The following is a 144,179-nucleotide window of genomic DNA, read 5'->3' on the forward strand; positions in this document are numbered from 1 at the left end:
GTTAAGTTTAAGTAGTTCTAAGTTCTAGGGGACTGATGATCACAGATGTTAAGTCCCATAGTGCTCAGAGCCATATTACCTTTACTGTTTAACTGCGCTCTAGAAAAAATGTAATGATTCGGAGTTGTAAGCTAAAATCACAAAATTCTGAAAAAATAGCAAATAGAACTGGTCTCAAAATTCATGGCAAATATTAAAAAAGGCACCAAAATTCACAGGGACACAAACAGATAAAATACAGGAAGTAAGCAAATTTAAATACAGTGCCGAAATCATGCAACAGCAGAATGGACTAGAAAAGTTTGCAATAAGTGTAGGCAATAACGAAAAGGAAAGAGCGTCTTTTTCGACAAAGAACATTTTCAACAGGAAATACCTACATAGAAAAACAAAACTAGAAAAACTAGAACATAGTGGTACGACCAGAACGTTTATATGGATGTGAATGCCTAATAGTGAAACATAGCTTCGACAGAACAGTGTTGGTTGAAAGAGGAATCATTAGAAAAAATAACGAGTGCAATATAAAATGCAGATGGTTAGAAAATGAGAAGTAATGAGGAGATCTGCAAAAACATACAGAAAAAGTAGTGACTGTGCGAAGATTAATTGTGTTTTGGCACCTGTACAGAATGCATAAGAACATGCTAATGAAACAAACGTTCTTGTATTTCTGGAACTGATGTCGACAACGGTATGGATTACAGAAGTATGGAAAGGAATAGAAAAAAAAACATCAAATAATTGGGAATAACAGAAACAAACTTTTTTATGAATGAAAGTGTAAATTTAGAAGGTTTCCGTAGCAGAAGAAACAAGAAATCGGGGACATCGTGGACAGAAGAAAAGAAAAGACTACATAAGGAGAAAATGTGAACCCCCTGAAAAAACAAGAACCGACAATAGAGAACAGATTTTGATGTTTTACAAGATCCTAGGTAGTCGATAATACAATGTAAATAAAAGCTATAATATTACCTTCAAACTTATTTACTCTTGCATAACACCTTTATGCTTCTATACACTCCTTCCACATTTCAGTTTCCTTTCTTTGCTAGGTAGTGGCTTGCCAGATGGGCTCTTGATATTCATACTGCCTTTCCTCTCTTCTCCAAAGGTTTCTCTAATTTTCCTAAAGGCGGCATTTATATTTTATCTAGTCATGCATGCATCTACACGCATCTACATCGTTACATTTCTTTTCTAGCCATTTCTGCTTTGCCATTTAGCATTTCATGTAAGTCTAATTTTGAAGATGTTCGTACATCCTTTTGCATCCTTCATTTGCTCTGTTTGTATATTTTCTTCTTACGTCAATTACATTCGCTATCACGTGCGTTATTCAAGGATATCTACTGGACTTTGTGTCCATCCTGATATGATCATCCACTGACTTCACTATCTTATCTCTCAGTGCTGCCCATTCGTCTTATATTGTGTTCCTGTCTCTTGTTTCAGTTAATATTTGTGCAGTGGTCGCTTTGAAACTCTGTGTAACCTCTGCTTCTTCCAATTAATCTAGGCCCCTTCTCTCGTTTCTTCCAATTAACCCAGGCCCCTTCTCTTTAATTTCTTACCTTTTTGAAATTTCTTCATTTTTGATCCACAGTTCATGACCAATAAATTATGGTTGGTATGTAAACTTCTGCCATTGTGATGGGTGTTGGTTTTGTGTCTATCTTTGCTACGATAGTGTGTTCTCTGTGTTCTTTGTAAAAGCTTAGCCGTTTTCTATTTTCTGATTCATTATTAAACCTAAACCTGCATTTCCCGTATTTTATTTGATATTTATAGCCATGTACACACATGACCAGTTGCTCTGTTCTTCTTGCCACCACTTTTCATCGTCCACTACATCTAACTTCAACATAGCTACATCCTTTTTTAAATTCTCTAGCTTACCAGCCTGAGTAGGGGATCCAAAATTTCACGCCCCGACACGTAGGAGGTGAGTTTTATTTTACCTAGTGACGACGTCCTAATAATCCTCGCCTGGAGATCCGAACGAGGGGCTCTTTTACCTCCGGAATATTTTACCCAAGATGATGCCATCACCATTTAACGGTATAGTAGACCTGCATGCCCTCTGTATAAATAGCAGCTGCAGTGCCCGATTGGTTTGAGCAGTTCGCAGTACCAGCATATTAGTAAATTAGAAAGAACTTGAAATTCGTGAATAACCGATATTATTTTGATGCCTAGCCGGTTAAGAACATAGATAAGGAAGCCAAAAACATATAGGTATTTGACACTGCATCTCTGCTGCGACAATTAAAATCCTATTCGGTACGGCGGATATCGTACAGTCTTAAAAAAGTCAGGAAATTGCACATCACGTGGTAGGGTATCAGCGCGTTACTATAGGTCTGTCAATGAACTAATGTCACTAAGGTACCTTACTAAATGAGATAGAGCCCCTACACGTCGCAGGTGACTTGTACATTAAGTACATATTAAAAGGAAAAGAAATTCCATCCGTCAGGGAAATTTGAACGGCGTGTGATATTGTTGCCTCTACCTCTTCGTAAGCTTGAAAAGCTGGAACTTGTTGTTGATGAACAAATTCTAGAATAGTAACTATTAGCTGAGAAACGCTGAAATACAGGTTTACATAACTGAAATGTGGCTAGAGTGCTTCTTAAAACCGCATCAGTGTGAGTGTGCTGTAATTAGAAATATCTCTCAAAAGTGCGGTAGTTATCGGGCCCGATACTTGATGTAGTGTGTTGCTGTGTACAAGTAATTGAGTATTTCTGAAATTCGTTGTAACTACCAAGTTACAACGAATTTCAGAAATGCTCAATTACTTGTACACAGCAACACACTATATCAAGTATCGGGCCCAATAATTACCGCAGTGTCTAGTACTAAAAGCAGCAATGTTACAGTCAAGAATATGTATGGGAGGATGGGATACATTTCCCTGCCATATAATACTTGTAATGTGTGAGAAAATTATGCTACCTAACTCTAAGCGCGCGATATCTCCGACATTAACTTATGGGGATGACAGGCACGAGCGTAGCAGAAAATATAAAATTTTGGTTAATTTTGTAAAATACGATGCGTGTTTTTAAGTAAGAACCGCTTTGAAAGTGAAAAACAACGTGTTAAGATATCTCAATAATTTTATTTTTACATGAAAGCCTGTACCTTAATCTACTCTTCTACAAAATTTCCGTCAATATAGAGGCACTTGTCATAACGTTGTAATAGTTTTTAAATACCCTCCTCATAGAAGTCTGCCGCCTAACTTGTTAGACACTGCATCACCACTGTTTTGACTTCGTCATCGTCTTGAAGACGCTGACCGCCCAGGTGTTTCTTCAAGTGCAGGAACAGACTGTAGTCACTGGGCGCAAGATCAGAGCTGTACAGAGGATGATCTGGAGTTTCCCATCGAAAAGATGTGATGAGGTCTTTGGTCTGATTCGCCACATGCGGACAGGCATTGTCTTGCAGTAAAACGATGCCCTTGCTCAACTTGCCATGTCTTTTGTTCTGAATTGAACGGCGCATATTGTGCAGCATCTTACAGTAAGCTGCTACATTGATTGTCTCATTAGGAGGCAGAAATTCCACTAGAAATAATCCTTTTCTGTCCCAAAAAACTGTGCACATGATTTTTGGTGCAGAAATTGTTTGCTTAAACTTCAATTTTCTGGGTGAATCTGAATGCCGCCATTCCATGGACTGTTGCTTTGATTCTGGTGTGACGTAGGCCACCCATGTTTCATTGCCCGTAACAATTTGGCTTAAGAAATCATCACCATCGTTGTGGTACTGCTCATGGAAAGTCAATGCACTGTCTAAACGTTTGGTTTCGTGCACATTGGTCAACATTTTCGGTACCCGACGTTCACACAATTTTCGGTAATTCAAGGGCTCGGTCACAGTGCCATACAAAACACTACCAGAAACATTAGGAAAGTCATCCCACATGGAGGAAATCGTAAATCGCCTGTTTTCTCTCACCTTATTGTCCACTTCCTGCATCGAACTTTCATTAACGACCGATGGACGCCCACTCCGTTGTTCATCATGCACATTTGTGCGGCCATCTTTAAATGCTCTCACCCTATTTCTTACCATTCCAACGCTCATAATGTTTTCTCTGTAAACTGCACAGATCTCACGATGAATATCGATCGCTTTTAGGCCTTTAGCACTAAGAAATCTTATAACAGCCCGTACTTCACAGTCGGCGGGACTCACGATTATCGGAGGCATCTTAAACACTCAGTACACAATGTAAACAAGGAAGAATCAGACTGTAATGGTGTCAGTGCGTAGACAACAGAGTAGGTACCCAGTGCGCATGCGCAAAACGCAGACCATAGCGCTGCAGCCTCGGTGTGGCAAAACGGTACTTACTTAAAAAATACGCCTCGTACTATTGCTGAGTGTCGAATCATTAACACGGGATGGAGGAGTATAAGGGGCTTGGGATCGATGATATTAATTCCTAGATAGCCCGAAAATGACGAAAGTAATGTGTCTGGGACACTAAAGCCTGACATAGGACACAACGCCGCTAATGAAAAATAATTAGGTGGCGGTGCAGGTGCTGAAATACAGGGAAACATCGAAATTAATGTTAAATGCATCCACCGGTGGCCGTAACCAGACCCCCCAAATGCCAATCCCTGTGTCGGGAATGTATCCACTATGTATTCACCATTTTAAGACTTCTGTCATATTTTTCTCGCCATCAGTACTGGGAAAACGGAAAAAGTAGTAAAGTTTGAAAAAGAGAATGGCAATATCTCAGGCTGAGGTCCTTAGACAGAAACTCGAGAATGAGGGGAGTTCAGGTGTAGAAGGAGAAGGGGGAGACGAGTGCCTTTGATCAGGTGGGGCGTGTGGAGTAATTAGTGAAGTTATCCTGCTACGCAGACCCCAGTCGGTGTAATTAGGTCTTTGGTTCTACATTATTTTGCACTTCGGAATATCCAGATCTCTACCCAGTCACATAACTGCTTAGGTTTAAGTTTTAGTTCCCGGGTTCGATTCCCGGCGGGGTCAGGGATTTTCTCTGCCTCGTGATAACTGGATGTTGTGTGCTGTCCTTAGGTTAGTTCGGTTTAAGTAGTTCTAAGTTCTAGGGGACTGATGACCATAGATGTTAAGTCCCATAGTGCTCAGAGCCATTTGAACCATTTTTTAAAGTTTTATTCAGTAGATCAGCGCTTAGCACGTAAAATAACGATAAAATTCCTCCACGTAGAAACAATGGCGAGAATCATTAGAGTGTGTACCGCTTCATTCCTACAGAAAGCAATCAAGATCACAGAAGAAAGACGTACTGTACACGCGCAGTCAACAGTGTACCCTGTACTGCGCCAGCCTCCCGCAGCTGCCATCGTCGGACAGAAAAATCAGGCGCCGGTGGGAAGACGAATGGTTGAAACTGGTACACAAACCATTCGAATTTCCCATTCAGAGACGGCGGAACCACATTCCAGCCACATCGAGGCAAGGAACTGGTTCTCACCAGATTAAGGTTAGGACAGTGTCTAACGACAAACAGCTTCCTCCTCTGGCGGGATGATCCACATATACGCCATCTGATGAAAAGTTGGCGGATACCCCTAAGTAGTTAGGAATTGACCGCTCGACGAGACGAGAGGTGGACCCACCACTATAAAAAGTGGCGAGGAGTATTATCAGTAGGGAAGCAGTCACAGAGAATGCGGTCGGTCGGAAGAGTTGTGTGACTTCGAATGTTGACTAGTCATTGGGTGTCACCTGAGAAACAAATCCATCAGGGACATCTCAGCGTTGTAAAGCATTCCAAGTTAGTGATGTGATTCTGAAATGAAAATATGGAGGAATAACCGCAGCTAAACCGAGACTAAGCAGTCCTCGTGTACTGACGGACAGGGACCTTCGGGCATTGCGGAATGTGGTTGGAAAAAATAGCGTGAAATCAGCGGGAGGAATCACTTGTTACATCCAGAGGGAAGCCAGTAGTCGAACTAGCACAAATGACTATGCGAAGGAAGTTAAGAAGACTTGGATAGGGTGGTCGACCAGCTCCTCATACATTTCCCTATTCAGTGTTAAGCGGCGCTTGAAGGAGTAGCGGCAATAGACAATGGATGACTGGAAACGAGTGCTTTTGAGTGTTGAATCACGCTGTACATCACGTCAATCCGATGGAACAATTTGGGTTTGGAGAATGCTTGTCATCATTTATATTAACTGACATACGGAAGAGGTGTTACTATTGTTGGGGGTCTTCCAACGTTACGGTGTGGTACCCATACTGCTGTTGGGAAAACGCTAAATGTGGAAGGATATGGAAACATTTTACAGCACTGTGAGCTGCTTACAGTAGGGGAACAGTTCGGGGATGATCATTGTATCACAATTGCATTCTTCCCTATCATACAGCAGCATCTGTGAGACAAAGGTTTGTGGACAGTAACATCCCGATTTTATCAGGCCTTTCCATATCTACAACTAGGTGTCCATATACTTCCGATCAGATAATGTATGTGATGCATGAGGGATACCACTTTGGGTACAACATATTTTAACTACAAGTGTTTTATATAGTAACACAATGTCAACCATCGTCTCGGCTGGAGACCTACCCACCACCATAAATGAAAAAGACTTCAGTACAAAACCCATTTCCAATTTTCTGTTGTGTCGCACCTCATAGCTGCAGTGTTCAGGAAATGATACACCGGGCTCTGAGTGCACGGATCGGCACTTGTTTTATTAATACACTTGAAATACACATGAAATACTTTTAATTTATGTGCTCATTTTATTTTTGTCCCGTTAAGTAGCGTCTCAAGTCAGAATTAGTACAATTTCTTCCACCACGAAGACCCTAATGAACCACCCAGTGTGCAAAAGTAAGTTGACCGTCTTAAATCTCACAGATTAGAGTGTCGTTACGACGTTTATCCGATAGTAGACACACACATCAAAGAAGAGCTTTGCATCACCTTGGTTCCGAGAGTTCCGGAACCTGTACAGAAAATTGGAACAGAGATCACCATGAACATCATTTCCGCCCTTTTTATTGCTCATTAAAGCCACACATTGCATGGGCTGTACCACCATACAGCGAGACCTTCAGGGCTGGTGGTCCAGATTGCTGTACACACCGGTACATTTAATACCTAGTAGCAAGTCCTCTTGCATCGAGTCACACTATCCACAAGTTCATCAAGGCACTGTTGCTCCAGATTGTCCCACTCCTCAACGGCGATTCGGCATAGATACCTAAGAGTGGTTGGTGGGTCACGTCGTCCATAAACACCTCTTTTCTATTGATCCCAGGCATGTTCGATAGGGTTCATGTATGGAGAACATGCTGGCCACTCTAGTCGAGCGATGCCTTTATCCTGAAAGAAGTCATTCACAAGATGTGCACTATGGGGGCGGAATGGTTGTCCATGAAGAGGAATGTTTCGCCAATATGCTGCCGATATAGTTGCACTATCGGTAGGAGGATGGCATTCACGTATCGTACAGCTCTTACGGCGCCTTCCAAGACCACCAGCGGCGTATGTCGGCCCCACATATTGCTACCCCAAAACAGGAGGGAACCTCCACCATGCTGCACTCGTTGGACAGTGTGTTTAAGGCGTTCAGCTGACCGGGTTGCCTCCAAACACGCCTACGACCATTGTCTGGTTGAAGGCATATGCGGCACTCATCGGTGAAGATAACGTGATGCCAAACCTGAGCGGTCCATTCGGCATGTTGTTGGGCCCATCTGTACCGCGCTGCACGGTGTCGTTGTTGCAAAAATGGACCTCGGCATGGACGTCGGGAGTGAAGTTGCGCATCATACAGCCTGTTGCGCACAGTTTGAGTCGTAACACGACGTCCTCTAGCTGCACGAAAAGTGTTGTGACTTGGCGAGACAGCCAAGCCACTATGAGGTAGCCGAAAGGCACGCGTTTAAGCTCACGCAGGCTGGCGTGAGGTCTGGAACAGTTAAAGGTGTTGAGTCTAGTAAAAAAAGTACGTAGCTTCTGGAATACTTAACTTTAATCCATAATTGGTGAACATCGGTCTGACGGTACATGCATCACAAGATAAATAGCAAATGATAATGGCGCATTGCTAGGTCGTAGCAAATGACGTAGCTGAAGGCTATGCTAACTATCGTCTCGGCAAATGAGAGCGTAATTTGTCAGTGAACCATCGCTAGCAAAGTCGGCTGTACAACTGGGGCGAGTGCTAGGACGTCTCTCTAGACCTGCCGTGTGGCGGCGCTCGGTCTGCAATCACTGATAGTGGCGACACGCGGGTCCGACGTATACTAACGGACCGCGGCCGATTTAAAGGCTACCACCTAGCAAGTGTGGTGTCTGGCGGTGACACCACAAAAAGTATTATTCAACATGGTGGCGTTGCTGTCAGGGTACATCCGAGCCATAATCAGCAGGTAGCGGTCATCCATTGCTGTAGTAGCCCTTGCGCGGCCTGAACGAGGCATGTCATCTACAGTTTCTGTCTCTCTCTGTATCTCTTCCATGTCCGAACAACATCGCTTTGGTTCACTCCGAGACGCCTGGACACTTCCCACGTTGAGAGACCATCCTGCCACAAAGTAACAATGCGGACGAAATCGAACCGCGGCACGCTTGAACTAAAGACAGTACGAGCCGTGTACCTCCTTCTGGTAGAATGGTTGGAAGTGATCGGCTGTAGCACCTCCTCTGTCTAAAAGGCGCTGCTCATGCACTGTTGTTTACATCTTTGGGCGGGTTTAGTGACATCTCTGATCAGTCACAGCGACAATGTCTGTGATACAGTACCCACAGTCAACATCTATCTTCAGTAGTTCTGGGGACAGAGGTGATGCAAACCTTTCTTGGATGTGTGTAGTTTTATCAGCGATGAATCATATATTTGTCTCGTCATAGCCCGACATTTTGAATATAACTTCTATTAAAAGTTCCTGGAGAAAAAACGCTGCAGTAATTTCTTATTTGAGAACAGCGGTATGTCTATGTTGATATTCAGAAAGAACTATTAAGACCGTGTTATTGACCGCAATAAATCATCATCAAGAAGCTAAATCCATCTGATGCTGTCCTTTCCATGTTTCTTCAACCTAATTTTTCGACAAGTCTCTTCGCTCCTCTTTCTATAGCTTAGCAGTGTAATACCTACACTAGAGTCAAGATATGAGGTAAAAAAATTTGAAATATTGTCATTTTTGGAGAGGGATGAGCGTACCCTTACCGAAGGTCCAACATTATCTTTGTATGCTGTAGCTCCAGTTTGCTGTAGCACCAACGCGATCTCCAGTGGCTGTGAGAATGTGTTTCGAATGTCTGTTTTAACACCGGAACTCATATATCATAACGTGACAAATATACTGAAGCGCCGAAGAAACTGGTATAGGCGTGCGTATTGAAATACAGAGATATGTAAACAGGTGGAATACGGCGCTGCGTTTCCGTCGGTAACACCTATGTAAGACAATAAATGTCCGGTGCAGTTGTTAGATCGGTTACTGCTGTTACAATGGCAGGTTATCAAAATTTAAGTCGGTTTGAACGTGGTGTTATAGTCGGCGCACGAGCGATGGGACATGGTATCTCCGAGGTAGCGATGAAGTGGGGATTTTCCCGTACGACCATTTCACGAGTGTACCGTGAATATCAGGAATTCGGTAAAACATCAAATCTCCGACATCGCTGCGGCCGGAAAAAGATCCTGCAAGAACAGGACCAACGATGACTGAAGAGACTCGTTCAACGTGACATGAGTGGAACACTTTCGAAAATTGCTGCAGATTTCAATGCAGGACCATCAACGAGTGTCAGCGTGCGAACCATTCAGCGAAACGCCATCGATATGGGCTTTTGGAGCCGAACACCCACTCGTGTATCCTTGATGACTGCACGGCACAAAGCTTTACTTCTTTCCTGGGCCTGTCAACTCCAAAGTTGATCTTTTTATGACTGGAAACACGTCGGGTGAGTCTCATATCTGATTGTGACGAGTGGATGGACGCATACGGGTAGGGAGACAACCTCATGAATCCACGGACCCACCAGATGGTTGTTAAAGCTGTGTAATGGTGTGGGGCGTGTGCAGTTGGAGTGATATGGGACCCCTGATGCGTCTACATAGAGCTCTGATAGGTGCCACGTATGCAAGCATACTGTCTGCTCACCTGCATCCATTCATGTTCATTATGCATTCCGACGGAACTGGGCACTTCCAGCGTGACAATGTGATACCCCATACGTCCAGAATTGCTACAGAGTGGCTCCAGGAACACTCTTCTGAGTTTAAACACTTCCGTTGGCCATCAAAATCCCAAGACATGAACATTATTGGGCATATCTCGGATGCCTTTCAACGTGCTGTTCTGAGTAGATCCCAAACTCTTTCATACTCTCACGGATTTATAGACAGCCCTGCATGATCGTGGTGTCAGTTCCTTCCAGCACTACTTCAGACATGAGTCTAGTCCATGCCACGTCGTGTTGCGGCAGTTCTGCGCGCTCGTGTGGGCCCTACACGATATTGGGCAGGTCTTCCAGTTTCTTTGGCTCTTCAGTGAAACTCAAGTAAGCCAGCCGACAGCAGCACCATCACCGCTGTTGTAATTTTCGAACACATTCTTCGCTGAATCTACAGTTTCGTTCTTATCTGTCAAAATAATAGCACGTAGACATGGGTTCAAAAAACAAAACGCCTTTAATTTATTCACTTTCGTTCTAGATTCACCTAAACTAGTTCTCAGTGACCGAGTTTTAACAGTGGAACCTTAAAAAATTATCTGTAGGGGCAACTGGTGCAAGAATTTCAAATAATTATGGTACGACATTGCAATGTTTATAATCTCTTTGGAGATGAGCAGTTACTTTTAGCTTGACATTTGATAATCTACGATCTTCTAACTTTACGAGGGAGGTGCGTATCCAGTGTTTCTTATTGGCCTAGTCGAACGCACATCTGGTGTTTAAGTTGTGTATTTTTACTCCAACAGATTAGTGTCGGTTAATTTGACCTGTGATCGAAGAGCGAGTTAGATATAATTAAGCGAAACGGCTATGTGGTATGAATGGATCATCAGATGCCCATTGCTTACAACAAGCTACCGCCGAGCCGTAGGATCCACTTGGTGTCGAGCAAGTGTATATCGAGAACATACTACGCGTCTGGTTAGGGCTTTCCCTTCCAGTATACAAACACAATAGCTTAGTTACCGCGTGTACCTTGAAAATCAGCGTCAAATTCTGACTGCAGTACTTACCACTCGCACACCTCTGCGAGTCAGGCATCCATACTACGCTAAATTCTTCTCCCACTCGTCTATTCCATTCGTTAATACAGGGCTGAAACATGAAATGACTTTCCGGCTGTAGTCACCATAATTGTCAAAATGGTGTGTGTGTGTGTGTGTGTGTGTGTGTGTGTGTGTGTGTGTGTGTGTGTGTGTGTTTGTTTGTTTGTTTGTTTCTTTCTTTCTGTGTGTGCCTGTAATTTCGCGACCTCTTCTGGCTTACCTTACCATACATGTTGAACTAACAACTGTGTGCATCCGTCGAAGCAGATTGACCATTGAATTATGTGGCGAACAAGGTCGATTACCTGCCAGGGTTTACAGTATACTAAAATTCACAACAAGACTAATTTTTGATATCTACTTGTATTATTTTGATTTGTTTATAAGTAGTACATATACAAAAATTATTCAGTCACACATAAATTTGCATACCACTGACTATAAGTGCTAGATGCTATTAGAGTATTACATGGTAACGTTGGCTGCAGATTAAAACTCTGCGTATTTTCAGTCGAATTCAGATATCAAATCTGAAAGTTAGCACCCTCAGTGATACGTGATCTGAGAGCTCTTTACAACGTAGAAGAACGAGTCCATGTGAGGTGTTGAATACCATGGATGTCTTACATCACCACATGTTTCACAGGATCTTTTGAAGTCGGAGTAAATCTGCTGTAACACAAAAAATTCATCGAAAGGTCGACTGCTCATTAGGTTACTTGTCTCAGTAAAAAGTGAACAGGATGAGAGGATATCTTTTAAGACATCAGGGAATGACTTCCATGGTACTTCATGGAGCTGTAGAGGTCTCAAACTGTAGAGGAAGGCAGAGACTGGAATATAAAATTCGTTCAATTGTCTCTAAGAACTATGGGACTTAACATCTGAGGTCATCGGTCCCCTATACTTAGAACTAATTAAACCCAACCAACCTACGGACAGTACACACACCCTTGCCCGAGGCAGGATTCGAACTTGCGACCGTAGCAGCAGCGCCGTTCCAGACTGAAGTGCCTAGAACCGCTCGGCCACAACTGTCGGCGATTGGAATACATCCAGCAGATTATTGAGGACTTAGGTTGCAAGTGCTTCTCTGAGACGAAATGGTTGGAGGTTGGAAAGAAAAGAAAAGAAAGAAAGGTTGTACGTAAATACCATATCACCAGTTACATTTGCATCAGAAACTGGAATCTTCAGTTGATGCTATGAGGAATTCGCGCGATGTCCTTGTTCTCGATATAATTTACCGTTGGGTTCATCGAACTGAGCTAATTTTATTGAAGATGTCTGATTCACGATTCAGAATAAATCAGGGATAATGATGTAGTGGAGGAGGATAGTAAACGTTACTGGCTCAAAGTTTAGTTGTCCAGGGTTGTGCTAATAAATGAACATATTAACCATAGTTTTCATTTCTTTGGGCGCTTCAGAAATAATTTCATGCGTTCGCTGTAATGCCAGTTGACATATTTTTCTGAAGGCCAGCTGACGTTATCTTAAGAGCGATAGCATCTCGTATGTGCGGAATTGTACATGAAGACTCCGCAAGAAATCAGCAATACTTTTCAAACCGCGACAATGTAGGATACTGGAGTTATCCGGTATCTCCATTAACTCCTTCACTCAGGTTTTAGGTTCAATAAAGTGGTTAGAAGAGGAAATAATAATTATGTGGGATAACGGCTATGAATATTTTACCTAGCCATTGTCTCAAAAAATCATGGAAATGATTTTGGAAGAAAGGGACCAAGCTGTCATTGAGTCCAAGAAAATAGTTCTATCTGTCTACATCTGTATTATTCAGGTCTTGTACAGCTTTTCGCTGGTTTTTCGGATGCATACAATCACTCTACATTACGTTTCGTGTACTTGCCTGCCAATATGTTTGTCTTTTTTGTATTTTTTTTGTTTTATATACGATTATACCACAGAAATGCGTGTATGTGATAGCACCAGATAGGTGCTTTAGAATGAAATCTAAAGCAGGCGACCGGCTCATCCAGAAATGCGTATGTCACGATAAACTACATCCGCCTGAGCACGGGGTACAAATCGTCAAATCGCGTCATAAATATTGGTAAAACGTGTGACTGGCACAGATACCGGTAATTTCCAAGTATGATTGCCTCTCGAAGTAAAGGTGTCCAAACGATACATATCGAGCGTGCGATTGTAAATCTATCATGCGACTCCGCTGGCGGGCGTCCTGATCAATTATTTGTGATCGTCATTTTTATCTGCATCGTTCCCTTAGTTTCTCTAAATTACATATCTCCGCGAATTATTCGTGAGTTGCTAGGGAAACCCAGACGATTTATGTCGTTAGTGAGTTGGATGTCTGGTGTACTTGACGTTTCTTCGGAGGATTCTCTCACATGGAAGAATCTAATTCCATGTTTATCCAACGCAGAAAATTGTTCGACTTTTTGTCACAAATATGGAGTATTACTAGGCGAGGATAGAAGGAACTGTGTGGACTGTGGTTGTGCGAAATATGTAAAACTTCGTAAGAACAGTTTCGATGCTGAAATACCGTTACATTTTCATTGTGGACAGCGCGGAAAACGAACGAGTTTCAGGAAGAATACATAGCTCGACTCATCCAAATTATCCATCAGACCACCGTAATGGACTTTCACATTACGACAACACCGACGACGAGCAAGGTAAGTTGTCTCCTTTGCAGTAACAAGTTTTTTGTAACGCTTTTCTTTTGTTGTTACAGTAGTGACCAACGTAAACATACTCATAACTCCTGCCACCAGAGTCGCATGGTCGACTTACGATCGCACGCTCGATATGTATCGTTTGGACCCCACGACTTCGATAGGCAATCATTCTTGGAAATTACCCAGATGCCTGTTGTGTATCATAACGGGAGGATATAAAATGTAGAATGTCAGTAGGAAAAACACTTCTGAAGAGGACTAAAATGTTAACATCAAATATAAATTGAGGTATATTGTAGTGTTAACTGTAGAACGCGTAAGTAATAATAATGGCGTGTGATGAGGGCCTTCAATCGGGTAGACCGCCCACCTAGTGCAAGTCTTTCGATTTGACGCCACTTCGGCGACTTGCGCGTCGATGGGGATGAGATGATGATGATGATTGGGACAACACAACACCCAGTCCCTGAGCGGAGAAAATCTCCGACCCAGCCGGGAATCGAACCCGGGCCCTTAGGATTGACAGTATGTCACGCTGACCACTTTTTTTTTTTTTTAATCTCATTTTGTTCTATATTGATCGTTGACTTTGTTCGTGGCGGATGTCCGATGGCACTCGTTCAGGTTGTTCTTTGATCCATTCACTCAGTTTTTTTTTATTACAGAGGGTAGCTAAACCCTCTGACCGAACATGCTGAGCTGCCGTGCCGGCATACCATTCAGCTACCGGTAAGTGAAACATGGACGATAAACAGAACACCCAGGAAGATACTGTGACGTTGGAGAAGAGGTTGGGATGGGTAGAATGGGTAATAAATTAAGCTCTTTATCGAATGAGAGAGTAGTGAGTTTATGGTACAACATGGGTAAGAGACTGTAAAGGCTTATGCAAGACTTTCTTAGGAGTGGCAGTGCAAAGGAGACTGGAGTTTACCTATAGTAAAACATTTGCGAACGTAAAGAAGGTTGTAAGTGTTAGCTGGTTAGCTGGAGATAAATTAGTGTGGAGAGCAGGATTGACGTAATGTCGAACTGGATACTGCACCATCATAAACAGTAGTACTTTTCCAAATAACAGTTCAACAATGATGGACTAACGGGCGCATCATGAGGCATCAACGAATAGTTAATTTGGCTTTGGAGGGATACTTTGAGGGTGAACATTGTAGTGGGAAACAATACAGTAAACCTCTGCAATTGGGCACTACATTCGCAGGTTCGAATCCTGCCTCGGGCATGAATATGTGTGATGTCCTTAGGTTAGTTAGGTTTAAGTAGTTCTAAGTTCTAGGGGACTGATGACCTCAGATGTTAGATCCCATAGTGCTCAGATCCATTTGAACCATTTGAACCAACTGAACCTCTGCAATTGGGCGCAGATTGCGGTGCTCGTGCGGAGACCGAAAGATTTCCACACGATAGACTAGCTTGGAGAGCTGCATCGACCCCGTCTTCGAAGTGAAAGGTACAACATAACAAATAGTAGAGCCTTTCCGAATCACATGGACGGATCAAGATTCGCATCCGATGGCGCGAGGTAATGGCACGCCCCTTACGGATGGAGACGGTCACCAGACGATCTCTTTCTTCTGATTGTTGACGCTGAGATTCTGGCCGCTGAGCGTGAGCCATCTGGACGAGCTGAAGATCGCCTCCTCGGTCTTGACCCTCCTGCCGCAGAGCCTGCCGGCCGCGAGGTCGTTCTGGATGTCCTCGAGCGAGCGGCCCTTGGTTTCGGGCATCACCAGCGCGATGAAGAGCCCGCAGGCGACGCAGCTGGCGCAGAAGAACCAGTAGCAGACGTGGTCACCCCAGGCAGCGGCCACGGACGGGTAGAGCTTGGCGGCCAGGAAGCACACGCCCCACATCAGCGTCAGCCCGAGCGAGGTGGCCAGTTCGCGGATGCGCGGCGAGAAGATCTCGGCGAGCACGACGTAGGGCACCGGGTAGACGCCCAGCGAGACGGTCACGACGAAGACGCACAGGGAGGCGATGGGCAGCCAGCCGGGCGACCAGCCGCCGGCGCGCGTCACGTAGAAGTGGGCGCCCAGCGCCGCCGTCGAGACGGCGATGCCCGCGTTGCTGAGCAACAGCAGCGCGCGGCGGCCCGCGCGGTCCGTCAGCAGCGTGGAGACGGCGACGCCGCCCAGCAGGGAGGCGCCCACCACGACGGCGCTGAGCGCGGGGTCGATGGCGCCGCCCGCCGCCGAGAAGATGCCCTCGGCGTACGACACCACCGCCATGATGCCGCTCAGCTGCTGGTTGGCGCACACCACCATCCCGATGGCGAAGGCGCGCCGGTTGGCCTTGGTGGCGAACAGGTCGCGCAGCGACACGTGCCGCTCGGCGTCTTCCAGCCGCTTCTTTTCGACCGCCGCCTGCCTCATTGCGAACTCCGTCTCCAGTTCCTCCTCCTGCAAAGCGCCCCTCGCATCAACACCCTCTCTATCGTGAATACCATAGAGCAGTGGTCTCCAATTATTTTTTCTTTCTTTTTTTTACCAGGGATCACTTTGTATTCTTTCTTGTCAGTAAGGACCAAAAGGTTCAAGGAAAAAAGAACTGTGTCGATCTAAAAATAAACTTTAAGGGGAGTCGTATCACCCTATCTTGACAATCTTAAAATGGCTGTATGAACGCCCCGTTTTCTCAGGAACTGTAGAATATATAAATATGAGATTTCTTGCCACATGTTTTCTGTGAATATACAGAGGGGTCCAAAAAAATGTATCCACTGTTTAAAAGTCCATAACATGCAAACTAATTGACGGAGTTCTCTCATTTTTGGTGAAAGTGTAGCTTAAAATGGTCATATGGCTCTGAGCCCTCTGGGACATAGCTTCTGAGGTCATCAGTCTCCTAGAACTTAGAACTACTTAAACCTAGCTAACCTAAGAACATCACACACATCCATTCCCGAGGCAGGATTCGAATCTGCGACCGTAGCAGCAGCGCGGTTTCAGACTGTAGCGCCTAGAACCGCTCGGCCACCACGGCCGGCAAAGTGTAGCTTAAAGTCCAACTTAAAGCTATCACTGTAGGTGTTCGAAATGGTCACCATTAACATCCACACACAAACGATGCCGCCGAAACGCAGCACGAACTACTGACTTTGCAACGTGTTCAGTTGGATATTTGCACACGAATGTACGATGGATTCTCGAACTTCATCCAATGTGCGTGGCTTTTGTCGATAAACGACGTCCTTTAGTGTTCCCCACAGGTGAAAGTCCAGAGGAGTTACGTCTGGGGAACGTGGTGGATACTCCACTGCACCTCTACGGCCTATCCATCTTCGTGGTAGATTTTCGTCGAGATACGCCCTAACACGATTTTGGTAGTGGGCTGGGGCGCCATCTCGTTGAAAGTAAACTCTTCCGTCTCCATACAAGTCTCGGATTGCAGGTAAAATGGATGTCGGAAGCTTCTGAAGGTACACCTCACCGGTAACAGTGCCGTCAAAGAAGAATGGCCCAATCAAGCCCCCGTAAGACACACCACACCACACATTTACTCCTGGCAAATTCACGGCTTTGTCTACATGGACGTTCGGATTTCCGGCGGCCCAGTATATGCAATTGTGGCGATTTACTGTACCATTGGGTTTTTAACTGTGCCTCATCAGACCACACAATCTGCTCTGCAAACTCTTCATCGTTGCGCACCATGTTAGTAAACCACTCGCAGCACTCCATTATACGATCTGGGTCGTCCTCGTTCATTGCGTTTAGCAATCGTGGGATGTAGCACTTCCACTTTGCTGTCTTCAAAATTCGCCGAACACTTGAGCGATTCACTCCAGTTTCACGGGCACACTGTCTCACAGACTTATGTGGTGAGCGAGTGAACTGTTGTAACACACGACGGAAGGTAGCTGGACTTGTTACTGTTACAGGTCGTCCAGATCGTTGTTTGCGTACATCTTTAACACAGCCTTCGGCTTCAACTTTGTCTCGAATGCGACGAATCGTTAAACCTGTCGGTGGCTCTGTTTGATACTCATTTCACCATTGCCGTTGAACCTCATTAATGTTTTCGTACTTAAAATACCACTTCAAAACTGACTTCCTTTCATCGAATGTAAGTTTTGCACCAGCCATGTTTACTCGAGTAACTAGGTGCAACTAAGAACAAAACACTGACTATCTGGCGACTGTCATCTGACAAAACAAAACAACGCAATACAACGCTTGTGTGGCGATTGCCGGAACTACAAAATTTTACAATACCAAGGATGAGACAAGTCAGTCAATTACTTTGCCAGTTATGGACTTTTAAAGAGTGGATACATTTTTTGAACCCCTCTGTATTGCTCTGCAATCACTTTAAAACGACAATTAGGGAAAAAGTTACAATTTCATTTCCTAAACATATAATTTTTTATGTACATTTTCACAATTATAAATTCTTTAATTTTAACTATTAAATTAAATGCTACTAAAGTAGACCTGCAATAATATCACGATATTATCTATGTTACGTGTAAATAATTCAGAGAAGTAGATTTAGAAGCTTCTGAGAACAAAAGGCATTTTTACTGAAAAATGTCATTTTGAGAAAGTAGGATTTTAAAGAAAAAAAGATTAACACGCATCCAACTGGTATATACAAAATATGTTCGACTCCTCCTGCCTGGTAGTTCTCATCTCCTTCTTCATCTTCCTCAGCCAATGCTGCCTTCCTTTCCTCGATCTGGTTTCTATAGGCGTACTGATGCTGCAATCTCTGCCTTCGTGACTCGCAGTTGATCCCAAGTCTCAAAACTTTTAGTGGTGTTTTAAGCTGTAGTCTCCCGGAGTAACCATCATTTAAAGTAAGCAGCGTCAAAACCACGAAGTTCGAAGGCTGACCTTCCAAAAAAACATTACTAAAAGATGCATTGGCATTTAGTGTTTTGCCCTTCAGACATCGCTTCAACAGCTGTGGATCGACAAGATGCTGAAACACGGGTTTCATGGCAAGCACAGCAGCATATCGTATAGTAATATTGTGAGAGACTGTCCGTTTATCTTCGTCTTTTGCCTTCAGCTATTTACGCCAATCACTGGAGCAGAGGTTGAGGATTGGTTCAGCATCTGTAGATAGCTGGTGGAAATAAATTGCCCAAACAGCTCTCTTCATACCATCTAAATTATCCCTGTCACTTCTAACACGCATGCGATAATATTGTGCAATCCGATCAATTTCTTTATCAGTCACTCGATGCTGTATATTTAGACAATCTGATAACATAGTACTTCCCGATTCCTGTTTAAGCCTGAACTGTCTCGTGCTCATCCTCTTGTGCACATGATTAATGCACTTTAGTTTTGTAATAGACAAGTCACCATAGGGCTTTCTCTCCACAAATGATGCAAAACATAATGCTCAGAAATGCCAGTGCATGATTATTTTCAAATATTTGATTAAAACAGTAAATATTCGAATATTGCTATAAAACAACAAACAACAAACTAAGCATAGATATCTACATTTTCATAATATGCATAAAAGTAAGAATATCAGATTTTGTCGTTTTGTGCGGTACGACTCCCCTTAATTGTAACTTATAACATACTCGTTAAACTACATGTTAACACACTTTAACAGATCTATTATGACGGGAGACAACATCTTTAGTAGAAAATGAAATTTGGTTTGTATCTATTCAATTTTTGAACTTGCATGTCCTGCACGTGTTCGGTAATACTGGGGCTAATATTATTGCTCAGAGTTATACAAATATTGTCACTACTTCCAAGCGATTACTGGACTTGTTTTTGATTACCAGCGAAGCAGAAAACCCTTGTTCTCACAAATAAGTTGTAGAGGCAAGCATAAGATGGCCCAAGGTGATTTCTTGAATTTTAATATTTGAAATTGCTTTTTAACAACAAAACTGCTCAAAAGAATCAGATTGAAATGCGACCATACAGCTTGTTTAATCTTAGGTATTTCAATGAGCTATTTTTGGATTTTTTCTGCAAGTTATCCAGCATTGCTGGTAAATGGGTTGCGAAGCAGGTTTTGGCCAACTTTTGCTTCTGTTTAAATTGTATCCTGGAAAGTAATGATTGAATTCATTGAATTCATCTGCAAATGACTCTTGATGTTTTCTTGTGTGTTTGCCCTAATCGTGTCATACTTTTCATCATCAAAGGGACAGTGTAGTGATGAACTGGTTGTAATTTTACGTATTGATTGGATTATCAGTCATTCATTTCTTTCGATTGAAAGTAGTCTGTGGGAATAACGGAATGAAAACGGTCTACATAGCTGATTCTCGACGCATTCAGCGCTGAGCGGGAACATTCGATCGTTTATGCATATTCGAATTATTGATGTTCGGTGAAATCTGTTATTTGTTGTCGTCATTGTTGTTGTTGTTACTGTCGTTACGATATCTACTTTTTACAGGGTGCCAAATACGCAACCAATAGTTCAGTTTTTCATCCGTGTTTATGGGATAGTGGTTACTTAATAGCCAACTTCGGGACTGAATCAAAATGCCAAACGCTCCCTGGCGCGGGAGTGGGTACAAAGTGGTCCTCTAGACAAATTTATCTGAAGGGATGAGTCACATTCCAAAACTATATTAATGAAAGAAATTAAAAGAAAATTAAAGGAAGGTGACAAACATTTCTGATCGAAAAAATGCTTTCGGTAAGCTCCAGAATATTCTTAGAAAGCAAGTCATTGTCACTTAACGAATTAAAAAATTCTATCTTGTATGCTTTCTGTTTGCGTCACCTCAGCATTTCCCGAAAAAGATATATTGGTGATAGTTGTAAACCGGCGGGAAGAGGGAGAGAGGGCTTCAGTAACTTTAAATGAAAAAGTAAGTGTTCATTCATTTAAATATAAATTTGTGATGTAGCACCAGCTGTCATTTTTACTCAGATGATTCATGTGAAAAGGTTTCTGACGTAATTATGGCCTCTCGACGCGGAATGGTTATTGGAGCCAGGGGACATTCCATTTCGAGAAATAATTTGGGAATACAGTATTCACAGATGCAAAGTGTCAATAGTGTGCCGAGAATACCAAATTTCAGACATTACCTCTCACCACGGACAACGAAGTGAATGACGGCATTCCCTTAACGATCGAGGGCAGCGGCGTTTGCCTGGAGTTATCAGTGCTAACAGACAAGCAACACTGAGTGAAATAAACGCAGAAATCAGTGTCGGACGTTCGATGAATGTATGCGTCAGGATCGTGCCGCGAAATCTGGTGTTAATGCGCTGTGGCTGTAGGCAACCGACGCGAATGTCGCGACAGCACGACATCGCCTGCAGCGCCTCTCGTGGGCTCCTGACCATATCGGTTCGACCCTAGGCGACTGGAAAAGCGTAGCCTGATCACCTGAGTCCTGATTTCAGCTGGTAATAGCTTATGGTAGGGTTCGAGTGTGGCGCAGACCCCAGGAGCCATGGACGCATGTTGTCGACAAGGCTGGCTCTGAGCACTATGGGACTTAACATCTATGGTCATCAGTCCCCTAGAACTTAGAACTACTTAAACCTAACCAACCTAAGGACATCGCACAACACCCAGCCATCACGAGGCAGAGAAAATCCCTGACCCCGCCGGGAATCGAACCCGGGAACCCGGGCGTGGGAAGCGAGAACGCTACCGCACGACCACGAGAAGCGGGCTGTCGACAAGGCACTGTGCAAGCAGGTGGTGGTTCCAGAATGGTGTGAGCTGTGTTGGAGAACATTTGAAGCCATTCATTGACATCATATTTCTGAACAATTATGGAATTTTTGTCGATGATAATGCGCCATGTAGTCGTGTCACAGTTGTTCGCGATTGGTCGGAAGAAGCTTCTGGACAGTTCGAACGAATGATTTGGTCGCACAGATCTTCTGACATCAATGGTTCAAATGGCTCTGAGCACTATGAGACTTAACATCTGAGGTCATCAGTCCCCTAGAACTTAGAACTACTTAAACGTAACGAACCTAAGGACATCACGCACATCCATGCCCGAGGCAGGATTCGAACCTGCGACCGCAGCCGCAACGCGGTTCCGGACTGAAGTGCCTAGAACCGCTCTGCCACAACGGCCGGCCATCCTGACATGAATCCTATCGATCATTTCTGGGACATACTCGGGCTGTCAGTTCGTGCACAAAATCCTGCACCGGCGACGCTTTCGCAATTCTGGACGGCTATAGACAGCACAGTTCAATATTTCTGCAGAGGACTTCCGACGACTTTGTGAGTCCATACCACGTGGAGTTGCTGCACTAAGCCGGGCAAAACGAGGTCGGACACGATATTAGGAGGTATCCCGCATTTTTCCCATCTTAGTGTACCTACATTTTGAAAATACCAATTTTTCAGAAATATAATATTTAGAAGTGATTGCTGAAAAGTAATGCCTCCGAAATTTTTATGTGAAAACTGTTATTCTTCATGTCTATACAAGGTCGTCCATTTATCGCAACCGGGACAAATATCTCACGAAATAAGCGTCAAACGAAAAAACTACAAAGAACGAAACTTGTCTAGCTTGAAGGGGGAAACCAGATGGCGCTATGGTTGGCCAGCTAGATGGCGCTGCCATAGGACAAACGGATTATTACATATTCGTGTAGTACATAAAGAAATATGAATGTTTTGATTGGACCACTTTTCTCGCTTTGTGATAGATGGCGCTGTAATAGTCACAAACACATGGCTCACAATTATAGACGAACAGTTGCTAACAGGTAGGTTTTTTAAATTAAAATACAGAACGAAGGTACCTTTGAACATTTTATTTCGGTTGTTCCAATGTGACGCATGTACCTTTGTGAACTTATCATTTCTGAGAACGCATGCTGTTACAGCGTGATTACCTGTAAATACCACATTAATGCAATAAATGCTCAAAATGATGTCCGTCAACCTCAATGCATTTGGCAATACGTGTAACGACATTCCTCTCAACAGCGAGTAGTTCGCCTTCCGTAATGTTCGCACATGTACTGACAATGCGCTGACGCATGTTGTCAGGCGTTGTCGGTGGATCACGATGGCAAATATCCTTCAACATTCCCCACAGAAAGAAATCCGGGGACGTCAGATCCGGTGAAAGTGCTGGTGATGGTATGGTGCTTCGACGAACAATCCACCTGTCACGAAATATGCTATTCAGTACCGCTTCAACCGCACGCGAGCTACGTGCCGGACATCCATCATGTCGGAAGTACATCGCCATTGTGTCATGCAGTGAAACATCTTGTAGTAACATCGGTAGAAAATTACGTTCGACATCAGCACACATTGCACCATTTAGATGGCCATCGAATAAATGGGGGCCGATTATCCTTCCTCCCATAATGCAGCACCATACATTAACCCGCCAAGGTCGCTGATGTTCCACTTGTCGTAGCCATCGTGAATTTTCCGTTGCCCAATAGTGCATATTATGCCGGTTTACGTTACCGCTGTTGGTGAATGACGCTTCGTCGCTAAATAGAACGCGTGCAAAAAATCTGTCATCGTCCCGTAATTTCTGTTGTGCCCAGTGGCAGAACTGTACACGACGTTCAAAGTCGTCGCCATGCAATTCCTGGTGCATAGAAATATGGTATGGGTGCAATCGATGTTGATGTAGCATTCTCAACACTGACGTTTTTGAGATTCCCGATTCTCGCGCAATTTGTCTGCTACTGATGTGCGGATTAGCCGCGACAGCAGCTAAAACACCTGCTTGGGCATCATCATTTGTTGCAGGTCGTGGTTGACGTTTCCCATGTGGCTGTACACTCCCTGTTTCAAAAAAATGGTTCAAATGGCTCTGAGTACTATGGGACTTAACTTCTGAGGTCATCAGTCCCCTAGAACTTAGAACTACTTAAACCTAACTAACCTACTTCCATACTGAAGCGCCTAGAACCGCTCGGCCACAATGGCCGGCTACTTCCTGTTTCCTTAAATAACTTAACTATCAGGTGAACGGTCCTGACACTTAGATGATGTCGTCCAGGATACCGAGCAGCATACATAGCACACGCCCGTTGGGCATTTTGATCACAATAGCCATACATCAACACGATACCGACCTTTTCCGCATAGGTAAACGGTCCATTTTAACACGGGTAATGTATCACGAAGCAAATACCGTCCGCACTGGGGCAATGTTACGTGACACCAAGTACTTATACGTTTGTGTCTGTTACAGCGCCATCTATCACAAAGGGAAAAAATTGGTCCAACTAAAACATTCATATTTCTTTACGTGCTACACGAATATGTTGTAAAAAATGGGGGTTCCTATGTAAAAAAACGCAGTTGATATCCGTTTGATCTACGGCAGCGCCGTCTAACGGGCCAACCATAGTGCCATCTGGTTTCCCCCTTCAAGCTAGACGAGTTTCGTTCTTTGTAGTTTTTTTCATTTGATTCTTATTTCGTGAGATATTTGGCCCGGTTACTATCAATGAACCACCCTGTATACTGCATGTATATTGAGAAAAGAAAACAAACAAAGGGATTACTAATGTCAACTGCATTGAGAAGTTACACGGAAATAGCGGCGAGGAGTAAAAATGTGTGCCGGATCGGAATTCGAACCCACGATCTCCTGCTTATTACGCAGGATCCTTAACCACTCCGCCAACTGGGACACTGTATAGCCACACCTGCACAGACTGTCTCAGCACACCTCACGTCCTTTCCACACTCCCACAGAGCTCCATCTGCCCGCAGTCCCTATCAATTCCTACATACTCGCTACTCTGAGACTCCCACAGGAGGTCAAATGTACGTGTGCATCCGCACTGAAGAAGGTGGATCCGTTGCCCATGTAGGCGAATTAGTTACATAAATTCGTGGTGTCTGTTCTTTCTGCCATGTCCAAAAGAAGAGGCACCACGCAGTTGTACAAACAGATAAATCTCGCTCACAAGTGACGTGAATTTCAAGTTTATCACTCCATCGTAACGGTCGCGCATGCACAGTATGCAGGACTTGTCAAACGACAGTTCTGAACTAGATACGAACACATTCTCGACACGTTAAGTCATTGTCAGTAAGCCTTTCCCCGACAAGCTTTATTTCATTTAATACTGTCAATGTTCGAAGTTCATTTCATTAGAAATTTACAGATAAAATAATTTTCCAGAATGAGAATTTCACTCTGCAGCGGAGTGTGCACTGATACGAAACTTTCTGGCAGATTAATACTGTGGGCCGGACCGAGACTCGAAATCGGGACATTTGCCTTTCGTGGGCAGGGGCCCTACCATCTGAGCTACCCAAGCGCGACTCACGCCCCTTCCTCAGAGCTTTACTTCTGCCATTATCTCGTCTCCTACCTTCCTAACTTTACAGAAGCTCTCCTCCGAAACTTGCAGAACTAGCACTCCTGAAAGAAAGAATACTGTGTAGACATGGCTTAGCCACAGCCTGGGGGATGTTTCCAAAATGAGATTTTCACTCTGCAGCGGAGTATGCGCTGATATGAAACTTCCTGGCAGATTGTGTGCCGGACCGAGACTCGAACTGGGGACCTTTGCCTTTCGCGGGCAAGTGCTCTACCATCTGAGCTACCCAAGCAAGACTCACGCCCCGTCCTCACAGCTTTACTTCTGCCAGTATCTAGTTCGCAGTAACACAGAGAATGATGTGTGATTGGTACATGGAGAGAGCAGAGTGTACTTACGGTCTTGCCGACCCTGAACCAGCGCAGAGAGGCCTTGGCTTCGTCGGGGCGGCCCTTGCTGAAGTAGTACCAGGGCGTGTCCGGCAACCAGAAGAGGCCCGCCAGGGAGGCGGCGGACAGCACCAGAGACACCACCGCCGTCATCGTGTAGGACAGCGCCAGGGGCAGCGCGTAGCTGCAACACGACACCGAGCCTTTATTGTATGATTATATGATAGCAGAACAAACACTAGTAGCAGTTACTTCTGTAAAATCTCTGGGAGTATGCGTGCGAAACGATTTGAAGTGGAATGATCATATAAAATTAATTGTTGGTAAGGCAGGTGCCAGGTTGAGATTCATTGGGAGAGTCCTTAGAAAATGTAATCCATCAACAAAGTATGTGGCTTACAAAACACTCGTTCGACCTATTCTTGAGTATTGCTCATCAGTGTGGGATCCGTACCAGGTCGGGTTGACAGAGGAGATAGAGAAGATCCAACCAGCAGTGATTGGTTTCTTTTTCATTGTTACTGCATATGGCTTCATGAAACGTATGCTAATGAAATGTAGTCAGTAAATGCAATGAGTCCGTGTAACAACATGTCGTACAATATATACTTACGAGAGAGAGAGAGAGAGAGAGAGAGAGAGAGAGAGAGAGGGGGGGAGAGAGAGAGAGAGAGAGAGAGAGAGAGAGAGAGAGAGAGAGAGAGATTTTAACGGCCCGTCGACAGCGTAGTCATTGGATACGTTACTTATGAAGAGAGGAAAGTGGTAAGCAATGTGTGACATAATGCGCTCTACACATAAAACGGATATTTTACGATGCTAAATCTTATAATAACATGTTGCTAGTCAAGTAATTTCGAAATATCATACTTCCAATATTCCAAAAGTCCATTGAGAAATAAAGCAGAAACATCAACCGGTGTTAAACACTGTCGTTTTAAATTTTATATGCTAAACTAAAGTACTTAATAAAAAATTAAATTTAAAAATTGATGAAGCTGTGCTACAACTACGTAAAATGCTTTTGACACAGTTACGGTGGACAAATGTTTACGGGTTGCAATTGCCAGATGTGAGCGGCACAATCTATCTCAATTGTTACATCCCTAATAATGGGCCGCAGTTGTACTCGACAGCTTTTGTTTTTGTATGTAGCCAATGTAGCCGCTATGAATCAAGACACAAATGAATTAATGATGTTAGCTGTCAACGGGCACTGATTTAAATCAGTGGGGAACGGTGAAAAATATATATCACACCGGGATACGAACCCAGGTCTCCTGCTTTCTAGGGAGATGCGCTGACAGCTGCTCCATTCGGAAACAGCGACCAGTGCAACTGCACCTACTATCCTAGCACTCCTCCCTTCAGACCCAAATTCTCAACGTGTCAGAAAGAACAGATACCACATACATACTTAAGGAGAGGACGACGAATTATCAGTTCACTGCAGATGCACACCACACTGGAACACTTACGGGAATCGGCGAAATATCGCGTGTAACAAGGATAATGGGCAACTGGCAATGCATGTGTAGTGTGAGGATAACGTGCGAATTTGAGTCTGACAGGAGGCATGCTGGGGTTGTTCGTGCAATTGCGACGACCACTATGTCTGGATGGCGCAGTAATCAGCACATCTGCCTAACAAGCAGGACACCTGGGTTCGAATCCCAGTCTGGCATAAATTTTCCAATTTCCCCATTGATTTAAATCATTGCCCACTGCCAGTCAACGTCATTAATCCCTTTGTGTCTAGATTTTGATTTGGTTCGCCATTAAAAACACATGATATTTCTCCTATCTAAACCTTCATACCAGTCACTCAATCTGGCTAGTCTAAACGCGCCCTTATCTTCCAGTTAAGATATGGTCGGACAATTCTTGTCCTGGTTGTAAGTAGCGACAGTTGCACGAAAGAAGCGAAAAGAATGCAACTACAAGGGTCGCTTCCGTTTCGAGCTTCTGTGTTTGCAGTAAGACTAGTCGCGACACGAAACAAAGACGCACGTGACGTATGAGGAGCCCTTATTTGGTTCAGCGAGTGCAAGACCACAGTTCGCACCGAGCTCTTCTACAACGAGAGTCCACTGTTACGCCACAAAGCCGGCAGTAATCCGTGAACGCGGTAAACAGAAGTTAGGTGACTTTCTCTCTGCTGTTTTCGTTTGTGCTCCACAGTACTTTATGTGAGGCTTTTCGCAAGTGCCGCGGTCTTGAACTGCTTGAAATACCTCGGCAAACAATTACGCGTTGTACTGGGTATTTTGTACAGCTGAATGAATCTTGCTCAACCTAATCTTTGAATTAATCCGATATGAAAACAAGAATTAACAGTGCAGCTGTGCAGAAACTCGAGGCTTTCTGTAAAAATGTGTGGCTCACCATCTATGATTTCACAAAAGTCATACTTGGACGGCTGAGAATAGTACTGCCGAAGAGACTCAAGATCAGGAAGTCGGTTCTTGTCTGAGGAAAGATCACTGTTGTATCCTCAAATGCTTTATTCGCCGGCAGCAATAGTTGTATGTACTATCGATCACTCTACTTAAACGGTTCGATTTGTCGATGATTTGATCCTGGAGAGACCCATCTCCTTGTAAGCAATAATTTTTTCTTTCTGGACACGTGATAACTGTTTTCAGCGTGGTATTGTTACAATCGTGATTTACGTACACGACAAGCACTGTCACTAATGGTGTATGTTTCCTGCCTGCAGTAAAGGCATGTATGAACACACTAACACCATATTTAGCTGACTGCCTCCATACCGAGTTACACCCTCTACCACCTCAGTAGTTGATGTCTCGTTATACAGTGTGGTCCTTTGATAGTGACCGGGCCAAATATCTCACGAAATAAGCATCAAACGAAAAAACTACAAAGAACGAAACTCGTCTAGCTTGAAGGGGGAAACCAGATGGCGCTATGGTTAGCTCGCTAGATGGCACTGCCATAGGTCAAACGGATATCAACTGCGTTTTTTTTAAAATAGGGACCCCGATTTTTTATTACATATTCGTGTAGTACGTAGTTGTTGCTGTTGTGGTCTTCAGTCCTGAGACTGGTTTGATGCAGCTGTCCATGCTACTCTATCCTGTGCAAGCTTTTTCATCTCCCAGTACCTACTGCAACCTACATCCTTCTGAATCTGCTTAGTGTATTCATCTCTTGGTCTCCCTCTACGATTTTTACCCTCCACGCTGCCCTCCAATACTAAATTGGTGACCCCTTGATGCCTCAGAACATGTCCTACAAACAGATCCCTTCTTCTAGTCAAGTTGTGCCACAAACTCCTCTTCTCCCCAATTCCATTCAATACCTCCTCATTAGTTATGTGATCTACCCATCTAATCTTCAGCATTCTTCTGTAGCACCACATTTCGAAACCTTCTATTCTCTTCTTGTCCAAACTATTTATCGTCCATGTTTCACTTCCATACATGGTTACACTCCATACAAATACTTTCAGAAATGACTTCCTGACACTTAAATATATACTCGATGTTAACAAATTTCTCTTCTTCAGAAACGATTTCCTTCCCACTGCCAGTCTACATTTTATATCCTCTCTTCTTCGACCATCAACAGTTATTTTGCTCCCCAAGTAGCAAAACTCCTTTACTACTTTAAGTGTCTCATTTCCTAATCTAACTCCCTCAGTATCACCCGACTTAATTCGACTACATTCCATTATCCTCGTTTTGCATTTGTTGATGTTCATCTTATATCCTCCTTTCAAGACACTGTCCATTCCGTTCAACTGATCTTACAAGTCCTTTGCTGTCTCTGACAGAATTACAATGTCATCGGCGAACCTCAAAGTTTTTATTTCTTCTCCATTGATTTTAATACCTACTCCGAATTTTTCTTTTGTTTCCTTTGCTGCTTGCTCAGTATACAGATTGAATAACATCGGGGAGAGGCTACAACCCTGTCTTACCCCCTTCCCAACCACTGCTTCCCTTTCATGTCCCTCGACTCTTATAACTGGCATCTGGTATCTGTACAAATTGTAAATAGCCTTTCGCTCCCTGTATTTTACCCCTGCTACCTTTAGAATTTGAAAGAGAGTATTCCAGTCAACATTGTCAAAAGCTTTCTCTAAGTCTACAAATGCTAGAAACGTAGGTTTGCCTTTCCTTTATCTTTCTTCTAAGATAAGTCGTAAGGTCAGTATTGCCTCACGTGTTCAAGTATTTCTACGGAATCCAAACTGATCTTCCCCGAGGTCGGCTTCTACTAGTTTTTCTATTCGTCTGTAAAGAATTCGTATCAGTATTTTGCAGCTGTGGCTTATTAAACTGATAGTTCGGTAATTTTCACATCTGTCAACACCTGCTTTCTTTGGGATTGGAATTATTATATTCTTCTTGAAGTCTGAGGGTATTTCGCCTGTCTCATACATCTTGCTCACCAGATGGTAGAGGTTTGTCATGACTGGCTCTCCCAAGGCCGTCAGTCAGGTCTTTCAGTGCTCTGTCAAACTCTTCACGCAGTATCGTATCTCACATTTCATCTTCATCTACATCCTCTTCCATTTCCACAATATTGTCCTTAAGTACATCGCCCTTGTATAGACCCTCTATATACTATTTCCACCTTTCTGCTTTCCCTTCTTTACTTAGAACTGGGTTTCCATCTGAGCTCTTGATGTTCATACAAGTGGTTCTTTTAAGGTCTCTTTAATTTTGCTGTAGGCAGTATCTATCTTACCCCTAGTGAGACAAGCCTCTACATCCTTACATTTGTCCTCTAGCCATCCCTACTTAGCCATTTTGCACTTCCTGTCGATCTCATTTTTGAGACGTTTGTATACCTTTTTGCCTGCTTGATTTACTGCATTTTTATATTTTCTTTTTTCATCAATTAAATTCAATATTTCTTCTGCTACCCAAGGATTTCTACTAGCCCTCGTCTTTTTACCTACTTGATCCTCTGCTGCCTTCACTACTTCATCCCTCAAAGCTACCCATTCTTCTTCTACTGTATTTCTTTCCCCCATTCCTGTCAATTATTCCCTTATGCTCTCCCTGAAACTCTGTACAACCTCTGGTTCTTTCAGTTTATCCAGGTCCCATCTCCTTAAATTCCCACCTTTTTGCAGTTTCTTCAGTTTTAATCTACAGGTCATACCCAATAGATTGTGGTCAGAATCCACATCTGCCCCTGGAAATATCTTACAATTTAAAACCTGGTTCCTAAATCTCTGCCTTACCATTATATAATCTATCTGATACCTTTTAGCATCTCCAGGGTTTTTCCATGTATGCAACCTTCTTTTATGATTCTTGGTTCAAAATGGTTCAAATAGCTCTGAGCACTATGGGACTTAACATCTTAGGTCATCAGTCCCCTAGAACTTAGAACTACTTAAACCTAACTAACCTAAGGACATCACACAACACCCAGCCATTACGAGGCAGAGAAAATCCCTGACCCCGCCGGGAATCGAACCCGGGAACCCGGGCGTGGGAAGCGAGAACGCTACCGCACGACCACGAGATGCGGGCTATGATTCTTGAACCAAGTGTTAGCTATGATTTAGTTGTGCTCTGTGCAAAATTCTACCATGCGGCTTCCTCTTTCATTTCTTAGCCCCAATCCATATTCACCTACTATGTTTCCTTCTCTCCCTTTTCCTACTACCGAATTCCAGTCACCCATGACTATTAAATTTTCGTCACCCTTCACTATCTGAATAATTCCTTTTATTTAATCATACATTTCTTCAATTTCTTCGTCATCTGCAGAGCTAGTTGGCATATAAACTTGTACTACTGTAGTAGGCGTGGGCTTTGTGTCTATCTTGGCCACAATAATGCGTTCACTATGCTGTTTGTAGTAGCTTACCCACACTCCTACTTTTTTTTTTATTCGGTATTAAACCTACTCCTGCATTACCCCTATTTGATTTTGTATTTATAAGCCTGTATTCACCTGACCAAAAGTCTTGTTCCTCCTGCCACCAAACTTCACTAATTACAACTATATCTAACTTTAACCTATCCATTTCCCTTTTTAAATTTTCAAACCTACCTGCCCGATTAAGGGATCTGACATTCCACGCTCCGATGCGTAGAACGCCAGTTTTCTTTCTCCTGATAACGACATCCTCCTGAGTAGTCCCCGCCCGGAGATCCGAATGGGGGACTATTTTACCTCCAGATTATTTTACCCAAGTGGACGCCATCATCATTTAATCATACAGTAAAGCTGCATGCCCTCGGGAAAAATTACGGCCGTAGTTTCCCCTTGCTTTCAGCCGTTTTGGTTATTGTTACAAGGCCAGATCAGTCAATCATCCAGACTGTTGCCCTTGCAACTACTGAAAAGGCTGCTGCCCCTTTTCAGGAACCACACGTTTGTCTGGCCTCTCAACAGATAACCCTCCGTTGTGGTTGTACTTACAGTACTGCTATCTGTATCGCTGAGGCACGCAAGCCTCCCCACCAACGGCAAGGTCCATGGTTCATGGGCGGGGGGGAGGGAGGGGGGGTAGTACGTTAAGAAATATGAATGTTTTAGTTGGACCACTTTTTCGCTTTGTGATAGATGGCGCTGTAATAGTCACAAACGTATAAGTACGTGGCATCACGTGACCTTCCGCCAGTGCGGACGGTATTTGCTTCGTCATACATAATTTGAGTTAAAATAGACCGTTTACCAATTGCGGTAAAGGTCGATATCGTGTTGATGTATTGCTACTGTGATCAAAATGCCCAACGGGCGTCTGCTATGTATGCTGGTCGGTATCCTGGACGACAACATCCAAGTGTCCGGACCGTTCGTCGGATCGTTACGTTATTTAAGGAAGTTCAGCCAAATGTGAAACGTCAACCACGACCTGCAACAAATGATGATGCCCAAGTAGGTGTTTTAGCTGCTGTCGCGGCGAATCCGTACATCAGTAGCAGACAAATTGCACGAGAATCGTGAATCTCAAAAACGTCGGTTTTGAGAATGCTCATCAACATCGATTGCACCCGTACCATATTTCTGTGCACCAGGAATTGCTTGGAGGCATTATGGGAGGAAGGATAATTGGCCCCCATTTTACCGATGGCAATCTAAATGGTGCAACGTATGCTGATTACCTACGTAATGTTCTACCGCTGTTACTACAAGATGTTTCTCTGCATGACGGAATGGCGATGTAGGCCTACTTCCAACATGATGCATGTCCGGCACATAGCTCGCGTGCGGTTGAAGCGGTATTGAATAGCATATTTCATGACAGGTGGATTGGTCTTCGAAGCACCATGTCGTTACACGTTTTGCCAAATGCATTGAGGTTGACGGACATCATTTTGAGAATTTATTGCATTAATGTGGTATTTAAAGGTAATAATGCTGTAACAGCATGCGTTCTCAGAAATGATAAGTTCACAAACCTACATGTATCACACTGGAATAAGCGAAATAAAATGTTCAAACGTACCTAAGTTCTGTATTTTAATTTAAAAATCCTACCTGTTACCAACTGTTCGTCTAAAATTGTGAGCCATGTTTTTGTGACTGTTACAGCGCTATCTATCACAAAGCGAAAAAAGTAGGCCAACTAAAACATTCATATTTCTTTACGTACTACACAAATATGTAATAAAAAATATGGGTTCCTATTTTAAAAAAACGCAGTTGATATCCGTTTGACCTATGGCAGCGCCATCTAGCGGGCCCACCATAGCGCCATCTGGTTTCCCCCTTCTAGTTAGACAAGTTTCGTTTTTTGTAGTTTTTTCGTTTGGTGCTTATTTCATGAGATATTTGGCTCGGTCACTATGAATGTACCACCCTGTATACTGCACTACTGATATCAGATGCGATACCGTTTGACTGCATTTGTCGGTATACTGGATCTCATAGTATTGCCTATACACTGTGCACAACTACTTCAAGAGACGATGTTAATTTTCCAACAAATATCCATGACTATATATTGACTTGCACTACTGCACTGAACAAATTGTGTAAGCGGGAGTTATGATACAAGCAATATTACGCTTTATTCGCTTTGTTGATCTCTTCTGCCCACGTCTCGCTCCTGAACCATTACATATGGAAACATGTCTACAATTCTCTCTTGCATTCGCAGAGCCAGATTTGCACCCGGCGGCCAAAATTGGAACTGTTATCTTATTGCAGAGTAAGTCGGTCCCGCAATAATACTTTAGCACATCTACCAAGTTTCGCTGCCGTACGTAATATCAGTCCACATTGTACCGTTGTGAGTAACTGCACTTTACTGATGACCACCCAGTATACATAAAGAGCTCCTTTATTTAGCCACTTGTGCGGGTTCAGGTCTGACGGAGCAGAGCAGAGTTGTGGAGGAAGGATGGCCACCTGCAGAGTAGGCCGAATGTGTAGGCGATGAAGAGGAGAGAGCAGACAGCTGGAAGGGAACGCACGCCTACCTGCAGAGGAGGCCGATTATGTAGGCGATGACGAGGAAGGAGCAGAGCGACCCGCGGACTGCGTCCTCCGAGATGTCACGCACGTAGGCGCCGCACACGACGAAGCCGCCCGCGCCGCTCACGCCCGCCAGCGCCCGAGACACGATAAGCACGGCCACGTGCTGGCCCACCAGCTGCGGGCAGTAGACGGGACCACTGGCTCACAGCTGCGCCAACTGCGCTTCAGCACACTATAAGACTATATTCCACACAAATGCCTCCAGAAAAGAATAACAAACTTCCTAATGCTTAAATTTATTCCTGAGAGAAGTGAACCTCTTACAAAGGGAGGCCGCCAATTGTGAAATTCAGATTCGATTCATACTGCGCATAATAAAAGCTCATGGCCAGAGGTGTAATGTGGCAAAGCACCAAGATGCACTTCTCAGCCGTTGTCGAGAAAACCGACAGTTAAAAGAAACCGTTGAGGTGAAATACTCTCTACGATTAATAATTTTCTACAGCGTCATAGCGCAGCGGTAAGCGCTGGGGTTCGTAATCTGAAGGTCGCCGGATCGAATCTCGCGCCATGCAATATTTTTTTATTATTAATTTTTTGCAATTCAAATATATGTAAACTATTAATGAATTGCTTATGCATGTTGGTGAAAGCGGATCCCTCTCCAATTGTACCGCCTCCATTTTTCCGTTTGTTTAACAGGGTGTACCAAAGCTGTCCCGTCCGCACTGATTTTCGACGATGTTATAAGTTGCGCTAGGGACCGCATCTACCTTCTTTCGAAGTTAGCAGGCAACTACGCTGTTATGGGGCGGCTCGTTTCGGCCCATTCAGCATCTGTCCTTCAAGTGTAACGAGCGAGTAACGGAGTTTATATTTCATACCTGCCACAGCAAGTTTGTGTTCGTGGGGTCTCTGTTCTAATTGGAACGTTTGACTTACGCTATACGTATTCGTTTCTACGTCTTCCGTTAACTACACGTGTTAACATTATGAAGACAATTAATAACATTTGTGAAATACAACTTTGTTTGCGGAAAACATAATGATGTTCGAAGTCGCCAGTTTTTCAACGACAAACGACTTTCAACAACTTATTATATGCATAATTGTTGCAACTGATTGCCGGGAATTATATATATATATATATATATATATATATATATATATATATATATATATATATATATGAATTACAAAAAACAAATACTAAAAAAAAAAAGTTGCATGGAACGAGATTCAATCCGGCGACCTCCGGATTACGAAACCGAGCGCTTACCGCTGCGCCACCACGCTGTAGAAAATTGCTAATCGTTGAGAGTATTTCACTGCAACGGTTTCTTTTAACTGTCGATTTTCTCGACAACGGCTGAGAAGTGCATCTTGGTGCTTTGCCACATTACACCTCTGGCCATGAGCATTTATTATGCGCAGTATGAATCGAATATGAATTTCACAATTGGCGGCCTCCCCTTGTTAGTGAAGATCGCTTGTAAACAATTTTTATTGCTAATTACCGGTTTTCATTACCATCTTCAGATCTGTGAATGCATTCATACGCTGTATGATTATTCTCGCACTTGTCAGCCCTTGTAATCTTTGGAATTGTGTCGATGATGTTTCCCAGAAAGTCAGAAGGCATATCGCCAGACTCATACATCCTACACACCAACGTGAATAGTCCCCATCTCAGCCAATGATTTTAGAAACTCAGATTAAATGTTATATACCCGTTCTGCTTTATTTGATCTTATGTCGCCCAAAGCCGTTATAGTACTGGCTCCCCTATATCTTCCCTGTAGACTCCCGTTTCTTGTTCTACCACGTGATCAGATAAGTCCCCGCCTCATAGAGGTCTTCAACGTACTCTTTCCACCTATCCGCTCTCTCCTCTGCGGTTAACAATGCAATTCCCGCTGAGTTCTTAATGTGCACGTACTTTTAGAATCACCGAAGGTTCTTTTGACTTTTCTTTATGCTGTGTCAGTCCTTCAGACAATCATTTCTTCTTCAGTTTCTTTACATTTTTATGCACCCATTTCGCCTTTTCTGTCCTGAACTTCCTACTTGTTTCATTCGTAAGTGACTTGCATTTCTGTATTCCTGAACTTCGATGGACATTTTTGTACTGCCTTCTTGCGATGGCCAATTAAAGTATTTCTTCCGATTCGTGGTTTCTTCGGAGTTACCTTCCCTGCACGTTCGTTTTCCTTCCCGTGATTGCCCTTTTTACAGATGTCCAGTCCTCTTCAACTGAACAGTCTACTGGGCTATTCATTATCACAGTATCTATAGTGGCAAAGAACTTCAGTGGCAAGCGTACTTTTTCATTCCTTAGTACTTCCGTATCTCATGTCTTTGCCCATTGTCTGTTCCTAACCGCTCTATTAAACTTCAGCCTGCTGTTCATCATTAAAAAAAAAAAATGATTCAAATGGCTCTGAGCACTATCGGACTTAACTTCTGAGGTCATCAGTCCCCTAGAACTTAGAACTACTTAAACCTAACTAACCTAAGGATATCACACACATCCATGCCCGAGGCAGGATTCGAACCTGCGACCGTAGTGGTCGCGCGGTTCCAGACTGTAGCGCTTAGAACCGCTCGGCCACACCAGCCGGCTGTTCATCATCACAAAATTGTGATCTGAGTCTATATCTAATCGTGGGTACCTCTCTCAATCCATTGTCTGATTTCGGGACGTATGCCTGTCACTGACGTAGACTAATTGAAATCTCCCTGTGTCTTCCAGCCTTTTCTAAGTATACCTCCTTCTATTGAGATTTTTTAAATAAAGTGTACGCTGTTGCTAGCTGAATTTAATAGCAGAACTCAGTTAATGTTTCTCCTCCCTCGTTCCTACTGCCAAGCCCATATTCCCGCGTAGGCTTTCCTTCTATTCCTTCCCCTAGAACCGCACTCTAATCTCCAATGGCTATAACACTTTCATCTCCCTTTACACGCTGAATCTCCCGTTCACTGTCCTCTCATACTTGCTGTCTCTTCATCCTCTCCTTTCGACCTGAACTACAGTGGTTGATGTTGGTTTGCTTTCGATTTTGATGAGCGCAAATCTATCACTGAACCATTTAAAGTAACTCACTCTCTGCTCTAGCTTGCTGTTCATAACGAATCCTACCCCGTTACACCGTTTTCTGCTGCTGTAGAGTTTCCACTATACTAGCCTGACGAAGAATTCTCGTCTTCTTTCTATTTCAACTTCACTGGCTCCCACCATCTGATTCCACATTCTGGTGAGATTTATGGGACTCCAACCACACGAGCATCCGTTTCGTTAGATGTGGAAATGAAGTTCGATAGGTCACGAGTCCTGACACGTGTATCCTTCTCAAAAACAAACAACATATAAATGCGATATCTACATGAGAAATAATCTGTGTAGTCTTTAGGTAATGCTGCGTGAGATAAATGAAAATATTTACAGACTGAAGCGGGATTGGCCCTTGGTTATGCACATAACGGAATATGGCGGACAAGGCCTCCTTTCACGTCGATGCAGCACTCTCGTCAATTTATCAGACTGTGAGACATGTGTAGCAGGTCTGACCAGAGGGATGGCAGCAATAGCGTTTTCATTATTCTGCTGTGGCTCTTGCAGTCTTTGAGAATTATTTTGGTACACCTGAGCTTTCAATTTATGCCACAGTTACAAATCAGAGGGAGGGATGTGATACGATCGAGGTGGCCAGAAGATTGCACTGTCTCTGCTAATCGTCTTGTCCTGACCGAGCACTTCATATGCTCGTAACAAGGTTGTCAAAGAGGTTACGATGTTGCTGCCCCTTGCCAAAAATATGCAAGCAATTGTTCATCTTCAGTCTGGTGAAGGAACCGTGTCACGATGCTGACACCAATATTGCACACTAAACACCAACAAAAGCTCTTAAAAGTAGCATTTTTCTGCTGCATACTGGCGTCTGTTCTGAGGATCTAATTTGCCTCGTGTCCTGACTCCACTCATAAGGCACCGGCAGATCTCAACACGCAAGTTTACGTGCGATCGCCTGAACTCTTACTGAACAGTAAGTCTGAAGGATAAGAATATAGGTCCTTATTTGGTAATTTTTCGTAACGACATCTTAATTTCGAGATGCACAGATAAACAGTTTTTAGGTTTCCTTGGGTTTATCGCCAGGCTTCCCTTCACTAGAGCAGTGTTGCCTGGTGTTACAACTCGTTTCAGATTGTTACCGTGTTCATTCGTCAAAGAGCACGTTTCACGCCATTTTAAGTTTTGCGTAGCAGACTTTGCTGGGCTTTTGCTAAAACACTTCCTCTTCAAAAATTTCATATTGCCACCTTGAGCTCCTGGTAAAATATTTTATTTATACAACCAGTTTCAGTCTGAACATCGTCAGGTTCCTGTATACGAAATAAAATAATACTTAAGTCACATTACGGGCTGAGACTGTTAGGAATTTGTCAGCAACAACACACACGTACTGGAATGTAACGTACTCACACAAAAGTATTCACAGCACCATGTTACGTGAAATACAAAATCGTTATTGTCAGGTGAGAAAATCGTGAATGACACACTGAAAATAAAAGTATACCATAACACAGTGATGCGATTCACTACGAAAACCATATAAGATAGAGACGTAACTGGTTCACATGTGTACCGAGTGACCTGTTATCATATAGTAATATAAACTGCGTCGTCAGTCTATAAAAACAGTGCTAAAACTGTAATCGGCGGTAACGATGTGAAGAGATTCATACCACTCAGGGGCGACTAAGCATCTGGTCACTGTTCACTGGTAGAGCCAAAGATATAGTGACTAGAACTTTACGATTACTAAGCTGCTACGACAAGTTCATGTGACAGTCTTTACAGGTGGTCTGTATGTTGACCAAATGGCAAACTGCGCATGTTACAATAACAGTTGCAGTGACAGAAAACAAAATGCGTAGAAGTAATGGCTTACAGGTACACGAGGATTGATGACGTAGTTTTTAGTTTTTATTACGATATGATAACAGGTAACTTTGTACAACTGTGAACCACTTACGTCTTTATCTTATGTGGTTTTCGTAGTGAGTCACATCACTGTATTATGGTATACTACTATTTTCAGTATTCACGATTTTACCACCTGACAATAACGATTTTGTATTTCGCCTAACATGAAGCTGTGAATACTTTTATGAGAGTGAAATCCCATTACACGTGTGTTGTTGTTAACATTTACAACAAATAACAGATCCGTGACAGTTTAAGTCTGTAATGTTAACTGGGTATTATTTAATTTAGTATTTAGGAACCTGATGATGGTCAGAGGACTGAAACTGGTTGTATAAATATTTTACCAGCAGCTCAAGGTGGTAAATGACTTATATGTAAGAGCTATGGGTCACCACCTTCTGAAAATATAAAACTACTTTCAATCTTTAACTCTTGCAAACCCGTTCTCCATGGATATTGTGTTTAGCATAACACTCGTTTTATTGTCAACACCAGTTCATACTACACTCAGCTGGTGACTAAACACGCCTGCTCCTCTCAATGACTCAAACATAATGACGCAGCGAAGTACTCGCGGCAGGGCATGCTGTTGTGCATTTGCAGACATGTGACAGCAACCGATTAGAGCATAGAAATTATAGTTTCCAGCACTTTCTGTGATGGGTAGTTCTCCTACTGGCTGACAGGTGTCAGTTCTGCACCAGTCTTATAAATATTTCTGGCGGTTTTATTTGTCCCACCCAGTCTACAGGGTGCAGATGGCACTCCACCAAAATACTCTCTGTGGTTGAGGACAAGAAAACAGTGTTGGTTGCGTTGTTGAAATTGCGGTTCATTTATTGATCAGTGATGCACTTTTAGCCCAAGGCATCTTCAGGTTGGCCTGCATTAAAATGCTATGGAATTAGAAAGGCTTGACCTTACTTTGGGACTGGACGAAATTAAAAATATTAGAAATTGTACTTACCGATAAATGTTGATAAGCAAATTATGGCTATCGATGACAAAACATCGACAAAAATAAATTGCCCTCGTCATGTGCAAGAAATATAGTCGAGGCAAATAGTACTATATGCTCCCGTCATGCTATTAAAAAGATAACATCCAGTAACCTTGAAATAAAAGGAATGAATTGAAAGCAAGAACTGCAACCGCTCATTTTCTTAAAAGCTGTAGTCGTGAAGGAGGAAAAAACGGAAAAATGTGCGGAATAATTACCTCACGGGACGTGTAATCTGGTCGAGTGAACACAAGGCTGGATCAGGTCTGTGCACTCTGTCAAATCGTAAACATGCTGAAAGCGTCCTACTACATGTTTCGGCCACAAACACAACACTGAACGCCAAGACACATCAGGCATGTGGCAAGTGTGCGCTAACCACGGCAAATGGCGTTAGTTTACCATGGGCTAAGAAGCGTTATTTTCAAGAATATTACTTAGAAACTTTTATAAATAAGCAACCACAATGTGTTAAAACAAACAGTCTGGGAAACGTGCGTAGTTTACAGCAAGAGTTTCTCGTAGTAGAAATGTGTCACATCTGAAGTACACTAAGATAAAACTTTCTGAAGGTAACTAAGGATGAACTACTATATAATAAATTAATGAAATTACGTGACGTAGCCTAGGAGCATTTATCGCATAGACGGTATTGTTATTCAGATAGCAAAAGAATAGATACAAAGGACAGTTTTAGTTGTACATGGGAGGGCAAACTAACAAGGGAACCTCCCCATCGCACCCCCCTCAGATTTAGTTATAAGTTGGCACAGTGGATAGGCCTTGAAAAACTGAACACAGATCAATTGCGAAAACAGGAAGAAGTTGTGTGGAACTGTGAAAAAATAAGCAAAATATACAAACTGAATAGTTCATGGGAAGATAAGCAATATCAAGGATATTTAGATCGCAGGAGCGCCGTGGTCTCGTGGTAACGTGAGCAGCTGCGGAACGGAAGGTCATTGGGTCAAATCTTCCATCGAGTGAAATCTTTAATTTTTTACTTTCAGTTTATGTGACAAACTTATGTTTTCATCACTTTTTGTGGGAGTGATTATCACATCCACAAGAAAACCTAAATCGGGCAAGGTAGAAGAATCTTTTTAGCCATTCGCCAAGTGTACAAGTTAGGTGGGTCGACAACATATTCCTGTCATGTGACGCACATGCCGTCACCAGTGTCGTATAGAATATATCAGATGTGTTTTCCTGTGGAGGAATCGGTTGACGTATGACCTTGCGATCAAATGTTTTCGGTTCCCATTGGAGAGGCACGTCCTTTCGTCTACTAATCGCACGGTTTTGCGATGCGGTCGCAAAACACAGACACTAAACTTATTACAGTGAACAGAGACGTCAATGAACGAACGAACAGATAATAACTATGCAAAAATAAAGAAAGTAAAATTTTCACTCGAGGGAGGACTTGAACCGAGGACCTCTCATTCCGCAGCAGCTCACGCTACCAAGAGACCACGCCTCTCCTGTGCTCGGATTATCCATTATGTTGCCTATGTGGCCATGGACTACTCAGTTTGTATATTTTGCTTATTTTTTCACAGTTCCACACAACTTCTTCCTGTTTTCTCAATTGATCTGTGTTCAGTTTATCAAGGCCTATCCACTGTGCCAACTTATAACTAAATCTGACGGGGGTGCGATGGGGGGGTTCCCTTGTAAGTGGAAACTAGTCCATGAGTAGAACTATCTGAATGCTAGATAAATGGGAATATTAGTACAGGAGAGTATAGATATAGATGTACATTCGTGGACTGAGTTATAGCGCCGATACAGAGGCAAACAAACTAAATCTTGAATTACGCTGAAATAGGGTAAGAAACACTGTAGGCCCGACTTATACAAAACATAAAATTGACAGGACTGCATAGCCCAGTAAGAATGAGAACTAGTCATATAAGTAAAGACGTAAATACTACGGAACTGAATATCAATGAACACTAGGTAAGCTAACAGTGCTATTTTGGGACGATGTGCCGTAATCGGCGTTTCTACCCCTCTGCTTTGATACTCTTCAGGATCTTGTGGTGTTGACTGTAAACTGGGCACTGTCAGAGACCAGTGTCGCGTTCTCATATTAAGAGGAGTTCTCTAGCGCTTGAACTGGGGAAGTTACCGTTTGTTTCTGCGTTCACAGATCATATAAAGCAGAATCCTAAGAAAATCTGGTGGTCAGACCACTGTCTTCAGTCAAAACAAAGTAAAAGAATTTTCCGATAGAAAACGGATGCACTAAATTGCCTCCACACTGTGGCCGTCTGTGAAGTGATGTGTGGTTGCGGTAAAGAGTATACAGGTGAAACGGGAAGGACTGTTAAAGAACATATTAAGGAATAGGAACGCCACACGCGGCTGATACGAAGCATGAAATCGATGGTAGCGGAACATCAAGGGAAATCTGGCCTTGCCACAGATTTCGATAAAATACGTGTGCTGGCTAAGGAAATCAACATTTACCAAAGAAAAGTCCGGGAAGCGATAGAAATTTCCAAGAACGCATGTAACTTCAATAGAAAGGACGGGTAGGTTTCCGACATTGTTGTTCCCATCCATCACATAGCGGCGTGCGAGGAACACAAACCGCGCCCTGAAGCAACATCCGCGGACAATAACATTTTGGATAAACTTTTTCCCTCTCGTGCCCTGTCTGTTTCAGTTCTAGCCAATGTTACGTGCACACCGACTGCAGCAGGAGTAATTTTAACCAATAACTGTTTTCCAGCATAAAAGCGGGAAAAATCCATTTCTAACTAATGACGCTGGCACAGGAGTTTTAGCCAGTAGCCCCATTCTTGGACGTTAGCGCGGGAAATCTTCTCCTACTGCACAGTGACGGTCAGCTAGCAATGATAGCCCAAGAATTTTGCCCAATAACCCCAATTCTCCGGCACAAGTATAGGAAACTCAGAGGCCCATAGACACGGGTTCCCAGGTAGATGCCGTGTTTCTTGACTTCAGCAAGGTGTATGATACAGTTCCCCACAGTCGTTTAATGAACAAAGTAAGAGCATATGGACTATCAGAACAATTGTGTGATTGGATTGAAGAGTTGCTAGATATCAGAACGCAGCATTTCATTCTCAATGGAGATAAGTCTTCCGATGCAAGAGTGATTTCAGGTGTGCAGCAGGGGAGTGTCGTAGGACCGTTGCTATTCACAATATATGTAAATGACCTTGTGGATAACATCGGAGGTTCACTGAGGCTTTTTGAGTATGATTCTGTAGTATATCGAGAGGTTGTTACAATGGAAAATTGTACTGAAATGCAGGGGGATCTGCAACGATTTGACGCATGGTGCAGGTTCAAAATCGTTCAAATGGCTCTGAGCACTATGGGATTTAACTGCTGAGGTCATCAGTCCCCTAGAACTTAGAACTACTTAAACCTAACTAACCTAAGGACAGCACACACATCCATGCCCGAGGCAGGATTCGAACCTGCGACCGCAGCGGTCGCGCGGTTCCAGACTGTAGTGCCTAGAACCGCTTGGCCACTCTGGCCGGCCATGGTACAGGGAATGGCAATTGAATCTCAATGTAGACAAATGTAATATGCTGCGAATACATAGAACGAAAGATCCTTTATCATTTAGCTGCAATATAGCAGGTCACCAAATGGAAGCAGTTAATTCCATAAATTGTCTGGGTGTGATTTAAAATGGAATGACACTATAAAATTAATCGTCGGTAAAGCAGATGCCAGACTGAGATTCATTGGAAGAATCGTAAGGCAATGCAATCCGGAAACAAAGGAAGTAGGTTACAGTACACCTGTTCGCCCACTGCTTGAATACTGCTCACCGGTGTGGGATCCGTACCGGATAGGGTTGATAGAAGAGATAGAGAAGATGCAATGGAGAGCGGTGCGCTTCGTTACAGGATCGTTTGGTAATCGCAAAAGAGTTACGGAGATGATAGGTAAACTCCAGTGGGAGACAGGTAAACTCCAGTGGGAGACAGGTAAACTCCAGTGGGAGACTCTGCAAGAGAGACGCTCAGTAGCTCGGTAGGGGCTTCTGTTGAAGTTTCGAGAACACGCCTTCACCGAGGAGTCAAGCAGTATACAGGGTGTTACAAAAAGGTACGCCCAAACTTTCAGGAAACGTTCCTCACTCACAAATAAAGAAAAGATGTTATGTGGACATGTGTCCGGAAACGCTTAATTTCCATGTTAGATCTCATTTTAGTTTCATCCACCTACGCTCAATGGAACACGTTATCATGATTTCATACGGGACACTCTACCTGTGCTGCTAGAACATGTGCCTTCACAAGTACGACGCAACATGTAGTTCATGCGCGATGGAGCTCCTGCACATTTCAGTCGAAGTGTTCGAACGCATCTCAGTAACAGATTCGGTGACCGATGGATTGGTAGAGGCGGACCAATTCCATGGCCTCCACGCTCTCCTGACCTCAACCCTCTTGACTTTCATTTATGGGGCCATTTGAAAGCTCTTGTCTACGCAACCCCGGTACCAAATGTAGAGACTCTTCATGCTCGTATTGTGGACGGCTGTGATACAATACGCCATTCTCCAGGGCTGCATCAGCGCGTCAGGGATTCCATGCGACGGAGGGTGGATGCATGTATCCTCGCTAACGGAGGACATTTTGAACATTTCCTGTAACAAAGTGTTTAAGGTCACGCTAGTACATTCTGTTGCTGTGTGTTTCCATTCCATGATTAATGTGATTTAAAGAGAAGTAATAAAATGAGCTCTAACATGGAAAGTAAGCGTTTCCGGACACACGTCCACATAACATAATTTCTTTCTTTGTGTGTGAGGAATGTTTCCTGAAAGTTTGGCCGTACCTTTTTGTAACACCCTGTATTGCTCCCTCCTAGGTATATCTCGCGAAGAGACCATGAGGATAAAATCAGAGAGATTAGAGGCCACACAGAGGCACGCCGACAATCTTTCTTTCCACGAACAATGAGAGACTGGAATAGAAGGGAGAACAGATAGAGGTAATCAAAGAACCCTCCGCCACACACTGTCAGGTGGCTTGTAGAGTATGGATATAGATGTAGAAAACTACCATTATAAGTGAAGGCGACACTGGTCTCTGACTGTGCCCAGTCTACAGTGGACACCACACGATCCTGAAGAGCCGGCCGGTGTGGCCGAGCGGTTCTAGGCGCCTCAGTTTGGAACAGCGCAACCGCTACGGTCGCAGGTTCTAATCCTGCCTCGGGCATGGATGTGTGTGATGTCCTTAGGTTAGTTAGGTTTAAGTAGTTCTAAGTTCTAGGGGACTGATGCCCTCAGATGTTAATTCCCATAGGGCTCAGAGAAGTTTGAACCATTTTTTGATCCTGAAGATGACACCAGCAGAGGGGTCGAAACGCCGATTGTTTGAAGAAATACGTCGCAGCCCAACAACCCAGATGATTTTAACTTCAGTTTAACATTTGTAGTGTGCCGCCGTCACACAGTTGTAACGTTACCGGCGGGCGGTATGGATACTCACGATGAGCACCCAGCTGACGAGCATGAGGGCGGCGGCGAGGAAGGCGGACGGCTTGCAGCCGTAGCGCGCCACGCAGAGCCCGAACAGCGGCGTGCCGACGGTGCCCATCAGCGTGCTGACGGCGCCCACCCACGAGCCCTCCTCCACCGTCAGCGGCACCCCCAGCGGGGAGGCGTCCGACTGCAGCAGCGGCAGCGCTGACGACGTCCACCCGGCCACCACCCCGAACAGCATGCAGCACGACACGTCCACTGCAAACCACGCCGCAAGGTGTCTGTACTCGTCCGTCTATGTGTGAGACTGTCACAGTACAACGAAACCACTCTACCTTCGTACACAGCCAGATACGTCGGTAAAACTGTGACGAAAGGTGAATGATCCCATCTATGGTGAACTATGGGGGACTCTACGGCCAATATACGAGGGGCGTTCAATAAGCAATACTTTTTTCGGCCAGTTTAGGTTGAAAAACGTGGAATTTGTTGTGGAACATCGTGGAATACACTACTGTCCATTAAAATTGTTACACCAAGAAGAAATGCAGATGATAAACGGGTATTCATTCGACAAATATATTATACTAGAGCTGACATGTGATTACATTTTCACGCAGTTTGGGTGCATAGATCCTCAGAAATCAGTACCCAGAACAACCACCTCTGGCCGTAATAACGGCCTTGATACGCCTGGGCATTGAGTCAGAGCTTGTAGGCAGTGTACAGGTACAGCTGCCCATGTACCTTCAATACGATCCCACAGTTCATCAAGAGTAGTGACTGGCGTATTGTGACGAGCCAGTTGCTCAGCCACCATTGACCAGACGTGATCAATTGGTGAGAGATCTAAAGAATGTGCTGGCCAGGCCAGCAGTCGAACATTTTCTGTATCCAGAAAGGCCCGTACAGGACCTGCAACATGCGGTCGTACATTATCCTCCCGAAATGTAGGGTTTCGCAGGGATCGAATGAAAGGTAGAGTCACGGGTCGTAACACATCTGAAATGTAAGGTCGACTGTTCAAAGTGCCGTCAATGCGAACAAGAGGTGACCGAGCCGTGTAACCAATGGCACCCCATACCATCGCGCCAGGTGATACGCCAGTATGGCGATGACGAATGCGCGTTTCCAATGTGCGTTTACCGCGATGTGGCCTAACACGGATGCGACCATCATGATGCTGTAAACAGAACCTGGATTCATCCGAAAAAATGACGTTTTGCCATTCGTGCACCCAGGTTCGTCGTTGAGTACACCATCGCAGGCGCTCCTGTCTGTGATGCAGCATCAGGGGTATCCGCAGGCATGGTCTCCATACTGCTGCAAACGTCGTCGAACTGTTCGTGCAGATGGTTGTTGTCTTGCAAACGTCTCCATCTGCTGACTCAGGGATCGAGACGTGGCTGCACGATCCGTTACAACCATGCGGATAAGATGCCTGTCATTCGACTGCTAGTGATACGAGGTCGTTGGGATCCAGCACGGCGTTCCGCATTACCCTCCTGAACCCACCGATTCCATATTCTGCTAACAGTCATTGGATCTCGACCAACGCGAGCAGCAATGTCGCGATACGATAAACCGCAATCGCGATAGGCTACAATCAGACCTTTATCAAATTCGGAAACGTGATGGTACGTATTTCTCCACCTTACACGAAGCATCACAACAACGTTCCACCAGGAAACGCCGGTCAACTGTTGTTTGTGTACGAGAAATCGGTTGGAAGCTGTCCTCATGTCGGCACTTTGTAGGTGTCGCCACCGGCGCAACCTTGTGTGAATGCTCTGAAAAGATAATCATTTGCATATCACAGCACCTTCTTCCTGCCGGTTAAATTTCGCGTCTGGTGTAACAATTTTAATGGCCAGTAGTGTATTACCGCTACAGCCCCTAAGGTTTCATGAAGTTCCGATACGTCACAGTGCTATATGTAGCCTTGAGAGAGACATCTGTAAGAGAGGTGCGATCCAAGCAGAGAGCTGTAACTGAGTTTCTTTTGGAGGAAAACCAGGGCATCACAGACATTCACAGGCGCTTGCAGAATGTCGACCGGTGCCATGGCAGTGAACAAAGAACGTGAACTCGTTGGATCATTGCAACTAGGACGCGCAAGCCTGTCCTATCTCCGGCACACCTGTGACCCCTGCAGAATTAGAATGTACGGACATTCTCATTCGAGGTGATCGACAGATCACAATAAAACACCGCGCCAGACAGCTGGACTTCGCTGTTAGTACTGCTGACACACTCATGAACCAGTTGAAATACTCAAAGTTGTGTGCACGCTGGGTTCGTCGCCAGCTACCAAAAGACCATAACGAGCATCGAAGGATCATCTGTGTGGAATTGCTTGCACGTTACAAGTCTGTTCCCACGGGAATGAGTACAGGGACGATGGGGAGATTATTGATTGGGAGATAATTAATGCAGCAAGATGAAACTTCCTGGCAGATTAAAACTGTGTGCCGGACCGAGACTCGAACTCGGGACCTTTGCCTTCCGCGGGCAAGTGCTCTACGAACTGAGTTACCCAAGCACGACTCACGCCCCGTCCTCATAGCTTCACTTCTCCCAGTATCTCGTCTCCTACCTTCCAAACTTTACAGAAGCTCTCCTGCGAAACTTGCAGAACCAGCACTCCTGAAAGAAAGGATATTGCGGAGACATGGCTTAGCCACAGCCTGGGGGATGTTTCCAGAATGAGATTTTCACTCTGCAGCGGAGTGTGCGCTGATATGAAACTTCGTGGCAGATTAAAACTGTGTGCCGGACCGAGACTCGAACTCGGGACCTTTGCCTTCCGCGGGCAAGTGCTCTACCGACTGAGCTACCCGAGTTCGAGTCTCGGTCAGGCACACAGTTTTAATCTGCCACGAAGTTTCATATCAGCGTACACTCCGCTGCAGAGTGAAAATCTCATTCTGAATGCTGCAAGATGTTGGCACTGACATTAACACGTAGAATGGTACCATCTGGGCGTACATGCCCTACCAGTAAGGTGGCGTAAGGCCGTCATATTGAACAGAGATTATTTTGAAAAATAGAGTTTTACAGCCAGAGGAGTGGGTAATAACATGGAGTATAGGAATCCTCAATAAAACCAACAATATTAAAAAAAAACAATGTGTTGCTTTACTTATCAGGGCAACGGCCTTGCCGCAGTGGATACACCGGTTCCCGTAAGATCACCGAAGTTAAGCGGTGTCGGATTTGGCTGGCACTTGGATGGGTGACCATCCAGGCCGCCATACGCTGTTGCCATTTTTCGGGGTGCACTTAGCCTCGTGATGCCAACTGTGGAGCTACTCGATCGATTGGTGGCGGCGTCGCTCAAGAATACCATCGTAACGACCGGGAGAGCGGTGTGCTGACCATACACCCCTCCTATCAGCATCCTCATTTGAGGATGACACGGCCGTCGGATGGTCCCGATGGGCCACTTGTGGCCTGAAAACGGAGTGATTTTTTTTTTGCATTACTTATTGAATGCCCCTCTTATTTCGAAAGATGCAGATCTTAATCAAGGGCTCAGGAAGCGACGCTAGCACAGACAAGCGACACACTCTCAGTTATACCCAGAATTTACAGAGCGAAAAAAAAAACTCCTGATGTTGTAGAAAACTTCTCGACACAGATATGTTTTCGTATACCCCCTTTCATGTCAACTATCAACAGTCTTGACTGGACACATTATTTTTGTTGCCTCGGAACAAACGCATGACAGATATTCTTATAATCATAACCATATCTAGTTGATTGTACACTACTGGCCATTAAAATTTCTACACCATGAAGATGACGTGCTACAGACATGTCATTTTTCGGATGAATCCAGGTCCTGTTTACAGCATCATGATGGTCGCATCCGTGTTTGGCGACATCGCGGTGAACGTACATTGGAAGCGTGTATTCGTCATCGCCATACTGGCGTATCACCGGGCGTGATGGTATGGGGTGCCATTACACGTCTCGCTCACCTCTTGTTCGCATTGAAGGCACTTTGAACAGTGGACGTTACATTTCAGATGTGTTACGACCAGTAGCTCTACCCTTCATTAGAGCCCTGCGAAACCCTACAATTCAGCAGGATAATGCACGACCGCATGTTGCAGGTGCTATACGGGCCTTTCTGGATACAGAAAATGTTCGACTGCTGCACTGGCCAGCACATTCTCCAGATCTCTCATCAATTGAAAACGTCTGGTCAACGGTGGCCGTGCAACTGGCACATCACAATACTCCAATCACTGCTCTTGATGAACTGTGGTATTGTGTTGAAGCTGCATGGGCAGCTGTACCTGTACACGCCATCCAAGCTGTGTTTGACTCTATGCCCAGGCGTATCAAGGCTGTTATTACGGCCAGAGGTTGTTGTTCTGGGTATTGATTTCTCAGGATCTATGCACCCAAATTGCGTGAAAATGTAATCACATGTCAGTTCCAGTATAATATATTTGTCCAATGAATACCCGTTCATCATCTGCATTTCTTCTTGGTGTAGCAACTTTAATGGCTAGTAGTGTATCATTACCTACAGAATGATTGCAGATATAAAAAAGGAGTTTACATCTTATGTGTAGCCTATGATCGTGACTCTCAGTACCATGTGCCTATGGGGTGCACGTGCTGTGCCTCCACTGACAAGAATAGGATAGCTGTGATGTTTAGCAGAACTGATGCGAGTTTGAGACATGAGCTGCGTCCTGTTAGGATTGTCACAGCGCCTAAGGACGGAAAAGGCCAGTCGTGAGGTTGAAGAGGAGACATTTACCCGTGATTAACGTTCCTATTTGGACCCTTGTGGAGTCCTGTTAATCTTTACGCTCTGCGATATGCTTTCACGTTATAGGGAGTACGCGGAACACTCGCTTGTGTAGCGTATAGCGAAGGAAAAAGTCTTATGATATGGCTGCTTGTATGTTAAAATAATAATGGAAACGCTGCTAGTAGTAACAGTTTTGTCGAATGAATGTTTCATTTTCATCGTATCATTTAATTTTTGTAATTCACTGCTTTTTATCTGCACAGCAGGGATACAAATGGCAATGGTGGAGGTGACGTAGAATACTAGAAGAAGAACAGTGAGGTGTTTAACTTCAGTGACACGATAGTAGATAAAGTGAAAGAATTACGTGGGAATGTAGGCTTTGTCGGCAAATTTCATTTATGTAATCTTCTCAGGTTATCTGCAGAGTAGTGGCGTCTTGTTGTAGCAACATTCCGACAAGGTTGCTATTCGTCATCTTCAGGTGAAGTAAAACTGCACTAGATGGCCTAGGTGAAAAAGATATCAGGAATAGACTGGTACAGGAGAAGAAAGACTTCTTCAGCAAAATATGCTACTGATGTGAAATATTGATACGGAAATGAAGAAGAATTTTGAAAATGTACACATCTTTTCGCTGTTTCTAATAATGGTGAATATTTGTGTGTGTGTGATTGTCGTGTAGAAAATAAGTTAGTCCTCTTACTGATTCGTGCATCGGGATCGATAGGTGGAAATTTATTGTTGGGGAAGGAAAGACTGGAGTGCCGTCTCTCGTGTAAAGTAGGTGGTTAACGTGTATAGGAGGTGGTTAGCGCGCCTAAGCACGAGGTTCAAGGGCGTGAAGTGACTGAGCCAAGAGAGGAACGGCCGGCAGTCAGTCATTAGCTTTTAGATTGTCAGTGCCTTGGAGCGGAAGAGAGGATAAGCTTTTGAAAAGTTACTGGAAATAAGCCTCGGACGGACATGTAGTAGGCATACTGCAGCACGGCATGTTTCAGCAGTGCCTTACAGTGTTTCTGCTTGGAAGGAACAATTATATTAGAGCAATTTGTAAGCGAACAATGATTATGCAGTACCGTCCAGTACGATCACAACTGCAGCTCAACGTATCGCAGACTCCGCGCTTGTACTGTTTTACTACATTTGTAAATGTATACAATCGGTATCTCATCCGCTGCGATTTAATACATTTGTTGGAATTTAATCTTCGTGTGTTCCAGGATAGTTCATCTGCATCTACGTGGATACTCCGCAAATCACATTCGAAATGTGTAAATTTGATAGTTATTGACTTTAGTCACATATTCTGTATTAGAAACCCGTTCCTAACCCCAAAAGTTATCTTGAGAGTCAATAATTTTCAATATAGCTATAAGAAGTCTATTTCCAGAATTAATTTTTACTCTAAAGTGGAATGTGCGCTGATATGAGACTCCATATGTGTGTCGCATCGGGATTCATACCGGAGAGCTTCAACATTCTCGTGCATGTGCCCTATCAACTGAGCTACCCAGGCACGACTTACCTTCCATCCTCACAGGTTTATTTCTGCCAGTACCTCATCTCCTACCTTCCTAACTTCAAAGAAGTTTTACAAAAGGGCTGTTTGGTTTTTTGAATATTAATAACTTAGTGCTAAATATAGGAGTAATGTCGTTAGTAAAATTAATGAAAGATTTTATTTCTTAAATTGCATTATCAGAACCTAATATTTGCTTGTTGAAGGAAATAAAATAATATTTCAGTTTCAATAAGTCAGCATTTTTCTTCAATTTCAACATTTCGTTGACAGGGAACAGCAAATTCATACACATTTCTTAAATCGTTTATTAATGGTTCTGTCAACAGTTGCAGTATTTATTAGGCGAGAAGTTTTGAGCCTGACAGAACCATTAATGAACGCTTTAAGGAAGTAAATTATCATTTTCCACTCTGTTCCGAAGGCATAAGTAACTGATACAAAAGTTGAATTTTTGAGAATCGTTTCTGCTTTAGGAGTGTTTCAAAAATTTGTTGCCTTATGTTGTATTGAGAGGCCCCCATATTCTCAGTGTTCATTTGCTTATTGCTTGTATAGATATCGTAGGAGAATATTCTTCCAAATTTCGACAGTTCAGTTAGGACACGTTATTATGAGGGACAGTTTTGCTATCGTGTTCGTATCTCACTGTAAAAAGGTATGTAGGTTGTTGATAGGACGGATTTTGCGAATCTGTCTCTACCTGTGATAAATACCGGAAGGCTCGATTTTACCTAATGAATCTCTAAAGTTTAAAGCTATTAACACTTTTTTAAACGTTACATGTCCAGCTTGGACTGACAACCATATTTGTATCTGGCTACAAATAATTACAGCTGGTAAATGAATACATGTACAAGAACCGGAACTCTAGCCTATATACTCGAATATAAAATAATGCTATGTTTTGGAGTCGAAACCAACAGCGCAACTGCTTAAAATCCATTAGTTGCACGTTCACTTTCATAAATCCTGTAATGCGGTAATAATATCTGTAACTTGCCATTATAGGGATGCACTAGAAGCAGATACTTTTTTACATCTTTTGGAACCATAGATATAGCATAATTTTAATAAAAAGCAGTTCAAACCACAATGAATTATTTACATTCAATCGGGTAACCGGTTTCGGTCTATAAGACCATCTCCAGATCATAGGCTCCAGATGACAGTATGAGGCACTACACGGAGCCGCCGTATATTACCAACTAGTACCTGTCGCGAACTCGAGAATTAAAAATAAATAATTTATTGCGATTTGAAATGGTTCTATTTTCAAAAATAATTAAATAAGTAAAAAAAACCAGGAAGATATGTTAAGTGAAGGTATAAATCATGCGTTTCCCTTCACGAAGTGGCGCAGTCTCGAAAGGATACTGGTGCGTACTAGGGAGATGATTTCTTAAGAAAGGTGGCTTAGTCATGCACGAACCGATAGATGCCTCTGCTGTAGATTATCGTGACTCTGCAGCAGCTCCTTTCATCTCCAGGTGGAATTTTCATTGCAATTCTCAAAGATATTGCCGCCTTTTCTTACTCTGCAACTGAGAACCTGCCAACATCATTATAGTTTGGAGTTTTATAAAAGGAAATGTTCGCCTGCACATTAGTAGAAGACTGTATGTGTTAAGTTACAATGCTCAGTAGGCATGGTAGCTCGTTCGAAAAGTACTTGACTAGCGTTCTGAACGATTGGGGTTCAGTCACAGTTGTTGGGTGCAGCAAATTTTTTTCACCTCTGGCAATGATTTACTAACGATAAAAATGCCAAGTTGCAGCGGGGCACGCGTCCAATGTATAAGCCTGTTCTAAGGTTAGATTAGTATACCTTGTGAGTGCTATTTGGTATGGATTCCAAACGCTTAAGAAAAATGAGGCGCGCGACTGTTTCGTAAGTAGACCCTTTTCAGAGACTCTCTTTAACTATTCTTCTAGCTTACCGGTTTGCAAAGCTAGAATAATTCCCATTTCAGTTTGGGTCTTTCAATTTTTTCGAAGGTTGCACTGTCTGATATCAAAACTCTTGATATCTATATTATTCCCATGTTACTGTAGGAGTTACGGTTTTTCAGATCTAATTTACATTTGTGAACAGGGCATATCAATTATTTTCCAGTTTTCTCATCATGCCCAGAAAAAAAAAAAACACGAGGCTTCAAATAAAATACAACACGAAATTTTGGTTAACTGACAGGGTCAGTCGGTGCAATAGTCGATCAATGAATTTGTACTGTAAAAATGGTTCAAATGGCTCTGAGCACTATGGGACTTAACTGCTGAGGTCATCAGTCCCCTAGAACCTAGAATTAATTAAACCTAACAAATCGAAGGACAACACACACATCCATGCCCGAAGCAGGATTCGAACCTGCGACCGTAGCGGTCGCCCGGTTCCTGGCTATAGCGCCTAGAACCGCTCGGTCACTGCGGCCGCAATTTGTACTGCATCCATTTTATGAAAATATTTTGTTTCGTTGCCATGATGGCTATGTTCATTCAATACTGGATTACCGGTACGGCAAAACAAAATGCCTTCTTCAGATGCATAAAACCGATTATTGACATTTACATCATACAATGATCTACACCACTCTGCCACAATAACAACATTCAATGTGCACAAGATAGAGGCACCAACCTAGTAATGTACTAACTTGGCGATCTTGGAAATAAGAAAATTTTTGCGTAAGAAGACTACACTACATACAGAATTTTGTTCGACAAACTATGTTCTCGAGGCAACATGAAGTTTTGTGCATTCTTATAGAAAGCAGGAAATTTATTCAAAATGTTGGAATGTGTGTGAATACCTAAGGGACCAATCAGCTGAGGTCGTCAGTCCCTAGACTTACACACTACTTAAACTAACTTACGGTAAGAATAACACACATATCCACGCCCGAGGGAGGACTCGACCATCCGGTGGGGGGGGGGGGGGGGGCGCAGTCCGTGACGTGGCGCCTCAAAGCACGCGGCCATTGAGCCGGCCGGGGTGGACGAGCGGTTCTAGGCGCTACAGTCTGGAACCGCGCGACCGCTACGGTCGCAAGTTGGAATCCTGCCTCGGGCATGGATGTGTGTGATGTCCTTATGTTAGTTAGGTTTAAGTAGTTCTAAGTTCTAGGGGACTGATGACCTCAGAAGTTAAGTCCCATAGTCCACAGAGCCATTTGAACCACACCGAGCGGCGAAATTTACTCGCAATTGTAAATATGAACCAGCATCGCCTGTAGATTGTAATGACGACAACGAATTTTGTGCTGGATGGGAACTCGAACCCGTGTCTCCCGCTTTAAGCGAGCGGTCACCTTAACCGCTTCTGCTATCCATGCACGAATCACGGCTAGATCCAAACTTCCATATGTCGCTCGCCGTCCCTGTGTCTCAACATGCACTCGTACGGTACAGATATTCCCATCGAAGACAGTGCTGCCAAAGCAGATTTACTAAACACAACCTTCCGAAATGCCTTCACAAAAGAAGACGAAGTAAATATTCCAGAATTCGCATATCGAGAACAGCTGCCAACATGAGTAACGTAGAAGTAAATATACTCGAAGTAGTGAAGCAACTCAAATCACTTAATAAAAGCAACTCTTCTGGTCCAGAATGTATACCAATTAGGTTCCTTTCCGAGTATGCTGATGCATTAGCTCCATACTTAACAATCATATACAACCGTTCGCTCGACGTAAGATCCGTACCCAAAGACTGGAAAGTTGCAGAGGTCACACCAATATTCAAGAAAGGTAGTAGGAGTAATCGACTAAATTACAGGCCCATATCGTTAACGTCGATATGCAGCAGGATTTTAAAATTATATTGTGTTCGAACATTGTGAATTACCTCGAAGAAAACGGTCTATTGACACACAGTCAACATGGGTTTAGAAAACATGGTTCCTATGAAACACAACTAGGTCTTTATTCACATGAAGTGCTGAGTGCAATTGACAAGGGATTTCAGATCGATTCCGTATTCCTGGATTTCCGGAAGGCTTTTGACACTACACCACACAAGCGGCTCGTAGTAAAACTGCGTGCTTATGGAATATCGTCTCAGTTATGTGACTGGATTTGCGATTTCCTGCCAGAGAGGTCACAGTTCGTGGTAATAGACAGAATTTCATCGAGTAAAACAGAAGCGATTTCAGGCGTTCCCCAAGGTAGTGTTATAGGCCCTATGCTGTTCCTTATCTAAATAAACGATTTGGGAGACAAGCTGAGCAGCCGCCTTTGGTTGTTTGCAGGTGACGCTGTCGTTTATTGACTAATAAAGTCATCAGAAGATCAAAACAAACTGCAAAATGATTTAGAAAAAATATCTGAATGGTGCCAAAAGTGGCAGTTGACCCTAAATAACGAAAAGTGTGAGGTCATCCACATTAGTGCTGAAAGGAACTTGTTAAACTTCGGTTACACAATAAATCAGTCTAATCTAAAAGCTGTAAATTTAACTAAATACCTAGGTATTACAATTACGAACAACTTAAATTGGAAAGAACACATAGAAAATGTTGTGGGGAAGGCTAACAAAAGACTGCGTTTTATTGGCAGGACACTTAGACTATGTAACAGACCTATTAAGGAGGCTGCCTGCAATACGCTTGTCCGTCCTCCTTTAAGATACTCCTGCACGGTGTGGGATCCTTGCCGGGTAGGACTGACGGAGTACGTCGAAAAAGTTGAAAGAAAGGCAGCAAGTTTTGTATTATCGCGAAATATGGGAGAGAGTGTCACAGAAATGATACAGGATTTGGGCTGGAAATCATTAAAAGAAAGGCGTTTTTCGTTGCGACGGAATCTTCTCACGAAATTCCAATCACCAACTTTCTCCTCTCAATGCGAAAATATTTTGTTGACTCCGACATACATAGGGCGGCACGATCACCACGGTAAAATAAGGGAAATCAGAGCTCGTACGGAAAGATATATGGTGTTCATTATTTCCGCGCGCTGCACGAGATGGGAATAATAGAGAATTGTGAAGGTGGCTCGATGAAACCTCTGCCAGGCACTTACATGTGATTTGCAGAGTATCCATGTAGATGTAGATCCAGGAAGAACATTTTTATTGGGAGTCGATGGCCTGGAATTGGCGAATAAACACGAACGCATGTCCGAGGGAACGCGACACCGTCCTTCTTAAAAACACAGGGACTGCTATTTCGCATCTGGTATGCGACGCACTTGTTTGAAACCTTGAGAAGATCTTTCAATCATTACGACTATCACCGCCGCGGAAGGGCACTACTTTGAGCAAACTGTAAAGACGGCAGAAACAGCTGTCGGTTCCTACTAAACGACCAGGTGGCCTTTCTTATGATGTCGAAAACCTTAGCCGAAACTCCCGATGCCTGCCTGCCCCGAACGGGACGTCCCCAGAGACCACGTGCTAAATACGAGAGAGAGTCACGGAAAAGTTGTGCTTGACAGACGTACTTCCAACTACTCACCTATGACGGTGGCTGCGAACTGTCGTAGCACGGACATGGTGGGAGGCGTCGTCTTGTTGCGTGTCGGCGGCAAGTGGCGGCGTCGCCGACGCGGGCGTCGTTTTTATAAGTGACGCCGCGACCCGCACTCATGATCTTCGCCCCGCGGGCGCCGCACCAGAAAACAGCGTGAGTCGCTTCGAGCGAGAAGAAAGGAGGGGTGGGGGTGGGGGAGGGAGGCGGATGTTTTGGTGTAAGGTAGGTCCTCAGCACCGCTCGCCTCAGAGCAGGAGCTCCTCCCGCCAAGTGGACTGCTGCTACTGACTCCCACTCCGCGCAGACGCCTCAGCGTCTGGTAAACACCATATATACTTCACAACGCCGTGACACGGCGGGGAGTCACCGACAGCGACGTTGGGTACACCAGCTATAAATAACACTCCCGAAATCCGCTGAAAATTTCGAAATCGGAGATGCGAACAGTATTCAGTAAATCAGTCGCCTCACTGGAATTCATACAGGAGGTAACGATGATCGTTTTGCTTCTTAGAAGGTATCTCGTCAGTGAAACGAGCTCTGGGAAGGAGGATAAGTCGACCTGGATTTTACTTCCAGACGGATCACCAGGTACACTTTGTGGAAAGTGAGAAGATGGCGATTTTTTTAATCCAAATTAACCAACCTATTGTGGCGTTCGCTGTGTTATTAAGTGGTTTGGTATTTAACTAATTTGTAAATGAGAATGATAATGTTATTTCATTACAGTGAGTAATCACAAAATAATTTTTTCTCCCGGCTAAAGATTTGGTCAAGTTGTTAAAGAAATCCAAGTTAACGTTGTGCTAAAGTGTTGTCTGTAAGTTGTGTAAGTGTCACTAAATCACAGTTCATACAACAGATTCTATACAACTATTGATTATGACGGAAACAGTTATCTTCAGCAAAATGATCATTAAAACCACCGAATATCAGCCGCGCACAACACTGACGCATGTTACCTCAAACAATGTTCTTCGCAACTCGTGCGTAATTAATTTCGGCTCCATGCATCAGCAAGAAAAGTTTTTTATATGGATCGTGCTATGAGCGCTGTTTTAAAGAGCCAATCTGATTCGAATTATTTTCATTAAAATGAGTTCGGGACTACCGGTGCACAGTTATTTTTACACATTTTTATTACCTTCGGCATTTATGTCTGCAGAGTTGCGTAATTTGAATTTGCCGCTGAGATAATTGTTAATATGGTGGCAGACAACTGACAGAGACTTTGTATTGTTAGAGCAAATTTCCTTTTAACAGATTAAGTATTTGAATTAATGATTAATAAAAGTGGTTCAAATGGCTCTGAGCACTATGGGACATAACATCTGAGGTCATCAGCCCCCTAGAACTTAGAACTACTTAAACCTAACTAACCTAAGGACATCACACACATCCATGCCCGAGGCAGGATTCGAACCTGCGACCGTAGCGGTTGCGCGGTTCCAGACTGTAGCGCCTAGAACCTTCGTCCGCACCGGCTGACAATGGTTATTAAACTTTACTTTTATATTGTGCACTATTTAGGTTAATTTTCATCAAGCAAACCTTTGATACTTTAGTAAGAAACACAGATAAAAATGCGATACAAACCGCTATCAACAATGGCTGCGCTTCTTGTAACGGAAAGAAATAATTAACACAGATAATGCTTATTGAGAGAGAGATTAAAGTTACAAATAATTATTCACTCATATTTATAATAATAATGAATTACATTCGAAAGTAATAATCAACAAATAATTACAATTTCTTAAAAGACCTCAGTTTGATATGCGTCTTGCGTCCGCAACCTACAAAAGCCAACAAAAAAAAGGTAAAAACAACGGAAGACAAACGCAGATCATAAAAGGAATTTACAATTATCATTGTCTTTGTATGATACACATCGATATGTCCAATTACATCATAAAATATTATATAACTAATTAATATTTATCATCGTTTTGTTTTATTTCACTGTTTTTCCACATGTCGGATCGATAATGTTTATAACTGTTTGAGGCATAATTTCCTCTCGTCGCACTGTAGTTAAAATTTATCTCGTGGGTGTTACACTATTCTGCGGGAACCTTCGGAACTCATACTAGGTGTTATGTCGAACATCATGAGGAATTTGCCTCCTTCCAGCTCATATTTATCTAGATTCTCTAACGCAGTGGACTGTGAAACATGGTTAGAAAGGTGCGCTCGTCTGCTTTGCTAACAAAAAAACTGTAAGGGGGCGGAAGGCCCAAATTGCAAGCCCCTGTCTATAGCAACAGTTTGTTGAAGCATCTCTAAACTTCTGGTAAGCTCCAACAGTATGCGTTCGCAGAAGAAAGGAGCCTCCTCTAGATGAATAAGCTCGGGTTCGCTGCATATCGCTGATGTGAAACACTTCTACATCTACATCTACATCCATACTCCGCAAGCCACCTGACGGTGTGTGGCGGAGGGTACCTTGTGTACCTCTATCGGTTCTCCCTTCTATTCCATTCTCGTATAGTTCGTGGAAAGAGAGATTGCCGGTATGCCTCTGTGTGGGCTCTAATCTCTCTGATTTTATCATCATGGTCTCTTCGCGAGATATACGTAGGAGGGAGCAATATACTGCTTGACTCCTTGGAGGAGGTATGTTCTCGAAACTTCAACAAAAGCCCGTACCGAGCTACTGAGCGTCTCTCCTGCAGAGTCTTCCACTGGAGTTTATCTATCATCTCCGAAACGCTTTCGCCATTACTAAATTATCCTGTAATGAAGCGCGCTGCTATTCGTTAGATCTTCTCTATCTCTTCTATCAACCCTATCTGGTACAGAGCCCACACCGGTAAGCAGTATTCGAGCAGTGGGCGAACAAGTGTACTTTAACCTACTTCCTTTGTTTTCGGACTGCATTTCCTTAGGATTCTTCCAATGAATCTCAGTATGGCATCTGCTTTACCGACGATTAATTTTATATGACCATTCCATTTTAAATCACTCCTAATGCCTACTCCCAGATAATTTATGGAATTAACTGCTTCCAGTTGTTGACCTGCTATATTGTAGCTAAATGATGAAGGGTCTTTCATTTTATGTATTCGCAGCACATTACACTTGTCTACATTTAGATTGAATTGCCATTCCCTGCACCATGCGTCAATTCGTTGCAGATCCTCCTGCATTTCAGTACAATTTTTCATTGTTACAACCTCTCGATATACCACACCATCATCCGCAAAAAGCCTCAGTGAACTTCCGATGTTATCCACAAGATTATTTATGTATATTGTGAATAGCAACGGTCCTACGGCACTCCCCTGCGGCACACCTGAAATCACTCTTACTTCGGAAGACTTCTCCCCATTGAGAATAACATGCTGCGTTCTGTTATATAAGAACTCTTCATTCCAATCGCACAATTGGTCTGACAGTCCGTATGCTCTTACTTTGTTCATTTAATGACTGCGGGGAACTATATCTAACGCCTTGCGGAAGTCAAAAAACACGGCATCTAACTGTGATCCCGTGTCTATGACCTTCTGAGTCTCGTGGACGAGTAGCGCGAGCTGGGTTTCACACGATCGTCTTTTTCAGAACCCATGCTGATTCCTACAGAGTAGATTTATAGTCTCCAGAAAAGTCATTATACTCGAACATAATACGTGTTCCAAAATTCTACAACTGATCGACGTTAGAGATATAGGTTACAGTTCTGCACATCTGTTCGACGTCCCTTCTTGAAAATGGGGATGACCTGTGCCCTTTTCCAATGTTTTGGAACGCTACGCTCTTCTACAGACCTACGGTACACCACTGAAAGAAGGGGAGCAAGTTCCTTCATGTACTCTGTGTAAAACTGTGACTGTGCGTTATTCACTAGCGATATATTGAAAACAGCAGAAGCCTCTTTCTCCCTGTCTTCATTTATTGGTTTTTCGAAAGGATTTCTTATTGAACCACGTTCTCGGCTGATAATCGTTTCCACCCGAACTCCGACGATCGTTCGAGTTAGGTTTTTATTCTCTTCCGCCGTCCTCAGTCTCGGTGCCTTGCTTCCAACCCACATACAACGATCGTGAAAGTTTTTCCGCTATGTACTTCTGTTGACTATGCTGGCACTAGTGGCTCACAGATAGTGGCACATGTAAGTGAAATTACAATGAAATGAAAACCCCCTGGCTGCATACATGCGTTGATATAACTCAATGGCTACAGTTGAAAATGTGTGCCCCGACCGGGACTCGAACCCGGGATCTCCTGCTTGCGTGGCAGACGCTCTATCCGTCTGAGCCACCGAGGACACAGAGGATACTGTGACTGCAGGGACTTATCTCTGGCACGCCTCCAGTGAGGAAGATGGTATCTGTTCTACGTGGTGCTGTATGATTGACATACAGTATATTGGTAGTCTCATGTCCAAACAACACAATTTTGCGTTAAAGTAGTACTAGCACGACTGGAGACCTAAGATGTTTACCGCGTAACTGTATCCTTGAAAGAACACGGGGGTGTGTTCGTTCTATTTTCTGTACAATTTTTATGGGAAAACTTTTATGCACAATGGCTTTGTTACTTTCAGAGGATCAGAGTCGTTCTCTGATAGAAGATTCTGATTTGAATGGCATTTTGCCAGAGTTTACTGCGCTTTGTAGATTCTACAAAGAGCAGTGCTGTGAGCACCAGACACCGAAAAAGAATATTATGGACCTACTTGTCAGGATGTCTGTGGCAGAGGCTATAATGACCTTTTTTGACAAGAAAAGGAGACTTCTGTTAAAAATGTGTTAGGCACCTCCAGAAAGCCAAAAGTATACAAACGTCATCCAAACCAAGGTCTAGAAAATCGATACGACGGGAATGATCACTGACTAACAGTTCACTACATTTTATACCATGAACATGTCAACGCGAGTAGTGCAATAGCAGAACTAAAGCAAAACATATCGAAACAGGACTTCTGTCTTGCAAAGGGAAGGTGCGTTTCACTTTCGCAAAAACCGAAGCAGTCTGCACCATTGTTTGTGTGGGAAAGGTTACGAATTTGTTGTGACTGACATGATACGGAAGTGATAGCGTCGTGCATTGTATTGTAGAAAGTTACGGGTCGCCTGTTGGTCAACGAACGATTACACGCTATCGGACAGGAGATCCTCCATGGATCGCTTTTGAGGCACAACGGCGGACGACGTATCAAGAACATTACAGCCTACGTGAACACGAGAATAGTGTAACCGATTGCCTGAACCGTGCCATTACTGACATGCTTGTAGCGTCGCTCCATGTGCTTTTCGCAACTATTGTAGCCTGGCCACAGTGTGTTTCTGCACACGTCTCCATATTCGAACGTCCAGTGATGTAGTCCTTGTTTCATCACTAATATCTGTGCCCTGCTACGTTTAATGAGCAGACTTGCTCATACGGGCTCGTGATACCTACCTCCCGTAATGACGAGTTGGAAGGCATAGCCGTTCACAAGTTATTGTAACGCAGTATTGAATGGGAGACTTATTTACAGCAATATGACACTGATACAGCGATGAAGTTTTGTTGCACTTTCCACCTTTTCAATAAATTTAACTAGGAATTTGGCGACTCTTTTCAAAATTGTTTAGGCCTTCGTGGCCACTTGTTGACAAACTGCCTATTTGCTTCTGTCTCGGGTTCTTCGGCCAACGTTCATCTGATGATTTTACTGACGTTTCGCCAGCACGAGTGGCTGGCATTGTCAAAGCCTCACCTTCCATTGCCGGTGGTGAACTGGAGCCGAGCTCGCGGCCGCAGACTATATGTACCTGGCGCGCCATCGTCCGAGGGCTTCTCCGTACGTGGCCGAGCGGTTCTAGGCGCTTCAGTCTGGAACCGCGCGACCGGTATGATCGCAGGTTCGAATCCTGCCTCGGGCATGGATGTGTGTGATGTCCTTAGGCTAGTTAGGTTTAAGTAGTTCTCAGTTCTAGGGGACTGATGACCTCATATGTTAAGTCCCATAGTGCTCAGAGCCATTTGAACCATTATTGGCTTCTCCGCGATCATTTCCGGTGCGGTTCTCCTCTTGCTACCTGCGACGGTCGTTCACTGCAGTACAGCAAGCCAGGATCAGTTTACCTTAAGGCTTTCTTCTTTCTTGTTGAAGCTATTGGCGTGTTTGTGTATTACTACAGCTTCTCTGAACAAGCGGATGTGATAGTGCTTCTCTACAGCCAGAACTGCCGTGTCGGTGAAGCACAATCACACCTTCTTGTTCAGAGACGCTGTAGAAATACACAAACATGGCAATAGCTTCAACAAGAAAGCCAGAACTTCCGTGTCGCTGAAGCACAATCATACCCGCGTGTTCAGAGAAGCTGTAGAAATACACAAAGACGGGAATAGCTTGAACAAGAAAGAAGAAAGCTTTCAGGTAAATGGATCCTGGCTTCCCGTACTGCAGCGAACGACCGTCACAGGTAACAAGAGTAGGACTGCACCGGAAATGACTGCGGAGAAGCCCTCGGACGTTGGCGCGCCAATTACATATGGTCTGCGGCCGCGAACTCGGCTCCAGTTCACCACAGGCAATGGAGGGTGAAGCGTTGACAATGCCAGCCACTCGCGCTGTCGAAACGTCAGTTAAATCATCAGACGAACGCTGGCCGAAGAACCGGAGACAGAAGCAAAGAGGATTCCTTTTCAGTTGTGATCTCTGTGAAGGTTTTTGGGCTGCAGATTACAAAAAATACACAAATTAATTTCCGTCATCAATTACACTGTAAGCTACGAACATTTAATGTACCGCTCACAGTGCACCATCCCTACCACGAAATGTTGACTTCAGTATAAACACTTATCGTATGTTTACAGTGTATGCTACAGTGGATACGAGTTTTAGGAGAACCAGACAAATCGGCTTGTTGACTCTGTGTGTGATGCGTCAAATTAATTAGTCTGTCGGTTTGTGGTACTAACTGAGGCCGGAGCGAGAAGGTTACTTGCTTTTACTTGTGGTGGAGGCTAATTATAAGAATAAAAATGTTGTTGTTGTTGTGGTCTTCAGTCCTGAGACTGGTTTGATGCAGCTCTCCATGCTACTCTATCCTGTGCAAGCTTTTTCATCTCCCAGTACCTACTGCAACCTACATCCTTCTGAATCTGCTCAGTGTATTCATCTCTTGGTCTCCCTCTACGATTTTTACCCTCCACGCTGCCCTCCAATACTAAATTGGTGATCCCTTGATGCCTCAGAACATGTCCCACCAACCGATCCCTTCTTCTGGTCAAGTTGTGCCACAAACTTCTCTTCTCCCCAATCCTATTCAATACTTCCTCATTAGTTATGTGATCTATCCATCTAATCTTCAGCATTCTTCTGTAGCACCACATTTCGAAACCTTCTATTCTCTTCTTGTCCAAACTATTTATCATCCATGTTTCACTTCCATACATGGCTACACTCCATACGAATACTTTCAGAAATGACTTCCTGACACTTAAATCAATGCTGGATGTTAACAAATTTCTCTTCTTCAGAAACGCTTTCCTTGCCATTGCCAGCCTACATTTTATATCCTCTCTACTTCGACCATCATCAGTTATTTTGCTTCCCAAATAGCAAAACTCCTTTACTACTTTAAGTGCCTCATTTCCTAATCTAATTCCCTCAGCATCACCCGACTTAATTAGGCTACATTCCATTATCCTTGTTTTGCTTTTGTTGATGTTCATCTTATATCCTCCTTTCAAGACACTGTCCATTCCATTCAACTGCTCTTCCAAGTCCTTTGCTGTCTCTGACAGAATTACAATGTCATCGGCGAACCTCAAAGTTTTTAGTTCTTCTCCATGAATTTTAATACCTACTCCGAATTTTTCTTTTGTTTCCTTTACTGCTTGCTCAATATACAGATTGAACAACATCGGGGAGAGGCTACAACCCTGTCTTACTCCCTTCCCAACCACTGCTTCCCTTTCATGTCCCTCGACTCTTATAACTGCCATCTGGTTTCTGTACAAATTGTAAATAGCCTTTCGCTCCCTGTATTTTACCCCTGCTACCTTTAGAATTTGAAAGAGAGTATTCCAGTCAACATTGTCAAAAGCTTTCTCTAAGTCTACAAATGCTAGAAATGTAGGTTTGCCTTTCCTTAATCTTTCTTCTAAGATAAGTCGTAAGGTCAGTATTGCCTCACGTGTTCCAGTGTTTCTACGGAATCCAAACTGATCTTCCCCGAGGTTGGCTTCTACTAGTTTTTCCATTCGTCTGTAAAGAATTCGTGTTAGTATTTTGCAGCTGTGACTTATTAAGCTGATAGTTCGGTAATTTTCACATCTGTCAACACCTGCTTTCTTTGGGATTGGAATTATTATATTCTTCTTGAAGTCTGAGGGTATTTCGCCTGTTTCATACATCTTGCTCACCAGATGGTAGAGTTTTGTCAGGACTGGCTCTCCCACGGCCGTCAGTAGTTCCAATGGAATATTGTCTACTCCGGGGGCCTTGTTTCGATTCAGGTCTTTCAGTGCTCTGTCAAACTCTTCACGCAGTATCATATCTCCCATTTCATCTTCATCTACATCCTCTTCCATTTCCATAATATTGTCCTCAAGTACATCGCCCTTGTATAGACCCTCTATATACTCCTTCCACCTTTCTGCTTTCCCTTCTTTGCTTAGAACTGGGTTTCCATCTGAGAAGAATAAAAATACACTTCATAAAGTTTATGCCTGTTATCTACCTCAGTAATCATATGAAGCACAGTTCGTGTCCCCCTGTACAAAATAACTACAGTAGGTGTTCAAAAATGGTTCAAATGGCTCTGAGCACTATGGGACTCAACTGCTGTGGTCATCAGACCCCTAGAACTTAGAACTACTTAAACCTAACTAACCTAAAGACATCACATACACCCATGCCCGAGGCAGGATTCGAACCTGCGACCGTAGCAACAGCTCGGCTCCGGACTGGAGCGCCTAGAACCGAACGGCCACCGCGCCCGGCACAATAGGTGTGTCCACGGGAGTTGTGGATTTGAGGAATTACAGATGGGGACTCGAATCATTTGCAAGAAAGTGAACGTAGGCAGTACTCACTACCAGACCACCCCTGATTATCGACCGCGGTCCCTGTCACCAACACTCACCGGCCCACGGCCGTTAACTCTGACGGCGGATGTTTTCCCAAAGCGATGTCCTCGCGTTACGCTCCGCCTGCACAGCGTCACGTGAAAAATGCCGCGTCAGCACGACCGCATAAATTAAGTGTTTCATGCGTCGGGCTCCCACCACCCCTCTGCGACCAAGTGCGCTGGTATCGTTCACCTTATCCATCCTACACACGAATGGTACGCCGATTGTCAGTACAAAATTAATACCAAATTTGGTATCACTCTTTGAACGACGGCTTTATCGAGTCATTTCCTGTGCATTTGACCACATCAGTATAAATTCCTCGCAAAAGAAGAAGAGAAAAAAAAATTACAAAGACAAACCTCTGCTGTTTATATAACAGCAGTGTTGATGTATTCAATCATCTCTTTGTGTCAGTCTGTTATTCACTTGATCGTGCAATCAGGAGCCTCTCCATTTTTGGAAGAAGCAATCGATTCCGCATAAGCCTGAAGCCGAATCAAAATATGGATAACTACAAGTCTCTGCTAAGAATGCTGAAGACTCCATACTCGGTTATCAAAATTTTTCTGTTAAGTTTGTTAATCGTTTGATTAGTAATAGTGGTCACCAAAAGCGAAGATGAAACTAGTCAAAGTGTTAATAAAAATAATTTGCATGAAAGAACATGAACCCTACCGAGTGGAAACGGGAGTTGGTCTCACTGGACAAACCCTACAGAAAAATTAAATTACTCGTCGCCATGGTGTATGTATTCCGTGATAGCATGTACACTACAATTAGGTAATTTTGCGGCACAGAAACAAACCCTGCTAGTAATCAAATTTAATTATCATGAATCACGTTGCCTAGTAATTTGGAAAACTCCCATACAGAAACCCCGTACTATAATTACCGATATTTTAACAGATTTGCGCACGGAATTGCTCTGACGATCCAACATATTAGCACTTATCGTAATAGATTTATTGCTTGAAAACGCTTGGCGATACAATATTAAGAAGAAAGAATGAAATACACTTACCAAAAACCAAATACAACTCAACATAGCGAAATTCAGTGATATAAATACGCAGATATTAAAAAAAATAACGTAAGAATTTTGCTTTATGATGTAAATGATCCTTAATGCTTTTTATTTAATGATACAGTAGACTGGAAATCAGTTCCTTTTGAGAAATTAAACGAAGTTCGTTTAAGTTTAATATTTGCAGCTATTAGGAAAAATAAATTTCAGTTTCTCAGTATTATTTCTTTGATATTTTCTTTCAATTAACGTATATGATTTATCTAAACACTAAACAGAATAATAAGAACCTATGTCAGGTAATAAAGTCGCTGAACAGTAATGTACTCTACCGCAGGCAAACTACAATTACAGAAAAAATTATGTTCTGCAAATAATTTGATAGAAGATAATCCGGATTTAGAATAGCCAACTCTGATCTTACACATATCCCAACAGTACCAGGGGGGCGATTTATGTTCTGCAGATAGCAGTTAACGCCACTGCGCTTTTTGTTGAAAATGATTTATTTGGGATTAAAAAGTTCAACTTGTGACGGCTTACCGTGCTAATTACTTCGTCCTGTAGTATCTAATTGATTACAAGTTTCGTTTCACAGTTTAGAAGTATGAAAATATGATATGTAGAAACTTTTTATACGGATTTCTGCGAAGTTTTTATTGGTATTAGATATAACTATACTTTTGGGAATACAAAATCCATAATATATGATTAAAGATTTTATTGAATTGTTAAAAGCACTTTCTACATACTCTTTGACGTACTAGGTGATTCATGAACCGTGTTCTCATTCTCTATTGCATCTGGCGACCAGGATTAACGCAGTTGAAAGTTGCGATTTCTCCAGATTACCGCACAAGGCGTATTGAGGAGAATTCTGCCGTTCTCAATTCAAATTACTTTGACAGGGATGTCTTACGACACGGGTAACGATACGTATTTAAGAAATGTTCATTCAGAACTATTTCCGTAAATAATGACTCTTCTTTCCTTCCTTCTTTATCTCAGTTGAATCAGTTACCCACATTGCCAATAAATCAACTGTCACGACACAGACAGATCGAGAAGCGAGTGACGCATGAAAGAAAAAATGAAACAGAGCACACATACAACTCACGAAGGACAGGCTGTATCAAAAAGAAACATCCGATTTGGCACATCTATATTTCTGAAACTAATAAATACATACAGTAAATTGTGTTTTTTGATGAAAGGGAAACTCAAAAAACTTTTTCTCATACCATTTCATAGGTGTTCAATATGCCCCCCTTGAGATTCACGGCATATGTCAATGCAGTATTCAGATTGTTCCCACACTACAGCGAGCACGTCTTGAGCGACAGCTTCCACAGCTGCTGTTGGGCGATGTCTCAGTTCATTCATTCTTGTTGGTATCGGAGGCACATAAGCAGAGACTTTTATAAAAGCAATAGTCACAGTTAGGTCTGATGACCTCGGAGACCAGTAATGTAAGGCTGAATTGACATTCTTCAAAAACAGTCGCTGAAAATGATGAACAAAACTCTAAACAACAATACTGGTCGTTGCGGAGGGCGGAGACGTGAGAGGGGAAATACCGAGGTAATTGGCGCTCGGCGCTACCAACAGAAACTGCATCGTTTAACTTCATCACACAATATTGACTTTGCAACTGCCACGTCGCCGGCGCTTGCGGAAATGAAAAAAAAAAAATAGGGAAGTCGACATGAAGTATTCCCCGGACAAATCCGATATGTGACGAAACCGAACGACGGACCCATCAGACACCTTTTACTGTGCCACTTACATGCGGTTACCATTACTACCAAAGCGGTTATCGGGATGCGTGAACGTGCATCGTTTTCAGTTGTTGCTCTAAGGTGGGATAAGCAGACAGCTAGTAGTTGATGTACAGACTATTTAATAATAAATCAGTAGTTAAATATACAAATCCAATACCAGTAGTATATTTACAATCTGCAGCCGATATTTTTATAGGCAGGTACGTTGATGCTTTTACCTCCGATATATCGATATTTCATTTAAATATCGATATATGGGATTCGTAATATTTTCAAAAATAACAGAAGTCCTAACGGCAACCGACGAGATTCATCGCAATCGGAATGATGAACTCCTGTGAGAAAATCTTCAGATAAGACACACACTGCTGTGTGGCATATTACGAGAACGTGTACAGTCCATCATTTAAAAACTGCGGTACAGAAAACTGTGTGTAGTTGGGTGCCTCGAATGCTCACTCCTGTTACGGAACACACGAGACTGGACATCTGTCAATAATTTCTTTTGCGTTTTGAGCGTGAAGGTGATATAGAGTCCTTAACACCACTGTGACTGGTGATGAAAGCTGCGTTCACCATTTTGACCACGAAAACAAGAGAGAATCAATGGAGTTCGGCTACAAAGGATCACCATGCCACCACAGCAGGCTAAGTCCTGCCCACGATGTTATAGGATGTTCAAGGTGTGCTTACACGCACTAACAAACTCTGCAGCGTACAGCGAGACTCTCATAAAACTGAAACCACAAACTGGAAGTGTTCGTCCACAAATGAATACTATCTCCTTCAACAGGACAATGGCAGAACACATACGAGCGCAGCGACATCTGCAACAGTGCGTCGCCTTGGGCTCGCGTTGTCATCGATCACGCTCCATGCAGTCGACACTTGAGTACTCCAATCTTCACCTATTTCCATAACTTTAAGAACATTTCGAGGACTTTACTTTGACAGTAAGGAGTAGTGCAAGCAGAGGTGTGTTCGCGGCTCCGTCAACAATGTCAAACATTCTACAGTGACGATCTCAACAACCTGCTCTCTCTTTGGGAGGATTGTGTTCATCGCCAGGGTGACAATCCTAAGAAATAAATATTTAGGCATGAGGAACAAAGATGTGCAATGTTAATAAATCTGTGTCATTCAAAAAGCTTTAAGAGTTTTCACACAAAAAAATGAATTCGTCATTAATTTTCACCACGCCATCGTACAAGCGTAGATGCTACAGCGTCCCAGGAGTGGACGACGGCGCAATACACAATGGTCTCCCTTTCGAGTTACATTGTCACTTTATTGCTAACTGCGACACCTTTATTTCTTAGTGAAATCCAAAGCACTTTTATTCTTCTGTTACTTTTTTCAGCTTCTATCCTCTCAATGTTGTCAATTATAATAGCGGATGATGATTTAGTGACTTTACTGATAATCGATAGCGTCGTTTAATCAACATAATAATTACTACGTATTATTTTCTTGAAGGTGCATTTAATTTCCGGTGATACTCTTGAATTTTTCTATTCACGCTGAAAATTTTCCGCCACCAATCCCAGTAATTAGTGTTAGATGAAAATTTCTGGTGGTACGGTACAGATAAAATTGGATGATCCGTATGTTTTGTTCATTCATAGAAAGTTTTTTTTCAGTCGTTTGTTGAACACAATTCGGCTCTCTTGCCCAGTTCAACTGAAACTTGTAACGTTTGACCAATATTACTGACTCATGACAATTAATATTATAATTTGAGTAGTTAAACGGTTTCTAGTACTTGGAGACGTATATTAAAAATACGTCCCACTGGGCAGCTATCTGGAGCGGTGTTACATCAAGATTCTTAAGTTGGCAATAGGAGGAATATCGCAGGCACAAGTGTATTTCGGCGGACACGTAATGTCTGAAAAAGAGCGGGAAGCAGTTGAGTGGAAAGATCATTTTGAGCGTAGCGCTATGTTAAAATGTGTATTTTTTCAAAATATATTCTCAAGGAAACATTATCTGTTGTTTAAGTTTTACATAAATACGAAACCGCAAAATATATTTGTAGAGCTAGATTCCAAACAAATGCAGTTACGAACTGTAGTATGTTGGTGCGAACGAGAAGCAGAAACCTGCAATGGTGATGCTGAAGAAAACAGAAAATGGCAACATGCCGTAATAATCTACACACAATCGTTAACAGAAATTATGGATGTAACATAGATTGTTTACTGTCAGCCCATACTGTGTCAAAAATGGTCAAAAATTTTCATGATATCTACGAATGTCACCCAAGTTTGTATCTCTTTCTCGCAGTAGCTTTCAGTAACTTCATTTACAACTTTCAAAGTCTCCGCTGAGCTGTGCTGATGCATGTAAAACCGTGTTCCTACAGTGACTGAAGACATATTTTTTCTTGTAAGAACTGTCTCGCTTCAAACCCTCCGTGCTCAAAATTAAAGGCATATTCTACAGATTCTGCCTTAGCTGCACACATTCCGCATGATTGTAAATATTCAGCCAAATTGAGCCTTTACAGCGGTATTTGCGTTGCGATACCTTCGCGTTACTTGCATTGATTTTAAGCTGTGGGATATGTGGCAGCTCTTATGCCATAAATACGTACGCCATTCGGAAGAATTTACCTCTTTCGTCAAGCCACAGTATTTTGTGGCTAACACACAGCCAACAACATCGACATAGTATCTACCTACATCAGACTTAATTTACAACCCAAAAAAATAAATAAATATAGAATGAGATTTTCACTCTGGAGCGGAGTGTGCGCTGATATGAAACATCCTGGCAGATTAAAACTGTGTGCCCTACCGAGACTCGAACTCGGGACCTTTGCCTTTCGCGGGCAAGTGCTCTGCCATCTGAGCTACCGAAGCACGACTCACGCCCGGTTTCACAGCTTTACTTCTGCCAGTATCTCGTCTCCTACTCGCGAAAGGCAAAGGTCCCGAGTTCGAGTCTCGGTCGGGCGCACAGTTTTAATCTGTCAGGATGTTTCAAAATAAATATAGATTACCAACATTTCGAAAGTAATATTCTGTGCATCAACAACATGAATGTCTATGATCATATATCCCAAAGTGAAACAGACTGTTGGAAATGCAGGTGGACGGCGTAGGTTATATCCAATCAGAAAGATTCCCAACAATTAGTAATAAAATGACATTCATAAATACGAATAAATACTCAACTTAACTGATGATTCTTCTTGTGTAATGTTTAGCACAATTAGACGTTTGAAATTACACTCCTGGAAATGGAAAAAAGAACACATTGACACCGGTGTGTCAGACCCACCATACTTGCTCCGGACACTGCGAGAGGGCTGTACAAGCAATGATCACACGCACGACACAGCGGACACACCAGGAACGGCGGTGTTGGCCATCGAATGGCGCTAGCTGCGCAGCATTTGTGCACCGCCGCCGTCAGTGTCAGCCAGTTTGCCGTGGCATACGGAGCTCCATCGCAGTCTTTAACACTGGTAGCATGCCGCGACAGCGTGGACGTGAACCGTATGTGCAGTTGACGGACTTTGAGCGAGGGCGTATAGTGGGCATGCGGGAGGCCGGGTGGACGTACCGCCGAATTGCTCAACACGTGGGGCGTGAGGTCTCCACAGTACATCGATGTTGTCGCCAGTGGTCGGCGGAAGGTGCACGTGCCCGTCGACCTGGGACCGGACCGCAGCGACGCACGGATGCACGCCAAGACCGTAGGATCCTACGCAGTGCCGTAGGGGACCGCACCGCCACTTCCCAGCAAATTAGGGACACTGTTGCTCCTGGGGTATCGGCGAGGACCATTCGCAACCGTCTCCATGAAGCTGGGCTACGGTCCCGCACACCGTTAGGCCGTCTTCCGCTCACGCCCCAACATCGTGCAGCCCGCCTCCATTGCTGTCGCGACAGGCGTGAATGGAGGGACAAATGGAGACGTGTCGTCTTCAGCGATGAGAGTCGCTTCTGCCTTGGTGCCAATGATGGTCGTATGCGTGTTTGGCGCCGTGCAGGTGAGCGCCACAATCAGGACTGCATACGACCGAGGCACACAGGGCCAACACCCGGCATCATGGCGTGGGGAGCGATCTCCTACACTGGCCGTACACCACTGGTGATCGTCGAGGGGACACTGAATAGTGCACGGTACATCCAAACCGTCATCGAACCCATCGTTCTACCATTCCTATACCGGCAAGGGAACTTGCTGTTCCAACAGGACAATGCACGTCCGCATGTATCCCGTGCCACCCAACGTGCTCTAGAAGGTGTAAGTCAACTACCCTGGCCAGCAAGATCTCCGGATCTGTCCCCCATTGAGCATGTTTGGGACTGGATGAAGCGTCGTCTCACGCGGTCTGCACGTCCAGCACGAACGCTGGTCCAACTGAGGCGCCAGGTGGAAATGGCATGGCAAGCCGTTCCACAGGACTACATCCAGCATCTCTACGATCGTCTCCATGGGAGAATAGCAGCCTGCATTGCTGCGAAAGGTGGATATACACTGTACTAGTGCCGACATTGTGCATGCTCTGTTGCCTGTGTCTATGTGCCTGTGGTTCTGTCAGTGTGATCATGTGATGTATCTGACCCCAGGAATGTGTCAATAAAGTTTCCCCTTCCTGGGACAATGAATTCACGGTGTTCTTATTTCAATTTCCAGGAGGGTATTACAAGTCTTCTAAAATATTAAAGTCCTATCTCTGTGTCTCTGAGTGATGCCTACGTAGAGTCCACAGCTGGCCTACGATTTTACGGAGCCTGAGTCTCGGAGACGACAGACGGACACTGTAGGTTATAGACTCGACGGTAACTGTAGACTGTACACGATACGGCGCACTGAAGAAAACTGTCCACCGTAGCTCAGTGCTCCGGTATTTAACGAGGCATCGACCAATCGCGTGATCCCCATGGGTTGGCAACTTCGTATCCTGGCGGACCTCGGTATAGTTCGTACCGCCAAACCCTGTTGCCCTACAGGTGTTTCGAGGGCGTTTTATCGATTATGGTGCGGTACTCTCTGGATTCATGAGTACCGTTACCACACTGACAGATTTCGGTCCTGTAGTCACGGTGATTTAACTTTTTCGGTATCACGAGATGTTCACGTTCAAAGCTGACAACACCGCTAAATGGACAACACATAAGATAGCGTTAGTTTTGATCCTGTTCAAGTCATGGGGTCCAACAACCTCCTTATATCCGCTTCCGATGTTACGGAGAAGATCATTTCGTACGGGCCACAGTATTGTGGGACACCGTGAAAACCTACCCGAGCGTCCGCTACAGGAGACTACAAGGAATGCCGCCTTCTGAATCTAATTTTAGCAAATTGGCCACAGTAATGCGATGACACGATAACGCAAGCCTGTGCTGTTACCTAAGAGGAATCCTATCGTTTATAGTCAAATAAATTGCTCTAAGAGAGAGAATCCACCGTACTGTGCGAGTTCCACAGCTGACCAAACGACATGATGTACAAACTGCATGCAACAACATTGATATTCGTGCCAATTACCGCGTATTAAAATCATCAGGAATTGCAGAGCTTGTAAAAACACACCGACGGCAGGAAACGGTGGCGTTTAAAGTGAAAATAAATGAAAGAACTTTAAGATTTAAGTCCCCGACTGCAACGAGGATATTATAGTGGAGCCCTAAGTCGGAATGGGTAAGGACGAGAGAAAGAAAAGAATGGCGTACTTGGCTCAAAAGATCCAGCCGGTATTTTCCTTAAACGATTAAGGAACCCATTGAAAACCTTATTCTGAACCACCGTCTTTCTTTATGCGACCAGAGGGCGGTAACAAACGGGCCATTTCGCTCGGTCGTTAAAAGCACGTAAGGCGGCAGTTCCCTTCTGCTGAAACCGGACTGTTTGCGCGCTGGCGTTGTATTCTTACAGTAGGCAGCTATGTGGGATATATGAGGAGTAGCTACGGGAGCATGTACACCTCATTACTGCATTAGTGCAGCCGACAGACGGCGCTACAGTCAGAAAAATCGTGTCACGAAGCCGGGTCCTTTTCCTGACCCTCCTAATTACTTGTGAGTCCCAAAAACACGGTAGTGTTCCTGTCTCCTTCCGCAGGAGACGGCCTAGCATAAGGGCGTTGTTAGCTGTTCGTAGGCGACTGTAGTGAGAAGTGTCAAACTAATGAAAAAAACGAGAAATACTGGATAAACAATACAACGGATAGCGATTAGATACATGTCTATTGCTGATCGCTAACAACGTGTATGTGTATGTGTGAGTTTGTGTTTGTCAGCGTTTTGATAAACTGCAAAGCATGTGAAGGAACTTAGGATAAGTGTCCTGCTGTAACTCTTCCATTATGTAGAGATTACAGGATGGGGTTGTAATTAAACCTTCGATACTTGAGCCAGTGTAGACGGATAACTATTTACTGTATGGGTACCAAACTTGTAGGAACAATGTTCAGACTGTGCACTGCAGGATTTGTGTCGCTAGTGCTGCTTTAGAGCCGATTGTATAAAGCATTTAACTTAAGGTTAAGATAGAAAATGACCTCAAATCAAACTGAACCTGGAAATTTTCGTTGTACAACGTTATTCCTAAATCATATCGTCGTAAAATCGGATCATGTTTGACTGGCGAAAATTGACGGTTCAAATTCAGGCTCAACTCTAATCGTCAGTTTAAAGTTTAGTGGAACTGCATCGCTTTTGTTTTTAGCAGATACCAACTCAAATAATGAAAAAAGTTGTTATTAACACAAAAAATGGAAAGTAAATATTTGACTACGCCTTTCCGCGCCGCTCGTGCTCAAAATGCTTTTTTTCGATCTGCGACGTTAGGTTAAGGAAATTACCAGCTACCGTTTGTACTTAATGATCAATCTCATAACAGCTCTTGGAAGACGACTCGTAATTTATGTGATTAGTTCAAAGGCATTTTATAGACACCTAGCACCAGAGTAGGAAAGGAAAATTAGAAATATTTGCAATTAATTTTGACTGCAGCCAATAACGATTCAACATCACTTTTACTTGTTCTCTTTGGGATCGGGTTGCAGTAACTACGCAATTCGTGTTAAACTTTAAACTACCGATCGCCTCCTTAAACTGCTACTGCAATTCCAAATGCATTGATAAACAGAACATAAGAAGGTATGTTGAAGTAAACTAACCACTTTTTTCGCTCACTTACGTCTTTATATTGGCCCTACATAACTGCCAGCAGCAAATCGTTCTCGTCTTCAGAGAAGTTGGACGATCGCTCCTTTTTCTGTTTGCTTGCTCCCATGGTTATACCACGACACCTTCGACAATAAATACTACGTGTCTGCGGTGTACGATAAATATCTGCTGTCGAAGCGCCATAATTGTGTCGATAGCTGGTTTCAGCCGTGTTGCCCAGCATGTTACGTGCTATCTAATATGCATAGACCCTTAGTGTCACGACTTGCCGCTAGACACCGGTAGAGCAGAGTGTCGATATTTCAAGAATCCCGAAAATTTGAGCTTCGTAAACGAATACTAGGTGTAGAAGTAGGAAACCGGCCTTTGGCTGCAACAATTACACGTCTGTTGTTTGAAACTGATAAACAATATTTCATTCAAAATAATCTCTATTGCTATTTATATGTTTCTCCCACCTCTCTGGCTGGCTAAGACTGCAACACAAAAAAAAGAACAAAAACAAAAAAAAGTTCTTCTTTCAAGCGAACCAGTCACGAATTCAAGCGTTGTTCAGCTAGAGCGTGTCCCAGTGATGCAAATTGCAAATAGATGATAATGGGAGGTATCCGAGTGTGTGGAATAAGCCGCATGCCCTAGTATGTCCCAACTGAACGCCTCGATCGCTTCCCTGACCCGTTTTGCTGTATGTGATGGGGAGTTATCATGGCGCAATATGACTTTGTGTTGCCTTTTTCCATATTCCGGTCCTTTTTCACATAGTACCCGATTTACATCGGTAATTTGCTGTTGGTAGCTATCAGTGTTAACGGTTCCGCCAGGTTTTAGCAGCTCATGATAGATGACACCCTTCTGATCCCACCAAACGCAGACCATCGTCTTCTTTCCAAAACGATTTGATCTTGGACTGGATGTCGATGGTTCGTCTGGCTTCATCCATGATTTACGATGCTTAGGATTCTCAAAATATATCAATTTTTCATCACCTGTCTCTATTTGATGGAGAAACGACTTTCTTTTGTATCTGGTGAGCAGCATTTCACAAGTGGTCTTTCAATTTCCTTTCTGTCTTTCATTCAGTTGGTGCGGAACCCATTTTCCCACTTTCCGCACCTTTCCCATAACTTACAACCGAAGAGAAACGGCTTTCTGCGTCACGTTCAAATATTCCGCGAGTTTCTGTTGAGTTTGAGTACCATCTTCGTCTAGAAAGGCCTGCATTCGCTGTCTTCAAACTTTTTCGGTGGTTTCCTGCGCTCGTCGTTTCTCACGTCAAAATCACAAATTCTTTTTAATTTTTAGAACCACTAGAAACACCGTGTTTTCCCAAGAGCATGTTCACCGAAAGCTTCGAGAAGCATTCGATGCGATTCTGCAGCAGTTTTGTCAAATGATAACAGAAATTCAGCGCTGTCCGCAAATCGTAGTTCGTAGGCACAAAACTCGACATGTTTATGGATTTGAAACAAATACCGATGTATGGAACTTGGGTTACTGTGTGTTGACATTCATTGTCTACATCTACATCTACATCTACATCTACGTGATTAATCTGCTATTCACAATTAAGTGCCTGGCAGAGGGTTCAATGAAGCACCTTCAAGCTGTCTCTCTACCGTTCCACTCTCGAACGGCGCGCGGGAAAAACGAGCACTTAAATTTCTCTGTGCGAGAACTGATTTCTGTTATTTTATCGTGATGATCATTTCTCCCTTCTGTGAGTGCCAACAGAAAGTTTTCGCAATTGGAAGAGATAACTGGTGATTGAAATTTTATGAGAAGATCCCGTCGCAACGAAAAACGCCTTTGTTTAATGATTGCCACTCTAATTCACGTATCATGTCTGTGGCACTATCTCCCCTATTTCGCGATAATACAAAACGAGCTGCACTTCTTTGTACTTTTTCGACGTCATCCGTCAGTCCCACCTGATGCGGGTCCCACACCGCACAGCAATACTCAGGAATAGGGCGGACAAGCGTGGTGTAAGCAGTCTCTTTAGTAGACCTGTTGCACCTTATAAGTGTTCTGCCAGTTGATTGCAGTCTTTGGTTTGCTCTACGCACAACATTATCTATGTGAACCCTCCACTTTAGGTTATTTGAGATTGTAATCCCTAAGTATTTAGTTGAATTTACAGCCTTCAGATTTGTGTGACTTATCGCGTAATCGAAATTTCGTGGATTTCCTTTAGTACTCATGAGACTAACTTCACACTTTACTTTATTCAGGGTCAACTGCCACTTTTCGGACCATACATTTTGCAATTCGTTTTAGTCATCTGATGACTTTACAAGACGGTAATCATCTGCAAATAATCTAAGACAGCTACTAAGATTGTCTCCTTTGTCGTTAATATAGATCAGGAACAATAGAGGGCCTATAACACTTCCTTGGGGAACACCGGATATTGCTTCTGTTTTACTCAATGACTTTCTTGTATTACTACGAACGATGACCTTTCTGACAGGAAATTACGAATGCAGTCGCACAACTGAGGCGATGTTCCATAGGTTAATGTTTTGAAGAATCAGCCTCAGTTGCTCAAAATTTCTGGTCTTTACCAGGTTTCGGCTAAATTATAAAGTTACTATATCCTACCAGAGTAAGGCACAGTCAACATTAAAATTAAAACCTGTGGTACCGTGGTACCATGTCGAATTAAAACTACTTAACTGAAGTCCAGCCCCGGCGTCTCTTCACTACGCGGTCGGTTGGCAGCGGCAAATACGTTGGCAACCTAACCTGGTAAAGACCAGAAAATTTGAGCAACTGAGGCTGATTCTTCAAAACATTAGTCTATCGCAGTTGCTGAAGGGGCTGCAATATGCTAAAAATTCTTATATTCCGTAGGCACGCAATTAGGTTAGAAGACGCTTGTGAGGAACGGTGTCGAAAGCCTTCTGGAAATCTAAAAATATGGAATCAATTTGACATCCTCTGCCGATAGCATTCTTTACTTCATGAGTATAAAGAGCTAGTTGTGTTTCGCAAGAACGATATTTTCTGATCCATGCTTACTTTGTGTCAATAAATCGTTTTCTTCGAGGTACTTCATAATGTTAAACACAGTACATGTTCCAAAACCCTATTCCAAATCGACGTTAGTGATATGGGTCTGTAATTCAGCGGATTATTCCTGTTTCCCTTTTCGGGTATTGGTGTGACTTGAGCAATTTTCCAGTTTTTAGGTACGGATCTTTCTGTGGGCGAGCGGTTGTATACAATTTCTAAATATGAAGCTATTGTATCAGCATACTCTGAGAGAAACCTGACTGATATACAATCTGGACCAGATCCCTTGCCTTTATTAAGTGATTTAAGCTGCCTAGCGACGCCGGCCTCTGTAGCCGAGGGGTTCTAGGGACTTCAGTCTGGAACCCCGCGACCGCAACGGTCGCAGGTTCGAATCCTGCCTCGGGCATGGATGTGTGTGATGTCCTTAGGTTAGTTAGGTTTAAGTAGTTCTAAGTTCAATGGGAGTGATGACCTCAGATGTTAAGTCCCATAGTGCTCAGAGCCATTGAACCATTTTGCTTTGCGACACCGAGGATATCTATTTCTATGTTTCTCATCTTGTCAGTTGGAGGAGGATATTGGTGTTTAACGTCCCGTCAACAACGAGGTCATTAGAGACGGAGCACAAGCTCGGATGAGGGAAGGACGGGGAAGGAAGTCGGCCGTGCCCTTGCAAAGGAACCATCCCGGCATTTGCCTGGAGTGATCTAGGTAAATCACGGAAAACCTAAATCAGGATGGCCGAACGCGGGATTGAACCGTCGTACTCCCGAATGCGAGCCCACCTCGCTCGGTCTCTTGTCAGTTGTTCTTGATTGGAATTCAGGAATATTTACTTTTTCTTCTTTGGTGAAGGAGTTTCGGAAAACCGTGTTTAATAACTCTGCTTTAGTGGCACTGTCGTCAGTGACTTCACCGTTGTTATCGCGCAGTGAAGGTATTGATTGCGTCTTGGCATTGACGTGCTTTATTTATAACCAGAATCTCTTTGGGTATTCTGCCAGATTTCGAGACAGAATTTCGTTGTGGAAATTATTAAAAGCATGTCGCATTGAAGTACGCGCCATATTTCAAACTTCTGTAAAACTTTGCACATTCTTGGGGACTTGGCGTTCTTTTAAATTTGGCGTGTTTTTCTCGTTGCTTCTGCAACAGCAATCTGATTCGTTTTGTGTACCACGAGGAATCAGTACCATCACTTATTAATTTTTGTGGTACATATCTCTCAATTGCTGTCGATACTCTCTCTTTGAAATCATTGCACAACTTCTTTGCGCTTACATGATCAGATCGGAAGGAGTGAATACTTCAAAAATGGTTCAAATGGCTCTGAGCACTGTGGGACTTAACATCTGAGGTCATCGGTCCCCTAGAACTTGGAACTACTTAAACCTAACTAACCTAAGGACATCACACACATCCATGCCCGAGGCAAGATTCGAACCTGCGACCGTAGCGGTCGCCCGGTTCCAGACTGAAGCGCCTAGAACCGCTCGGCCACAGAAACCGGTTGGGGTGAAGGCTGTCTCTTAAAATGGCGTGAAGATATTTTTATGAGCTTTTTAAACAGATATACTCTACGTTCCTTTTTGCCGTCACAGGAAGCAGATGGAGCTGCAGATGCGGTCTCACGGGCCATACACCGAAGGCTACCACCATCGATAGGGAAATTCCGATTTCATACTTCTGCATCTGGTAAATAAACAAAAAATCTGTGGTACGCGTACTTAGTTAACGTTTATGCTGCCACCTTGATGCTCGCCACTGTAATATGCCGTTGATGTTAAAACAAACCCACTGCATCAGTCCGATCCACTGGACCTGCGCCAACGCCTGCTCGCCCACTGCTCGCTACGACTCTCGCCAGGCGATGTTGGGCTGTTCTGTCTTTCGCAGCGCGGCCACCGCTGTATGTCGCAAAATTCGAGCCGTTATTGGCGACATCAAGGTCACTGCAGCAGTGTCGCGTTTGACGTTGACGAGCTGCACGGTACTGTAATTAATCACGCTGAGCAGGAAGCAACGAGGTTGCAGCGTAAACATACCCTTCCTTGTTTATGTATCAGTGACACCAACCATACGCTTCCCCTGGTTTTCAATCGTTTTACGAGCAATACTTTTGTTGAAAGTGGAGTTTTATGTTTGTTACTGTCGGTAAAGTACAATGTTGTGTTTCGTTTGATTTGTGCTGTTAAATGTTAAATTAGAAGCATTGAAGCGACTTGGTAAAAGAGAAACAATAAAAAAAAGTCTCGAACATGGTGTCGGCGAAGTTAGTGTTGGTGACTGGCGAAGAAACCAACTTAAACTGGAACAGCTTTCATCAAAGAAATGCTCTGAATCTTTTAAATGAAAAACTATAAGGAAGTAGGATTTCAACAGACAAGTGAGTCGTTGTTCATGCGGTTTAGCAACAACGACCGAAGGGGTTCCGGTTTCTGGCCCAGTCTCGCAGGAACTGAAATGAAATGATCGTGTGGCATTGTTGGCCGGGAGGTCCCATGCGGGGAAGTTCGGCCGCCGTATTGCAAGTTCTTTTTAGTTGACGCCACTTCGGCGACTTGCGAGACAATGATGATGAAGGACACACAACGCCCACTCATCAAGAGACAGAGAAAATCCCTAACCCCACCGGGAATCGAACCCGGGACCGCCTGTGCGGGAAGTGAGAACGCTACCGCAAGACCACGAGCTGCGGACGTCTCGCAGGAGAACGCTTTGTTTTCCAGAAACCGGCTACAGGATGGAGCTGCGATTTGTCAAAACGTAGCGTTTCACGTGTTCGTCCCGCTTCACATCGCCTCGGAGTACTACTGCTTGATAAGGATATGACAGATTACAGAATTTTAGCAGTAATCTTGTATCCAGACTCGGAGGCACTGTGGCGTACTTTCATGAGTCTGAACCAGTAGCTGCGAATTTAACAAATGACTTCGCCACAGCCGTGCAGATGAGATCTTATTTTACTTTATTTTTACTACCAGTTTCGGCATTCCATTATGCCATCTTCAGGCCCCATACGCATCTCTAAAAAATAAACGATATTGTCATACTGGGCTATGTGTTCCTGGTTGTCGTGAGTTCTAAAAAAGAAGATGGCTCTGAGCACTATGGGACTTAACATCTGTGGTCATCAGTCCCCTAGAATTTAGAACTACTTAAACCTAACTAACCTAAGGACATCACACACATCCATGCCCGAGGCAGGATTCGAACCTGCGACCGTAGCGGTCACACGGTTCCAGACTGAAGAGCCTAGAACCACACGGCCACACCGGCCGGCTCCTGAGTTCTAAGCCGTGCTTCCTTCGAAGACCTGATTGCAACCACGACATCCAGGAACATATGGCCCAGTATACCAATATCGTTCATTTTTGATAGATGTATATGGACCCTGAAGATAGAATAATGGATGCCGAAACTGGTAGTAAAAATAAAGTAACTTCTCAACTGCACGGCTACTGGCGAATTTCACTGTCAAGTACTTGACCATCCGCTGTCCCATATTCACAATGGATCAAGAGAGAATAGCTGTGAATGTTCGCGGTATATTAGCATGCATGCGCGTGTGTAAAGAGTGGAACGTGCGTGACAAATAAATATCACATGGTGTTTAAGGATTAAGAGGTGTTCCTCGGAGCGTGGAATACGTAATGAACGTGTCAGCAGGGTCTTTAAAACCCACTAAGCCGCCGGGACGCCTGCTGACTGTATTTCGCGTCGCTGCCGGCTGTTACCGCTTCTACTCCCTCACCGCCAGCAGATGGTAAACAGCTAAGCTGCTCACGTCGGGACGAGACCTCTTCCGCGTTATCACGTTACATCACTGTGCGGTGATTCCCCGCGAAACAGTTGCTAGGCCGCCCGCCCACTACTGTGCGACAGCTCATTCACCCAGAGTATGTGGGAGGGGGCAAGGACAGACTCGCGCCGCGTTGGCATCCGACGTCAGTATAACAAGTGTGGTACGTGGCGTCATTTGTCCTTCATCTACATCTACACCTACATGATTATTCTGTGTTTCACACAAAGGCCTCAGTGCTGGGCAGAGGGTGTTTGTGATTCCTGTAATTGACATATTTCGTCGGCATATTCTGATAGGAACCTAGCAGAATTCGCCATTTGCACCACACCAGTCACTGAGCGAGGTGACCCAGTGATTAAGAACAGTGCAGTCCTATTCTGGGCTATCATGGTGTAAATCCGCTTCCGTCCATCCATTTTTGTCATTTCCCATGTATCAAATAGCTAGTTACGAATGCTGGGTGAATCCTTGGAAACGGCACCCCAGATTTTCTTTCACAATTTTGTCCAGTTACAGCTCCGTCTCTAATGACCTCGCGCCGCTTTGCTGTCGCTCAGACATGGTGTAACCGTTTTCATTTGTTTGACTTTGGAGGTGCAGGAGGGAGGACAGGAGTAGGAGGGGAACAGCTTTTTAAATCACAAATTTGGTCCTCGTGGAGGGAGGACGACATGGTTTTTGGGCCATCACAATATGCAACAATTATCTGGATTACCCTCGAAACTTTTCTATCGTCTGTTCCAGGTATGTGTCACTGTTGTTAATCTGTAATTTGCAAATTCCGTGGCAGTTGGTAGTTGTCATGGTACAGTGTATTGAGGATTCTTCGTGCCACATTTACGGCTATAGCACTGGAATAATAATAAATTGCTGTCACTCGAAATGATAACCAGCGACTGTATGAGTACAGTATATCTATGGTTATGCTTTGAAGAACCAGTTAGGAACTACAGCGTTACACGTAAGACTGAGTGTCTACGTGTCTAGCCTCGTAGCTTTATCCCTCCAAGTGAAGTGACGTAATGATTAAAGCATTCCATTTGGATTTAGATCCAGCCAGCTTCAAGTCATAGAGAAGCTAAGTCGCAACGGCTGCAAAAATTTTGAAGAAATCGAAAAAGAAATGAGTCAGCATGTAGAATTAAAAATACAATGGGAATTCAATTGGTAAGTGCAGAGGAGCAAGCGTATAGGAGGAAAGAGTACATTGAAATGAAGTAAATACGAAGTGCAGGGAAGCTATGGGAAAATTGTGGCGTTAAAACTGTGAAGAAATCGAAAATAAGATAATAGTAGGATGGAGTCAAAACAATCATAGGTGAAATTGAAACCAAGAGCGCAGGAGGAATTCCATTTTTAAAAAAATGGTTCAAATGGCTCTGAGCACTATGGGACTCAACTGCTGAGGTCATAAGTCTCCTAGGACTTAGAACTACTTAAACCTAACTAACCTAAGGACAACACACACATCCATGCCCGAGGCAGGATTCGAACCTGCGACCGTAGCGGTCGCGCGGTTCCAGACTGTAGCGCCAGCGGCCGGCTTCCATTTTTAAACGAAGAGGATAGAGCGAGTGGGTGGAAACAGTACACTGAAGGCCTGTGCGGGAGAAGGACTTGTCTAATGACGTGATAAAGAAGAAATGAGGGTTGACATGAAAGACACAGGATATACGGTAGAGTCAGTACAGTCATATTTCAACAGGTCTTTTTCAGACTTGCGATCAGGTCAGAAGGCTTAGATAAAATTTCTTCTGAATTTCTAAAAGCACATGGGGAGGTGGCAACCAAGCGGCTACTCTAGGCAGTTCAGTGAATCTGGAGACATATGAACAAACATACGAAATATTATCATCCACAAAATCACAAAGACAGCAGGGGAAGATAGGTGCGAGAACTTTCACACAGTCAGCTCAACGGGTCATGAATCTAATTGCTGACGAGAATAATTCACTGATGACGATCGGGTTTTGCTTTCGGGAAGCTGTAGACGCCAGAGGGACAAGCAGAACTGTCGGATAACGGAGTCAAGACATGTTCATAGAATTTGTAAACCTGGAAAAACCGTTCGACAATGTAAAATGGTGCAAGATGTTCGTAATACTGAGAAAATTAGGGCTCAGTTTTAGGGAAAAACCAGTAATATAAGAGAACCAAGAGGGAACAACAAGAATGGAAAACCAAGAAAGGAGTGCTCCTATTAAAAAAGCGTGTAAGACAGAGGTGCAGTTTTCGGCCTGTACTTCAATTTATACATCGAAAAAGGAATGACTTAATGTGTTGAAGGAGTGAACAATCTGATGATTACAGAATATGGTTTGAGAGTAAAAGGAAGAGAGTCGAAAATAATGAGGAGTAACGGAAATGAGATTAGCTGTAAAAATACGAAAACTGGGTACCACAAAGTAAAGGGAAGGGGTTTTACTACCTTTGAAGGAAAGTAAGACATGGCGGAGGAGTCAACGAGGACATGAAAAGGAGACAAACACAGGGCTAGAGGACATTCCTCAGCGTAGATCTTCTTCAAACATAGACCTTAATTTGAGGAAGAAATTTCTGAGAATGGACGATCGGAGAACAGCATTGTGTGGTAGTGAATCATGGACTGTGGGTCAACGCAAAAAAGAAAAGAACCATGATACTGGATGGAGCCGTTGAAGGTAAAAGCTATACAGCAAAGCAGAGACTGGAATAGATCCAACAACTAGTTGAGGACGGAAGGTACAATTGATTGAGATGGTTAGCACTTAAGAGGAATTTGAGATTGACCTTATAAAAACTAGGCAGAGGACTCATGACTCAAAATTGTAGCTCAATTGGATAACATCGGTACCTGTTGATATCAAACCAGGTATCGATCAACGTATTACTTATTTTTGTTGAAGCAATCCGTTACATCGCTCTTTGTCCTCGGCAACAGTTCAATAATCACAGTTCAAATTGTGTAAACATGTTTTATTCCTAAATGTTAAACGTAACAAAAAGTCAGGAGATGCAGTTCAGGCCTCCTACCGTCACACTGCTTTACGCGCGAGTTTAGATTCCATCCTCTAAGTGAAACGAGCTGCAGCATTAAGGTCACATGCTGCTCTCTCGTCATTCAAATGCATAGACACACACACACACACACACACACACACACACACACACACACATGCTCGCGCGTTAGCTGGCGCCAGTACGCTTGCACTTACACACATACCTCTTGCTGAACTACCACTTGTTCTGCCTTGTGTAGTTTCTGTACAGCAGTAGAGGGTAACTAGATTTGTTGTACTAATTCAGTGATGCTGTTACGGGACATTATTCAGCAGCGAATTTCAGCGAGGTGACCTAATGCATGTACCCCCCCCCCCCCCTTCCCCAATTTCATCTCAATCTCTCATTACGTTCCGGATGAAACATAAACGGACAATGAAGGACAATAATCATGCCTACAGCGCCCGGAAACTCGTTACCGTGCCGTATAAATGAATTAACTTTCGTCCCACTGTAAACTACGCCACGAGAAATTGTCCACCGGACAGTGATGTCACAACCAATGAAACTGTGCAGTCTAATTAAGGGAGTGCTCATTTCGACAGCGCACTATCGCATTAAGTCCTGCTACAAAATAAATACAATTTGTAGATGCGTCATAAAAGCAAATCTGAAACTGTTAGCAGTACAGCAGGTGTTAATGTCCTTCCTCTTTATTAATTAGAGGCATATATTATGTCCAGAGAAATTTGTTCTGATACTGATGTTCCCTCTTGTCAGGACCATGCAACTGCTTTCCTAGGTTTGGTTCGCTGAATTCGTTAGTTGCTACCTTTGGAGACTGTCCCAAAAGTACCAAACGAAGTGGTGCTGTGATTAATAACTAAGACACTTATTGTGGAGGAAGAGACTACAGACTACCATATAAAAATCGTAGTGTCTATGGAATGGAATGAAATACGTAGTACGGGTGCAGAGTGAAACACCACTGTGTTGCTCCGCTGTATAAGCTGCGTCAAGTGAAAAACTTCAGGATGCGTTTCGGATCCTGATTGTTTATCTGCGTGCTAGGCACAACCAGCCATCTTCTGGTTGACGAATGTCGGACTGCATAAACTTAATACTTGGGATTTACGTACGCAGGAGGATACTCTCACACACGGACACCGCCACCATCAAATTCAGGCAATTCAGTTATGCCGATTATATTCATTAATAATAAGAAATTTTTTTCTAAATCTGTATACATAAAAATGTAAATGTTGGTTTGATCAAAATCGTTAATTTCCGAAAGTTCTTTACCGATTGCTTTGAAATTTTAACACAATGTTGAATTCTAATATGGAAGTTCTTTTAGGTACCTAATTGTTTAATACATGGTGTACAATATCTGTATACGTCACTTTTTGAGCTTTTTCGTCACAACGTTTCCCTATTATTAATTTTGTATAAATATATATATTACATATATTTTGAAATAGATAAATAAAAACACGCGCCTATAGCAGTGGAACATGTTGAAAAATTTCAAAGCAATCAGCGAAAAAATTTTGTAGAATTGTGATTAGGAACGCCTACATCTTCTGTATTACTTCTGTATTATTCTGTATTCGTACTATAAACGTAGATGTTCGTTTCTTCAAAATCTCAAAGCTCCGAAATTACTACGTGGACTGATTTGAAATTTTGACAAAGCGTTGCATTCGAATACTCAAGTGTCCTTATGTGCCTATAGAAACGCCATCTGATACATATACAGGGTGGTCCATTGATCGTGACCGAGCCAAATATCTCGCGAAATAAGCGTAAAACGAAAAAAAACTGCAAAGAACGAAACTTGTCTAGCTTGAAGGGGGAAAACCAGATGGCGTTATGGTTGGCACGTTAGATGGCGCTGCCGCAGGTCAAACGGATATCAACTGCGTTTTTTTTAAAGAGGAACCCCAATTTTTATTACATATTCGTGTAGTACGTAAACAAGTGTGAATGTTTTAGTTGGACCACTTTTTTCGCTTTGTGATAGATGGCGCTGTAATAGTCACACACATATGGCTTACAATTTTAGACGAACAGTTGATAACACGTAGGTTTTTTAAAATTAAAATACAGAACGTAGGAGTGTTTGAACATTTTATTTCGGTTGTTCCAGTGTGATACATGTACCTTTGTGAACTTATTATTTCTGAGAACGCATGCCGTTACAGCGTGATTACCTGTAAATACCACATTAATGCAATAAATGCTCCAAATGATGTCGTCAGCCTCAATGCATCTGACAATACGTGTAACGACATTCCTCTCAACAACGAGTACTTCGTCTTCCGCAATATTCGCACATGCATTGACAGTCCGCTGACGCATGTTGTCAGACGTTGTCGGTGGATCACGATAGCAAATATCCTTCAACTTTTACCGCAGAGAACCGGCCGTTGTAGCCGAGCGGTTCTAGGCGCTTCAGTTTGGAACAGCGCGACCTCTACGGTCGCAGGTTCGAATCCTGCCTCGGGCATGGATGTGTGTGATGTCCTTAGGTTAGTTAGGTTTAAGTAGTTCTAAGTTCTAGGGGACTGATGACCTCAAAGGTTAAGTCCTATGGTGCTCAGAGCCATTTGAACCCTTTTCCCGCAGAAAAAAATTCGGGAACGTCAGATCCGGTGAACGTGCGGGCCGTGGTATGGTGCTTCGACCACCAATCTACCTGTCATGAAATATACTATTCAGTACCGCTTCAACCGCACGCGAGCCATGTGCCGGACATCAATCATGTTGAAAGTACATCGCCATTCTGTCATGCAGTGAAATATCTTGTAGTAACATCGGGAGAGCATTATGTAGGATCTTAGCATAGATTGCACCATTTAGATTTCCATCGATAAAATGGGGGCCAATTATTCTTCCTCCCATAATGCTGCACCATACATTAACCCGCCAAGGTCGCTGATGCTCCACTTGTCGCAGCCATTGTGGATTTTCCGTTGCCCAATAGTGCATATTATGCCGTTTTGCGTTACCGCTGTTGGTGAATGACGCTTCGTCGCTAATTAGAACGCGTGCAGAAAAACTGTCATCGTCCCGCAATTTTTGTTGTGCCCAGTGGCAGAACTGTACACGACGTTGAAAGTCGTAGGGTCAGTATTGCCTCACGTGTTCCAACCTTTCTACGGAATCCAAAATGATCTTCGTGTTAGTATTTTGCAGCCGTGGCTTATTAAACTGATAGTTCTGTAATATTCACATCTGTCAACACATGCCTTCTTTGGCATTGGAATTATTATATTCTTCTTGAAGTCTGAGGGCTTTTCGCCTGTATCGTACATCTTGCTCACTAGATGGTAGAGTTTTGTTAGGCCTGGCTATCCCAAGGCTGTCAGTAGCTCTAATGGAATGTTGTCTACTCCCGGGGCCTTGTTTCGACTTAGGTCTTTCAGTGATCTGTCAAACTCTTCACGTAGTGTCATATCTCCTATTTCATCGTCATCTACATTCTCTTCCATGTCTATAGTATTGTTCTCAAGAACATCGACCTTGTATAGATCCTCTATATACTCCTTGCACCTGTCTGCTTTCCCTTATGTGCTTAGAACTGGGTTTCCATCTGAGCTCTTGATATTCATGCAAGTGGTTCTCTTTTCTCCAAAGGTGTCTTTAATTTTCCTGTAGGTAGTATCTATCTTACCCCTAGTGAGATAAGCCTCTACATCCTTACATTTGGCCTCTAGCCATCCCTACTTAGCCATTTTGCACTTCCTGTTGATCTCATTTTTGAGACGTTTGTATTCCTTTGTGCCTCCTTCATTTACTGCATTTTTATATTTTCTCCTTTCATCAATTCAATATCTCTTCTGTTACCCAAGGATTTCTAGTAGCCCTCGTGTTTTTACCTACTTGATCCGCTGCTGCCTTCACTACTTCATCCCTCAAAGCTACCCATTCTTCTTCTACTGTATTTCTTTCCCCCATTCCTGTCTATTGTTCCCTGCAACTACTGAAAAGGCTGCTGCCCCTCTTCAGGAACCACACGTTTGTCTGGCCTCTCCGTTGTGGCTACAGTGGCTGCACCTACCCTACGGTACGGCTAACTGTATCGCTGTGGTCCATGGTTGATGGGTGCCGGAGGGGGGGGGGGAGAAGGGCTCATGTCAGGGGAGTGCATTAGGTGGTATAGCACTTAGCAGCCCTATCAGTCAAACAAATCAGTAACAGCTTGCGCTGTACGTGCTTGAGCATTGTCCTGCAAAATGATAGTTGGGTCTTGCAGAAAGTGTCATCACTTCTGTCTCTAAGCTGGTCGAAGGTTGTGTTCCAAAAATGAATAGCATACAGGTAGAAGTGATGACACGTTATGCAGGACCTGACCACCATTTTGCAGGACAATGCTCAAGCACGTACAGTGCAAGCTGTTACCGATTTGTTTGACTGATGGGTCTGCTAAGGGCTATAACACCTACTGCACTCCCCTGATTTAAACCCTCGTAAGTTCAACTCAATTTCTAAACTGAAGGAAACGCTTCGCAGAATTCGCTTCAGAACTGCTACAAATTCGTCGGGCAATAAACGGCGCCGCTCGAACTGTCAATACAACTGGCACTGCTAAGAGTATCCTACGACTTGCACAGCCGGCAGGAGTGGCCGAGCGGTTCTAGGCGCTACAGTCTGGAACTGCGCGACCGCTACAGTCGCAGGCTCCAATCCTGCCCCGTGCGTGGATGTGTGTGATGTCCTTAGGTTAGTTAGGTTTAAGTAGTGCAAAGTTCTAGCGGACTGATGACCTCAGAAGTTAAGTCCTATAGTGCTCAGAGCCATTTGAACTAACGACTTCCACATCGCTGGCAACGGGTTATACACAATGCTCATGACTACTTTGAAGGTCAGTAAATCTTTGAAACAGGTATGTATTTTTTACGAGGTGTAAATAAATTGTTGCCACTGTTGAAGTTCCAATCCTCGTATTTTCTGAGCCACTTTTGTTTTCCCCACCCTGTTGAAAGTTACCTCTATTTAGCGCACTTTCACAACCAATGGCCAAGATGAAGTCAGCGTAATTAAGCATGTAAGTGTCCTCCGCCGCTAGATATTTTGATAATGGTGAAAAAATTTCTTTATTCCTTTTTTGTCCATGCTCGTTAGTTAATTTATTATTAATATTATTATTATCAGTTAAGTAGTTGAAGCGAAATACTGCATGAAGAGACAAAAAAACCATGTTCGGAGATTTTACTTACTACATCATTTTCGTGAAAAAAAAAACAAAAAACAAAAAAACATGAGAACGCCAGGGCATCTAAAATGTTTCCATTGGAAATGAAACCTCTTGGAGAAGAAATTCAATCCCTAAAATATTTTAAGTCTGTAGAATATAATCATTAAAATGCGATGTCTATGTATAAGTGAAACTCTCCATAGTGGAATAGAGAAGGCCAAGCGAAACAGACCCCTTATAAAATAATGAATTCCAGGACCCTAGGTAGAAACAACGGCAGTGTTTTTTATTGTCCAGTTGTACCTAGCTCATCCAGCGTAAATGAATTGTCTGACTACGTCCAACCCTTCGACTCCTAGCTTCACTAGCGAGCGACTCGGTGGCCAGCATACCTGACTACCCTTTGCTTTCCTCTCCCAACAGGTCGTGGACTTAAATGCCAAAAATAGTCCTTTCGCGATAGTTTTATCATCACACTACGCTGATCATTACGATATTTAAAGAAAACGCAGAAAAAAAATTATACCCTAACTGAGTACCCTGGTATGTATTTATTTAAATCTTCTGTTAGTCCATCTTCTGTTAGTCCATCTTCTGCCCCGCCCCCCCTCCCTCTCTGTCCATCTTCTGCTCTTTTCTTCATCTGCTTCATTCTCCTCTGTGTATCTGCTCCTTTCACCCCTGTCCGTCTGCTCTTTTCCCCTCTAAGCCCATCTATTCCTCTCCCCTCTCTTTCCCCATCAACTTCCCCCTTCTCTCTCTTTGTCCGTCTCTTCCTCCACCCTCTATCTCCTCATCTTTCCTTTCTCTGTCCATCATCTGTCCATCTCCTCCTCTTCCTTCTCTCTGCCCAGGTCCTCTCCTTGCTGTCCATATTTCCCTCCTCCTTTCTCTGTCCACCTCCCCCATATTGGTGCCCAACTTCTACTTCACCGCCTCTCTCTGTCCATGTCCTCCTACCTCTTTCTCTTTCCACTTTATCACCCTACCCCAATAGGAGGTTGCTGGTTCTTACCCCACAGTATTTCTTTCCAGGTGGAAAGAAGTATGTGTACCATGTTTGACCGACATCCATCCAGGAGTTTAGAAGGAGCCTCCTACTCGTGGCTTTGCTCCCGTAAACACGTCACATATATTTCACATGTATGTAACATATTTCACCCATTCTTGTACACACAGCGAATTACGCCATGCGCTTTCGTTTTCACGCAGCTCAATGTTTATGATGTCGTATCTCTAGAACTATGCGACGTACAGTTACATAATTTTGTTGGTACATCCAGCGGCATATGTGGATACTGTCTGCGAAATGTGTTGTGAATGGAGTCAGTAGAAAGAAGTAATAAATTTAAATGTCGTGTATTGTGCGGCAGCTTTTCACGCATCTCAGTGTTTACGACATCTTGTCTCTTTCGCTATGTATTGCACAATGATATAATTTTGCAGGTACATTCAGTGGTATAAGTGAATACTATCTGCAAAATGGATCGCGAAAATAGTCAATAGTAAAGATGTAAAAATTAAAACATCATGCCTGGTGCGGCAGTTCCACTGCATAAACAGCGAAAATGTGTAGAAAGCGATAAACTTTTTCCCTTTCATAATTTTTTGGGGTTATCGGCGAGCAAAAGGTTCGTAATGGTTTGAAATTACGTGTAAAGTTTGTTGCGATTTAGTGAGTGCTCTCATTCTCAAATACTGGAGTACTAAAACGTGGCTATTCGCGCGTCGTTCGCTGCAGTACTTTTTCACCTCATCCCTTTTGTAGGTAGATGGTTCTTACTACCACAGCGATTGTTTGCAGACAAATGGTGTTGAACTCGGTCCAGTGGTTTTGGAGTGGATGTGAAATGTTAATACATACATATATACAGAGTGAGTCACCAACTATTGCCACCAAGAATAAGTGCGAAAGTATGATAGGAGCTGAAAAGTTTGTAGGACAAAAGTTGCATGGGACAGCGGAGGCCATAATGTGACGTTGGCTCTCTGTTATAAGGTGGGGTCGCTGCAGAGATATGAAGGTCAACTTCGTTTTTTTTTAAATGGGGTGCTACAGTTTGGTACTTATTTTCTGATAGCGACTGCCGAGAAAATCCTATGATGTGTAACTGTAAGGACTTTGAAGGTCAACGAAGGTCAAAAAGGTAGCATGAACGTCCATTTACAGAAGGTGTTCGAAGTGATGACCATTGGTATCAATGCAGTTTTGCAAACTTCTTATCATGGTTCAAATGGTTCTGAGCACTATGGGACTCAACTGCTGAGGTCATTAGTCCCCTAGAACTTAGAACTAGTTAAACCTAACTAACCTAAGGACATCACAAACATCCATGCCCGAGGCAGGATTCGAACCTGCGACCGTAGCGGTCTTGCGGTTCCAGACTGCAGCGCCTTTAACCGCACGGCCACTTCGGCCGGCTCTTATCATGGATTAAGTGTAATTCCTTATCACATCGGCCTTTATCGAAGCACATGTTCTGACAATTCTCTCTCACATATCTTCAGGTGTAGTTGGAACATTGTCTTTTACGAAACCCCACAAGAAAAAATCCAGAGGCGTCAAGTCTGGCGAACGAGCCGGCCACGACACATCTTCTCCGTGCCCAATCCAACGATATGGAAATTGTCTCTGCAACTAATTTCTATCCATCAGCGAAAAATGTGCCTGGCACCAATTCTGTTTCTTGTTGCTAAAGGTATTTCTTCCAATAACAGATCTAACGTTTCTTGCAGGAATGTGGTGTACTTCCTACCATTAAGATTTCCTTCGATGAAGCAGGGGCCTATAATTCTGTCCTCCAGAATCCCACACCATACAATCACCAACCACGGTTTTTGGAGTGCAACTTGCCGCAGCCAACACGGATTTTCAGTTGCCCAATAATTAACATTTCTATGGTTCGTGAATGCAGCCTCGACAGTAGATAAAATAAAATAAATAAATGTGTCATCACTCTGTGGCGTTCTCCGCAAATGAGAAGCATATCGACTTGTTCTCCACAGGAGTGCATCATTCACATTCGCTTGATTCGATGATGTACTGCGAAACCATCGAATGGTGTTTATATGTCAATAGCACGTTAGATGGATACGCCGTATTCGGCGTATATTTACTGTTTTCACGATATACGAGAGAAAATTGTCAGAGCATGTGCTTCGATAAGTGCCGAAGTGCTACGGAATACCACTCAGCCCGCATCTCGTGGTCGTGCGGTAGCGTTCTCGCTTCCCACGCCCGGGTTCGATTCCCGGCGGGGTCAGGGATTTTCTCTGCCTCGTGATGGCTGGGTGTTGTGTGCTGTCCTTAGGTTAGTTAGGTTTAAGTAGTTGTAAGTTCTAGGGGACTGATGACCATAGATGTTAAGTCCCATAGTGCTCAGAGCCATTTGAACTATTTGAATACCACTCAATCTATGATAAGAAGATTGCAGCACTGCATTGATACCAATGGTCATTACTTCGAACACCTTCTGTATATGGACGTTCATGTCATTTTTGTGACCTTCACTGACCTACAAAGACCTTACTGTTACACATCATTGGATTCGTCTCGATAGCCGCTACCAGAAAATAAGTACCAAAATGTAGCATCCCATTATGTAAAAAAAAAAAGAACTTTATATCTACGGCGCAACCCAACATAGCAACAAAAAACTAGCGTCATATTATGGCCCCCGGTATCCCATGCAACATTTGTAACGCAAACTTTTCATCTACTATCATACTTTCGGAGTTATTCTAGGTGGCAATAGTTTGTGACTCATCCTGTATACATACACATGAACAAGCATGTGTGTGTGTGTTTATCAGTTTTTATAGTATGTATGAATATTGCCCTCCTGGTTGATTGCAAGAAATGTTACGTGAAATAGTACTACCATATTAGAATTCATGGTGATGATTCATGAATAAAGAGGAGTGAATTATAAAATTAACGAAAATTTTCTTGAATCATTTCATGAGAAATCAGTTCGTTATCCTTATGGAAACAGAACTAGCACCCGATCTACAGTGACTAACGCGATAATTTTGTGCTAAATCCTAATCTTACTAGCATATTTTTGACCTGAAAGTAACAAGATAAAGGAAAGTCCTGTTGTATTAGCAGTACTGTTCTGCATTTTTAATACAAATGCGCCAGAATACGTTTTTAGATCATGAAAAATACTACTGCTAAACTAGAAATTTTTCAGACGACAGTCGAGCAGCTGCTTCTGTTGTTAATGGAACAGATTTGTTGTCCGGAGCAAATGGAAAATAATGTAGCGTAGGTTTCAGGCGCCTTGCGTGCATGCAGCTGGCTAGCGCAAACATTACTATACCAACTACAGACTAACTGAAACTCTGGTTGTCAACGAAAAATGAAACAATTATGGCGCTAACTTTGAAAGGTGGCTACACTGTGCCACTGCGCCAGAGAGTGCGCCAAAGAGTACTATTAAGCCGCCTCCACAGTGCTTGTGGAGAGTTCGTGAAAGTCAGTGCTTGTGAAGAGATCGTAGAGGACAGTTTTGTCGAGAGCTCGTGGTTGTTGTGAAGTTGGAGCAAGATGTTGTAGTAAAGAGTATAGTTCCATGTCTTATGCAGTTATTTGATGGGAGAGATAGCAGATGTTATTGTAATGAGTGCATTTCGTCAATATATATGAAGGTAAAATTTATAATGTTCCTTTATTAGTTGTGTATCTGAAATAATGTGTCACTACAGGTTCAGTCAACAAAGCATCTGGCTCGTGTTCTTGTATTAGAGTGAATTTTGGTGTTCTTGCGTAACTATAGTTTTTCTAAATTTCTTTTGTCACGTCGGTATAATTGGTATTTAAGAATTCTTGTCTTGTTTGAGAAGAACCGTGCCAGATGTGGACGTTGAGTCACACTCGCACATACAGAACAGTTACTTTTGTGCTTATTGGTTTTGTTGGTTTTTTTAGTTGCTGGGGACTTAATTAATTAACTGTGTTTACTGAAATTTTCTTACATTGTTCTCTGCAGTCAGATAGCGTAACAATTCTAGTCAGGGCCAACCGATTACGAGACTTACGTAATCGGACAGACAGCTAATAAAATCACAATCATATTTTTGTCTGTATAATTAAGCCCCCATGCACGTGGCGACCGCTGCTTCGGATCGTCCCTTGGATTCTTCTGATTGTGAAAATTGTAGACTGTAGTATTGCTGTAGCAATTTGTAGTTTAGTGATTGTAGTCTGTATTGAGTGTGTAGATTTGGTAATTAGCATTCTTCTAATGGTATTTTTCAAAATTTAATTTTTTTATTGCCTTGTATACGCGTTTGACAATTTTGTGCAATTATTTCAATTGTTCGATTGATCGTGTTTGAGGGAGTCATTGCATTTGAATGGTATTGTTGAGATAAAGAGTCACCGTGTGTAATTTTCGTACAGTGACGAATTTTTTGTATGTTTTGCAAATGATTACGCGATCGATGAAAAAGGGAAAAATGATGAATAGTGAGAATGACGAAATTGTTGACATGGCGAACTCGCCAACAGAGGAAAACAGTATGATGGATAATGAAGTGGAAAACAATGTAATAAGTCGGGAAAATAGTCCGGAACCATTTCAAAATTTTTCTCAATCAGAAAATTCACAGAATACGAGATTAACGATGGAAGATTCTGGAATAGTATCAAACACAGATAGCCTTATGGCTATGCAGAAGGAAGTTAGTTTTGTGGGAAATGTTAGGGGCGAAAAGAATTCTGAACAATTTAATATGGAGCAGTTGATGAGTGCTATATTAAATTTGGGAGCACGTATGGAAACACAGATGGGAACTTTGCGATCTGAAATTAAAACTGATATGGGAACAATGGAAACACGGATGGGAACAATGGAAACACGGTTTGGATCTGAATTAAAAACAGAGATTGGAACAATTAAAACAGAGATGGGAACTTTGGAAACACGGTTAGATTCAAGAATAGGGACATGTTTCAAAAATATGAAAGATGAATTAAAGAAAGAAATCAGGGAAGAAGTACAACCGATTCTGAATTCTCACAATAATAGATTAATTGCAGTAGAAATCAGACAAAGGGAACAGGATAGAGAACAGGAAGAAAGAGATCGCGTGATAGTACAGAATTTTTCAGAGTTAAATTTACAACGTGCAAAGGATAAGGAAGAAATATTTGAAAGAATCGAGGAATCCGTACCAAATGACAGAATAAATAATCTAACACAACAACATGAACAGCTAGCTACCAAATGTGACAATACTGAAACCCGAGTCGCGACACTTACGGAAGACGTAAATAAACAGAAAGAACAATTTGGTGACTTATCGGAAAGAGTGGAGGAAATTTCAGATAAACTGACAAATCTTAGTTTACATGGGGACAGAGATTCGGATGATACAGCTCCATTACCATTTGCAGAAACCGAAGAATACCAGAACATAAATAAGCATGTTGAAAATCAGGGAAAATTTAATGAACGCGTGAAAAGGGAATTTGAGGCATTACGAAAGCAAGTCAAGCTGATCGAAGGGGAAATTGTAGGAAAAGATAGCAGAAGAAATTTAGAATCACAGGTAGCAGAGGGGTTTGAAGAAAATAATTTGTTTCATTTACGGGATGCAACAAGAGAGCGCCAGGCGCGCGAACTTTACAATAATCGACATTCGGACCGGGACAGACGCGGTAGGTCTTTGTCGCCACGAGGCGAAAACTTTGATTATAAACACTTTTTGACTGTCCGGAAATTTAAGATCTTCCGCAATTCTAAGAATGACATACATCCATGTGCATGGCTAGATCAATTTATGTACGCACTTCCACCAAATTGGCCACTAAGTCACAAACTAGAATTCATGTGTGGATATTTAGAAAACGAACCGGCGACGCGGATGCGCGCACTCATTAGAGATTGCAATAATTTAAATGATTTTTATCATGCATTTCTATCGGCATATTGGTCCGAAAACACACAAGACAGAGTCAAACATAGTCTGATTATGCAGCGTAAATTTAAACAGTCTGAGTTCCGCACGCCGGCAGAGTACTTTGAAGACATGATTCGAAAGAATCAGTTCCTGTCCAACCCTTATAGCCCGACTGAATTAATTCGCATTTGTTTAACTAAGCTGCCACAATCCATAAGACAAATTGCTTTGGCCGGAAGATGTAAAGATGACATTGAGACTTTTAAGACTTTGTTGCAAGAACTGGAGTATGACAACGACGACGGGACCTCTTGTAACTTTTTCAGTAACAGTAATTACAATAGATTTTCAGAGAAAAGTGATAGTGGTCGGAACGGGCGTTATATGGGTAATTTTGAGAATGACAGACGTAACAGACACGACAATAGATACCAGCCCTATGACAATAACAGACGTTCTAATAGAAATTACACAGACAACTATAACAACGGTAATTCGTATCGGAATGATCAATCATACGGAAACAGTAATCGGTATCATCAGGACAGAAATCATTCATACAGTAATAGAAATTCTTACTACAGAAATAGTCAGGGTAGTAGATACAACAATAATTTCAGAAATGACAGTCGAAATTACACAAGAAGTAGTTATGCTGACAGACAGGAAAACAGAAATTTTAATAACAGACACAACCAAGAATTTGTATCTAACAGACAGGAAGGACCTAATTGGCATCCTCCACGTGACAGAATTTCAGAGAGACAAGTGCAAATCGTAGAAATGGATCCGCGAAATGACGCGAATACTCAAAGACGTGACGCAAACAATCGACAATGACTTGCAGCTTCGGCTTCTGGCAGCAATATAGACGGTTCAGAAAGTAATGACACTACGACTTTACACTACGTACGCCTGGAAGACATGAGAGACATTTTGTTAGATGAAAAGGAAAATAATGTAGACGCATTTTTACATCCTGTTATTGAAGTATGTGTGGATAAGAATAAGTTCACTGCAGTTTTAGATTCTGGGAGCCCATTGAATGTCATTAGTGAATCAGTTTTTCGTATATGTGAAAGAACTATTGCCTGTCCTGTGTTACCTATTTCTAAAACTACAATTCGAGGTGCGATTTCTGGAAAAAGTGTGGAGGTCAAACAACAGACCAATTTAAATTTCATTTGTCAAGGATACGAATTTTCTGCTAATTTTATTATTGTTCCATTACTCAGTACACAAATTATATTAGGTATGGAGTTTCTTAACGCACATAAGGCAATTTTGAACTTTAAAGAAGGAAGTGTAAATTTGACTGTTGCTGGAATGCCGAAATGTTTAAAATTTTTCGAGTGTTTAACAAGATCTGAGTCAGATACAAAATGTTTAAGGTTTCTTACTTCTGATGTTTTCGTTGAGCATTATGACGACAATGTGTTTATTCATGATAATGACAATAGATACAGAGACGCGATGGATGATATAATTAATAGCGAAGAATTAATTAATGAAAAGGTTAAGAAAGCTGAAGTGCCAGATGACGTTGCAATTCATTCGTAGCTTAAATGAAATTTTACCTGTTTGTCTTCGTGACAATATTACTTCTTATGTTGACGACATTCTTATCGCTAAACGTTCTTGGAGTGAACACAACAAAATTTTGGACTCATTATTACGTATCTTTGCAAAAGTTGGCATGACAGTGAACTTGGAAAAATCTGAATTTGGTCGTTCTCAGGTGAAATTTCTCGGTCACATTATATCTACAGAAGGTATTCTTCCTGATCCAGAGAAACTAGATGCTATTCGTAATTATGCTGTTCCTACCACAAAACGTGATGTTCGTAGTTTCCTTGGTGTCTGTAATTTTCTTAGACGCTTTGTTAGATTGGACGATTTGGCCACACCTCGTTTATGTGAACTATCCGGAAAGAAATCTAATTGGTGTTGGGATGAGGAAGCTCAGTCAGAATTTGAACAACTTCGTGATGCTTTAGTTGCTGCTCCACTTCTTTCACATCCGGATTTATCTAAAGAATTTTGTCTGGCGACGGACTCATCATACAAAGGCCTAGGTGCACATTTATTTCAAGAGATAGAAGAAAACGGCGTTGTAGTACAGAAAACTATTGCATTTGGAAGTCGTGTTCTCTCTAAATCAGAAAAGAATTATTCGATTACGGAACTTGAAGCTTTGGCTGTGGTTTGGGCTTTTACAAAATTTCGCACATTTTTGTTTGGCAGACATACTAAGGTTTACACCGATCATCGAGCTCTGGAATTTCTTATGTCAACAAAATTAACTCACGGCAGATTGTCACGATGGGCGTTGTACCTACAGGAATTTGACTTCAGTATTGTTTACATACAGGGTTCTTCTAATATTGTTGCCGATGCTTTATCACGTGCACCTATGGGTTTGAAACGAAGTGCTGAAGAGGACTACAAGGAAAACAATTATTGTTTGATGTATATTCAAGGTGTTGCGTTTGAGAACTTTATTTCGTCTTCGCTCCAGGACATCGCTAAGGAGCAAAATAAGGATCCAATCTGGAAGGACATTAAGGAGAAGTGGAGGAGAAAGGAAAGCGTGGCGATTAGACAGCATTATTTAGTTCGCAATGACATTCTTTTTAAACGAAAATCGGTCGACAACTCCGTTTGGTTAGTTTGTATTCCTGATGAGTGGGTTAATAAGCTGATTTGGTATACGCATCTCAGTTATGCACACTTTGGTCCCCGAAAATGCTTTCACAAATTACGAGAAAATTGTTACTTCAGTAATATGGAAAAACGTATTCGATCTGTTCTTGCCAAATGCAAATTATGTCAAATGGCTAAGCCTCCAACGATTTCTCACAGAGCACCGTTGTTTCCCATCATTCCAGCGAAATTAAAGGAGATGGCTGCAGTCGATTTGTTCGGTCCAGTGGTTCGTTCTACTAATGGTTTTGCGTACATTTTCGTAGCAGTGGAATTGACATCAAAATATGTGTGTTTTACACCTTTACGCAAAGCAACAGCTCGTTCAGTATCTAACGCTTTTATCAAACATTTTCTTAAAGAAGTCGGTCACGTTGATAAGGTTATATCAGATAATGGATCACAGTTTCGTTCTAAAATTTGGCTTCGTACTTTACAGCGTCGTAAAATTAAACCAATTTTCATTTCACTTTTTCACCCTCAATCTAACGCTTCAGAGAGATGGATGAAGGAAATCAATAAATTGTGTCGTCTCTATTGTCATCAGAATCACAGAACGTGGGATCAGTATCTTCATATTTTTCAAAACATTCTGAATGATCTCCCTAATGACTCAACTTCTTTAGCGCCTCTATTGATATTAAAAAATAAAGTACCAACAAATCGCATTTCTGAAATCGTTCCTTTTCCGCCTTCACGGAAACTGCGGCATTCTGAAGTTGTCAACCTGGCTCTGCGAAATATTGCATCTGCGGCTGCTAGAAGAGAGAAATCAGCTAGACGTCCTGGTCGTTCAAAAATCTTGTCAGTTGGTCAAAAGGTATTAATAAAGTCCCACCGTTTGTCTCATAAAGGAAAAGGCTTGTGTCGCAAATTTTTTCTGCTTTATAACGGTCCATATAGAATTCGCAAAATTATTCATGATAACACTGTTGAAGTAGAAACTCTTAAATCACGACGCTCTAAAGGAATACATCATATATCAAACGTTAAAATTTTTGTGGAATGACATACTTGTGAGAAACTAACAGCTAGATGTAAACATGCGGAGAGTACAAGGATACCGCGCTGTGTTTTGGCGGCGGCACATACTCAAAGCAACAGTGAAGTCTGCGCGCCGCACAAGGCAGTCGTTGACCGCGAACAATAGCTTCCTACGTCACGCGCCTACAGCTGATCGAGCGCTCAGTGCGAACGCACTGACAGCCGTAAACAAACACACAGTCTAATTTCTCCGATTAAATTCAGTATAAAGCTATAAGGACTTGTTGAATTCTGTTATTAACATTCAGTATTTTTCAGGATACGGTTGTATAAAGTATTTAAGACCTTCAGGTAAATTTTGTGCGTGTCCGACGTTAAGACGACTTGCTATCGAGAAAATTTCAGGAAGAATGTAATTTCGAAGAAGAAACTAATAAACTAAAAAAGGGTAACTATTAATTGAGTTTATTTTTCAGGTAACAAATTTCCACTTAGGTACGTACTTTAGACGTAATTTGCTGCTCGCGATTACGTGATTCATACTTTGTGCTAATTTCATGTTCTATGAATTTACTTGTGAAGCGACATGCTTGCATACATTTACTGATTTTGACAATTATTGATTAATGAACTGGGTTGTGACTTGTATATATTATGCATCGCTTAGCCGCTATGCTTTTTCACTGATGTCATATTTTCTTATTATGTGTCTGTTGTGCTTATTTATTTAAATTGTAATGGTAACCTGATTTATTGTGCTGATGTGTTTAGGTATGTAAGTTATACTTTGTGATTTATCTGCTTGCGCCTCCATGTTTACTTATTAAGATGACATATGAACATTTATTTGCTTATGCTGATATGTTGCTAATAACCTGTTTATTACGTAAGATATATGTTTGCTGCTTTTTGCATGGATTACATATTTACACATTTCTGTTTTGTTGCCATAACTGCTCTTTAATTTGGTATATAGAAATGCTGATATACTGTGTATGAACATAGAGTTTAGGTCACATTACTGTATTAATTATAGATTGTTCGCTTGGCAGAGCCTCGTTGTAGGAATTGTGCTGCATCCACTTGTTGACATTTTGTTCTCTACTGGTATATTTACTCGCTATTGCAAGTTTTGCTTACGCTCAGTGCCATATATTTTTAAGATAAGAAAATTAACTGCTATAATTCGACGAACGACATTAGTACAAGAAAGTCATAGAAGTCACATGAGCTGAGGTTTTATGGAAGCTGTATAAATTTATGCTAATAGGAAGGAAGCTAACGACATGACATACCAATACTAGGTTTAGACCATTGACAGTTATTACAGTGCATTTTTCGTGAGCAATTGAAATAGGAAGTGACACTTGACACAAGAAATACTCCACATGTTTGCTTCTGTCTGCCATAATTCTTGAAGTGGTGTACACACTGTGAAACATTATGATCATTCACACTCCGTAATCGTACTTAATTACTGAGAGTTATTCGAACTAAGTCTGTTAGAGGTCAGGTATGCATTTCTTTTATTTAATGATGGACAAGGAACCAAAATGTATCTTATAATTTATAATGAGTAGAAAATTTGGGTCAGATGGATTACACAGAAGTTGTGTGTGGACACTGTGTCTTCGGATTGTATGGGATGCTGAATTGAAGTTGCATTAGGATTTTATCTGTACTTGTTCGAGGAGACTGACTAGAGGAAAGAGTTGTGATGGAAGTGAGATGATATTGGTGCTGAGGTTTATATTTATCGACGTATTATTGAGGTATAGAAATTATATGAAGTTGAGTTGTTATGGAAGTGAAATGATATTGGTGCTGAGGTTTATATTTATCGACGTATTATTGAGGTATGATTATTGGAGTTTTGGTGTATAAGAGGTAAAGTAAGTGAGGAGCATATTTTTTTTGTTGGTCTTATGGAACAAGGAGGATGAAGAGAGCAGACTAGAACACTAAAATAGAAGGAAGATAGTCTATACACACACTTTGTTAAATAACTAAGCAGTATATACTTTTTTTTGAAGAGAGGAAGTATTTGCATATCTTGGCTCACTGACAGTTGTTCAACAACAGTACATTTGATCTGGCTTGGCAAACATTGGTCTTGACATGATGACTATGACGTTGACCTAACTATTATTGACTGTTATACATTGCTGCCACTACTACTTGATACACATGATGAACATTAAATTTTGACAGAATTACATTTACACAATTAACACTATTCAGTTACACAGTAGTACTTAATGTGAATGAAAGATGAATGAGTGTGTTTTGTGTGTTGTCCTTTCCTAATCCTACCCACCTATCTCCTAAATATTATTTTATTTGTTGGTAGTGGCTTGCACTGACACCCATGAATATTATAGGTTTACTGGTATTTGTGTATTGTAATAGTTAATAGGACAATTATCTGACATCATTTGTGTGTTTGTTATGATTTGTACGTTACTGTAAAAGCATTTGTATGTGCATTCAAACTATTGTTCATGCCTGAACTGTCTGATTAGTGAAGATAAATATTCTGAATTGTTACCTGCACTTTTCAACATGATGTGTGACATTTGGTCGTGTTTAATTTCTGCTGATGAACTGTGTGATCAGTGATTGTAAGAAAAAATTTATGGACTGTTACCTGTACCTTTTCTACATGATTGGTGCCACTAGGACATGTTTAATTTCTGCTCATAAACTCTGATAAACAGTGTGATCAGTGCTAGTGAATTTTTTGGAACTGCTTTTGCTGAGAGATGTGACTTTTTGCTGGTGTCTGCACCTACTCAACATTGCTGGGTGCCACTGTTAGAACTGTTTCTACTGAAATGATGTTACTTCTTGCTGTCTGCACCTACTCAACATTGCTGGGTGCAACTGATGAACTGTTTCTGCTGAAATGATGTCACTTGTTGCTGTCTGCACCTGCTCAACATTGCTGGGTGCAACTGATGGACTGCTTCTACTGAAATAATGTCACTTGTTGGTGTCTGCACCTGCGCTCAACATTGCTGGGTGCAACTGATGAACTGTTTCTACTGAAAAGATGTCCCCTGTTGCTGTGTGCACCTGATCAACATTGCTGATGCCACTAATGGACTTCTTCTACTGAAATGGTGTCACTTGTTGGTGTCTGCACCTACTCAACATTGCTGGGTGCAACTGATGGACTACTCCTACTGAAATGATATCACTTGTTGGTGTCTGCACCTGCTCTCAACATTGCTGGGTGCAACTGAAGGACTGCTTCTACTGAAATGATGTCACTTGTTGGTGTCTGCACCTGCTTAACATTGCTGGGTGCCTCTGATGGACTGCTTCTACTGAACTAATGTGACTTGTTGCTGTGTGTACCTCTTGAACTTTACTGGGTGCCACACATGGAACTGCTTCTACTGAAATAATGTCACTTGTTGCTGTCTGCACCTGCTCAACATTGCTGGGTGCCACAGATGGACTGTTTTTACTGAAATGGTATCACTTGTTGGTGTCTGCACCTGCTCAACATTGCTGGGTGCAACTGATGAACTGTTTTTACTGAAATGATGTCACTTGTTGGTGTCTGCACCTACTCAACATTACTGAGTGCAACTGATGGACTGCTTCTACTGAAATGATGTCACTTGTTGGTGTCTGCACCTGCTCAATATTGCTGGGTGCCACTGATGAACTGCTTCTACTGAACTAATGTGACTTGTTGCTGGGTGTACCTGCTAAACTTTACTGGGTGCAACTGATGGACTGCTTCTACTGAAAAGATGTTACCTGTTGGTGTTCTTTTTTGTATAAACTAATCATTGAAAGCATTTTATGTGAACATTTGTATAAACTGATTTTTTGTATATTGTGTAAACTATTATGTAAAGTCACATGTATGAAAATAATTTGTATTGCCTTCTGTATTTCATATATTAGGTTAGTAAAAGGTCAGTGCAAAGCCAAAATTTTAACCAATTATGTGATGTTTAGGTATTAATATTATCTTTATTTTTGTCTGTATTATTGTGGACGAATTTGGTGGTATTTTCACCACCAATGCTGGCAAAAATACCATCAAATTCTGGCCTGTGGAGGAGGGGCATATGAAAGGTGGCTACACTGTGCCACTGCGCCAGAGAGTGCGCCAAAGAGTACTATTAAGCCGCCTCCACAGTGCTTGTGGAGAGTTCGTGAAAGTCAGTGCTTGTGAAGAGATCGTAGAGGACAGTTTTGTCGAGAGCTCGTGGTTGTTGTGAAGTTGGAGCAAGATGTTGTAGTAAAGAGTATAGTTCCATGTCTTATGCAGTTATTTGATGGGAGAGATAGCAGATGTTATTGTAATGAGTGCATTTCGTCAATATATATGAAGGTAAAATTTATAATGTTCCTTTATTAGTTGTGTATCTGAAATAATGTGTCACTACAGGTTCAGTCAACAAAGCATCTGGCTCGTGTTCTTGTATTAGAGTGAATTTTGGTGTTCTTGCGTAACTATAGTTTTTCTAAATTTCTTTTGTCACGTCGGTATAATTGGTATTTAAGAATTCTTGTCTTGTTTGAGAAGAACCGTGCCAGATGTGGACGTTGAGTCACACTCGCACATACAGAACAGTTACTTTTGTGCTTATTGGTTTTGTTGGTTTTTTTAGTTGCTGGGGACTTAATTAATTAACTGTGTTTACTGAAATTTTCTTACATTGTTCTCTGCAGTCAGATAGCGTAACAATTCTAGTCAGGGCCAACCGATTACGAGACTTACGTAATCGGACAGACAGCTAATAAAATCACAATCATATTTTTGTCTGTATAATTAAGCCCCCATGCAACTTTTGTTGCGATAAACATGCGCACGGCATTGCGCGTAAAAGCCGTATGTCGCTGATCACCTCACCGCTATCTGTGGCGCCTAGCTGCTGTTACTTTGACAATTTTCAGAAACAAATGTGGAGGTCTGATTTATGACACGCGTAATTTTCTCGTCATCACGGTACTAACGTAACAGAAAACCGGGAGGGAACCAGTCTGTAGAAGAAACTACAAAGCGCTGCATCTAATTGTATAGCTAAATGTGTTCCATACCTTGCGAACCACTGTGAGATGCCTGGCAGAGAGCACTTCCCATTGTGTGACTTAATAGGGCTTCTTATCGTGCCATTCACTTATGGAGCCTCAGAAGAACTGATTCTTATATGCGTCTGTAGGCGATGAAACTAATCTAATCCCTTGGTGGTATCCCTAGTTTTTTCACTGAAGGCTTGAAACTCTGTAAGTAGGTAAATAGTTACGGGTGAATACCAAATGGGTTGAGATATGAATGGAAATTTGGATTGAGGGGAGAGGCGTTCTAGGGTAGGCCGTGCAACTGTGCCATGCCACTGTGCCAGGGTGGCCTAGTGTTTAGCCGGCACGGTAGTACAGCGTGTTCGGTCAGATGGTTAGTTGCCCTCTGTAATAAAAAAAAACTGAGTTAATAGATCAACAACGAACTTAAAACGGATGTCACGACGTCCGCCCCGAGCACATGCAACGAACGAAAGCGAACAAAATGAAATAAAAAAAAAAAAAGTGGTTAGAGCATCTGCCCAGTAAACGGGAGTCCCAGGTTCGAATCCTGGCCTTGGTACAAATTTTCATTTGTATTTTCAGCCTGGATGTATGCACCACATTTGTCTGTATGCTTTCACCGGGTAGCTTGCGTCTGTCTTCAGAGTCTGTCAGTACAATTTTCCAGTATCTTCGTCATTCTTAAGCACTGGTCAAACAAACCTGTGACCAATTGTGAGGTATAGGACTCACACATTTGAGCAATGTTCTATAATGTGTCGCACGAGGGTTTTGCACGCACCCTCTTTCTAGAGTGACTACAATACCCCAGTATCCTATCACTGAACTGAAGTCTACCAACTGCTTCACTTACGACTAAGCCTACTTGATCGTTCTGTTTCATATCCTTGCAAATTATTACACCCAGTTTTCTGTTAGAGTTAACCGATTTCACTTATGAGTCACTGATTTTGCGTCATAGGATACAAAGTTTCTCCATATTGTGAAGTGCACAATTTTATGTTTCAGGACATTTATAGCAAGCTGTCAAACTGTACATCACACTGAAATCTGAATATTTGTACAGCCTTTTTTAGACAGATACAGATAACTTTATCGTCTGAGATTACCATTAATATTGTCAGCCAGGTCGTCAGTATACAACATGAACTGTGTGCTTCTTCGAGATACTAACAGCAGAATCGTACATAAATCTACTGGACAAATTATACTGTGGAGTTTGCACGATATTATCTGCTAATGGCGCCCAATCTTCTATAAATGCTCTTATACAGGGTGTACCAAAAGGATTGCGCAAACTTAAACGGCTGAAGGTACACGATAATGGAAGCACAAATGTCAAGTAAACATGGGTTCTAAAACGCATACCGTAAGAGCTATGAGGTATTCTCGATTTTCAATATTGTGAAACAAATCTCTTCTACTGCAAACTCTTTGCTTTCCATATTTTGGGAAGTGGTAGTATGGACCAAAATAAGAAAAGAAATGTCCAGTAAACATGTGCTCTCAAATGCATACCTTTAACAGCTATGAGCACCTGTTCATCTTCGGTACTTTGGAAAACACTCTTCTAACGAACAAGTGCTCATAACCTTTAAGGTATGCATGTTTGAGCATTTACTGGACATTTTTTTCTTATTTTGTTCAATACTACAATTTCCCTAAATATCGAAAGCAAAGAGCTTGCAGTAGACGAGATTTGTTTCACACTATTGAAAATCAAAAATATCTCATAGCTCTTACGGTATGCGTTTTAGATCCCATGTTTACTTGATATGTGTGCTTCTATTATCGTGTACTTTCAGCCGTGCAAGTTTGTGCCATTCTCTTTGATACACCCTGTATACAGTACACCAGCAAAGAATGGTCGTAGACGTGGTTGAGGCTAAGGAGTATACGAAATTGTGTTTTTATGCTGTGAAGCAGATGAGCTACTAAGTATGTAGCTATATTCTTAAAGTGCATACGGAACTTTTGCTCCCTCATGTAGTGATCCTGTTTCTCAGTGTTTAAGCAGTTTTTTTTTTTTCATTATTTGCCGTCGTACAGTTACATGCTTGTGACCAATTCAAAGTATCGTAAGTAAAATAAATTTTTATTACAAAATATTTGCCGTTTGTGAATGTAAATGGAATACATGTTATGATGCTAAGGTGCAACAGAGATAGTTATTTTTCATTGCTGTTCAAAACGCTGAATTTTTTACCGGGTCGTAAATGCTACGCTGTGGATTACGCCTTGTGATGTTCATAGATATGTGGTCCCAATTCATGTAACGGTGTCTCTCTATGAATGCTGATATTTTAAGGTACAGTCAGATAGCGGCCAGTTTATTAATAAGAACAATCAACGATGACTTTGACAGATAAGATACATGTGGGTTCTGTATTGCAGCTGTATTTAAAATTGATACCAGCCTAAAGGTAACGATTCGCAATAGGCGACAAATTTGTGTGATGCGCATGTTGAATATTGATCAGCAGTGTCGCATAGTTAGTGAAAGACCGTTAAGTTTTTGGTTGTGGGCCGTTGTGGCCGAGCGGTTCTAGGCGCTTCCGTCCGGAACCGCGCTGCTGCTACGGTCGCAGGTTCGAATCCTGCCTCGGGCACGGATGTGTGTGATGTCCTTAGGTTAGTTAGGTTTAAGTAGTTCTAAGTCTAGGGGACTGATGACCTCAGATGTTAAGTCCCATAGCGCTTAGAGCGATTTCTCTTGGTTGTGCTGCTCCATTGCTAATGACGTAGAGATTTAATAGCACTTACTTTCACTCATAGACCTCTAACAGGCCTAGGTTAACTGTTCCACTTCTCTGCATTGCTATTTCTGAGATACTGACATAAATACATAGTGTGCATAGCTCTAGTTCCTTTCGCAAGATACTAAAGAAGAACATGGCAAAGCTGTTATTATCTCTCTAAAGCTCAGGATTGTACCTTAGCTTATGATGCGCAAACAACTGCAAGTATCTGTATGAGTTGAAAGAGCGTTTAACGCCAGTGAGAGCCATAAGTGATCAGCAAACATATGCACAAGATATGATGAAAGTAAGCATCCACCATAAAGACAGAAAACACGAGGATAGTCCGAAAATACTTATATTAATACTCCACTGTCTACAAATGTTTTCATGTTTCATTAACTCTTTCTCTCTCTCTCTCTCTCTCTCTCTCTCTCTCTCTCTCTCTCTCTCCCCTCCCTTCTTCCTCACTCCCTCTCTGTCTCACGCACACACACATACAAGGTCAACCGACCCAGAACAAGAGACCGAAACGAAAGCTACATAGTCTACATAAGTTTACCTTTTGTCTTCCAACAATGTGTGCTGCAAAACGTAGAGGAAGCTTCGTCGTGTAGTAAGTGTTGCTACAAGGAGACAAAACAAGAATGCTGAAAAAACACAAGGGAAATGTTTACGCTATATGTCTAACGCAAGGTATGTGGAAACATTTTTGCACTCTTGAAGAGCACGGCGTGTTGCTATACAAGGGAGCAGAATAAAAAATTATGCGACATATTTCCATCTGAGGAGCCATTTCCATTTAAAAAGTGAAAGAAAAATACCTGCGCTGTGGAGCGAACTTTGTAAATACGGTACAGTAGTTTGCCTCTGTGATACTATATGTGTATGTTTTGTGCTGCCAAACATTAGCAACTAAACTGTGAGCAGTTCTGTTCTACGTACGTTGTTCTTACAAGATGTTTACTATTTTAAGTATTTGCTTGGTTATTTAATTATAACTCACTCGATCAAACTTCATAATTGAACAGTGAGTGTTTCGCCGAAATGCTGAAGTTACGAAAATATTCGAAAATCTTGTGGAAGCTTTGAAGACCAACCACAAATTTTTTTAACAAGCTGCAATAAGATATATCGCTACAATGTCGTTGACTTCAGAAAATATACTTTTTATAGTCTCAGTGGTGTGGCACAGATAGCGGATATTGTAACAGTAAGCTCTTTATAAGATGAATACATTGACACCTCTCGTGACCAAATATAATTTATTATCAATAGGAGTAGTATAACGAAAATACGGCTGTAAATAGTCACGTCGAGTGGTGACGTGTTCGAGATTGAGTCAGGACTCAGGTCCTTTCAGCATGGCTACGCCACTAGGAGATTGTAGGTCTGTTCGAGTGGTTATGACGAACAGACGAATGACAACAGTTGACATTCGGCAGATATTACAGGCAGAATGTCATCACGAACCACGGTGAACAGATTGCCGGAAACTGGAGATCTTCCGTTGCTATGTGTCAATTAGCGCTGACGCCGTAACAAATAGTGTCTTCTAATGGCTTGGAGCCAAACTGGGACATTTTGCTGCAGTCTATCATATTAAGCGGTGTCAGCAGTCAGATAAAGACTAACGTGGAGACGACATGGTCAGGTGATTCACGAGACCTATTGGGATCGTGGTTGGAGGAACTGTTGGATGTGACTACGGGACTGGTTTAGTATTTATTGAAAGGAGGCTGAACGTTCACCATTGCGTGGCAAGAACGGTAAATCCTGTTGTCGTATCCTCGATGAGCAGGATACCAGACGGCATTTTCCAGCAGCATAACGCAAGACCCCGCACTACAGTTCACAACAAAGTCCCCTTGAGGAATCTATATATCCCCTAATGACCTACCTGCTCCCCTGTTCTGTCATCCACACAGCTTGTCTGGGATTCGATGGGAAGATGTTGGTCTATACCTTCATAGCAGCCTCTGGTCAGCAGTCTTAATCAACTGACACAGCAGTTTCAGGCATGACAACAGCTTCCTCAAGATCGCATTTGAGGCTCCCTGCTCCCACGCCACAGCGAATTAAAGGACGTATTCCTGCCCAAGAGGGTCACACCGCATATCGGTGTTGATAATGTACAGGATTTGATAGATATCGGACTGGTGGTTCACGATGTGGCACTTACTATTTCCGTCTGTGTGGTTCAAAACGAATCGCCGAAACTCTGCGATGTTTTCAGACATCCTAACAAATTGAAACTCTGTGTCAGAAGGTGACTCGAAGCAAGGACCCTACGCTCTGGCTCAGCCAGTTCTCCGGAATATCTTTGCTTCCAGCAGTTCTAGCCCGACTAGGAATGCAGCGCTTTGTGAAATTTTAAAAGTAAGAAAGCTGTGTTGCGTGGAGTAGAGAGGGGGATAGGTCAGCAGGTAATGTCATTGCTCACGAAAGCGTAGGTTGCGAGTTCGAGTATGGATTGACACAAACTTTTAAATTTATTTTCGTATTGCTCATAGAATGATGAATACTCTGTTACTGAGACAGAATTCGTAATGAAGTTACACAACAATAAATAGTGTTGCACACTTTCAGCAATATGGATTTCTTCTTGCGAGATAGGCGAAAATTTTGAAATATCAAAGTCGGCAGAAATGTATCACGAGTAATTTGGTAAAATACAGAGTCATGATTCAGAGAACGATTCTGAATATGACACGCTTATTATTTCTGATGGTAACCTTGCGTAGTGTAATCCTAGATGGTTTTCTGTAACGCGTTCAAGATTTCAGTGCCTACAAAGAAAGGTACCATACTAGCCTGGCACGAAGTACGTATGTGGGCGTCAACAGAAATTCTTCAAACCGGGCGGGGGAGGAGGGGGGGGGGGGGAGGGGAGGGATGCGAGATTTAAGACTTTGCATTTTCTGTATAAGCGATTCAATTAATTTGAAAATGTTTTATGGCCAAGAACTAAATTTGATACGATGTGCGCAAAACTTATTATATCTCAAAAGAGTGATATCTATCTACTTTGTCTTTTTAAGGTAAATTACTTTGGTACATAAAAGGTAAGCATGTTTAAGAATATATCCAAAGCACTTCTCTTTGTGTTACTAATATGCCATGTTTTTGATACAACGATCAGAAATTACATCCCCATATGGTTAAATCTAGCATATCTAACGAATTGTGAAATAAAGCCAGAAAATATTCACAGAAATAATGTTCTCATATTCGCTCAATGTAAGTTTGAAGCTGAAAATTAAAAATCTGAAATAGGGAAAGAAGTCAGTGACTGAGAAAATCTTTCAGCCTATCAACAAAAGTGTCACATTATTATCCTCGGAGACAAGATACAAGGAGTAAACCCATATTAAAAATCTTACTCAACGTTGATGGCGTCTGTAGAACTTCCGTTGCTTATAGAACTTCACGTCTGTTCCCATAAATGCAAGTATTGCATTAATTTCATGATTTCTATTTTTCAGTGTCGACTGGCTCAAATGGTTGAAATGGCTCTGAGCACTATGGGACTTTACATCTGAGGTCATCAGTCCACTTGACTTAGAACTACTTAAACCTAACTAACCTAAGAATATCACACACATCCATGCCCGAGGCAGGATTCGAACCTGCGACCGTAGCAGCAGCGCGGTTCCGGACTGAAGCGCCTAGAACCGCTCGGCCACAGCGGCCGGCTGTCGACTGGCACAACGTAATTTGTACAAAACTTGTTTTTAGAGTTATTTATCTTGGATGGTGCCTCAAAGTGAAGTCTAGGAGCATTATACGAATACATGAATGCTGGACACCTCCAAAAACCGGCCTCAAATTTCCCGGTAGAATAAATGTTTTAGCAGTCTAGGACTCCACCAAAATAATTCTCGTCTCTTCAACCTGTGGTATAATTGTACAGCATGCCAAATGGACTGCAGAACTCGTAGTTCTGCGACTCAGTGCGTCGCTGAATCGTATCCATAGAGTTAGGAAAGGTCCCAATCGTGTAGAGCACATTTTCTCTCTCCTGGAAATTTCACACTTCTTTTCCTCTCTTTTAATGCAGAAAAGGGCATTTTATTTATTTCGATTGACATGTTTGAAATTTTGTATGGATGTACATACCTATAATACAACACGGCGTGTTCTTCCGAAAGGATGGAAGGGAGATTATGATTTAATGTCCCATCGACATCGAGGTCAATAGGGACGGGTGCTCTTCCCACTGTATCATAATAGCTCTGTCATTCAAAACCAAAAGCAGACTCACTAAGCCATCATCCATTCTCTTTTTCCACAGATAAATAGACATTACTGTTCTGATTTTCTTGCGCATCAAAGGGGGGGGGGGGGGGGACGTACTTACGGGAATTGAGGACGAATGACTGGCACATATACTGCTGTCGTGTTTATGTGTTGGGATTCGGCGACGGAATCCGTGCGCTCGTGTGTTAGACTGGCTCCCTCTAGTGCCGATCTGTGTGGCCGAGCGGTTTTAGGAGCTTCAGTCTGGAACCGCGCGACCGCTACGGTCGCATGTTCGAATCCTGCCTCGGGCATGGATGTGTGTGATGTACTTAGGTCAGTTAGGTTTAAGTAGTTCTAAGTTCTAGGGCACAGATGACCTCAGATGTTAAGTCCCATAGTGCTCACAGCCATTTTTTGAGCTCCCTCCTGTAGCTCAGAAAGGGCTTGACAGGAAAGCGACACAGTTCAGCGTCGAGAGTGCTGCCGCACCAAGGGATCGGTAAAATTTCCTGTGAACAGAGTACCAACTAAGAAAACCCAAGACATAGCGTTGCTAAAGCTGTACTATTTCTCGTCGCGTTCGTCAATGTTAAATCTGCTGTTCGTGGAATCACAGCCAATGAACAGAGAATCAAATAGGTAAAAAGGCAAGAACTAGTATAAATCTTTGGATACTGATCGGCTCACTGAGAAATTAAAAATGGTAGACAGCCATCATTTCCACCTTTCATCGCAAAGTGTGTATCCTCGTAAACAAAGAAGGGAGAAAACGCTTAAAGTTAAGGTGTGCAAAGTCGGTTTCGTTTCGTAAAATCTGAACGTGATTTGTATAAATGCAAAGAAAGATCTACATGAAGTAAAAGATACACGCCAAAATGAAACTAGTAAAAGTGTGAAAGAAGAAGTGTTCGAAATAATTATGACTGCTCGGGGAAGTCAGTGGGTCATTACCGACGGAGACCTACGAGACTGGTCATTCTGAATTACCAGTGAGATGAACATTACTATTTCCACGCTTCTCAGAGCTGGTTAAAAATATTTAGGAAATATTACAGAAAAGAAAAGCACAAAATTACAAAACTAACTTAAAGTGAATCTGTAAAGGAGATTTCATTAATCGGTAATATGTAGAGAAATTCGCAGCTGACATGAAAACAAATCTTGTTATCCCTTAAAATACTGTATATAGAGCGAATCAGTCAGGTCTCTTGCAAGAACTGCGTGCGAACCGGGGGACAATAATTTTCAGTACTGGATACCAAACGTCCTCTTACCAGTAGCAGAAAATAATTCATTGCTTTTTTTGGACTCTTGGCTTGGATATGACGACATCTTTGTCTTTGGGAGGACGATGAGAAGACTGTTAATATAATTTGGATCTCATACGAAACTGATAGAGTGATTTTGCCTCTCGATAAAGAACTCTTTCAACAGTGCAAAGGATTTCTCAGAAACTTGTCAGACGGAATAACTTCCGTTAGCTCTTTGTCATATCATCTAATTAATCTTGACAGCGTTTTCGCTTAAATAAAGCGTTATACTGGATGACTGCTTTATTCACAAATGCCAAATTTACGCCTAGTGTTATCTTTAGTGACTGACTAGTTTCCGTGTTTGGCAACTGAATCAGCCAACGGCATTGATACTTTGTAAACACCGGTTCTCGCCCTATCTCCGAAATTAAGCGAAATCGGGCCAGTTAGTGATTGCATGGGTGGCAGTGTGGATATGCCAGGTGGCGTTGGGTCAGGGATACTCAAGTCGTCGAAGTGGCCACCAAATTCAAGATTTCCATCATGCCGCTGGCTATATGGCATGATTATTACTGCCACTTCACTTTATTTTAATTGTGACGACCATAATTAGACACTGGGCGAGCTTGTAATAAGGCCGTTACACGTGGACCTGGACGCCTCACATGGAACGATGTTTGATGATGGGCGCTAAACTGGACATACATCCACGACCTTTGCGAATGCGCCACAGTGCCAGTTCTTAGGTACTTATCTACCGGTACCAGCATCTCCTGTCTATAGCTAACATGAAGGAAACAGAAGGCATGCCAGCCGAACTATCCTGCCAAGAAGTCGACGTCACTCGATTCTAATTCAAGATCTCGTGGAATAAGGAAATTTTGTTCACCCATACGACAGGAACCTCTTACTTTCCTAGAAATAAAAAAATTTGGGTTTCTGATCCGTTGTGGATATACTTCAGAAGGAAATAGTGGGCGGTTGGCCAGTTACGAGTGTAGAGCCTCCCTTCAGATCACAACTTTTGTAAGCTAGGCTTCGAATATTTTCTATTCTTGAAATCTGTCGCGCTATTTTAAATAAGATAATTTCATTGTTGCTACGTAACAAGTGACAAGAAGGACTAGGTTGACTGCAATACTTTTCTACAAATTACATTACACTTCTGCTTCATTAAAAACTCCCATTAAAAGAAAACAACAATGTTCATAACCCTCATCCAGTCAGTTTAAGACAACATATAGTTTTAAACAGCTAAACGGATGTACCTCAACAACTTCCTCAGCAGCTAAAAAGTTCCATTACAATAATTTATAAAAGTCACCATAATAACAGCATGCTTAAAACCATTAGTTTATAAGTCACCCATTTTCCACGCATGGAAAATATTGATGTAACATGAATGACATTAAGCCTCCAAAAAGCAAAGAAATATTTAGACATTTTTGTTAGGTGACTGTTAACAGTTTGCAATTCATGAAATGCATATTTGACTATCAGCTGTTTTATTGAAAACATTAAGCAACTGGTTTCGGTCTTAAACCATCATCAATGAATATAAGGTCAAGATAGTTCAAGTAAACACATTTATCATGAGATTATTTGACAGTGGACACACCTCAGGTGTTATAATACGTAATAAATTCACCGTAGGGGGTAGCCGCGCGGCTCTTACCACGGTTCGCGCGGCTCCCCCGTCTGTGGTTCGAGTCCTCCCTCGGGCATGGCTGTGTGCGTTGTCCTTAGCGTAAGTTAGTTTAAGTTAGATTCAGTAGCGTGTAAGCCTAGGAACCGATGACCTCAGCAATTTGGTCCCATAGGAACTTACCACCACAATGTAATAAATTAAATTACAGTAAGTTCTACACAGGATATTTACGGGTGCACTCAATTGTGACATCAGTTAAAAAAAAAATCTCTAATGAACTTATGTCCGGAAATGCGTGGTTTCCATGCTAGAGACCACTTATTCAACCATACTTTGTTGCAGAGACTGCGGTCTAATATGCGCTGTGTCATGCAGTCATAGTTATAGTACGCATGGTTTCCTCCTAGATGGTGATTCAAAAAAATGGTTCAAATGGCTCTGAGCACTATGGGACTTGACTTCTGAGGTCATCAGAAGTACTTAAACCTAACTAACCTAAGGACATCACACACATCCATGCCAGAGGCAGGATTCGAACCTGCGACTGTAGCGGTCGCGCGGTTCCAGACTCTAGCACCTAGAATCGCTCTGCCACCACGGTCGGCTAGATGGTGGTATTATTCCTCATACGTCATGTCCTAGCGCCCTCTCCTTGTAGTGGATGTGATACAGAATTGTACACAGTTGTTCCGTATTCGAATCGAGAGCTTTCCGACATAGTATTTACTTACGGTAAGGCAAATGGCAACGGGCGATAGAAACAGCGTTGTATCGGGAGACCTATCCCACCGACAACAACCACAGTATTCAGTGTTTGCAACAGTGTTTCTCCGTTTGTCTGAGACAGGGTCGTTTCAGGAAACAGGAAATTATGAAGGACGTATCCGGAATGTCCGGACACCAGACTTGGAGCAAAATGTGGTGAACACTGTGGAAGTCGACCGTCGTGTGAGTGCCAGGCAGTTGACCCGCCAGTACAGGGTAAGCTAGACGACCGTGTGGAACATTCTCCATGACGACTGTTACTTCCCTTATCACTTACATCGTGTGCAGAGCTTACTAGCGACAGAACTTTCCACATCGGGAGCAGTTTTGTCACTGGTTTCTTCACCAGGCAACCAAGATTCCGGTATTTGTGTCATCCGTTCTATTTGCAGATGAGGCCGCCTAAAAAGCGAAGTGGTATCTTCAACTGTCATAACAGTCATCTGTGGGATAGTATGCAGAACCGCCATAGTGTGGTGCCAGCGAATCATCAGCATCTTTGCTCTGAGCACTATGGGACTCGACTCAACTGCTGTGGTCATAAGTCCCCTAGAACTTAAAACTACTCAAACCTAACTAACCTAAGGACATCACACACATCCATGCCCGAGGCAGGATTCGAACCTGCGACCGTAGTGGTCGTGCGGTTCCAGACTGTAGCGCCTTTAACCGCTCGGCCACTCTGGCCGGCTTCAGCATCTTTGCAGCAAGAATGTGTGGGCCGGGATAACTGCCGATCGTATTTTTGGACGAGTCTTCCTTCCACGCCGCCTAACAGGCCGGAACTAACAGCATTTCTTGCTGGTGACTTTGCCTCCCCAGCTGGAAGAAGTGCCATTGATGATTCGAAGGTTCGAATGTCTCTGAGCACTATGGGACCTAACATTTGAGGTCATCAGTCTCCTAGAGCTTAGAACTACTTAAATCTAACTAACCTCAGGACATCACACACATCCATGCCCGAGGCAGGATTCGAACCTGCTACCATAGCGGTCGCGAGGTTCCAGACTGAAGCGCCTAGAACCACTCGGCCACAAGGGCCGGCTATGGGGCTGTTACATGATGGTGCTCCAGCCCGTTAACGTCCGGACGCATCTCAATTGTGTCTTCCTTGGTCGAGAGATCGGACGAGGGGCTCCAGCTCTATGGCCAGCTCGTTCACCGGATCTCAACCCGGGCAATTTCTGGTTATGGGACCATCTCAGAAGTATCGTGCATACAGAGCCCATCCCATTCCACATGTGGAGACACTGGAGCATTGCATTCATGCTGCATCTGACACTGTTCGCATGCAGCATGGCCGATGTGAACGTCTGAAACAGAACATGCTATGGCGCGTACGCGCATGCGTCGAGGCACATGGAAACCATTTTCAACACATATTGTATCTGTGGCTGCATGGCACAGATACAGTTTCTGTAACAAAGTATGAGTGAAGAAATGGTCTGTAGCACGGAAAGCGTGCAGTTCCGGACATAAGTTTATTAGACATTTTTTGTTTCGCATCCTCTAGAGTTTGTACACGGTGGAAAAAAATGACCCTGTGTATTACAATACCTGAGATGCGTCCACTGTGAAATAGTTGCACGAGAGATGTATTTAGTTGAACTGTTTTTAACGTTATAAGACCGAAACTTGTTGATGCTTAAGCTTTTCAATAAAACAGCTAATGGTCAAATATGCATTTGAAACCTCCCCTTAGAAAAATTTATGAATTACTGTGCTGGTAAACCCCTTACGTTATTTGATTTTCAAACAGCTGAACAAAACTGAACGTGCTCAGACATTTCTCTCTTTACTTATTCTGATCAATAAACTGACACACAATATTTTTAGCGCAACGCAATCTGACTTTCAAGAATCCCTACAAAAGAATGGCCCGCACTAACAATAACCTATACCTTTCACAAATCACTTACCTCACAAAAATCTTCGTTACTCGAACTACTGCAATACAGCCAGCGCCAATACTGCCAGCTAAATAAAAGATTCTAACTACTAAAGGCACTAACCACTCACTGATAGGCATAGTTAGCAAATAAAAGATTTTGATAGAGAACAAACAATGTATTTACCTTAATAGTGTTCAAAAGTCATGTATAAAATCAGTTCATGACATCCAGTCTTACAAATTTACTGTCTCTGCTGATGGACACACGTCCAGATCATCCGCTCTCAAAACTCCGCCATCTCTCTGTCCCTCTCTCCCCACGTTCACCACTGCTGGCGGCTCACCTCCAACTGCGCAACGCTACGCGCTGTTCACATCCAACTGCCCAATACTACAATGGCGAATATTCCAACAATGCCAACCAGCCACAGACTGCACACAGCATAGCCAGTGATTTTCATACAGAGCTCTACGTGGCATTACCAACATAAAAATCTAAACAGCCTACTTACACATTTAATAAAAAAAATATACTTATTTTACATAGGCAATTATCAACGCAGTTAATAGAAGTTTTAAAGTGTCATGACACGTCCCATAAAGCAACTCCTATTAAAAACAGCAAACCAACAAGACTGGAGCAAATGCACTCGTGATCTTAAGACAGTGAACTTGCCGTGGGCCAGCCCCACACCAACGCTTTTCTAAATTACGACCAGAGCTTCGCGACAGTGGTTAGTTTGAGTCTGCACAACTGTAAACCAGAGGAAAAAAGTGATGTCACTATATCGCTAAGAACTGCAACGACTGTGTTCGGTTCTTGGTGAGGTCTGTACGTCTCTTCCCTAACAAAATGTATTATCCTTTATGTGAATTCGCATGCTTACTGGCAGACTACACGGTGGTGTGATTCTGTTAATATGCCACTGTGATATGGACCTCATGTTAAGGGTGAATCATTTCTCCATCATTTGCTCTTTCTCATCTCTGATGTAATGAATTTGTGATGCTTACTGAGAATACAGACTATCTATTCACATTTCGTATACACATTGCAAATTTTTGTTCCTTTGGTGCGAATGTTGTTACCAAATTAGTCAGACTAAACTGTCTTCTGAACTTTGTACATTAATCTCTTTTTAGATATCCTGTTTAGCTGCCAAAAAACATGCATCTGATGGCACAGTACTATTTAAATTTTGATTACCCATTTAGGGAAGACGGTGAAACATGAAATATATAAGTTTTTCTGTAGCATAGAGAATAAAATATGCCTTGCATCTGAACTTTTCCAAGAAACGCATAGGTTAGCTGCTCTTATATCGCTATACTAGCTAAGGAAAATTATGGTTTAATGTCCCGTCAGCAGAGATGTCACTAGAGGTTCAAATCAAGGTCAAAAGAGAACGAGCTTGACGGAATGAAATGATCCTTCTCATTTTCAACTGGCATTCACCTATTCGTTTTAGGGAAACCGCGGAAAATATAAATCTGGGTATACGGTTGGCTCCACCAAAAGGCGAACACAGTGCCTTAAGGGCCAGTCAGCCTGTAAAATAGGCAATTTTTACGATTTTAGGAAAAAAAATGAAATGATCGACATTAATCTTTTTGAAGATTATTTATTCATTCTTGGACTAGAATTTCTGATTTTCTAAAGAATTTCAGTCATCATTAAGCCCCCCATCCGAGGAATTACAGTTGATCTGTCCAAAAAGGGGTGTGTCCATGACGAAGTCCTGCAGTCTGCGAGTCTTCTCTGAAATCAAAAGACAAACAATTTTCGTAATCTATAGGTTATTGCGGACGGGGTAGTAGGATAGTTTTGTTTTTCTTATTTGACAAAGTAATAAAATGGCAGACGTTTGAAACCGAGATTTAGTTTTGTCGTGTGTTTTTGGTTACATTTTTGCAATAACTAATGAATAAACTAAAATACAAAAATAGCTTATTACTCCATGCGTACACAGACGAGCAGTAATTCAGCCAACTTTCAGAAAGAAATATTTATTATTGTGTCCTCAGCGCATTCCCTCAAGTGGAGATACATTGTATTTCCATCATGGTTAAACCTCATTTTGGACGGAGCAACTTTAACTCTTCGGATGACAAGGGAGGGGGAGGGCTTCATGATGACACAAATACTTAAAGAAATCAGAAAATGTTGTACAAGAATCAAATGTGCAAAAATGTTTACTTGATTGCTTCATTAATGAAAAAGAATCGTAGAACCGCTTATATTATATGCTGACTGAGGATAATGGACCCTTAAATTGTACACCGCGCACGGTTGTCTTTTGACTGCTGTGTGATCTCAGTGTTAAGTTACAAAGAGAGGAGCAAACGCATATTTGAAATACTGTTAGGTTCGTCTTGGAGTACATATACAGTGTGACAACTGGGCGGACTTGTGAATCAGTAACTAAAAAATACCATCATACATGGTAAAAAGCATACACTAGTCCGACAACAGTTCACCTGATAGGACTCGCTGAAGAGAATAAGTTTTGCGGTTTTCGAGGAAATCTATCTGCGTGGAAATGCATACAGAGCGTAAAGATCAGGTATCTGGTTGGGCAGTCAATGTAGCGCGTATCGCTTATAGGACAACGAATTTTATATTGTCCCAGCCACCCTTTGTTCACATTAAATGGAAAACAGATCGCCCAGGATTAATCCCTTTAAAATATACGCCGTCGCGCTCGACTGCAATTTTCACGCGTATATGTAAGCGTAAGTTTATGCTGCGATTAACAGACAGACATATAGAATTGTAATCCTGGATTTACATATGCCTGAATAACAGGTTGTGACAGGACAACACAAATATTTGAAAGCAGGCTGTGGTGTATGAATAAATGCACTGAAGTAGCGGTATGGAAGTAGCTATGCTGAAGATATATTTTTTGAAACAAAAAGGATAATAAGTATCGTATAATCCAACATAACTGACTTAATACTTCTGAATGATCTTAAACGACGGAAGCATGTGGAGGAAAACGCTTATCGGTCATTCATTGCCGTAACTCTGCATTCTTGGTGATATGTATTTATTACTTAAGGAAATACAGGCACACTTTTATCTTTCTTTCTTTGACTTCTGTTGGACTTGATCTGTTGTTTCTTTACTGTTCTTTATTAGTCTTCGCTTCTTTAATTTTGATTTTAAACAGCTTTGGCCAATAGCTCATACATCGAGCTGCAAAGCTAAGAAAACCTGCGACAAGACTAAATTGAAGGTACCCAGTAAGTTAGGTATCGAAGATACTGAATTTTTTAAAACTAATTAATGATAAGGTGCCACTATTTTGTTATTTAAAGATAAACTTCAACCAGTAAACCGATAAAGTGAGAGAGCGCAAGTTTAACGAATTTTAAAACAGATTTACACAGTTGACTCTCCAAAGAGCTTACAATTACAGGGAGTGAGAAGGAAAAAAGAATCTGAGAATTTAGTTTAGTATTTTTAATCAATGTACCTTCACACACTGTAACACAAAATATGAGTTCAAGATATGCGTTCTCCTTCTCAGTTGCATATAAATCACAATTCGGAAAGGGATTGACTTTAACAGGTAGTTCATTTGGTCAGTAGACATGTTACCTGGTTGGTGTGTTGATAATGGTAAACAGCTTCTGTTTGAGGCATGAAATAAGGTACCTTGGGTAATGTATTGGCGGGTAGCCGAGAACCAAGTTACTTTGAGGTCACTGCTCCTTTTACATAACTGTGGCAACTCCTGCTTTTGCAAGTAGTCGATAGTAGTCACAGTAGGGAAGAGGATTAAGGCGGTCGAGTGCTTGCACGTTTTTGGCAAGCTGTGCGTCACTTTCGTACCACGTTATACCTAAGTGGAACAGTAACAACTCGATCTGTGGAGAGATTCCGATTCAGTAATATTTTCTAGGTTGCCAGACGCTAGATAGGTTGGACTGTTACACTCAAGCTGCCCTCCTTGGGACCTAATGCAGCATTTTTTAAATTTTGTTCTTATTTTACCCCCTCATCCCACACTAACAGAGGATGGTATGTTATCAGACACAGTTACAACCTTACAGCTGATTTGAAAGGTGTTAAAAAGATGTTAAGATACAAATGATTATAAATTAAAAAATCAATGGCTTTCTGTGAAATTTTTTAAGGTTAAAATTTAATTTCCCTAGTAATTAAGTAAATAAAACTAATACTTTCCACTTGTGTTGGTATTATCGGTGTTGATGGTGGGGCACAGTCTGGAATTGGTGGGAAGTAGAGAAGGATGGCAGTAAAGGGTTCGTTGACTTGAGAAAGAAATGTGTATTCTGATGAAGTGAGTGTTTTGTAATGAATGTTGGCTGGAAATGACAGCTTAGACGAGTATGAACAAGTTGTTGAAAATGGACAGAGTAGGAGAATTAGAATTATGACATGCAGAGGGTATGCAGTACTGAGATATAACTGCAAGGCTGAGTAGACTGTTATGTAGGTGATGTAGAGAGAGGCTGTTAAAGTTTCATTAGAATAGGGTGTGGCGCGTTTGCAAGATGAGTTTGGGCGGATGTGCTGGTGTAAGTGCGGTAAAGTGCTAGGCTTGGTGATCAACAGTAAACGATTGGTTAGTAGCGTCAAGTTTCCGGGAAGCGTATGGAATTCCGTGTTTAGTGTGGGAGAGGAGATGGGGGCAATGTGGCAAATTAGTAAGTTGATACAACATTTGAATGGGGTATGATAGATGGATATGAAAATCGAAATGGAATTCATGGTACCCGAGAATTTTATGCTAATACAGTTTTGGTCGCACGGAAATGCAACCGACATTGGCATGAGAGAGCTAGATCAGATTCACATTTGTAGGTGAGGAGTGTGGCAAACTGATGTAGTCTCAGTGATTGGCCGGTTTGCAATTTTAACGTATCGTGCGTTTTTTGTTGTGTAGTTAATAGGTTTGGTTTATATGTTGGTTTACGGTCGTCAGTTAATGCAAGGTATAGTGTATGTCTTGGATTAAAAGGTTCTAAAAGCTGACCAAGGAATAAAGGAGTCGGACGTTGAGGGCACTTCGCCGTATAATTATGACCCGGGTCGGTCAAAGATCGAGCTTGAGGAGCCACTAGCTACCGCCTGAAGATAAACTGTTTGCTATTGAGTTGAGAGTATGGTTGAGTTTTCTGGATTGTTGGGTATAGGGATAGAAAGGGAAGACATCGGCCTGCTGAAGGTGTACAGGAGTAAGGAGTGTAGGCAATATGGGGGATTTACAGCAGTTGACAGTTGGGGCACAAGCTGCCATGGCATGGAAATGGAAGATGCAGAACTGTTGCTGTTTCTACTTGAATAGTACAGGATTTTTGGCGGATGGGGCGTAGTGAGGCAAAAATAGTTTATTGGACGTGCGTACGACTGCTCGTTGCTACGGAAACTCTAATTTCGTTTTTGGAATCTTACGTTTATTCAAAGGACGGAAAAACGGCGCGATGGCACTTACAGAGTAACTTACTTTAGTCTATTGCTGTTTCATTTCCTCATCCGTTACATCTGAACCACCTCCCAATATGCACTTTAAGGGTGTTTGAGTGTTGCATGACTTGTATTCATGGCCTTGTGAACGCAAGTAAATTTCTTCTATTATTAATAAATTGACCATATTAAATAATGTTGCTATATTCATCCGTTAGACAGCGGTTACCACTAGGACGTAAAAATAGAAGTTTGCGAGGGAATACGAAAGCATGTGCACTGGTAAAAATATCATATTTATTCAAGACACACCTGAACAAAATAATAAACCAAACAACTAATAAATGGCTGATATTGTTGTTCTTCATAACGCTCTCGGCTGAGTTACAAAATTACATTTGCAACTGCATTTTGGAGACCCCAGCAGGATTGATCAGTAATCATGGAAGGGTCAGAGGACTCTTTCACTGGCGACATTCAAGCGCATATACACACATCATAGAGATTCAGGACAACTATAAGAGTAAAGAAAAATTCACCAGTATGCATGTGGTTACCAGTATGCGCGTGGTTAGCAAACGATCGTTTCCTTGGCTCAAGTGAAAAAAGCAAATGAACAAGATATCATCGATTAAAGAAAACTGTTAATAATTGCACCACAGGGGAAATTCTGAAAATAATTTGGAAGTTTTACCGCGAGAATCAGTAAGTTTGACGTGTAAGTATTCTCACAATCCGCGAACAGGTGGTTGGCACAAACGAACGTATTTTGTGCAATCTCACGGTTTAAAGTTTATGGCCCCTTTTTCTTCTGCGAAAAAAACGTTACAGGACACGTGTATCTGGACATGCTGGAAAATTGGCTCATGCCACAACTGGAGACCGACAGCGCCGACTTCGTCTTTCAACAGGATGGTGCTCCACCGCACTTCCATCATGATGTTCGGCATTTCTTAAACAGGAGATTGGAAAACCGATGGATCGGTCGTGGTGGAAATCATGATCAGCAATTCATGTCATGGCCTCCACGCTCTCCCGACTTAACCCCATGCGATTTCTTTCTCTGGAGTTATGTGAAAGATTCAGTGTTTAAACCTCCTCTACCAAGAAACGTGCCAGAACTGCGAGCTCGCATCAACGATGCTTTCGAACTCATTGATGGGGACATGCTGCACCGAGTGTGGGAGGAACTTGATTATCGGCTTGATGTCTGCCGAATGACTAAAGGGGCACATATCGAACGTTTGTGAATGCCTAAAAAAACTTTTTGAGTTTTTGTATGTGTGTGCAAAGCATTGTGAAAATATCTCAAATAATAAAGTTATTGTAGAGCTGTGAAATCGCTTCAATCATTTGTAATAACCCTGTACTGACATATTGCACATAAATTTTCTTAATATGCGTGTGGTGCTCCAGTAACTGCCAAAAATCTTAGTCAATGTGAAGGGAAATAAAAATAATATACACTGTGGCCGCTATAGACACACTCAGGAGCTCAGTCTTTTTTTATGTAGTTGACAGTTTGCCCCCAGAATTGACGTGCCAGAGGTGGGAACACTAAGTGAAATGTTAAGCAAAATCATGAAGAGGCTCATGTAGAGACCCTTCAAAACCATTAGGAATATGGTCATTTGAATGTCTTATGCTCCCACTTTCTGTGATGTGAGGGACTACTGACATGTGTTGTAATGGAGCACCTTAAGGTGACAAGGCAGCCTACTTGTGCCTGGATCACTGGAAAACTTTGTCTTTTCAGTAAAAAGTGATAAAAAACCAGATACGCGATGGAGGACATTATAGATGATTGCTATCTCTAACACGAAGACCTCTGTCACGAAAATAGCTCATGAGTGCGATGCTCGTTCGGGGACACAGAGGGAAAGACACTTGGCGACAGAAACGCCATAGACAAAAGATTAAAAGTAAAAGTTATACAATCAAAGTTCTCCTAAACCAAGTGAATCCAAATGAATGTCCTCAATATGCGAAAACCATGAAGGCATTTAACCTGGTCTGACAGGAGTATTTTTTCACTGTTTCCCGCAGCACAGAATGCGAAGGTGAAACTGCGTTTTTCCTATGTGAAGTGCTTTGGAGGTTCTGCGATCGTTTGGGAAGTCAAGTTTGGGTATCCAGAGGGTCTAAGCTTACACTGAAAGCGTTAGTAAGTACCATTAAACCTTTCTAGCCGATGATATCCCTTCACTATGCAGGGACGGTTCACAGTTGTAAATACCATGTTCAAAGAAGATTTTTGTCCGTTTAACAGCAGTGGAAATGTCCAGGCTGTGTATGATAAGGTAGCAATTGAAACGGCACCTCCTGAACAACTTTTGCAATAGGCAGTTGTGGATATTTTAAAGCTATTCATACTTGACTAGAAAATGACCATGGACCCCTGCTGAAGCATTTCTTCTTTAATTAGGAAGACTTTCTTTGCGAGGAAAGGAAGGAGATCCTAATGTTAATGATTCATGATCTTTTAGTAATAAGTCCCGTTTGTCAAAGATAACTGTGTCAGACTCATTGGTTTCAAATTATTTTGTCCAACTCATGTGCCCAGCCGGCCGGTGTGGCCGTGCGGTTAAAGGCGCTTCAGTCTGGAACCGCGTGACCGCTACGGTCGCAGGTTCGAATCCTGCCTCGGGCATGGATGTGTGTGATGTCCTTAGGTTAGTTAGGTTTAATTAGTTCTAAGTTCTAGGCGACTGATGACCTCAGAAGTTAAGTCGCATAGTGCTCAGAGCCATTTTTTTCATGTGCCCAATTCCGTGTCTCTCAACAGTTAGCTCCGTTATTGTTATGTTTTAGGCTACATATGGTGAAGTGATTTTCCTTATTACTTACACGTTAAACCGCTCTAAGAATAAATTGTCGACGGCCATCGCTGATGTGCTATGCAATCCAATATCCCCGCTATTGTACTTTTGCTCTATGTGATGTTGATGACACCAAACGTCATTATTTCCATTTAATAAGCGTAATTTACTACGTCATAAACAACTAGTAGCGTAACTATTTATTGCAGAAGTCCAGACGAATCACCTAAGAAAATCCTTGAGGTTGGATCGACAACATACTGAATGAGCTGTGAGATGAAGACTTATAATGTCTGCAAATGATGTTGGTGGTGCTCTGGAACTAATTCAGAGAGTGATAAAAGGATCCGCCAGTCATACGTAACATCTTTACAATATTAAGAAGCCACCCAGCACTACAGCGCTGTATCATTGTGGAAATTTTTGGCGGGGCCACCAGGGACGAATGTTGCTAGAATGCGTACTCCCACATTTCTCGCCAGCGTCCAAAGTTCTGTTAGCGCCTTAAATGTAAAGACTATATCTAAAGTGGCTGCTCATGACGTCCGCAATGGCGCAGAGAACCTGTCAGCCACAAGCGACAGCGGAAACCTTCCACTTGCTGTTTGCCCAGACTGTGTGCGCCCTGCTTGACAAGTATACTGTGATGTGCGTCAAGGCATTCTCTGTTGGGGCCCATTGTACCGCCTGGTACACCTGACAGAACAACAGCCAGCGCACTAACATTCACAATGTATGCTAACTTCCTTTGGCCCGTGTTTTTGTCGTACAGACAGCACTACACATTTTATCGAAACGCTTACAATAAATATCTTTAGTGTTCACTGGAGAGAACGATAACATTCGACGTGCTACGAATATGTGGTCTACATTGTAGCTCTGTAGGCGTAGTTCAGCTCCAGACTCCGAATAAAATCCCAAGTTTTACATTGATGCTGTTATCATCAGTCCGAAAACTGGTCTGTCCTATACAGATTTCCTTACATCAGCATAACTGCGGTATCCGACATCCGCTTATTGCATTCAAGGCCTGGTGACTAATTTTTGCCCCAGACACTTGCTGCATTATCCAATAACTATGTGTCATATCTATCCACTCTTTCAGTCAACTTGTCAAATATAAGTAATCGAAAGATGAAAAAAGAACACCAGAAAATGCTGTAGGTGGTCAAAGTCGGTCTGGCAACCCAGAACGGAGTGGCCGTGCGGTTCTAGGCGCTACAGTCTGGAACCGCGTGACCGCTACGGTCGCAAGTTTGAATCCTGCCTCGGGCATGGATGTGTGTTATGTCCTTATGTTAGTTAGGTTTAAGTAATTCTCAGTTCTAGGGGACTGATGACCACAGAAGTTAAGTCCCATAGTGCTCAGAGCCATTTGAACCATTTTGAAACAACCCAAAAATTTACCAACAACTGACACGGTGCAATTATGTACTTACTTATTCCCTGATGAAATACTAATTCCAAGCATAAGTGAGGGAAAATATTAATTCCAAATTGCTGCTGAATGATGGAAGAATGGCGCCAAGGGGAAAATCCTTTTTTCAACTCCTTGTTTGTCAGTCATCAGTTTTCGGACTGTTTTGATCCGGCCGACCACAAAATTCTGCGCCAAAGCCTGTGCCAAATACTGAGTAGCACTTGTGCCCAATGCCCTCAGTTATGAAGGTGTATTCCAATCTCTGTCTTCCTCTGCAGAATTTACTCTTTACACTTCCCTACAGTAAGACTGAAGTTGTTCTCTGTTGTCTCATGTCCTATCAACCTGTCCCTTATTCTTGTCAGTGTTTTCTACACGTTCCTTTCTTCACCGTTTCTCAGGAGAACCTTCTTACCTTTTCAGTCGACCTAATTTTCAACATTCTTGTCTACCACCACATCTCAAACACTTCCATTTTCTAATGTTCTGATTTCTCCACAGTGTATGATTCACTACCCTACAACGTTGTGCTCCATAAATTCTCAGAAATTTCTTTCTCAAATTAAGGCGCATGTTTGATGCTAGTGGACTTCTTTTGGCCGTGAATACCCTCTTTGACAGTGCTGGTCTTCTTTTTACATCCTCCTTTCTACTCCCGTAGAGGGGTTATTTTGCTTCCAAGCTAGCACAATTCGTAAACCATCTACTTTGTAATAACCAATTCTAATGTTACGTTTCTCGCTATTCTGATTTCTGCTACCTCTCTTTACTTTTGTATCTTTCCGGTTTACTCTCAGTCCATGTTCTACACTCATTAGAATGTTCATCCCACTCAACAGATGCTATAATTCTTCTTCACTTCCGCTAGGGATAGCACTGCCATAGCGAATCTTATCATTGATATACTTTCACCATGGATTTTAATCCCAATCCTAAACCTTTCTTTTATTTCTGTCATTGAACAGTACGAGTAAGCGCAAGAACTGTCTATAAACTGTCTCTCTTGTGCCTTTACCTTTCCTAAAGCCAAAATGATCGTCATCTAACAGATTATCAGTTTTCTTTGCCATTTTTCTGTATGTTATTCTTGTCATGCAAGAGCTGTTAAGGGGTGTGATTAAATTTATTAATTTAACGTTATTAATATTTGTGGAATTTTTTTATTATTTCATCAATATTTGTGGAAAAAAAATTATTTCATATTTCCGTGAACTAAGAACTTACGAACCATCACCCACTTCGAATCCCAGGGGTTGAAGTATTTGAAAGATCAGTGTAGATGTGGTAGAGGCGCATAACAGTGGTCATTGAACAAGAGACACGGTGACTACTAGCAGCCGTTTTTCTCTTAAGAATGAAGACTACAAATTGATTGTGTAAAATCAGTCGTAGTATGGTATTCATTCTGGACTGACCGGGGTTTTATTCCGCCAGGCTTTTGTTGGTGTAACTAATCCATCTAAAGTCAGTTACAAGTTTAATAATACAAGGCGTACTGCCTGTAACTTTAATCATGAATATAGTTGTTTCTGCAGGAACCCGTTTCTTTTACTAAGAGATTGTATGAGAAAATATATTTATATATTTTATAGATTTATATTATCTCATGTTCAGTATCTTAGTCGCGACCTTTGCCTGGGCAGGTAGGTACTATTTGATGGACTGTGTTTGAACGGTCTACTATCCAATGTCCATTCATGTCTGAAGGACATGCCTAGGCATGTAAATACTGTTTGCAATGTCTATGTTTAACCGTCTACTATCCGATGCCCATGTATTCCTGAAGACCTTAGTTAATGTCGGAGATACGAAGATGTAAAGTCAGCGACACATTGAAAGAGACACCAACATCGAGAAGGCATAAACGGAGTTATTGTCCTTGCAAGAGCAATAACAATAAATGCCAAAAGGTAATAACTGCACCCCACCTAAAGAGATGAATATGTGGTGTCAAGCTGTGTCATAAAGATATTCTCTCGCCAGTTCAATTCAGTCCATCACTAGTTATTCCAGCTACGCGCCTTATCTCAAACATTCTTCTGTAACATCACATTGCTCGTCTACAGCTCCACGTTTCACTTCGAGAGGTTGAATTTAGAAAGGTGGACATCCCAGCTCACCGACAAAATTTCGAAAGTTGTTCAGGGATACATTCTGAGTGATTTGGTGGAATATCCGTGGTCTTCGGTGGCTCGTTCTGGAGGTATTGCTTTTAATTTGATTTTTCCCTCAATTATTGCTTTAAAAATATCTGCACACCAGTGCAAATGTCGAAGGTGTCGGCCACCAACATCAGTAGTGTTGCAGTGTATCTCGTTTGGAGACAGACTTGTTCTACTCAGTCGCGGTTCTTACTGTTGAGAACAGTAACGCCCGCTTCACTCTTTTCTCAAGCTTGCATTCAGTACTTCTTGTTTTTTTTTTTTTTTTTTTTTTTTTTGCGGAGCTCCTTTCACTCGGACAATGAGACACAGCAGTGAGGATAGGCTTCAACCGTAAAATTACTACTGGTTCACCAAAGGTTATTAATCTCAATCAATACACAAAATGTAAAGTGGAAGTAGGTGCCATGGAATAACTGGTGAAATTACACACAATTTTCAGTAATACTCTTTATTCAAATTTGGTGCAAGACTTCACGATATTTTAAAAAAGACCAACAATCATTTAACAAATAAGTCACAATTTACAATAGGAAAGAACTTTTAAATTATTAAATTACTCTAGAAAATTTCACGCCAGTGAAAGGCAAGTACAGGCAAGTAATTTAACGTATACAACGCGACGCTGTATAGTATTTCAAGCTCCGCTAAATGACAGGTGAATTTCACTCCATTCATTAAATGGCGCAGAATCTAACTTGTCTGCAACATATAAAGACAATCCTGTTTACAAAAGTTCTCAAAATAGAAACATTAACATTTCCAAAATATATAAAAAAACAAATTTTACAAGTAGCTGCCAGTTAACTTACGGCAAACACACAAGCTCGCCAGGTAGCACTTTTACAATGTTCTTCTTTCAAGGCAGCAATTTCTACCCGAAATGAAATGGCAAACTTTTGCATGGCAAGAAGACACACTAATAACCAACTACCTGTATAAAACACATTAGCACGTCGAGTAAAAGCCTTAAAAGGTATTGAATTGGAAAAACACACAACAGTTTTTGCTGACTAGATACAATATAAAAAATCCACTACGGCGTACATTAACAACCTTGCTTGATTATAGCCAAATATACATAAACACAAATTTACGTAAGTTATAGCTTCCAGATGAGCAGGAATTCGTTATGCAATTGACTAGTTCTTACCACGAGGCAAAAGGAATTTTTCTTCTTTCTTAGAGTACCTTTTACACGTGAGTCGAGTAATACTAGTTATGGAAGGCGAGAGAATGGATCAGGTCTTAGTGCCTTGCATTTTAAACGCTACAGTCATTGGTGCCTTAGACTTTCACAGACAGGGCAGGGGCTAACAGTCGAATAAACCCGTAGGTAAGCTGGGAGGGGAAAGAAGCAATCCGAACCACAGATTTACTCTCTGCCTCCCCCCCGCCCCTCCCTTTCGTCCTCAAAAGGGGACAAACGGACCACCCTTTTTAATATTACCCCCTTCCCGCGGGTGGGTAGACGAGAATGAGTGGCGGGAAACCCCCCAAAATATACGGCTGGTATAATTAACAAGAATAAATAAATTGAATTCATTTAAACTTCATAAAATCTGTTAACCATCAATACTCAACTTCTGGTGCGTTACGACTCCCAGGACTGAACCAACGCAGCACCTCCAAATGCTCTGCCGAACCGCCCGCTGCCAGCCGTTTCAACGGACGCAGGAAGGCGCGCCGATTTCCAGAACCTCCTCGCCGGTCGACAGCATACGGCCGAACTGCAGATTAGGCCCGTTCCGGACCCCCGCTCAGGAAGATTCCTTTCGCGACGAGCAGTTAACGCCCCATACCACGGAGCCGCGGCTCGCGTCGTTTACGCTGAAGCCGCGGTGCTGCGTGCTGTCCCTCTAGCACCGGCAGAGAAGTCGCTTCTTGATGCCCCGACTGCCAACTCTCCACGAGAGCCCATACAGCCACTTCTTAAACCCACCCGAAGAGCCTATTTTTCCCCTTTCCCGCTAGAGGGAGACACCGAAGCCTTCAATTGAGACAACGGCGCCACCGCCAGCAAACGGATGGCGACTGCTTCAGGCTACACCCTGCGGTGCGCTTTTCAAAGCTAGCTTTACTACGGCTCAAGATTTACTTATGGTGAGATTAGTAGTTCCTGACGTGATTAGTAATGGAAAAAGTGGCCTTGTGCAATGTTTAAAAATTTCAGAAATTATTTACAGAAATCTTTTAATGCCTCGATTGCACTGCATGCGACAGTTAAAATATAAAGACTAGCTGGTTTCGGTTGTAAGCAACAACGATCTTCATATCACGCACATATTAAATACAACCTGAACGCAGACTGGATGCACCAGTAATAATCATGATGCAGTGACATGCATTTGTGTAGAAAGCAACACGAATAAGAAATCTGGTGTTAACAGCAACAGCAACAATAAAACTGAGCCTGGTTGTAAAACACGTACGAGCTCCGATTGTACAAATGATAGTGTTGTTAATAGTCGTATTAATGATTAGCATACGAATCTGTGAAAAGGAAGTTCAGCGACGCGTAAAAATTTTTTTTCGCTGTCTTGTATTTCATACACATGCAAGTTAATGATTGATGTGAATTTTACTGATAACAATCAACTGTTAAACCTGCGTCTCATACGAGTATGGTGTAAACCTGTCTCAGTTTTATAGTTGTTGCTGCTGTCACCATCAAATTTCTAATCCATGCTGCCTTGTACAGAAAGTGAATGCCACGGCAAGATGATTATTGCTGGTGCATCCAGTCTGCGTTCAGTCCGCAATTAACATACGCATCATCAGAGACTGTTGTTACAACTAAATCTAGTTGTCATCATATCTTAATTGTCCTATGTAAATGCGATCGAGGCATTAAAAGACATTTGTATTTTTTTAACTGTAACGCGATGATGAGTCTATCGATAAGGACCTCATGCGTCAGATAACTAAATACTATGAAAGAGCAGCACAGAAACCGCATGCTGAAGTGTTCCTGCAATGACGGCAACGATATGACAGCACATTTGTCGTTGCATTACCCAGTAGTGTATTGTTCGTCTTGGTGACTACATACTGCAGGCTTTCCCACAGGAAGAAAGGTAATCATAGGTACTGTTTAACGAGCCAACTAAATTACTCAGGCCGGCCGAAGTGGCCGTGCGGTTAAAGGCGCTGCAGTCTGGAACCGCAAGACCGCTACGGTCGCAGGTTCGAATCCTGCCTCGGGCATGGATGTTTGTGATGTCCTTAGGTTAGTTAGGTTTAACTAGTTCTAAGTTCTAGGGGACTAATGACCTCAGCAGTTGAGTCCCATAGTGCTCAGAGCCATTTGAACCATTTTTTAAATTACTCAAGAAATATCTTCGAAACTTTGTCATCACATGTTCGAGTTCAAGTGTGTGTGAGGACGCACTCGAAAAAAACACTTCGAGGTAAGGCTTGTTGACACTAAAATTTGTATTCCTGTGTAGCGAAGTTCGTCTTGCTATTGCAAGATTACGTTCTATACGCTCTTTACTTGTGATGCAGTCATTTTGCTGACCAAATAGCCTACATGATTACTGTTTTCGAGGTCTCTGTGCCTTATCTTATTACCTCAGTATCAGCTGACTTAATTCGACTAAACATTCCATTACCCTTTTTTGTATATGTCTTACAAGCTCTATTCAAGACGCTATAAATTCCGTTCAACTGATCTTCCAAGTTTTGTCGACTTTGGCGGACTTCACATGCCACTGCCAAACACAAAGTTTCCATTAACATTTCTTTTTCTTTCCGTCACTGATTACTCAGCACACAGACATGTTACGCTCCTCCCTCATACCCTTCTCAGTAAGTGCCTTCCTTTCTTTCCAGTGTGATTATGTGCTACTTTTGTTACTTATATTTTATCGTAGATAATTTCAGAATCCGAAGGACCCCATGGTACAGGAATCTCGTCCTTGTTTTGGAATCAAGACGTTCTGAGTGTTGGGTTTGATCCCAGACAGTACTTATTAATTTTGAAGAAAAATTATCAGCAGTGGCGATCGATGACTTGCAGATAAGGATACAAAAAGGTATGATGGAGTTAGGATTTGTTTAGAAGAGGAAACTAGGACAGAAAGTGAGTTCCTGTGAACAATTCAGTGATAGCGTTGTTCCTATCTTAATACTTAAGATATACATGGTGACATCATGAACAGAAGATAGAAAGATAAAATATCTGAGGATACTGAAACTATAAATCGACATGTAAATGTTGTTGAATATCTAGTATGGGGCGTGACTGCGCCGCTGTAGTGGGTGAAGAAATAAAAGGCAGAAATAATGAAGAATATGGCCCTGATAAAAGGAATAAGGGAGGAGGGTGACTAAACGCTGCAGTAAATTTCAGTTATTAGTAGCAACTGTTTTAGTCTTCTTACATATTCAATGCGTTCCGCAGCGAATTTCTCTCTTGAGCCAAATTCTTCATCTCAGCGTAGCACTTCTTCATCTACATCTACATGAATACTCTGCAAATCACACTTAAGTACCTGTCAGAGGGTTCGTCGAAACACCTTCACAATAATTCTCTGGTATTCCAATCTCGAACAGCGCACAGAAAAGCGAACACGTATATCTTTCCATGCCAGTTCTGATTTCCGTTTTCTACTACTATCCCTACATAGGTAGGCGCCAACAAAGTATTTTCGCGTTCGGAGGAGAAAGTTGGTAATAAAAAAATCGTGAGATGATTCCACCTCAACGAAAAACGCCTTTGTGTTAATGATATCCACCACAAATCCTGCATCATTTCTGTGACACTCTCTCCCATATTTCGCGTTAATACAAAGCGTACTGCCCTTCTTTGAACTTTCTCGATGCACTCTGTCAGTCTTATCTGTTAAGGGTCCCACACCGCGCAGCAACGCTCTGAAAGAGGAAGAGGAGGACAAGTGTAGTAGATCTGTTACATTATCTAAGTGTCCTGCTAATGAAACGCAGTCTTTGGTTTTCCTTCCCCACAACATTTTCTATGTGTTCTTTCCAATTGAAATTGTTCGTACTTGTAATTACTAGATATTTAGTCGAATTTACGGCCTTTAGATTTGACTGATTTATCGTGTAACCGAAGTTTAACGGATTCATTTCAACAGTCATGTGGATGACCTCACACTTTTCGATATTTACAGTCAATTGCCAATTTTTGCACCATACAGATATCTTACCAAAATCATTTGTAATTTGTTTTGATCGTCTGATTTTACTAGACGATAAACGTCAGCATCATCTGAAAACAAAGTAAGACAGCTGCTCAAATTGTCTCCTAAATCGTTTATGTAGATAAGGAACAGCAGAGGGCCTATAACACTACCTTGGGGAACGTCAAAAATCACTTGTACTCTACACCCTCAGTTATTTGTTGGGTGTATTCCAATATCTGTATCTTCCTACAGCTTCTACCCTCTACATGTTTGCTGGTACCAATGAAGTTATACCCTGATGTCTTAACAGATTCAAACTCACTTTCGAATCTTACCTGGTAGTTGGCAGGTTCTTCACTATGAACACCTACGTTTGGAGCTACATTTTGTGCCTGATTATATGAGTCCAATGGACTTAGTCTTGTGACTCTGTGACTGAAATAGGTATGTATTAATAAAAAAAAGGAAAACGGATTCAAATTTATGTGACCGATGCTGGAATTTCCCTTATCTGCAATAGCAAAACATTACGACAACTGCCTAACACTAGACAGAATGTCAGCTGGTGGCTTTCGGACACTTCATACGGTGTGGGAAGTATGGGGAGAAGAGAAGAATGGGGAATTTTTCTAGCGACGATACAGGCCGCAAATCATGAGCTATATTGACATAAGCAATCTGGACAAAGGACACATTGCAGTGGCCCGGCGCCTGGGAGCTAGCATCTCGGAAACGAAGAAAAAAAATGGTTCAAATGGCTCGGAGCGCTATGGGACTTAACAGCTGTGGTCATCAGTCCCCTAGAACTTAGAACTACTTAAACCTAACTAACCTAAGGACATCACACACATCCATGCCCGAGGCAGGATTCGAACCTGCGACCGTAGCAGTCGCGCGGTTCCGGACTGCGCGCCTAGAACCGCGAGACCACCGCGGCCGGCGGAAACGAAGAAGATGGGGGCTGTTCGCGTGCTGTTACCGTGAGCTTCGATGGAAAGTGATATAAAAACAATGAAACGACACGTAGGCGATAAAGTATTGGATGTCCACGTTTGAACGTGAAGGCTGGAGCTGCTCTGTATGGCAGGATAGACGGTATCTGTGGCGAAACCAACGACAAAGTACGGATGGTCTTTCGGAGCATTCCGTTCAGCACACATTGTTGACCTTGGGGCTCTGCTGCGGATGACCCGTACGTGTTGCTGATTACACCGTTAAATACGATTGTGATGTTAACGGGATCATCAAGACTGAATAGTGCATCAGTCGCATAGTCAGATGAATCATGTTCCTTGTTACACTAAGTCGTGTTGGGGTATGCTGTCATCCTGGCGAACGGCTACCCGAGACAAGCGTCGCGCGACGTTCACAAACCATTAGCGGCAGCATCATGCTATGGGGACAGTTCACTTGGACATCCATTGGAGCTGTGGCAGTAATCAAAGGAACCGTGACAGCTGCGGGCTATACATGAATTTTAATGGGGTAACATACGTCCCTTCATGATTTATAGTTTCCCAGTCAGCAGAATAACTCTTCTCAGTGCCATAATTTTGCTGCAGTGGAAAACTCATTTTGATTTATTGCCCACCAAGTTCACCTAATTTTCAACTAATGGACCACATCTGAGACGCTATCGGCTGCCAGATGCACTGTCACAATCCTCAGGTCCATAGCTTACTGGAATTTGAATTTAGATGCTTTATTGCATTTCAAAGGTAGATAAACGAGCTATTGATCACGAAGTCATAATGTTTTGTAGCAAAAGTGTGTATGTCTGGAAACATAAACTTGTTGAAATATGAGCTATTATTTCCTATGACTGCCACAGGAGATTCTTGCCGCGCACAGTGACCGCGCGGTTTGTGGCGGCATGTCACGGATTTCGCGGCCCCACCCGCCGGAGATTCCAGTCCTCCATCGAGCATGGTTGTGTGTGTTGTATTAGCATAAGTTAGTTTAAGTAGTGTGTAAGTCTAGGGACCAATGACATCAGCAGTTTGGTCCTTTAGGAACTCACACACCCAAATTTTTTGGAGATTCTTAATGTGATTACCATTCATTATTAAACGCCCTTCAGGCCTTCTCAAAGAATCACGCAGTAGTTCGAACACACTTCGCTGCCCTCCAGATGGGTCATATGCGTGGAACGTATGGTATTGAAAATGACAGTGCATTTATACGTCTCCATAACCATAAGCATTTATGTTTATGGTCAGGTGAACATTTATGCCCCCAGCCCATTTCTCGTTAGCTGTTTTTGTTAAATATTAGAAAGAGATTCCAGGAGAAAGTAAAATTAGGGTTACTGACAGTTGTCACCTGGCGATGCACGAGAATGGACTGTTAAAGAACTTGTTGAGGTCACGGCTGAGCGGCTTCTACGTGAGGTAGTGGAGGGAAGCTGGTAGTGGTCAGACAGGCCCGGATCTTTCCACTTTGGGCTGCAAAAGCGTGTTGTTCAGCTATCAGTTGGATGTCCGATTTTCAGGTATAGAAACAGCAGTTTCTTGTCAGAGTACATCACTCGAGACAATGCTAAGTGGCTGTCATTGGCTCTCATGCAGAGACTGGGCTCAATAGATGAAGCGTGCTTAGATCAGTATGTCGCCTTTTGTCAAGGCCAGGATCTGATAGTGACCTCATTCAACAGTCAAGAGTACGTGGTCAGCAAACTAGAGGTACGGTATTGAGTCAGAACCGTACTCAGGGAGGTGTGCAGTGGCTAAAGAAGGCCGCTGCATTGACTGGTACTGACAGTGCATCGTGCATCAGATCATCCAGAGCAAAACTATGACCTCAGTTCAGACAGTAGCAGCTCACAGTGGTAAAATGTGCCCACACGAGGTGGGGAGCAGTAGCAATGTTTGCCCACACAGACAACGGCGGCTGGGCGGCGAAGTGGCCAAGGCACGAATTTTCGTCTCCCAGGTAAGCAGGCTCGCAGCTGGTGAATACCGCTGTCTAGCCGCAAGAGCTTCACGATCCATTTTGGGATGTTGTCTGGTATAGACTTCCCCTCGAAGCTGGCCCAAGGAGGTGACTGGTGCCACTTGTCTAACATAGACAGTATTTATGTGAGCACGGTATCAAACTACTTCTAAAACGGCAGCAGAACGGGGGCAAAATGCATGGTTGTTGGGCTGTCATGAAATTACCGCCACGATGGCCGAGTCCTTGGTCTGTGTCAGCAGTGTTGTAGTCCTGGTGCGCTGTGATGGTGCAGCAAATTCACTTCTCAAGACAGCTGGGTGACGACGTTTTCAATGCCAAATGTCAACATAGTCTGAATGTAGTCTGAATACGGCTTCTCCCACTTTGGTTTCTTGTGCCATCCTGTTGCTGAGGTGTCCGTCTGTCTCCATAGGTGGCCACAGGTCATGTGCTCGGCTACGCTTTGATGATACTTAATGCTTGACGAATACGCCCGGATATTATAATCAAGAAATGCGACCAATATTAATTAGCTTCATTACTAGAGTATTTTTGACCAAGAGGTGGACGTTGCAGATCTAGTATGACGCTGGAAGTTGTGAGGTAACTGGCGAGTCGTGGCACCCTGAAAATATTCTAAGTTCGGAGGAAACAGTGGCCTCACGGGGCCAGCAGCAAACAGGTGGTGCCGAACGTCAGCCAGACGAGAGGGGCAGCCCCAGTGCGTGGTCCATGGAGCACGTGGCTGGATATACCTTGGTGACGCTGTGCGCCGAGAGGGCGGACTTTGTGAAACCTTAATGACAGATATTTCACACTTCGTGTAGAAATTACTCGTAATAGTAGCCAGATGAATCATGATACCTCAAAAACAAACATGCACGACGATTCTGATGGTGTAATCAGATATGCTACATTCATAATTCGCAACTGCCGAGTGATAGAAACCTTCGGCCATTCGATTCATGTGTGTATTCTTATCGTATACTGTAGACTCAGCAGTATTTTGCCTGTGATGCGGCAACTACGTATCCCAGCCCCTAGGCAACGAAACCAGCCAAAACTTTTAATATTACAACTCTGAGTCGGAGGGTACGTAGTTGGGGGGCCACCACAACGCACGCTTTCATCATTTTATTTGGAAAGCTCGCAAAGTTTTACCAATAGCCGTGAGAATTCCGGCAGACAGTGAAACACTTTTACACATGTCCTACCAGAAGGATGGAAGAGGAGTTTTTTCTGTCTCTTCTTATGATGCTCGCTATAACGTTCTCTCCATCTCAAGGTATCACTTGCACCAGTGTTCTAAATTATGTACTGGAGCTGCAGAGTGAAACGGCAGGGCAGCGGATGAGGGGAGTGGTAACAAACAAACAATTAAGACATGGCAATAAATTTTTTAAACAATTTCCTAAAATTTTTCTATTGTATGATTTTTCTTTGGTACAAACAATTTATAAAATCATTAAAAGGTCTGTTCAGCCAAAATATTAATCATACTAGCCCACATCACTTGCCTGAATGAACTGAAGATTACTGTACGCAAATATTTCAAAGCACAGATGGATACGTGTTGCCTTTAAACCAAATGGCCATTTACTGTAATATCACAAAATCCTTAAACAAATTGAACGTTTAACAACATAAGAGTACAATTTACCAAACCGTGATGTTTGTAGACAGTCAAGATATTTACTTAAACTGAATTAAAGGAAACAAATAGCCAAACGTGAAATATATCACTCTTAAGAAACAGGAACTGTTTCAACAAACCCAAGAGAGACAATGTGCCTAAGCCTGACGCATGACATCTTTAAGAAAACAGAAATTTACTTAAACCGAATTGAAAGATATAACACAGCTTAGACGTGACGTACGTCACCCCAGGGTTGAAAGAAACACAGCACCTGTAATTAGAATCAAATTATACATAACAGACCGTGAGATGCGGTGCCATTAAAGGGAGTAAATCTTCCCTTGCTGTTCTTATTTAAATAGTTAATAACCGTGTCAGGCGTTTAAAATAGTATAAACCATCCGCGCCTCAATAGAATAGAGCAAGAAATCTTTGATAGCCATGGCTGTATGTGAGTCACGCAACGCCAAAAATACGGGGCAAACATGAAATCAATCTGTCAAAATTTTGGAATAATCACCATTCCACCTGGGAGCCTTAGCAATAAAGGATTAATGCCATTTACTTCGGTGACGTAGTCAAATGTCAGAACAGGTTCCGAGTAAGGCGTTCGTTTTAATGTAGGTAGTACAAAGCCTGTTGCTGAAATGATGCGGTTAGCCTTCAAACAATACATTACGTCCTCGAGGTAATGCTAACTACAGGTACCAGCGACGAGAGAGCACGTCGCATTCCAAGGCAAAATGGCGCGGACGTTACACAAATTTGAACAGAGCCAACGACCAACCGTCGCCTGGACTAACTGACACTTCCTAACTTGGAACTGATCTTCCGTAAGTAAACTGGAGTACGCGGAAAAACTACAGTAATTAAGTAAAATACAAAGAGTAGAATACAGTCTGTAAGGGTTCACCACCCTGCTGGATCAAATGTAATCTAGATGTATTGCTCACTTGCTAGAACGACAATTCAAAGGCGCTGCCTGAGATATCAAATATCTTTGCCCCTGTTAAAAGACAGCTGCAATAGCGTCGCAGGTCAGAGCAGTCTCTGCCTCAGTAGCAGTCGCTCGCTGCTACAGTGTAGTTGTAGTCTGTCACTCGTACAGCGCAGTTTATAGTTAGTAGTTGTTAAAGTCACAGTGCAGAACTAATTTTAAAATTTTATTGTATGGAACTGAATAATAATTGCGATCAGCCGCAGAGCTAAATGATACCATGGAATGAGATGACGATGAACAAATGAATAATTGTTTATGTAATGGAAAATCAACAGTGTAATTGAGTCAACCGCCTATTGTAAGGTAAATTTTACTATTTTTATTGGCATGCGCGTAGTTAAGTCACTTGTCTCAGATGTTAATATGAATTTGTTTCAATCTTTCCTTTTGTGACTCGTCAGCACCAATTGACCCAGATTTGTAATTTTTCAATTTTCCCGTGTAATGGATTGTACATCTTTAACAAAAACGTAAAAAATTTTCTTAATATAATTGTTTTTACCAGTCAACTATAAAAGTATAATTTCCCCTTAAGTCACTGCCAGTCCCGATACAGTCATTTATCTAAATGAAAATATTCTAGAATTTTTGTCAGATCACAGTCATGTGCTCTTTAGTAATCAGACGACCAGCTGTGCAGCTGTGTCACTAAGTAAAGTCATTTTTATTAGTAACTGAAATCTCAGACAAATATTATCCAGTAATTAGTAGATAGGACAGCATTGCATTAAGCTGTGCCATTTACGAGCAGATATATAGACAGCTTTATCCGGCGACGCCGCCACGAGGTAAGAATTTTTCAGTTTGTTTTTCACGGACAGATTCAAATACATTTCACAGGGCCATGGCGTAGCGCTGCTTACGTCAAAATTTATCTGTTTTTCATGAGTTAAGATTTATCAGTTTTCATACGTCAGAATTTAATTATCCAAATTTAATTACTTTTATTTATTTTTTATTTTCTGTTCGGAAAGGTTACACATCATTATTTTATATTTTTTTATATGTACGGGAAGGTTACAAGTCACCTTAGCATGAAGTGTTGACATCACTAGACACAGGCCTGCACAAATACATTCACTACGAGTGCGTCTGAACGTTAATTAACTTCGTGCGAACAACAGGTCCATAAATCTAGTACAGTTCAGTGACTCATGCTCTTACGGGCTATATTAAACAAGCGTCACATGAAACTTACAACGACAGTTAGACAGGGTCATAAGGTATTTCAGGCCCCACCACAGAATATTTTAACACTGAACCGTAATCAAGAAACGACTACAAGGGAAGAAAACAGTACAAGTTATTGAGATACTGGAAATGACTGCTGCTATACACGAGCTAAGATTTCACTCATCTATGTTAATGAGCATTACTTGTAAGTAATCGTGTCTCAGAATATCTGACCAAACACACTCAAGCAATAAAGGTACAGGAACCATACTGGCAGCCGCACTTATAATAGGCAATTCTCACTAGTGTGACACTGGTAATGAACAGGAAGAAGAGCGAAACTCATAGGCTTGACATTTATGTAATCCAAAAAGTGAGCTTTTCGTTTGGCTTGCAATTCCATAAGTGTGGTAGTGAGTAGCCTGGGTTTTCCCCTGATACTGTAATTGCTAACACAAGGAAAATGAAAAAAATACCAGTATAGTTAATATGTTTAGCTCTACAGTTATTATTTTTCTTATTTTGTCAGCCCAGAATTTTTCCTTTCGGGGCTCACTAATAAATAAAGAGACACATGTCTCAGGTCATCACCTTTTCGTACAAATCTCATATTAAAAACAGCGCACTTACACTGTAGCGGTTCTACATCTCCTAGGGTCAACGCTGCCAGTTTCAAGTGAAACCCAAGGTGGAATTTCTGCCGTTGTTTGCAGGGAGCTCCTCGGTTTCTGCTCCTTCTGTTGCTGAATCACACGCGGGTGCTGTTCCCAAAAGTGAGAATACTTTACTGAGAGCAGTTACAATTTGTGTGAAGTCACCACGATCTGATTTGTTTTAATAAGAAAAGCTTTAACTTATGACGAATTCCTACAGAAACTCCTAACGTACTCTTGTTGAAATCCGCAGGAAAAATACACAGCGGTGTTGGCTTAAAGTGTCGCCGTCCCTGAAGAGACGGTTTCGCACAGAGCCTAGCTTCTCAGGAAATTGGGTGCACAATTAGGCTG

General features: G+C 42.5%; 1 protein-coding gene, 1 non-coding gene and 1 pseudogene across 2 annotated transcripts; 1 reads left to right on the plus strand and 2 right to left on the minus strand.

Moving 5' to 3' along the window:
* Positions 1-15,379: 15,379 nt before the first annotated feature.
* On the minus strand, positions 15,380-57,282 carry LOC126416889 (facilitated trehalose transporter Tret1-like). Its single transcript, XM_050084772.1, has 5 exons — positions 57,221-57,282; positions 45,480-45,730; positions 33,997-34,169; positions 25,589-25,763; positions 15,380-16,364 (listed from the first exon to the last, which is right to left on the minus strand). Exons 1-5 carry the CDS (start codon positions 57,255-57,257, stop codon positions 15,519-15,521), a joined length of 1,482 nt encoding a protein of 493 aa, XP_049940729.1. The 5' UTR covers positions 57,258-57,282; the 3' UTR covers positions 15,380-15,518.
* On the plus strand, positions 48,622-48,739 carry LOC126417553 (5S ribosomal RNA; annotated as a pseudogene).
* Positions 57,283-61,428: 4,146 nt separating the features above from the next.
* Positions 61,429-61,502, minus strand: Trnaa-cgc (transfer RNA alanine (anticodon CGC)). The gene has a single exon. It is a non-coding gene; the product is annotated as a tRNA-Ala (tRNA).
* Between the last annotated feature and the right edge of the window lie 82,677 nt (positions 61,503-144,179).

Source organism: Schistocerca serialis, chromosome 8, assembly GCF_023864345.2.
Source record: "Schistocerca serialis cubense isolate TAMUIC-IGC-003099 chromosome 8, iqSchSeri2.2, whole genome shotgun sequence".
In the NCBI taxonomy this organism is placed as follows: Eukaryota; Metazoa; Arthropoda; class Insecta; order Orthoptera; family Acrididae; genus Schistocerca; species Schistocerca serialis.

Bases quoted from the DNA above. Each gene is read 5' to 3' on its own strand.
- LOC126416889 (XM_050084772.1), bottom strand. From the start codon at position 57,257: ATGTCCGTGCTACGACAGTTCGCAGCCACCGTCATAG. The intron at 45,731-57,220 runs GTGAGTAGTTGG...CGTGGTTTGCAG, and splicing joins GTTCGCAGCCACCGTCATAG to TGGACGTGTCGTGCTGCATG. The intron at 34,170-45,479 runs GTGAGTATCCAT...TACTGCCCGCAG, and splicing joins TCGTCAGCTGGGTGCTCATC to CTGGTGGGCCAGCACGTGGC.